The sequence below is a fragment of the Hydra vulgaris genome, chromosome 15 (assembly GCF_038396675.1).
Source record: "Hydra vulgaris chromosome 15, alternate assembly HydraT2T_AEP".
Lineage (NCBI taxonomy): Eukaryota > Metazoa > Cnidaria > Hydrozoa > Anthoathecata > Hydridae > Hydra > Hydra vulgaris.
The window spans coordinates 32969513-33100000 of NC_088934.1; the positions used below are offsets into that span (position 1 = coordinate 32969513).

General features: G+C 27.6%; 2 protein-coding genes and 1 long non-coding RNA gene across 4 annotated transcripts; 1 reads left to right on the forward strand and 2 right to left on the reverse strand.

The window, feature by feature from the left end:
- Positions 1-1272: 1272 nt before the first annotated feature.
- Positions 1273-3559, reverse strand: LOC136091576 (uncharacterized). The gene is made up of 2 exons (XR_010644090.1): positions 3452-3559; positions 1273-3131 (listed from the first exon to the last, which is right to left on the reverse strand). It is a non-coding gene; the product is annotated as an uncharacterized LOC136091576 (long non-coding RNA).
- A 5194-nt stretch (positions 3560-8753) lies between these two features.
- Positions 8754-12852, reverse strand: LOC136091895 (uncharacterized). The gene is made up of 3 exons (XM_065819609.1): positions 12791-12852; positions 11257-12714; positions 8754-8956 (listed from the first exon to the last, which is right to left on the reverse strand). Exons 2-3 carry the CDS (start codon positions 12206-12208, stop codon positions 8754-8756), a joined length of 1155 nt encoding a protein of 384 aa, XP_065675681.1. The 5' UTR covers positions 12209-12714; positions 12791-12852.
- A 35626-nt stretch (positions 12853-48478) lies between these two features.
- On the forward strand, positions 48479-114223 carry LOC124809893 (uncharacterized). 2 transcript variants are annotated; one of them, XM_065818986.1, is made up of 5 exons: positions 48479-48614; positions 63599-63620; positions 75275-75584; positions 79555-79651; positions 113741-114223. In XM_065818986.1, exons 2-5 carry the CDS (start codon positions 63601-63603, stop codon positions 114118-114120), a joined length of 807 nt encoding a protein of 268 aa, XP_065675058.1. In that variant the 5' UTR covers positions 48479-48614; positions 63599-63600; the 3' UTR covers positions 114121-114223. The 2 variants fall into 2 exon arrangements, with proteins under 2 accessions (XP_065675058.1, XP_065675059.1); XM_065818987.1 differs by lacking the exon at positions 48479-48614 and adding an exon at positions 63105-63192.
- Positions 114224-130488: the final 16265 nt, after the last annotated feature.

A 130488-nucleotide genomic window follows, 5' to 3' on the forward strand; every position in this document is an offset into this window, starting at 1 on the left:
GTTTGCGACGTGGATTTTTTAAAAAACCTATTATCAGATTTACTTGAAATTTGGCACACATACTTACTACATTAGTATCTACAACATACACTAGGATAATTTTTATCGCTTCTCTCGTTCAGTAATTTTTAATCATTTTTTTTCATAAATTACCCCCAAAATTGCAAAATTTTACACAAATGCAAATATTTTTAGATTTTTTTGACCATATCAAAATCTTCTAGTCTATGTTGCAATGCCACATGTAATATATCACCAGCCAAATTTTCAATAAAAAATATATAAGGGTTCTTGAAAAATCTCTGTCACAGTTTACCCCATTTATGGGCCTTCAGCGATAATTATGCTGAAGAAGATTTGTCATAATTTTTTTTTTTTTTTTGCTTCTTGATGTTATATTACACATTGTAGAATTTTTTTTTATTTGAAAAAGGTGATTTTTTTTTTTTTTTTGCTAATTACTATACTACCACCTTAATATGTTTGAAAGAAAAAGAATATTTTAATATATTTAGAATACAAATCAATTAATTTTATTTGAAATTTTTTTTTTTTATGTAGTGGTTCTTAACTTTTATCACAATAATATTACTATATATATATATATATATATATATATATATATATATATATATATATATATATATATATATATATATATATATATATATATATATATATATATCGCGAGGTTAGAATTATTTTGTTCTAACTCCATGTTTTTCCGAACTGAGAAAATCAAATTCAAAGTTTTAAAAGGACCTGTAGACCACTTAAACATAAAAGACGTAAACAAATTAGATTCATATTAATTTCCCATACTTGCTACCACAGTTTAAAAGTAAATACTCCAAAAGATATGTGCAGGTATCTGAATTACCACACCCTGATTTGGAGATAGAACAATATAATACACACTTGTTTTATAAAATACAATATTATTTTGTTCTATCTCCATTTTTTATATAAAAATATAATACAAATTAGTATTTCGTATATATATTGTATATATTGTAGCAAGGTAAAGAACTGTTTGGCATATAAAATGTTTTATTGGAATAAAATCTTACTTTAACTAGTAAAAAAACTTTATAAATGCAATATTTATAAATGTTAATTATCTAAGATACCAAGATTTTTACAAAAAAATAAAACTTTGGTTGAAATAAACTCAAAGAACATATTATCCAAAATACATTTCACAGTGAAATGAATTTCAAAGATTAAATTCAGAAAGGTAAGCACATCTGGTAAATTCATTAAAAACAACTATTTTAATATGAAGCCCATTTAACACCATAACATAAACATAAAACATAAATATTTTGACATTAAAATAAATTATTTTAAAATACTATTATAAAATGTTATGTCTACAGCAGGCATATACTTGAACTTACTTTGAAGGTCCTTAACTTTATCATTAGAAATTTGAGCACACTGGTTTAAGACAGAAGCCATTGGTACAACTGCAAGAGGTCTTGCCACAGCTAATTAAGATCGTGGATTGTTAGGAAGACGCTTAATTCGTACTTCTGAACAAACATCAGTAAATGACTTTCTGTAGTATGATCTGAAAACTCTGCCCTGTAAACCAGATGCTTTATTTGGGTATAGGGAACAAGGTTATAATTAAAATAGCCTGCAATAGCTGAAAAATGCTTAAAATCCAATCTTTTCATTTGGTAGACAGAAAAAGGATTTCTCTTTTGAATATTAGCAATTGCTCTGATTAAACCAAGTGGACTAAATATTTCAAGAGGAGCTAGTGCTCCATCGATTTGACTATGTATATTGTCAACCTCTTGTATACTAGAATGCCCTGATTCACAGAACTTTTGCTCTATTACCCTGATTTTTGGGTAACGTATAAAAACTCACGTAAGGCAATGGACATGTGACTATTTTTATTTTGAGGCACGCAGGAATAAAACCATGGTATGAGTTTATTAACATCTGGGTGGTCAGCAATTATCTTCTCTAGCAAGCACGTTACACTACTTGCAAAGTCATTTCCTGCACGACCTGAAATGCCTTTATGCCAAAGCATACAAAAACCTTTTTTATTTAGGGAGCAATGTCCAGTTAAATTATAAGCTGAGAGTTTACATTTGTAAAAAAATGCTCCTATGTTTGATTTTGGTAAACTTATTACATTTTCAAGGTCAATGCATACTACAGCTACATTTTTATCCTTAAGTTTGCGGTCTTTTTCACGTTCTGCTTGATTTTCATTTTTCAACATTACATGTTTGGAAAATTTTTGGGTTTGCTCCTCAGTTGGATTTACTACATTATGGTATTCATAACATGTATCACCTAAATCAGTTTTTGGCTTTTGTAATTCGATGTTAAAGTCATGCTCAAATATGAAGCTATACATATGCTTCTTAACAGGGGCAATATTCTTTTCTTTGCAATAGGTAGAGTTAAGTTCATACATTTTATTAAGATTTAAAAAAGCTTCAAAATATTTTTTTTTGTTCTTTTACGACAGTAGTGTGATGGTACATGTGGAAATTCATTGATATGATCTTTAACACTTTGTTTTGATCTTTGATCAACTACTTTATTGGTGTGTTTCTCCCATTTTGAAAAGGCTGGGCTTCCAGTAGCATCATTCTTGTTTTCATGATGATAATAAACTCTTCTACTACTTATATTTAAAGTAGTGAGGTAAAATTCTTTACAAACTCGAGTTTGCAAATCACCAACAAAAAAGCTGTAATAAAATGAATATGTTTTTCGCGAATTTTCATTGATGGTTCGATGACGTTTCTTCTGGAGTCCTTCAGAAGTTCTACTGTAGAAATGCTTTTTTTGGGTATCATCCATAGACCAAAAATCAGAAAATATATGTGCTCGTTCTTCATCAATGATATGTTGTCTACATTTAAATTTACAGGAATTTAAACAGTCTTTTCTTGTTGTTACAGACTTGCATGGAACATTTTCTCCTTTTCTATTTTTATAAGCTTGACCAGATTGTCTCAACTGCTTTCTCACATTCTGTATCCAAGTTTTAGGCGCTGACTTTCGTTTCCTAGTTTGGCCTCCATGTGGGGGCAGACGACTAGCTGATGCTATTACAAGTGCACCATTAGGATATCCAAGAACAGTCAGATCAGTTTCTAAAAAAAAATATATATATACATAATAACAAACAAATAACGATAGTACCCAAACCATGAACAATATATATATATATAAGAAAGTTCAAATGTAATAACTATGATCGATGAAAAAAAAACATTATATATGTATATATATATATATATATATATATATATATATATATATATATATATATATATATATATATATATATATATATATATATATATATATATATATATATATATATATATATATATATATATATATATATATATATATATATATATATATATATATATATATATATATATATATATATATATACATAATTTACCTTCAACGTTTTGTTGTAATTTTTCAACAAAAAAATCTAAAAATTAAGGTAAAATAGGAGCCGTTGTCGCGTTAAATAAGTAGATCGTTAAATAAGTAGACAGTCAGTTCTGCGCAAGCGTAACGCCTGCGCAGATACAGCGCAAAGCTTCCGTTAGGTAGGTTAAATCTATCGTTAAATAAGTAGCCTTGTTTCCGTTAGGTATAAACTCAAAAAACAAAAATAATCATGTTTTAAAATTTTTTAAAATTATATAATTAAAATGTGAGTCTATAATTACTCTGTTGAAGATGTTTAGCAGTCTCTGATGGAATAATAAATTATTATAATAAAAAAGTGTCAACTTTGTGGTATGTGTATATATAACCCACTATTTAAGTTAAACTTTTATATAATTTATGATTAAGAGTTTATTATTATTGTATATTTTATATTATTTTATGTTTCTGAAGTTAATTTTATACTATGTCTCAGCATCTCAAAACTCACAGTTGTTTTGGGACTTCCATTTTATGCATTGACTTATTTGTCGATTTTGCTCAGAACTATTAGTCAATTTTGTTATGTATTTAAGAGTTGCAATTAAGTATTACTAGAAATACTTATTGAAAACAATCTAAGACCAAATTAACTGTAAATTTATTATGGATTTGAATCTAATTTTCAGAAAGTGACCCTAGGTACAGATTAAAAAAAGGTTATTCTACCAAGGGTTACTAATTTTTAAACCCTTTTACTTGATGGAATTTTTTTAGTATAAGTCAATATACTTATACTAATACAAAGTAATTAGTATAGAGATGTGATCGTATCAGTTTTGCCTTCTTTAGAAAAGTCTGGGGACTTGAATTTGGGCACTAAAACAATCTGGCTATAGGTACACAAACTTCCCTTAGACCTTATTGGACCTCTTGCCTTAATAAAACTTGAAAAAAATATATTATTACAATTACTGATAATTGAAGTAAATATATTGAAAAATTAACAATTTATGCAACTACTTTATTTTATAGATTTTTGGTACTCTTCAAAAAACTCTAAAATTTTAGATTATTTGATAAAGTCTGCTATTTTCCTTAAACCAATCAATGAGAAAAAGGTTCAGAGTTTAAACTGGTAGCGGTAAAGGTTTGAAAAAAGCTATTTGTTAATGATAGTATCGTTGTAAAAAGGGGCTGTCGAAGTTCAAAATTTTTCTAAAGTTTTCTTTAAAGTTTGTCAATACAGTCTAAAGACAAGGCCTTAGATATTTTAAAAGACTCACCTTGCTGGCTTGATGATACCTTGATTGATATAGCACAAAGTTTGTTTTTATATCAGTTTTCTAAAATGTTTGGGTTTCCAAGTTTAAAATATCTGGATTTTTTGCATTTTTAGTTGTTTTAATTCATGTGGTCTTTCAGAAAGTTACAGTGCAACGATTAATGTTAGAAAATCATATTGGGTGTTTCTAAGTAATGTGTCCTGATGTTGTTTTACATTGGAAGTGTGTTTAGTTTTATGATTCACTCTTTAATAGTTTAAGTAAAGGTGATGTGCCATTGTTAGTGCATAGAGTTGCACATGAAAATGATTGTGATTTTTTCTTAGAAAGAAATGCAATGGTTTTGTGTAGCAGTATCAACCTAAGTTTAGTTATATAAAAAGATAATGACATGCGGTAGCATTACCTGAAATGTATTGAGAATGGTAAATTAGAGATGTTTCCTTTTGTTACTGTGTTATACTGTCATAAACAGTTTGTCTTTAGTACTATCAATGTTGTGAATATATCCTGTTATTTCTACTGTTTTTGTTTTTATGACATATTTAAATATTTAAATTCAATCAATATACATAAATATGTTTTTTTTTGTTTTTTATTGTTGATTTGTTTATGTACCTTATGTTCTAGTTAATATTTAAAAAATTCATTACTTAATTTATTTTTGTAAGTGTCTTATAGATGTCTAAAGTTATACAATTGGCTAATTTAGGTCAACTATTGTTTGTTCTTTATTTTGTTATTGGCATGATGATTTGTTTTGCTCACTTTGTAGTTGTTTTTTTCTTACTGTCATCAGTTATTCAACTAGGGTTATTGATATAAGATATAGTCAATAGGTACAGTTATTAAAGTCAGTTCTTTATTTACATACATTTTGTTGCAGTTGCAGTTGATTATAGCTACTATTACAACTACACCAAAAGTAGTATTTAAAAATATGGCTATGTAATTTTTAATTATAATGAGATATTTGATCAATTTTTTATAGAATATTGTGAAAGTATAGACTATTCTGGCATGTTGATATATCTTTGATGGGCGGACATAAGAGTATAACTGCATTTTTGACCATTTAACGATTTATATGAGAAAATGTGTCTTGTGTATGTTGGCATCAATGGTTTTAACAGTATAGTTACACCATTCGGTTCAAACAGAATAAAAGTAATAACCCATTTCTCAAAATATGACTTCTGTAGCAAAATAATTGGGTTCATAATAATATTTTTTTGCTCTCCTGAAAAGTTACACTTTTGCAGTTATACTCTTATGTCCACCCATCAAAGATATGGCTGTTTTAACATTTTTAACATTTATTTGATTTAAAAATTCAAATCCTTCGTTAGAGTTCATTTTGTAAATCAATTTATTGACATACATTAATCAATGCATTTATTAAGTACTCTTCTGGCACAAAAGCATTTTTATAATTATTTTATTTATTCGTTGTGATTTTATGATACTATTTATATTATACTATATTTCTATTCTATGTAGGCTTGTAATTCCATGTGGAAAAATCGAATTTCTTCCGAAAATGCCCAAGTTTCAACCAAGTTAAATTTTTTCAAAAGGACTTAAAAAGCATGTTGTTTTATTTTGCTATTTATATTGTGTAAGAATATTGTTTTTCTCATTGATGTGTAAGGATATTATTATAATGATTTTATTTTCCAAATAAAGTTTTAGTGTAGCATGAAGTGTGTCGTTTCTTTAATATCGTTTGTATTTAAAACATTCTCATAGTAAGAAATAGTAAACTAAGTCACATTTTATTAGTATTGCGCTATGCATACATTAAGATCGCTAAAATCGTCGAATAATACCCGTCTAGGTTGTTATTCAACGGTAGTACAATAGTGGTGTAGTGGTAGAGCGCTCGCCTCATAATCAAAAAGTGTTCTGAGTTCGATCGCCACCACGTCCCTGGCAGTACCGCGCTCAACTTGTTTCTCCGCGTAGCGATCTTGATCGTCATGGTTTGTGTTTCGAAGTTATAGAGTTGAGAGAAGGTTGTAACAACAACTAAAGCAGCCTCCTTGACTGTAGTGGCTTTTTCGGCTTTGAGGAGGTAAATTAACACACAAAAAAAGGCTAGACACGAATTAATAAATTCTCTTCTTTTTATTTTTTCTGGGATAACATCAGAATGCTGTCCTTATTATTTATTTGCGTAGAATCAAGTAACAATTACAAATTTTACAATCATTAAGTTTAAGGATTAAGGATAAATAATTTAACGTAAAACATTTTGCTAAAATGCACAGTTAAATTATTTAGGAATACAATAAACTTCCTTGTGAGATGACTATTTTATTTAATATCTTTAATACGGGTGAATGGCCTATCAAAAAGCTTTTTCTTAAAAATATATTTCTTGTCATACTATACTATAAAGATATAAATTGCGATTAGAATATACGTCGTGAGTTAAATATTATTAAAAGTAGTAAATTATCACTATAAAAATGCCCTTAAGTAATAACAATTCGCATGGCAAAGGAAATGCTTTTAGTTCGGTTAACGTATGTTTTTTTTTAAATTTGTTCGTCTGGGTTAGCAAAATGCCTCGATTGTTCAGTTTGTCTACTTATTTAACGATCTACTTATTTAACGTGACTTAATACGTTAAATAAGTATCCGTAAACTAACGCATGCGCAGAATATCATTTTGTCTACTTATTTAACGATCTACTTATTTAACGTGACACCGTTAAATACAGGAATGGCTCCCAATTTTGATTGGATGAAAAAATTTTGTTTCACAAAGTCCGAAAACATTTTTTCTCGTTTACCGGATATCGTGACTTGTATATGTTATATATGGAACATGTATATGAAATATTATGAATACATTCTTTAGATCGGAGCAAATATTTTGACCAATCAAATTAGGGAGCAATTCCTGTAAAAGTCTTAGATTTTAGGTTTTATTTACCTAAACTTTATTTACCGCTATTGTTTTTAATTTGTTTATAGTATTATAGTTTACTAACTTTGTTAATTTGTTTTTATGTTATTCTTAAGTAAAACATATACCGAGAGTGTTAAGTAAAACATGTACAGAGAGTAAAACATAAAATTATATTATTTTTTGTTATACATTCAATGTGTAAATAAAAATTTTATTTGTTTTTATTTACTAATTTTTATTCTATTAATTTTACAAATAATTAAATAATAAAAAATTTTATAACTGTATTTTATTAAAATACAGTGTTTTTTATTACCACATTGATTGTATAATAATATGTTTTGTTATTGTAAATGTATTATAATACATTTACAATAGTTACCCTGTGTGTTACACACAGGTTTGTAATAGGTAAATGTAATAGGTAAGTGTATTATAATACACTTACCTATTACATTTACCTGTTACATTATTGCATTTAATAATTAACCTGTGTGTAACACTCAGATTAATTATTATAAATGTATTATTATACATTTACAATAATTAACATGTATTATTATACATTTACAATTACAAAGCAACACAATTTTTTACACGCTACTACTAAGGCAATACTTTTACATTCTAAGCTATGGCAATAATTTCAATCAGAGGTTTGTTGGTTCAAAATAAAATTAAAAGTTAAATTGATATGCTTCATAAAATTATATTGTTTAACTAATGATTCTCTATTAAATTGTTTTATTAACTAATAAAGTTAAATACATGTAGGTCAAAAGTTAAAATTAAATTAAGTTTTTAAATGATGTAGTTTTCTATAACTAAATTTTATCTTACTATTAGGATGTCAACAAATATTATCTTACTGCCAAGATCTTTCTTTAAAATATATGTCTTTAAAAAACATTGAGCGATCTAACTGTAAAATACACTATGTAAGCTAGTGTATTCTAAAATTTGACTCTATTTGCATTTTTCAATGACTAGATTTGTTCAATGTTGGAGTAAATTTCTGGCAAATTTTCTGATACCACAACAACAATATATCTCTTAACTAGTGTCTTTACCAGTCCTTTGAATGAGAGGTTGATTTTGAGGTGGTAAGCTGCTATCTACTCTTAATGCAGTGCAACAATGCTTAGATAAAACTTGAGAAAACCTTTACCACCATCAATTCCAAGCTTAACAAAATATCCATCAGAAAATTTGCAAGTGAATAACTGATACACAAGACTTGACAAATCATTGCATTGAGCAACATCCTGAACACCAGAAACCAGAATCTCCTTTCCATTGGTAATTTTTAAGTCACTGCGGGTGACTTAAAAGATATTTTTGGTTTAAATTATTAAAAACACTCATCTAAATATCCTCTACAGTCTGTTTTACTTTCAGCAGGATCATCAGGAAGCTTCTTGATAAACCTGCTGAAGGTGAAACAAACTGTAGAAAACATTTTGATAAGTGTTTTTAAAATTATATATATATATATATATATTATATATATATATATATATATATATATATATATATATATATATATATATATATACATATATATATATATATATATATATATATATATATATATATATATATATATATATATATATATGACATCTTACTAAAATGATAATTTTAGTTTATTTCAAATTTGTTAGCTTCATAAAATATTATTGTTCAACTAATGACAACTAGTGACATTTAAGTTAAGAGTTCTATAGAGTTTTCTATAGCTCAACTCTAAGTTATTCCAATAATGTGTCTACACTATACAATTTTTGCTTGAATTCAGTTTTCATTTATTCTGATCTGTCTTACCACAATTATTTGTTCCCCTACAATTTTTTTGCTGTTATTCCTTTGCCTCAGCTACTAGAATTTCAAGATCTTTGTTTTCTTTTATTGTCAAATTATGAAGCTCTTTGATTGATTTATATCTTAGCATCTGCAAATTTACTCAGATTCTTTATTACAAAGTTTTTTTGACAATAATTTATTAGTTTTACCAACAATGGTCTTGAACAATGTTATACAATATTGTCTTTTTTACCAAGCTGGATCACTTTAATTATATTTTTCTTAACAATATGTGAAGTAGTTATAGTAAATATTTTAATACAAAATTACTCATCTTTTTGGTATGATTTATCTAATGGAAAATTTTCTGAAAATTAATAAATGCTCCTAGTGTATAAAGCAGTTGAAATACATTTTTTTATGAACTCATTGCTCACAAAATGTAACCTTCCTACACACTCCACAAGCCCATTTGCCAGATATTTTTGCTTGGTCATTCTTAACTGGATGACTAATGTCTTTATCATGTTAATCCTTAGCTCTTTTGTTTCAATTCCATCTTTTCAACACTGAAACTTTTCAACACTATATATTAATTCTCCTTCAACTACATAAATTAGTTTTTATGCTAAAATAAGTCTAAACTCTTTAGAAATAGATTACAAGACGGTTATAAAAACCTAGGGTGTATCACTGAACAATGCTGCACACCAACCTTTACTTTCAAACTAACACTCTCTTTCTTTTGTTTTCATTTATGTTGTGATATTTTCATACGTAGTCATGAGAACTTTTTTAACATCTGAATATCATTAAACCCATCGCACAAGCTCTCATGGCACTTTTTCAACGTTAACAAGCAATAGGAGACTCTGAGCTGTATTAATAGCTCTGATTCTACTTCACTAAATTAAATTACCTTTGTATACAGCTTTTACTTTTTTTCGAATGAGGAAACCTACTTCAATAATATAATTGTTGTTACTTTATCAACTTTATCTTAAACACACTTTTTTTTCTGAAAAAAACTTATAAAAAACACCAAAAACACAATAGAGTGAGCTAATTGAAACTTAAAAGCTGTCATATTATTGATTGTGATCATGTTAAACAATATGCTAATTAGGTCTGTTGTTATTTTTATACTAAATAAAAATTCTTTCTTTATCTATGGGTGGGAATTTTAGAGGGGGGGGGGGTGTCTTATTAAGCTCAAGGTGGGTGGGAAAATTAATTATATCATCATAACAGTAAAATAATTATAACTAATATAATGAATACAAAAACTATACTATAAAAAAATAAATAATATAATAAAAATTATTATTTCATATTTCTTATCACAGGTTTTTATTAAGAATAAAAATAGTTTCGTTAGGCGCGATATTTTGGCACGTAACTTTCACGTAAAATAGTAACCTGGACAAAGTCACCTAAAATAAACGTGATTGAAACGTGAGTAAAACGTTGCGCGCCTACTGGGTATAGATTAAAATAATATTTGTATATCATATATATATAATACATAAAACTCTAAATATAGTAAAGATAATCATCATCTGTATAATTTTAAAAGATTTTTAAAACAAAGTGACCTATAGCACACAAAAACTAAACATGTTTAGGAGTTTTTAGATATTTACATAAGGTGTTCTAATATTGTTTGAAATAAATAATGTATTTAACAAAAATTTAATAAGAAAGTGGTCACTGAATTAAGTCTTATAACAGTAATTAGATAAACAATGCTAATAAAATAAAATTTGTGGCAAATACAAATATTTTTCTTCTTCTAAATATCGTTATTTACTTGATACATACCACTACTTTTAAGACCACTACTTTTCAGAAAGGTATAAAAATGAACTGCAGATAAATGTTTTGTTAAATCCTTAATTCGCCTACATTTAAATCCACATTGAAGACAAAAAGAATTTCCTGATTGAATATTTTCTTGTGCTTCATCAATTGATTTGTGTTTATTTTTCATATGCCGCAGCATGTTTTTTTTTTGGGTGAAAGAGATAGTGCAAATTGTGCATTTTAAAGATAAAAAATTGGTATTTTTTACATTGGCCATTTTCTTTTTATTTATGTTGGATTCGAAAACATTTGTATATATGGCATCTTCATCAGAATCAGTATCACATACTTCAAAACTGGTGGAAACTTCACGCACAATAGTGGTAGGAACAACAAAATCAAGATTGATTTCTTTTGAGATAAACCATGACATTAAAGCTAATCTTAAATATTTAGAATATTTAGTAGGGTCTTTTAGAAAATTGTAATTATTGTTCTCTATTTGACCATTATTTATCATACAGTTAAAGTAGTCATATTTTAAGCAAGAGATTGCACATACTATTATGGTAATAACTCCACAAATATTTCCACATGTCTGCATGGGATAATTTTCTTTGCAAAAAGAACTGCATTTTTTAACTCCATTCATGTGTGTCTTTGGATCATGACAATAAGTGATATTAAAGCTTTCGCTTATGTGATACAATTTTCTGATTAATAATTTAACTTTAGTTAAAAAATCATCTGGAGCTGTCCATCCTAAAGAATCTACATAGTAAAAATTACCTTCAATACTATTATAAACTGCAAGTGTCCAGTGGCAACCTGCATTTAAATCTGTGCCAGAAAATGTTTTCTCATTGTTTCCTCCAATATTTATAATAAAGATCAGCTTTTCAGGGACAACAGTTATTCTTGATACATAATGCTCAATATTTCCTAAAAAGTTAAAATAAATTACCAACATAACTCAGCTAAAGTATTAGGGTTCATCACATATTCTGATATTTCTTTGTTAGCTGGCCTTCTAAAAAGCACTTCTTTGAATTTTTCTATTAAATTTTGAGAAGGAAAAATACTGATTGATTTTGGTACTAACTTGGGAGAATTAAACCATGTTAACTCTTGATCAACTGCTAGCTTCATTTCTTGAACCCTATGAAGAGCTATTAGATGCTGAACACTTTCATACATGAACTTTCCTAGGTTGCATTCTATATAATGGATTCCACTTGCAATATTATTGCGCATAGGTAGTTCAGTGGACCATTTCATTAACTGATGTTTAGGTGGTAAACTTTTAAGAGAAAATACATCATCAGTTATATCCACAGGAGACTGGCGTGTTTTGATAGAATAATCTTGAACAGATTTAATAAACTGTTTCTGTGACTCGCAAGCATTATGTCGATTATAATTGTTGATCGCAAGGTGATTAAGCTTTAACTTGTTTGAAGACAAGCTAGCAGATGCCTAAACAAAAGTTATGTCTTTTAGAAGAAGAAAAATTGCATTATCTTTAATGAAATAAAACTGCACTAAAACTCACCATCGTTATTGCGTATTAGATACTAGAATCAAGTAGCGAGTTCTATCGCATTTATATTGTACATATATAATAATATATGTATATCCATACAAAGGCATAAACTTTTTTTAAATACGGCAACGAGAAAAAATTGTTTTTCGGACTAAGGAAAATCTTTTTTCGTCCAATCAAAATAGGGAGCCATTCATGTATTTAACGATTAGTAAAATCTACCGCGGCTGCCATTTTGATTTTAACGACTTTTAAATATAAAACAGATATAACGGAGCACATTATAATTTTAATTTATAAACTGCATTAAGGAGGTGGAACAAAATGCAATGTCAGGTATATTAAGAAATAATTTATTTTTTTACTGATTTGATAGTAAAAAATAAATATTTTAACTATAAAAAGAAAAAAAATTTATCTAACTCAAATTTTTTGATTTGTGGAGATAAAACAAAATAATTTTAACCTCGCGATATATATATATATATATATATATATATATATATGCAGTTTATAAATTAATGCAGTTTATAAATTAAAATTATAATGTGCTCCGTTTTATCTGTTTTATATTTAAAAGTCGTTAAAATCAAAATGGCAGCCGCGGTAGATTTTTTTGTTGAAAAATTACAACAAAACGTTGAAGGTAAATTATGTATATATATATATATATATATATATATATATATATATATATATATATATATATATATATATATATATATATATATATATATATATATATATATTTATTTATTTATTTATATATATATATATATATATATATATATATATATATATATATATATATATATATATATATATATATATATATATATATATATATATATATATATATATATATATATATATATATATATATATATATATATATATATATATATATATATATATATATATATATATATATATATATATATATATATATATATATATATATATATATATATATATATATATATATATATATATATATTAGGGTAAGCCGAAACTTTTTTTTTCTGATTTTTTATTCGCTATACCGGGGAAAACATGCTTTAAGAGTATCTAAGGAAAATGCAAAAAAAATAATACAAATATTTTACATCTGGAGCTAGCGCATCGTACTTGAATATTTGAATAAATACTCGCTTTTTATCATTTTGGTAACAAAGTGCGCTTTAGAGTATTCCCAAAATGCGCTGCAAAGTTGGTGGTTTTCTTGCCATAACAACTTGTTTTGGTATAATTTTGTTTTGATATAATTTTGGTATAATTTTGTTTTAAAATATTAATCAATCTGTCATGGCTGATTTGATAGTAAAAAATAAATATTTTAACTATAAAAAGAAAAAAAATTTATCTAACTCAAATTTTTTGATTTGTGGAGATAGAACAAAATAATTTTAACCTCGCGATATATATATATATATATATATATATATATATATATATATATATATATATATATATATATATGCAGTTTATAAATTAATGCAGTTTATAAATTAAAATTATAATGTGCTCCGTTTTATCTGTTTTATATTTAAAAGTCGTTAAAATCAAAATGGCAGCCGCGGTAGATTTTTTTGTTGAAAAATTACAACAAAACGTTGAAGGTAAATTATGTATATATATATATATATATATATATATATATATATATATATATATATATATATATATATATATATATATATATATATATTTATTTATTTATATATATATATATATATTTATATATATATATATATATATATATTTATTTATTTATATATATATATATATATATATACATATATATATATATATATATATATATATATATATATATATATATATATATATATATATATATATATATATATATATATATATATATATATATATATATATATATATATATATATATATATATATATATATATATATATATATATATATATATGTATATATATATATATATATATATATATATATATATATATATATATATATATATATATATATATATATATATATGTATATATATATATATATATATATATATATATATATATATATATATATTAGGGTAAGCCGAAACTTTTTTTTTCTGATTTTTTATTCGCTATACCGGGGAAAACATGCTTTAAGAGTATCTAAGGAAAATGCAAAAAAAATAATACAAATATTTTACATCTGGAGCTAGCGCATCGTACTTGAATATTTGAATAAATACTCGCTTTTTATCATTTTGGTAACAAAGTGCGCTTTAGAGTATTCCCAAAATGCGCTGCAAAGTTGGTGGTTTTCTTGCCATAACAACTTGTTTTGGTATAATTTTGTTTTGATATAATTTTGGTATAATTTTGTTTTAAAATATTAATCAATCTGTCATGGCTGATTTGATAGTAAAAAATAAATATTTTAACTATAAAAAGAAAAAAAATTTATCTAACTCAAATTTTTTGATTTGTGGAGATAGAACAAACTGATTTTAACCTCGCGATATATATATATATATATATATATATATATATATATATATATATATATATATATATATATGCAGTTTATAAATTAATGCAGTTTATAAATTAAAATTATAATGTGCTTTGTTTTATCTGTTTTATATTTAAAAGTCGTTAAAATCAAAATGGCAGCCGCGGTAGATTTTTTTGTTGAAAAATTACAACAAAACGTTGAAGGTAAATTATGTATATATATATATATATATATATATATATATATATATATATATATATATATATATATATATATATATATATATATATATATATATATATATATATATTTATTTATATATATATATATATATATATATATATATATATATATATATATATATATATATATATATATATATATATATATATATATATATATATATATATATATATATTAGGGTAAGCCGAAACTTTTTTTTTCTGATTTTTTATTCGCTATACCGGGGAAAACATGCTTTAAGAGTATCTAAGGAAAATGCAAAAAAAATAATACAAATATTTTACATCTGGAGCTAGCGCATCGTACTTGAATATTTGAATAAATACTCGCTTTTTATCATTTTCGTAACAAAGTGCGCTTTAGAGTATTCCCAAAATGCGCTGCAAAGTTGGTGGTTTTCTTGCCATAACAACTTGTTTTGGTATAATTTTGTTTTGATATAATTTTGGTATAATTTTGTTTTAAAATATTAACCAATCTGTCATGGCTGTTTTTAAAAAAAATTACTCGTAGTGAATTTAAGTGCCCGATTTTTGGTCATCCAATAGAATTATCTGCAAATAAACTTCCAACTTATGAAGATGTTCTCAAGTTTTGTTTTAATGAAAATTACAAACTAACTTTGAAATCGAACAACAAACCAGTTAAGTTTTCTTATGTTTAAAATTGTATCGCACAACAAGTTAAATCAGTGTTTGATAAAGCTTCAATACCGACAGTAACAATTTACAGACTTGTGCAATTAATAAATGGATACCATGACAGTCATCTCTATCTTATGAAATCCTTCAAGCGTGATAAAGAAAAAGGAAAGTTCAAAAAGAGAGTTGAAGATTTTAAAACAAAATCATTGTTATTGTTTGATATCTCGGCGTGTAAGTGTATAATAATATTAGACTGCAAATGTAAAATGGTCACTGAAATTTGTTTATGCGAGTGTTCTGTTTCAATTATCTGTATGTGTGAAAAAGAAAAAAAAATCCCCATCATTGAACTAAAACTTGTGTACTTCCAAAGAATGCATGGTATTGGTAAAATCGGAAGTATTGACGTAAAAGAAACAAAAACAATTACACAAAGACACGATAGGAAATGTGCTGAACTTAAAAGAACTCTGCCTACTAATAATCTATTATCGCAACATTCATGCTCAAACCATTTAGATGAAACACTAAAGCAAAAAGAGTTCGATAGCGATGCCTCCGTAGCCATTAAAGAAGTCATTGATGAAGAATTAGAAGAATATAAGCTATCTAAGCCATCATGGCAGATGCGCATTACAATGAAAAATACTGCTCTGACTAGCGATCGCTATGGATTATCAAACAGAGAAACGGCAGCTATTGCCTCAAGTGTTTTGCAAGACTTTGGTATCGTAACTAATTATGATCCCAGTTTTGTTGTTGACAAAAATAAAATTAGAAGAGCAAAAGTGAATAACCGTTCACAACTTCAAATGCAGAGCAAGGAGAAATATAACCCACTTCAAGGACTGTATTTTGATGGGAGGAAGGACAAAACTCTAGTGGTTGAAAAAATGAAATTGAAACGGTTTCGACGAATCATAAAAGAGGAACATTACTCAATCTTAAAAGAACCTGGTTCCGTGTACGTTGGTAATGTTTCACCAACTTCTGGGTCTGCTGAAAACATTGCCAGTAGCATTATTTTATATTTGAATGAAGCTGGAGTTTTATTTCATGAACTGGACTTAATTAGATGCGATGGTACTGTTACTAACACGGGATGGAAATCCGGTGTTATTGCCACAATTGAAAAATATGTAAACAGACCACTGCAGTGAGGGATTTGTCTCTTACACTTCAACGAATTGCCATTCCGGCATTTATTTGAAATTTTAGACGGAGAAACGACATGCCCAAAATCATTTAGCGGTCCAATTGGCGCACAGCTTAATAAGTGTGAGAAATTCCCAGTGGTAAAATTTATCAGTGTCCATTGTGAAATTCTAGAAATTGACCGCAAAATTTTAAGTAAAGATCAGCAGTTTTTGTTGGATATAAGTTCTGCTATTAAATCAGGCAGTTGTTTAGAAGATTTATCTGTTCGTGAACCTGGAGCCATTTCACACTCAAGGTGGTTAGCAACTGCAAACAAAGTTTTACGATTGTTTTTGAGCCGTAAAACCTCAACAGAGGAGCACAAAATCTTAGTTTCTTTTCTTTTAAAATCATATGTCCCTGGATGGTTTCATATAAAAAAAAGTAAATATTTCACAAATGGAGCAAAACATGTATTTGAAATGATAAAGTCGTCAAGATTCCTGCCCAATAACTTGCTAAAAGTAATAGACCCTGTAAATGAGAGAAACGCTTTTTTTGCACATTCAGAAAACTTGCTTTTAACAATGGTAGTAGACAAAAGGGTTCATATTAGGGAATTGGGTTATAGAAGAATTATAAAGGCAAGAACCCAAGCTTCTAAAAAAAAAATTTATCAGGAGTTTTCAACCACCCAAAATTAATTTCCTTGCTACTGACTATACAGAGATGATTGATTGGAACACTACCACGCTTTTTCCGCCACCTTTGCTGCGAAGAGTCTCAGATAAAGATATTTGGTCAAAGATCCAATCAGGTGAAACAGCGGCTGAGTGTAACTTTGAAAAGTTTCCATGTCACACTCAAGCAGTAGAACGAAGCGTAAAACGTAAAACAGAGGCTTCACAAAACGTAGCTGGCTTCAATTTCAGAGATGGCATTATAAGAACTACACATAACTCCAGATTCTCAATGCCTAATTTTTCAAGCAAATCATATTTTAAACTACCAACAGAAATTAGCGAAAAGTAAAAGAATATATTTTTTCCCAAAAGTTTTAGTCAAAAAGATGGTTTTTCAATTAAAAAAAAAAAGATTTCTAATTTACCATTCCAATACTTTTTTCTACTTAAATTGTCTCTAGATACAGTGTCATAGCTAGGTTTTCTGGCGCCCAGGGCAACGCTGAAAATTGGCGCCTCCCTCCTGAAACAGACATGCGAACTAAAAAGAAATGTCGTCGGGGAGACTTTTAGCGATAAGGCCCTGAAGGGGCTGTATATGACAGTCCTGCTAGGAAGAGGGACGGCTTAAGAGCCCCTTCCCTTCCCAGCTAGGGTCTGGGGTAGCGCTGTAAGTTCCCCAAGCAAGGTCCGGGGTGGAGCCCACATCTGACAACAGTTATCCAACATATTATTCACCTAAAATTATGTAAGTACCTCATTTAGCGCTAGGGGTGACTGCCCCACAAGCCAACCTTTGCTATGCCTCTGTCTAGATATTTGTTAAAGAACTCATTTAATTTCATTTCATTTGTTAAAAAATTAAAAAAAGGGAAGAATGCTTCGATTATTCAAGCGCGATGCGCTAGCTCCAGACAGAAATTTTTTTTTTTTTTTGCATTACTCTTAGGTACCCTAAAGACAAGTTTTTTGCGGTATAGCGAGTCAAAAATCAGAAAAAAAAATTTTTAGACCCACCCTAATATGTATATATATATATATATATATATATATATATATATATATATATATATATATATATATATATATATATATATATATATATATATATATATATATATATATATATATATATATATATATTTACACATATATTAAATATAAATTACATTAAAATATTGTTATGGAGAAAACATTATCTATACAAAAAATCCTAAAAATTTAATGAAAGTTATTAAAAGTTGTTATAACACTAACCTTTATTAAAAAAATTAATTTAAGTTAAACTAACCATGAGCGAGGCTAGGTTTTTTCGAACCGAGACGAGACCGAGACGAGAAGTTAGTACTTCTCGTGAGACCGAGAACGAGACGAGACAAGAAATTTAACAATTTTTGAAAACAAATTTATTAAAATCCAAGTAAAAAAAAAAATGTAAACATGGTTTTGACAAATAGACACAAATGACATTTGTCAAATATTAACAACTTTTTCAAATATTAATTCAGAATTTTTTTGCCAAACTTTTCCAACAAGACAATGTTTTCTCTGATTAAGATGATTTGTTCTATTTTTTCTGGGTGTAAATTGTGTCTGTATGATCGGACGACATTTCCACCTGAGCTAAAAACTCTCTCTGATTTAGTTGAACTTGCTGGAATAGCTAAAATTTGTCTAGCTAATGAAGAGAGTTCTGGCAATGTATTTGAATGCAATTTCCACCAATCAAGAATCAGAAAGTCTTTTTTGGCATCAGGGAGATATTCATACTGGCACATTTCGCTCAAAATAGGATTCAGTTAAGATGTTGGCTCTTGTGTTTCGAGTTTGACGTTTAACTTGCGCTTCAGTTCTGAATTAGAGGACAAATCTGCTGAAAGAACTCTGGCAACAGGTTGGCACTCAAAATTATCCTTAACATGTGAGGCTAACCATTCTTTTGTTGTTTGAAATTTTTTGAAGAGCTTGAAGTGAAGTCCTTTTAAAGCAGGATTTAAGTAGTTTGCTGCAGCACTCAATAAGTTTCCAGTGTGACAAAGAGAAAATCTTTTCTCATGGCAGCTTTTCAAGTTTTTTTGCATACAAGACACCGTAGCCATTTTTTCCATCCGTCTCAATAAATTGATCAATTTTGTCATGGATTAAATAAAGAGAAAACGACCTCAAACAACTCAATATCCTAGATATTAATATTACGAACACAGGCTCTGGAGCTTATGAATTTCAAATACATCGAAAAGAAGCTATTACAAATGTTCAACTTAAACCTAACTCGAACATAAATCCTAACATTATCATTGGCGTTTTCAAAGGATTTTTATGTCGTGCAAAAAGAATTTGCTCTCAAAAACACCTTCAAAAAGAAATTGATTTTCTAATAGACATATTTGTTGAAAATGGCCACGACAAGAACATTCTAAATAATATTACAATAGACTATTTAAAAAACGGTTCAAAAAACACCACAACCATTAGATACCCAACCCTTTATAAAACTACCTTGGATACCAATTGTTGGTCCAAAACTTCGTAAAGAATTTCGAAAACAAAACATAAAGGTTATTTTAACATCATCTCCCAATTTAAAAAATATTTTTTGCAACAATAAAACTAAACTACCACTAAACACAAACCCTGGCGTATACCAGCTTAAATGTTCATGCGGTTCGATATACATTGGTGAAACTAAAAAGAAGGTGATATCGAGATGCATTGAACACCAGAAAAACAGCTTAAAAGAAAAATGGTCCAGTTCGGGTGCAACTGAACATTCCAAAACATGCCATGGTAAGTTTGATTGGTTGCACCCCAAAACATTATCTGTAGCCCCAGAATATCGAACTCGGAAAATCAGAGAGTCACTCGAAATAAGCAAAGCTAGGGTTCGACAGGAGTTGAGATATGGTGATGTGGTTCTCAATCGGGATGACGGTGATAACGTGACAACTAAAACCTGGGGGCCATTTTTTAATAAAATCTGCTGACGTCAGTTATTTGAGAAAATTTTTTGTATTATATTTTGGCTTTTTAGTGTAATCTTTTTAACGGTTTGTTTTTTACTATAACGATTTCTTTGTAACTATTTTATTTATTATACCTGATGACGCTGATCGCGATAGATCAGCGAAATATCGAAATAATTATATATTATTAAAAAAAATATATATATTTTAAAAAAAGTTTATACGCAGCCGTATTTATTGAATTCTACCCATATTTTAACGTATAACAAGAAAATGACTTTCAAAGATTATATATATATATATTTTTTTGTTTTGTTTGTTTGTTAATTCACCTCCCCAAGGCTCAGAAGGCCACTACAGAAGCGGAGGCTACTTAGTTGTGGTTATAACCCTCTCTCAACTCTTTAACTCCGAAACACGAACCTTGACGAAAAAGGCCGCTGCGCGGAGAAATAAGTTGAGCGCGGTACTACCAGGGACGTGGTGGGGATCGAACTCTGAACCTCTTGCTTATGAAGCGAGCGCTCCACCACTACACCACTACCTATATACGTATATAAATATATATATATATATATATATATATATATATATATATATATATATATATATATATATATATATATATATATATATATTATAACAAATGACCGAATTAAACTATCCCCATTCCTAAGAAATTTATTTAATAATTACTTTCTGTAGCTTCCCGTTAACCAAAAAAATTATAGTAATTAAAATTTTTTTTATAATAATTTATAACTTCTTGTAAAATATTTTTTTCTATAAATTGAGTTTTTTTTGAGATTTAGTAACTCTTCCTGATGATCCAGCAACGAGGAACTTCAAGTTGAAAAAAAATGTTAGATAAGTGTTTTTTACTAATTTATATATATATATATATATATATATATATATATATATATATATATATATATATATATATATATATATATATATATATATATATATATATATATATAGTGTGCATAAATATATAGTACATGTATCATTCATTTTATACACGATACATGTACTATACAGACAGGATCGTCCCGAAGAGATTTTAAGGGGGGAAGAATTTGTTTTTTGCCGACTTTGGCTAAGAAAAACTTTTTTGCTGACAAAGATCTAAAAAATAGCTGACATTTGTTGACTGCCAACTATAGATCCAATTTTGCTTACTCCAGAGTCCTAGTAAATTTGATAGGGGGTTAGACACCCCTACGCACTCCTCCTTCCCCCTCGGAACGCCTCTGTATACAGGGATGGAAATAAGGGTGTGCTTACCCCCTCCCCCAACACTAGATTTTAGTTAGCAAGAAATGAGTTGAGTTACCTTAGTCGGCAATTAAAAATGAATTCCTTTTAGAAATGATATTTAATACATTATTTTTAAACTTAAGTTTTCGCTATCAATAATAACAAATAGTTTAAACCAAACCGTTTTAAATATAGAATGTTGTTATATACATAACAATATTCTTTTGAGTAAGTAAAATTGTGCAGAAACTGAATAAAAGAGCAGTAAAAACAGGTGATTGAAATGCATTTGAATCTGATTTGAAATTAATTAGATATAGATGCAACTACATTGTCAGATATAGATGCAACTACATTGTCTGTTACTGGTTTTATTTATCGGTTCAAACAGCTCTTTTATATGCTTTCTGAAAAATTTTACTAAAGTGCAGATTTATTTTGTTAGAATTTACAATGCCTCATAGATAAGGAAATAGTAAGAAAGTAGATTACATCTGTTCAGGAAAGCATCAGCACGGGTAAGTTGTGCGCATTAGGATTATAAATAGATTTCAATTGGTAATTTAAATACGCAACCCCATCTTTTTAAGATTTCTTTGAAATCAGAATCAGTGTTACTGAATAAATTTTTTAGTACAAAATACAAATGTTCTCTTGGCGAACTTGAAAGTGGGCACATTGGAAAATTACAAATAATCTCTTATCACTGTTCAACTTTCTGTTTATGTAAGGTGACCCTGAACCAGAGAACAGTGACCTAAAGTTTTTAAAGTTATTGAGCTCCATGTTATGGACCACGTATTTTTTAAAGCGTTGTCTCACCAACTGCTGCCAGTGAGTTGGAGTTAAAATATTTAAGGAATTTTGAATCTTTTTTTCTTACAAAAGTGTCACATGAGTCACAGGTATCATTCTGTCTTGGCTTGAATCCCAGGTTAAAATGTTTGTTAAAAATATTTCAATGCTTTGTTCTGGTGACAGGAATTTTTTGAATTCTTCTCTCTACTGTAGTGACTCTCGTTAGATGGAAACGAGGAGATATGATTAGTGACTGAGTCAATCGCCGTTTTAGGAACTATATTCTTTGGCTCATGTTTGCCTCTGCCGCCTGTTTCAATCAGTCCACCTGATAGACGTTTTTTTAGGGCTGTATTCACTGCAGTATTAGAAATTAGCAAAGTGTTAAGAAGCACAACCTTGTATACTTTAATATTAATATTATTGACAAAAAACGTGTAAACTAGCATTTTTTTCTTTTGTTTTTTAGCTTTTTCTCAATGAATAGTTAGCTTTTCTGATTTTACAGATGCAATGATAAACTTGTGCTTACCATCATTGTCTCTTTCCAAACTCCAGTAACTTCTAAATATTTCCATCCTTTGGGAGTCAGTAATTTTTTTATAACATTTCAATTTACATGAGCAGGGTGGTCTGATTTCCCTTTTTAAAATAGTCTTTCCTAATTTGCTTATGTACACTTTTCCTGACGCACGGTTTGTTTTTGTTTTGTTGCATAACCATAAATTCTCATGCCTTACTCGTTTTTTTCCAGTTTGCTTAATTTTTGTCGCATTTTTTATTTTACGTTTAAATATGGCTGAATGTCATTTCCATTTATCTGTGAGTCAGACTTCGGAGCAGTCAGTTCATGAGAGATTGGTTCATAATTGCTATCGCTCCTTTCAAAAATAATCGAATGACTTCTGACTGTTGAAGATTGTGGCTGCTGTGTATACAATTGCCTGTCCACTGTAACTTCTGAATTATTTGTCATGACTTCATCTACAATGAAATGCACTTCTTCTGCTAAAAAAAACAGTAGTTATTAAACTTCTTGGTCGGAACTCAGGTTTCCAAAATGAAAATGTTCTAGATGACAAGAATAATACCTTATGTTTTATTTATATGCTTTATCAAAATTATCAGGTCATCTTCATTAAATATTTAACCATGATCTCTAAAAATGGAATTAAAAAATGTATACTAAACACCAAAGTTTGGGTCCCAGGAAGGAGCTGAGACCTGTGACTAAGGGGGTTGGGTGCGAAAAAAAAGGATGCTACAGGCCATTCCAATAAGAAACAATAATTTGATCCATTTAATAGTATATATTTACTGGATTGATCTATGTGCTGAATCATTGCAAAAATGTATTATCTCAGCAAAACCTTCGAGTTTGGTGTTATTGTTATCATCATTGAGGGCCTAATCAATGGCACACCCTTTGCCGTAAAATGTACAACACAAATTTAAAAGTTTTGTTTCGAAATAAAAATAAAATTAGACAAATCAGCAGTAATCAGCCCACCTATTTCTAAAAGTCTTATTTACATCTGTTTTACATCTGTTAAACTGTTCCTTTTTACAATATAAAATACAATTCCGGTTGTACCATCTTAATAAATTCAATAGCTATTTTTTAAAAATTCGTAAACTGTCACTCCCTAAGAAAAATTAAGGAAGGTTACTGCTAGTTTAGTTGCTAGTTGGTTAAGTTTTGTGTTTTTCGACCTAACCTATGCATACCTTCCTTTATTTTCCTAAGAAACTATCACTTTACGTATTTAAAAAAACTATTTAATTTACCAGAATTGTTTTTAAAAATGTAAAAAGGAAAAGTTTAAAATAACTAGTTGAGCCAAATAGTGCAGATTTACCAATTATATTGTATTAAATAGAATCATCTTGGGTACATTATATTATTGTCTTTCTATTTTTTTATGAATATTCCAAGTAAAACAATATAAGTATGACAAATAATGTGTGAAATAAAGAAATTCACGTTACTTACCACAATGTTTTACATCATTTCCTTGCAAAAGCTTCTGTACAAACATTTTACCACGTGAATACATTTTGATGGTTCCTTGAGATTATCAACAAATTATAATATTAATAATACCAAGAATGAGTATACATCAAGCACTGTCGAATATTTTTACAACACAATATACCAATAAAATAAAAAGACTAAATAAAATACAAACACTGCTGCATATTTTTACAACACATTGGCTAATGAATCCAAGAATAAGTAAAAAAATGACAAAAAATATTAGTATATTGTGTTGTATAAATATAGCTCTACCCTATATTTATACAACACAATATACTAATAAAACCAAGAATAAATAAAAAACAAGCTCTGCTGAATATTACACAACAGAAAACATTAAAGAAACAATGAATGTTTAATAAACACAACAAAGAAAAGGTTATAAATTGAAACCTTTCGAGGTTTTAATTTTAATTTCGAGTTTACTTCCGAGGTCCAGATATATATATATACATATATATATATATATATATATATATATATATATATATATATATATATATATATATATATACATATATTTTTAGAATATTAAATATATAAAAAAAATTAAAATAGATCAAGAAGTTTCAATATTAAGTTTCTTCAATTTAAGCAAATATATAATTGTTTGTGGAGGTTTTCTATTATTAGTTTTGTATTAACTTATTTATTGCCATTCTTGCATTAAAGGTAGAGGTAGAATATAATAGAAAATTATATTATGCTCTGTGTTATTTGTTGTCACTTTTTTATAGATAAGTTAAAAAAAAAAGACTAAAAGATCAATTTTAAAATATAAGTTTAACTTTTATTATATTAGGCATCATTTTTACACACTCCTTTTGATGCTTAGTTATGTCTGATTTAAGAAATGAAATTATGTTTGATTTACCAAGTGAAATTATTTGACATCGTCAAAATGAAAAAAAGCAGGCTTCGCGAGATGAATTGAACCGTCGCCTAAATGAAAGAGATGGGCCCAAGCGAGCTGAAATAAATTGTAATCAAAATTAAAAGAAATCAGGCTAGGCGAGAACTCAATAAGTATAATGTGCGTCGCATAGCAAGAAACAATATTGCTATAGAAAGTAGCTACCGTGGAGAATTAAACCATATTTGTCAGTATTTTGGTGTGAAGAAGTTTTTAAATTATATATTTTTTTTGTGCTGCCATTCAGGAAAAGTCGTGTTAGCTCCACTTTTTCCATATTCAGATTGTTGACTAATTTAATGACAAGAAACCATGTTGATCATGCTGACAATCAAAACTTTTTAACACATACGAAGTTATAATTCCACTTCATCTTTTGCTTCTTTCACCGCCAAAATAGCTCCTTCCTCAAATAATGGCCTTTTCTGTTTTAGGGTCTGTGGGCAAATTTTGCCTCATGTTGGAAATTTAAGGCCTGAAGAAAGTGTTCTGCCCACATATTGTCAGTTATTTATTTATGATCCGAATTCAGCAGTGTCTTTTAGAATGGAGCAACCTGGTAATGATGGTTGTATCAATGAGTTAATGCAAATTTTTATTTTACATTTATTTTTAGCCTTGTTTTTTTAAAAAAAGTTGTTAATCTAAGCTTGCAATAATAAATCTTGAAACTTTCACAAAAAAAAAACAGCCTCACAAAGTAAGTTTCTTATTTGTTATCTGTTTAGTCACATTTTTAAGTATTCAAATAAATAAGTAGTACATAACAAATCAGTATGTTTATAACTTTGTTTCATTTTTAGGTCGAATTCCTTCTCTTATGACTGATTTTCGAAAGTTCCTTCTAAGCAGAATTTAAGAAATGTTCTGAATGTTTATTTGTATTCAAAAAGCTAAAACAAAGTTTGATAATCTTTATACCATTTACTAAAAACTATATAATAATGAAACAAAGTTTCAATTTAAATTGTTTTTATAAGTATTTTTCATACTTTTTTATGTTAAATATTTTTTTGTAATTTTTAGTAAAGTTTATATTTTTATTTTATCTCAAGAACAATGCTTTTTTGTTTCTCAAGTAAGTTTCTATATATTTTTTACCTTTGGAATTATTGTCTTGAATGGATATATTTGACATTTTTGTTTTGTCTTTTATAATTCCGTTGTTTTTTTATACTTGTGAATAGAAACCATTTATACTTTTATCGCCTTTGGGACTCGAAGTTTCCATTTGCTGTAAGTATCGATTTTTGGCACAAACAATAAGTTTAATAATTCATTTAAGTCGGTAGTAAAAGCAGCTTGATTGAATGAATTTGTTAAGAGTTTTTTTCACAGAAAAGCTAGAAATATCAAACAGATAATGCTAACTTATTTAAAATAACTAAGTTTCTTTGGCCCGTTAATCAATATCAAAATTTGCTTTTTAAATAAATCTTAATAAGAGGGTAAAATTTTATTATAGCCTAAGTTTCCAAAAACACCTGAAGAAATGTCACGCAACTGTCTAATATGTTAAAGATACTTTTGTTATGTAAAATAATATTAAAGTAAATAAGTACAGTTCTAAAATATAGTAAATTATTTGTTAACCGAAAGGCAAGAACTTTAAAAGGATTAATTTTTTGCCGTTTATTATAATAAAATAAAGTATAGAGATCAAATGAAGAAAAGGTTTAGGGATCGTCCATAAATTACGCAACGCAAAAATATTTTAAAAACAGAAGTAGGAGATATAAAGTCTTAATGGGGTATTTTTATTTAAATTAAGACGAGGGAAAACTTTTGATCGTTTTTTGTTTTGTTTATTGTGAAACTTTATGTTACGTAATTTATAAACAATCCCTTAACGCTCGAGTGTGGAACAGACTTACCACGAACTGTATCGTACGGGTCATGACAGCTAGTATAAATTATTAAACCACCACCTCGCTTATTATTTTTATGCTCTAAGAAAGTTATGCTAAAACCTGGTAATTAGATGTTTAGTTAGAATTGAAGAGCTTAGTGCTAGAAATATTGAAGTAACAAAATAAATACTTTGAGAAAATCTACTTTGATCAAAGATATAAAACTTCAAAAGAAAGATGTAAAATCACTGAATAAAGTAGATTTCTCGATAAATTTATTTTGTGAGTTCAGTACTGAGGTCTTCAATTAGCCTTATCTAAGTTGCGCCAGGTTTTCAAATTAAACTAATAAAGCGTGTACGCGAAATAAATGTGAAAGAATAAGCACGTTATTTTTTTCAGTGGTTGAATTAAAATCTTTTTAATTGTTTTGCATTTTGTTTACAACGTGTTGTGGTTTCAAAAAAATATGTTAGTTTTTGGATTTAACTTGAAATTAGTTTTAAAAATGACAAGAGAAGAAGACGTAAGAGAAAAAAATATGCACAAATATTTACAAAATCCTCATAGTAGCTACAATTCGATAGCAAAACCGTTGCAAATATATCCATACAACTTTGGTCGTGTTATTCAACGTTTTTCTCAAACAAAATCGCTCATACGCAAATCTAGTGGTGGAAGAAAGGAAGGTTTTAAAGATATAAAACTAGTTAGAAAACTGGTTATAAGTTTTAAGAATAACCCAAGCCTTTAACTAAGGGAACGCGCAAAAATGTATAAATTTTCTCATCGTTTTGTTGCAAAAGTGAGAAACAAACATGGTTTTCATTCTTTTAAAGCACAAAAAATGCCCAACCGTTCTGAAACTCAACAATAAAGTGCAAGAACCTGCGGCAGAAAGTTGTATGACAATTTTATTTCTATAAATTTCTGCATTATTGAAGACAATTAAACTTATAATAAGTACAATCATCAACAAATTCTTGGTGCTGTTTATTATCCCAGTGAGCACAGGACCTAAATAAGACGTCTTTTGAACGTTCAAAAGACGTCCAAAACGTTCAAAAGACGTTTAAAAGACGTCTTTTTTACGTCCTGTGCCCACTGGGTATATTGCCAAATATAGAGGAAAAGCAGATAAGAAATTTAAATACACAAAACATGACAAGTTTGCTAAAAAAACTTTGATTTGGCAAGCTATTAGCAGTTGTGGCAAAAAATCAGCACCTTATGTTTCTCAGTCCACACTTTCTGGTCAAATATATGTTAAAGAATGTTTACAAGAACGCCTTTTACCTCTCATTAAATCCCACAATAACAGACCTGTGTTCTGGCCTGATTTAGCTTCAATTCATTATTGTAAACTGGCTATGGAATGGTTTAAAAAGAATAATCTGAAATTTGTGCCTAAAACAGAAAATCCTCCAAGCTGCCCAAAACTGAGAGTTATTAAAAAGTACGGGGCTATTATTAAAAGAAAATTGAAAAAAACAAAATAGATTTGCAGAAACATTAAAGATATTAAAATATTATTTAAAAAAGCATCAAATAGTTTTGATTCTTATTCTGTGCGCAAGCTTATGGGTACCACTAAAGCAATAGCTCGAATTTTTATTAGATTCCCACAGGAATAATTAATTTTTTTTTAATGTTTGATCTTCTTATATTATTGTATTAAAATTATTACTTGGTTCGAAATAAAAATTGAGGAGTACTTTTTTTTAGTTGTTTTTCTACTTTCACATTTATTTCGTGTACACACTTTAATTATTAAGAGATTCTTTCAAAAGATGTTTAAGAGATGTTCAAATAAAAGTTATCAAAAGTTTTAGATATGCTGCTTATATTATATGCTTAGTGTTAAAATTTTTGTAATTAAGAAATTCTTTTCTTTCATTGGCATAGTAATAAAGGCATTTGTAAAACTTCGTAAAACATCTTCTTCACTAATGTAATTTAATTCTGGATCTGATTGGTCATTAATTAGAAAATCATCAGATTAAATAAAATTGTCAGTGTCCAATACAAATTTGATAGAATTTGATAAGAAAAAGTTATAAGATTTATTTCTAAATTCACCTTATATAAAAAATTTCAGTTAAAAGCTTGTCAAACCAACGCGACGAGTTAATAAATCGCGAATTTCAAATCGCGAATTTCAAAAAAAACTCTAATAGAGTTCATTTTAAGTTTCGTAAAACCATAAAATGAAAGAATTTCCTTTGAAATGCGCGATTTATTAACTTGTTTTAAACAACTCGTCGCGTTGGATTGACAAGCTTTTAACTGAAACTTTTTATATAAGGTGAATTTAGAAATAAATCTTATAACTTTTTCTTAATCATTAATAAAAATTATTTATATAATTTTTTTTTCTTAATCATTAATAAAAATTATTTATATAATTTTTTTATTTTATTTGTTTATATATTCTTTTTTTAGATGACGTATAAAAAGACATAAAAAAAAATATTCAAATATATATTTTTATTTTGAAATTAAAAAAAAAGGAAAAAAAAAATTATTTGCTATTATCCTAACATAACAAAAATCAGTTAGAACCTTGTCAAACTAACGCGTCGAACCGTTGCGAATCAAGGTGCGGATTCACAACTTTTGCGTAACTCTTGCGTAGCTGGGTGCGGATTCACAACTTTTGCGTAACTCTTGCGTAGCTGGGTGCGGATTCACAACTTTTGCGTAACTCTTGCGTAGCTGAGCAAAAGTTACGAAAAACTTACGCAAAATATTTTTTGCGTAAATATTTGGTATTCACAACTTTTTCGCAGCATTTGCGTAAAGTTAAGGTTGCGCATGAGTTACGCAAAACTTACGCAAAAACTTACGCAAAATTTAAGGCAAACATTTTATAACTATTTGTATAAAGTAAGTAGTTAGTATTACTAATTCTTTTTTTATTAAGACACACAGGGCAATGTGACCAAACACTGAATGTTTCTTTTTTAAAGTCAGGGCTTAAATTTACTTACAATTATTATTTTGTTGTTGTTGCTATATATAAAAATGTAGCAAAACCGTATAGGGGTTATTCAAATAATACGTGACATTCTTATATAGGGTGGAGGTGTTTGAAAGTGTCACCAAATATCACATGGGAGAGGGGATGGTTAGCCACAGTGTGACATGACAAAATTTTTAAAATTTAAATTTTAATCACAGCGGGATAGTAAACCTTTAGCATAAAAGTACAAACTCAAAGATATATTTGTTGAAAAATAACGTCACGTTTCAAATAGGGCGGGGAGAGATTGTTTAAAATGTTACATATACAAAGAAGGAGTCCAAAAACAGCAAAAAAGTGTTTCTTTGTTTTTGAATTGCCCCATATAGCATATACATGCAATTACTTTTAAAAAATAATAGCATACATAGCATAAACATTCTTTCAATCTATTTTGAGTATCTATTAGCAAAATAATCAAAATAATTAATAATTGGATTAAAAATGGAACAAATAGGAGTCGGTTGACTTTTTAAGTGAGACATCGATCATTAACAAAATGCAACACATCTATTATTTTAAATATAAATATTACAGGCACTCATTAAGAAATAATTCGGGCATATTTATTCAAATCCAAATGGGTAATATAAATTGTATTATCCTTGGCTTATATAAGATAATTATTCGGCTTCCTGTATGATGCCATCAGTGAATGCCCATTAGTTTTATTCAACCCTAACTTTAAACTTGCAGCGAACCTTATTTGTAAACATTACTGGCTAATAAACTAGCTAAAATATGCAGAAAACTAGCATTTGAAAGAATTTTTTTTTCTATTTTTAATATAAAAAGAAAAAGAAAAACAACATGAAATTGATATTTTGAGTCATTTTATTAGCGCTTATACCGGTCCTATAGTACCAAAAAAGGTCTGGGTTCACCCCTGATCAGATCATGCAACTTATCTTGCATTGCTTCAGGAAGTTAAAATAAAGTACTTTAGTTAAGCATAAAATTTCACGCTTATAAATCAATGGAAGTGCTAAACTAAAGTGTTTTTTTTAACTTCTTGTTTTCATTCTTACTTCTCATACCCCAAGGTATAAGAAAACATCATGATAATTGTTAAATTTTCTTTTCAGTGGTCTTGTTTTATCATATAATTGACTTGAATCAAAAACACTTTTATTTGCAATAGGGAATGACAGTTTCATCAAATAAAAAAATTGCTCCAATAAATTCAAGAAATACATTTGATTACATTCTAGTATATTTGAAACTATTTATAAACAAAATTTCTATTGTCAGAAATACAAGGAACACTTTGAAAACATAAGCAAAAGTTCAACAACTTTTCCATAACATACTATAAAAAAATACATTGTATTTTTCATAATATGTTATGGAAAATGTTTCAATTGTATTTATTAATAAAAGTTGAGTTAGAATTAAAACCCACTTGTTTTTGTAATTTTTTTTTCAGTGATATTTCAGATTGAGAATTTATAGTACCATACTTGCACGAATAAAAACATGATTTTTATATTTGATGGATACATAAAGTTAATTCTGTGAATCAGGTACATGCAGTATAAAAAAGTTTGACTCTATGACAGAGCAAGTATTGATTAAATCACAACAACAAGTATTGTAGTAGGTTTTTAAGACACCAAATACAGTACAATCTAATAGCCACAACCAGTGTGAACAATATGCTGTCATCTCAAGAGTTGTAATGCAATTTTTAACAGCAACAGATAATAATTCTACTGAATTGTGAAAAGCACTATCACTCCATTTGGAATAACTGGTGGATCAAGGAACTTTTTATGGAATTTCTGCTCTTTGCAATAACAAACTACAACCACGAGATTTCATTTAGACATACAAAAAAAATGATCTACCCAAACAATTTAAACTATTATAGAATATGTTTATTATTTGCAAATAACAATATTATTTAACAAGAAATTAGGCTTTAAAAAACAATGCTCTTTTTTTAATAATTTAAATTATCCATAGATATTAATAACATCTCCTGATAATTGAAATAATTAAAAACAGAGCATTATTATTCAAAATAATCTTTATATTGTTATACCTTTAATATCTTTGAATAATTGAAATTATCGAAAAACATAGCATCGTTATTTAAAGTAACTTTCACATTTAGGTTATAATACTTTTTTACTTCAATAGCCTTACTTTTTTACTTCAATAGCCAATTACTCAGAGATAATTTTTGCATTATTGTATTTTGAAATAGTCTTGTTCTCATTTATAAATAAAAAAAAAGAAATTTGAAAAACTCATGAATTGATTACATATTTTTGTGAATATTGTATCTATATTAGCACAAATAATTTTTCACACAGAGAGGGAGAAAATATTTTTTTTTAAGTTTATAAAATGAGAGAGAGACTCTCTCTCTCTCTCTCTCTCTCTCTCTCTCTCTCTCTCTCTCTCTCTCTCTCTCTCTCTCTCTCTCTCTCTCTTTATGCTAGTTATGCAAGTTAAAGTATATACTTCAATAATATTATTGTATATATTTTTGTATAATATAGTATAGATAGTATAGTATAGATACAACCATAAGTTAATATAGTATGGATACATCGTATAGTTTTGATGTGTGCCAATAACTGGTTATTAAGTTAACTTATTTAATAAGTTAATGGTATACTACAAAGCTATATAATATATATCCATACTATGGTCGCTCTCCTTGTTTTAGCTAGGCTATGAGAGAGTGAACCATCCATTATATAGATTGTGTGTATATTTTTTTAACCTTAATTTTAAGGTGAAAACAAGTTTTATAAAACAAGTTTATGTAGTACATCTAAATTTTTGGTAAATATACTGCTATTGTTGTTGTTGTTAAAAAAAAAACTATAGTTGTATTATTTAAATAAATAGCTGAACGTATAGCAGTATAAAATTAAGATAAAATTAAATTTTATTGGCAATAACAAACAAAATCTGAAACCTTTTATAATAATAAAAACGCCATTTTTAAATATTTTTAGATGATTCAAAGTTACGCCAAACTTAAGTCAGAAAATGGCGGACGTAACTTTTCTTGCGTAAAGTTTGCTGAGCACTTTTTAGGAAAATGTTGTGAATACCGTTTTTTAGACTTTTTGCGTAAGTATAACCTTAAGTAAAAACTTAGGAATTTCGTAAGTTTTTGTTTACGCAAGGTTTGTGAATACCACTTAGCGTAACTTTGAACTTAAGCAAAACTTACGCAAACTTTACGCAAATTTTGGACTTACGAAAGTGTTGTGAATCCGCACCCTGAGCAAAAGTTACGAAAAACTTACGCAAAATATTTTTTGCGTAACTATTTGGTATTCACAACTTTTTCGCAGCATTTGCGTAAAGTTAAGGTTGCGCATGAGTTACGCAAAACTTAGGCAAAAACTTACGCAAAAACTTACCCAAAATTTGAGGCAAATATTTTATAACTATTTGTATAAAGGAAGTAAGTAGTATAACTAATTTTTTTTTTTATTAAGACACACAGGGCAATGAAACCAAACAGTGAATGTTTCTTTTTTAATGACAGGGCTAAATTTTACTTACAATTTTTTTGTTTTTTTGTTTTTGTTGTTGCTATATTTAAAAATGTAGCAAAACCATATAGGGGCTATTCAAATAATACGTGACATTCTTATATGGGGTGGAGGTGTTTGAAAGTGTCACCAAATATCACATGGGAGAGGGGATGGTTAGCCACAGTGTGACATGACAAAATTTTTAAAATTTAAATTTTAATCACAGCGGGATAGTAAACCTTTAGCATAAAAGTACAAACTCAAAGATATATTTGTTGAAAAATAACGTCACGTTTCAAATAGGGCGGGGAGAGATTGTTTAAAATGTTACATATACAAAGAAGGAGTCCAAAAACAGCAAAAAAGTGTTTCTTTGTTTTTGAATTGCCCCATATAGCATATACATGCAATTACTTTTAAAAAATAATAGCATACATAGCATAAACATTCTTTCAATCTATTTTGAGTATCTATTAGCAAAATAATCAAAATAATTAATAATTGGATTAAAAATGGAACAAATAGGAGTCGGTTGACTTTTTAAGTGAGACATCGATCATTAACAAAATGCAACACATCTATTATTTTAAATATAAATATTACAGGCACTCATTAAGAAATAATTCGGGCATATTTATTCAAATCCAAATGGGTAATATAAATTGTATTATCCTTGGCTTATATAAGATAATTATTCGGCTTCCTGTATGATGCCATCAGTGAATGCCCATTAGTTTTATTCAACCCTAACTTTAAACTTGCAGCGAACCTTATTTGTAAACATTACTGGCTAATAAACTAGCTAAAATATGCAGAAAACTAGCATTTGAAAGAATTTTTTTTTCTATTTTTAATATAAAAAGAAAAAGAAAAACAACATGAAATTGATATTTTGAGTCATTTTATTAGCGCTTATACCGGTCCTATAGTACCAAAAAAGGTCTGGGTTCACCCCTGATCAGATCATGCAACTTATCTTGCATTGCTTCAGGAAGTTAAAATAAAGTACTTTAGTTAAGCATAAAATTTCACGCTTATAAATCAATGGAAGTGCTAAACTAAAGTGTTTTTTTTAACTTCTTGTTTTCATTCTTACTTCTCATACCCCAAGGTATAAGAAAACATCATGATAATTGTTAAATTTTCTTTTCAGTGGTCTTGTTTTATCATATAATTGACTTGAATCAAAAACACTTTTATTTGCAATAGGGAATGACAGTTTCATCAAATAAAAAAATTGCTCCAATAAATTCAAGAAATACATTTGATTACATTCTAGTATATTTGAAACTATTTATAAACAAAATTTCTATTGTCAGAAATACAAGGAACACTTTGAAAACATAAGCAAAAGTTCAACAACTTTTCCATAACATACTATAAAAAAATACATTGTATTTTTCATAATATGTTATGGAAAATGTTTCAATTGTATTTATTAATAAAAGTTGAGTTAGAATTAAAACCCACTTGTTTTTGTAATTTTTTTTTCAGTGATATTTCAGATTGAGAATTTATAGTACCATACTTGCACGAATAAAAACATGATTTTTATATTTGATGGATACATAAAGTTAATTCTGTGAATCAGGTACATGCAGTATAAAAAAGTTTGACTCTATGACAGAGCAAGTATTGATTAAATCACAACAACAAGTATTGTAGTAGGTTTTTAAGACACCAAATACAGTACAATCTAATAGCCACAACCAGTGTGAACAATATGCTGTCATCTCAAGAGTTGTAATGCAATTTTTAACAGCAACAGATAATAATTCTACTGAATTGTGAAAAGCACTATCACTCCATTTGGAATAACTGGTGGATCAAGGAACTTTTTATGGAATTTCTGCTCTTTGCAATAACAAACTACAACCACGAGATTTCATTTAGACATACAAAAAAAATGATCTACCCAAACAATTTAAACTATTATAGAATATGTTTATTATTTGCAAATAACAATATTATTTAACAAGAAATTAGGCTTTAAAAAACAATGCTCTTTTTTTAATAATTTAAATTATCCATAGATATTAATAACATCTCCTGATAATTGAAATAATTAAAAACAGAGCATTATTATTCAAAATAATCTTTATATTGTTATACCTTTAATATCTTTGAATAATTGAAATTATCGAAAAACATAGCATCGTTATTTAAAGTAACTTTCACATTTAGGTTATAATACTTTTTTACTTCAATAGCCTTACTTTTTTACTTCAATAGCCAATTACTCAGAGATAATTTTTGCATTATTGTATTTTGAAATAGTCTTGTTCTCATTTATAAATAAAAAAAAAGAAATTTGAAAAACTCATGAATTGATTACATATTTTTGTGAATATTGTATCTATATTAGCACAAATAATTTTTCACACAGAGAGGGAGAAAATATTTTTTTTTAAGTTTATAAAATGAGAGAGAGACTCTCTCTCTCTCTCTCTCTCTCTCTCTCTCTCTCTCTCTCTCTCTCTCTCTCTCTCTCTCTTTATGCTAGTTATGCAAGTTAAAGTATATACTTCAATAATATTATTGTATATATTTTTGTATAATATAGTATAGATAGTATAGTATAGATACAACCATAAGTTAATATAGTATGGATACATCGTATAGTTTTGATGTGTGCCAATAACTGGTTATTAAGTTAACTTATTTAATAAGTTAATGGTATACTACAAAGCTATATAATATATATCCATACTATGGTCGCTCTCCTTGTTTTAGCTAGGCTATGAGAGAGTGAACCATCCATTATATAGATTGTGTGTATATTTTTTTAACCTTAATTTTAAGGTGAAAACAAGTTTTATAAAACAAGTTTATGTAGTACATCTAAATTTTTGGTAAATATACTGCTATTGTTGTTGTTGTTAAAAAAAAAACTATAGTTGTATTATTTAAATAAATAGCTGAACGTATAGCAGTATAAAATTAAGATAAAATTAAATTTTATTGGCAATAACAAACAAAATCTGAAACCTTTTATAATAATAAAAACGCCATTTTTAAATATTTTTAGATGATTCAAAGTTACGCCAAACTTAAGTCAGAAAATGGCGGACGTAACTTTTCTTGCGTAAAGTTTGCTGAGCACTTTTTAGGAAAATGTTGTGAATACCGTTTTTTAGACTTTTTGCGTAAGTATAACCTTAAGTAAAAACTTAGGAATTTCGTAAGTTTTTGTTTACGCAAGGTTTGTGAATACCACTTAGCGTAACTTTGAACTTAAGCAAAACTTACGCAAACTTTACGCAAATTTTGGACTTACGAAAGTGTTGTGAATCCGCACCCTGAGCAAAAGTTACGAAAAACTTACGCAAAATATTTTTTGCGTAACTATTTGGTATTCACAACTTTTTCGCAGCATTTGCGTAAAGTTAAGGTTGCGCATGAGTTACGCAAAACTTAGGCAAAAACTTACGCAAAAACTTACCCAAAATTTGAGGCAAATATTTTATAACTATTTGTATAAAGGAAGTAAGTAGTATAACTAATTTTTTTTTTTATTAAGACACACAGGGCAATGAAACCAAACAGTGAATGTTTCTTTTTTAATGACAGGGCTAAATTTTACTTACAATTTTTTTGTTTTTTTGTTTTTGTTGTTGCTATATTTAAAAATGTAGCAAAACCATATAGGGGCTATTCAAATAATACGTGACATTCTTATATGGGGTGGAGGTGTTTGAAAGTGTCACCAAATATCACATGGGAGAGGGGATGGTTAGCCACAGTGTGACATGACAAAATTTTTAAAATTTAAATTTTAATCACAGCGGGATAGTAAACCTTTAGCATAAAAGTACAAACTCAAAGATATATTTGTTGAAAAATAACGTCACGTTTCAAATAGGGCGGGGAGAGATTGTTTAAAATGTTACATATACAAAGAAGGAGTCCAAAAACAGCAAAAAAGTGTTTCTTTGTTTTTGAATTGCCCCATATAGCATATACATGCAATTACTTTTAAAAAATAATAGCATACATAGCATAAACATTCTTTCAATCTATTTTGAGTATCTATTAGCAAAATAATCAAAATAATTAATAATTGGATTAAAAATGGAACAAATAGGAGTCGGTTGACTTTTTAAGTGAGACATCGATCATTAACAAAATGCAACACATCTATTATTTTAAATATAAATATTACAGGCACTCATTAAGAAATAATTCGGGCATATTTATTCAAATCCAAATGGGTAATATAAATTGTATTATCCTTGGCTTATATAAGATAATTATTCGGCTTCCTGTATGATGCCATCAGTGAATGCCCATTAGTTTTATTCAACCCTAACTTTAAACTTGCAGCGAACCTTATTTGTAAACATTACTGGCTAATAAACTAGCTAAAATATGCAGAAAACTAGCATTTGAAAGAATTTTTTTTTCTATTTTTAATATAAAAAGAAAAAGAAAAACAACATGAAATTGATATTTTGAGTCATTTTATTAGCGCTTATACCGGTCCTATAGTACCAAAAAAGGTCTGGGTTCACCCCTGATCAGATCATGCAACTTATCTTGCATTGCTTCAGGAAGTTAAAATAAAGTACTTTAGTTAAGCATAAAATTTCACGCTTATAAATCAATGGAAGTGCTAAACTAAAGTGTTTTTTTTAACTTCTTGTTTTCATTCTTACTTCTCATACCCCAAGGTATAAGAAAACATCATGATAATTGTTAAATTTTCTTTTCAGTGGTCTTGTTTTATCATATAATTGACTTGAATCAAAAACACTTTTATTTGCAATAGGGAATGACAGTTTCATCAAATAAAAAAATTGCTCCAATAAATTCAAGAAATACATTTGATTACATTCTAGTATATTTGAAACTATTTATAAACAAAATTTCTATTGTCAGAAATACAAGGAACACTTTGAAAACATAAGCAAAAGTTCAACAACTTTTCCATAACATACTATAAAAAAATACATTGTATTTTTCATAATATGTTATGGAAAATGTTTCAATTGTATTTATTAATAAAAGTTGAGTTAGAATTAAAACCCACTTGTTTTTGTAATTTTTTTTTCAGTGATATTTCAGATTGAGAATTTATAGTACCATACTTGCACGAATAAAAACATGATTTTTATATTTGATGGATACATAAAGTTAATTCTGTGAATCAGGTACATGCAGTATAAAAAAGTTTGACTCTATGACAGAGCAAGTATTGATTAAATCACAACAACAAGTATTGTAGTAGGTTTTTAAGACACCAAATACAGTATAATCTAATAGCTACAACCAGTGTGCACATTATGCTTTCATCTCAAGAGTTGTAATACTATTTTCAACAGCAACAGATAATAATTTTACTGAATTGTGAAAAGCACTATCACTCCATTTGGACTAACTGGTGGATCAAGAAACTTTTTATGGAATTTCTGCTCTTTGCAATAACAAACTACACCAATGAGATTTTAGATAGATATACTAAAAAGAAAGATCTACCAAAACAATTTAAACTATAACAGAATATGTTTATTATTTGCAAATAACAATATTATTTACCAAGAAATTAGGCTTTAAAAAACAATTTTAAAACCTAATTTTTTTAATAATTTAAATTATCCATAATATTAATATCTCCTGATAATTGAAATAATTAAAAACAGAGCATTTTTTATTCAAAATAATCTTAATATTGTTATACCTTTAATACCTTTGAATAATTAAAATTATCGAAAAACATAGCATCATTATTTAAAGTAAGTTTAATATTTAGTTTATAATACTTTTATACTTCAATAGCCTGATTACTCAGAGATAATTTTTGCATTATTGTTTTTTTTTATTTTATTTTGAAATAGTCTTGTTTTCATTTATAAATTAAAAAAATATATATATATTTGAAAACCTAATAAATTGATTACATATTTTTGTGAATATTGTATCTATATTAGGACAAATATTTTTTCTCTCACACAGAGAGAGTGAGAGAGTGAGTCTCTCTCTCTTTATGCTAGTTATGCAAGTTAAAGTATATACTTCAATAATATTATTGTATATATTTTTGTATAATATAGTATAGATAGTATAGATACAACCATAAGTTAATATAGTATGGATACATCATTATGATGTATCCTTTATCCTTATGATGCATTATTATGATGTAACATCATTATGATGTATCATCATTATGATGTATCATCATTATGATGTATCATCATTATGATGTATCATCATTATGATGTATCATCATTATGATGTATCATCATTATGATGTATCATCATTATGATGCATATAGCATTGATGTATGACAATAACTAGTTATTAAGTTAATTTATTTAATAAGTTATTGGCATACTGCAAAACTATACGATATATCCGTACTATGGTCGCTCTCCTTGTTTTAGGTAGGCTATGAGAGAGTGAACTATCCATTATATAGATTGAGTGTATATTTTTTTAACCTTAAATTTTAGGTGAAAACAAGTTTTATAAAACAAGTTTTATAAAACAAGTTTATGTAGTACATCTAAATTTTTGGTAAATATACTGCTATTGTTGTTGTTGTTAAAAAAAAAACTATTGTTGTATTATTTAAATAAATAACTTAACGTATAGCAGTATAAAATTAAGATAAAATTATATTTTATTGGCAATAACAAACAAAATCTGAAATCTTTCATAATAATAAAAACGCCATTTTTAAATATTATTAGATAATTTAAAGTTACGCCAAACTTAAGTCAGAAAATAGCAGACGTAACTTTTCTTGCGTAAAGTTTGCTCAGCACTTTTTAGGAAAATGTTATTAATACCGTTTTTTAGACTTTTTGCGTAAGTAATAACTTACGTAAAAACTTAGGAATTTCGTAAGTTTTTGTTTACGCAAGGTTTGTGAATACCACTTAGCGTAACTTTGAACTTAAGCAAAACTTAAGCAAATTTTGGACTTACGAAAGTGTTGTGAATCCGCACCCAAGTCTTCCACGCTTCTAGAATACAATTAGCGATTATCTTTTAATATCAATTTTAATGAACTCATAATGATGTGGTCTTCAGGTAGGCTTAGAAAATTAAATAATAAACTCATTTACGGATATTATGATAATAAATGTTGTGGTTACAAATTGTTTATTTTACGGATGATATTTGTAAATAATATTTTCAATTAGATAAAAATAAAATAACAATAAACAAAGTTATTTGACGACAAAGTTATTTGATGAAGACTTCATATCAAGTGGCATTGTTGGGTTGGCGTGCATTAATTAGGTGACCTGATTAACGGTACGTATTGCACCTTTTAATGCCGAGTGCGATTCCTGTCCGCTTTCTCTATGCTATCTTTCTAACTCGACTATTTCTGTCTTTCACTCTAACGTATCTTCGTTCTTCCCAAACTCACCTTACTTTCGGTCCGTAGAGCGGGTTAAGACGCTCCATTAGGAACTAAACTTGTCTTTGCGGCCTTCGTAATGTGGCCTCTATATGGCAATTAGCCGGAGGAGGATAAACCACAATACCAAAGTAACAATAAACAAACGAGTGAAATCATTAAAGTCTCAGGGAAACTTATAAGAACTTCCCCACATAACCTTTGAATATTTACCTTTGATTTTAATTCTTTTGCTGCTGTAAATATTTTTTTCCGTACGTTAGTCGTTCTTTCACTGAAACCCTTATTAACATAAATTCGCTGCTCCCAGATTTTTTTCTTTATGTACTTATCAAGCACAGCTAATTTGTTCTTAAAGTTTAAAAACTTGATAACAATAGTTCTGCTTTTCGTATTATTTTTATCAATGTTTCCGACACAATGCACAGTGGGACGAAATCCCGATTTCATGGCCAAAAGTCAAATTTTTGAGTTTTATGTTTTCGTCTTTTTACGTTCAGATCTTGTTTACAAATAGTCCTAGAACAAAATTACGAATAGGGCAGGTATATACCTGCTCTAGGGTGGCCTGGGCGTCAGTTGACATTTAGCCTCCATTCGGTACGCACTAAACAAGTGGACACGTCAAAAAATTCTTGCCTGTTTTAAAGTGCTGTTATACTGAAGAAACTATTTCAATTGGAATTCGGCAAAATGGAATCACTTTCTGGAGGCATGTAGAATATATAGTTATGCACTGTTATTGCTAATTTCAATTTTTTTCATATTTAAATCGCGCGACAAGTGAACATAAAAAATTGTAAATTTTTTATCTGAAATCGATTTTCTAATGCCGTTTTAAAAATTTAACCGCGGTTATCCACCTTCTTTTGACAAGGAACTGATCGTGTATAGTGTTAAATATAACATATTAAAAAACTGGCTGCCATTGAGTGCCATTTTAATAATGAGACTAGTTTTTATGGAGGAATGCGTGGTGCGACATTAAACAATGTTAATAGATTAATGTCGCGTGGTGCGACATTAATCTATTAACATTGTTTAATGGTCATGGAAATTAGTGAATTAACATTATTTAACAGCACTAATTACATTTTAATGCAATACTTTTTTATTTTAAATATATGCTTTAAAAGTTACTTCTCATTCCGTTTTATGATAATCTCAAAGTTTTATAAAATAGTCCTCAAAGAACTTTCAGCAGTTATTACTGTATTTTTTTCTTTTCAGCAGTTATTACTGTATTTTCTTCCAAATCTTCAAATATGGAATTTCCAAGAAAAGATATATTCTTTATGGTGAAAGACAGTTTAAAAAATGAATATAAATTCATCATTGATGTTTTGAAAGATGCAATTTTCAAAAAAATGGAACATGTGATACAAGTAGGCGAGGATGAAATGTCATTATCACGGTTATTTTCAAATTTTTGATCGAGATGGAGAGCAACAGGAAGATGGGAAGATTTTTTTCTGAAAAAAATGAAGAATGGTTGAAGGGCACCGTACAATTTTCAAAATTATCCAATACTGAATGCACAACACCTGAGAAGATTGTAAAGAGTGATAATAAAAAAGGAACATGTGGGCGACCTTTGCAATCCTTTGCTTTATCTAGTGAAAGATCAAAGAGGCGAAAGACTCAAGAAGTACGTTCTACTTTTTCTACAGAAGAATTGGCATATGCTGCTCAAATGAGTTTAAGGACTTCTGGCCAAGTACATGCTGCTCAAGTTGTTAAAGATGTCACATTAACAACCCCAACAAGAGCCTCAAAATATATATCCGCTGTTAGTTCACAAAATGAAGTACCTTTAACCCCAGATGAAGCACTTTCTTTAATGATCGAGAAAGGAGAATCAAAGCACTTTTATCAACTATCAAGAAATGTAGCTAGAGCACATAAATGCAAATTATACCCATCATACCTTGAAGTAGAAAAAGCAAAAAAACGTTGTTATCCATCAGTTGTGTACACAACTGTTAGTGAGTCGTGCGCACAGATTGAACTACAGGCTTTACTTGATCATACCACATCTAGAATTATACAACTTCAGGCTGATGTCATTGATACTCTAAATCCAGAAATTCTGCAAAAATTAGTACTTTACTGTAAATGGGGATGTGATGGAAGCAGCGGTCAAAGTGTTTATAAACAAAAACTTACTGAGACTGGAAAACCTGATGAAAGCATTTTTTATACTTCTCTTGTACCTTTACAATTAATACACAACAACCACGAGATGGGTGAATCAACTATTGTGTGGAAAAATCCTAGACCATCATCTCCGCGATTCTGCAGACCAATACGATTGCAGTTTGTACATGAAGATGTACAGTCAAAATTGAAAGAAGTTACCGACATTGAACTGCAGATTGAGGGTCTTGCACCATATGCTAATGAACAAAATGGAAAATCCATTTCAGTAACTTATTGTATGTCATTTACGATGATAGACGGTAAAGTCTGTAATGCAGTAACTGGTACCACTTCTACACAACGCTGCTTCCTGTGCAAAGCTTCCTCTAAAGAATTTAATGACATCAACAACATTATAAAAATGGACATTACAACAGATAATTTAAAATTTGGCATATCTACATTGCATGCATGGATTCGTTTTTTCGAGTGCTGTTTGCATCTGTCGTATAAGCTAACAACTGAAAAGTGGCAAGCTCGTCGAGAGGAAGATAAAAAGAATGTGAAAATACGTAAGGAAGAAATACAGACTCAATTTAGGATAAAACTGGGGCTTATCGTTGATAGACCAAAGCCAGGATATGGAAGCTCTAACGATGGAAATACTGCGCGCCGCATTTTTCAAAATGCTGCTATGTCTGCTGAAATAACAGGAGTCGATGAAAAATTAATTCACCGATTTCATGTTATTTTGCAGGTAATTTCGAGCGGGTTTGATTTAGATGATAAAAAATTCAAAGACTATTGTGTAAATACCGCCCATTTATTTGTTGCTTTATATCCGTGGTATTACATGCCTACATCTGTACATAAATTGCTGATCCATGGAGCAGAAATTGTAAAGTATGCCCTTTTACCGATTGGACAACTTTCTGAAGATACCCAAGAGTCACGCAATAAGGACATTAAAAACTTCAGATTACATCATTCAAGAAAATGCTCAAGAGAATCGAATATGAGAGACATTTTTAATAGGCTCTTATTAACATCAGATCCATTTCTCTCGAGCATCAGGAAATTGCCCCAAAGACCGGTAAAATCTCTACATCAAGAAGCTATACAATTGTTAAAACAACCTGAAGTCACCAGACAAGAGACAAGAAACGATTTTGATACAAGTGGTTCAACATCAGATTCCAAATCGAATGATTCGAACATTGATGAATATGACATACGTGATTTTTGTTACTAGGATTAAAGAAACAATTTTTTTACATATATGTGAATTAATCTTTTACCAATTTAAAAAAAAAAAATAAAATTAAAATTACAAATTTCTGTTTTTTTATTAATAGTATAAACTTGAAAATAATTTTGCAATGTTTTTCCTCTAATTTAACTCCTGAATCATAAGCAATGACCTTGAAAACCAAACTACATGAAATTTCATATTTTCAACGTATGAACAGTTTTGGCCACCATATTGGAGCCGCCATTTTGAATTTTTTAAAACTGACCTCAGATTCCTAATCAGCGACCTCGAAAACCCTTATGTTGGTAATTTAGGAATTTTGGCCACAAAATCAGGATTTCGTCCCACTGTGCGATGTACGCGTTCTATAATAAAATCACCTTGAAGATTGTTTTATTTAAATTGTGAACCTTCCTTTCACAATTATTCCAACTTTTAACCGCGGATTCTTCAATCTTGGCTATGCTTAAATTACTTCTTCTACTTCTGTCTTCAATCACGGTTAGCACGGATCCTGATAATGCCAACAAATGTGACCCAAGAACGCTGCTTATCTGGGGTGATACACATCAAGGTACCCTGTGATGAAAATTTTGAAATCTTTTAATTTTGTCCTCGGAAAATAATTTAATTTGAATGTTCAAATTAAATGAAATCTTAATTTTATAGTGCGAAAAAAAAGCACCTGTAAAATGAGAAATAGTTTGATAAAAGTTGTTGCAAATGTAGCATATGGACACACCAAACTCTGATTAAATATTCAGCCAGATTGGTTGATTGGTTAAGGATTTATGGCAGTTATAATTTATACTTTGTTAGTTTTTTGCAACTTATACCTCAAAACGTTACCGATTACTGTGATATTCGGTCACTATTTTCAAAATAATGGCTTCATGAGTGTTCTACTAAGTACTATCAACAATTTTTGTTATAGTTGTTTTATTGCTATTCAAAGCGTGGTTTGACTTGATTCAAAAAATTGGGAGGGCCAGTCAGAGGAAATTCTTATGAAAGGGAGAACAGTCCTTTGACGAACAGTCAAAATCTTTAGTAGGAATGTGTCATCAAATAAAATCTCATCTAAATTGTCAATAAGTATGACAATTATGTCATTAATTTTTAAAATTTTTGTCATTAATTTAATTGAAATTATTTAAATTCAATACAAGTCTCCCTTGTATTGAATTGAAATAATTTCAATTCAATACAAGTGAGACCTGAAACAAGAGGAACAATGTGATATTGACTAATCTGCCAAATTGGTCGTTTTAAGCTGCAATATAAACATAGTTTTGAAAAGCAAACAACTATTGAGAAAACACCAAATGAACGTCACAGCGAATACCTCTGCCCTTTAGGAAAAGGTTTGACTCAAATAAAGTTCAGGGAAAACCTTTAACTTTCAATAGCAAATGATACCAGAGCAGCCAAAAAAATTGCATTTCGAGTAATTATCAATAAAGAAGGGGATAGAAGGAATTATTCGATTTGCTAAAGCATTTGGTGGGCCTCCACTTACATTTATCAAAGGTATATATTCATTCAAGAGACAAGATTTTCAGTTTCTAATCACCTCAAAAACAAATAATTCAAAGTTTTTTTTTTTTAAACTTTTTGAAAAAAGTTTAAAATGAAGATAAAATATGTTTGTTTTGATTTCAGGTCACAGAAGTACCCAGCCACTATCGAGCGCTCCAAAGTTGACCACTTCGCTCCTGTAAAGGTACATTTAAATACGGGACTATCAAACAACGACACTGTTCAGAACTGTAAACCAAACATCAAACAGCAGGATGGTAGAGCCAATTTTTTTTAAGAATTTCGTAAGAGCAGGTTAACACTTAAGTGATTTCTTCATCTGCACTGACAAAAATTAAAGGCATAAAAGGAGATACAGAAATTTCTTTTAGTTGCATAGTCGTGTATATTTTTGCCATTGTTAGCTATTTAAAATATAAAATAATAAAAGACGCTTGTTGTTCTTTCAAATTTTTCAAGTTCTAAGTGACCGTATCCAACCAGACAACCATATTACCCTCATGTACCTTAGGATTAAAAATAAACAAATAAAATACTGAACATCAAAAACTCAAATTACTTTATTTTAAATGAAAATCTAAGCTGTAACAGTCTTTTCAACAAATCCCAGCAAATACAATTTTACAACTCTGACGCCAAACACGCTTTGAAAAAAGAGTCACAGATCTTAACTTTAAAATTAGTACTGTAATTATTAGATTTATTTATTTAAGATGCAGCAATATCTAGTCCATTTTAATTTTCAGTTTTCACTGTGTACAAATTTTCCTATTAATTTGCTGCATCAGTTGAAAATTTGTTGAATGGATAATTTGTGATATCATTGTATGTTTATATTGTATTATAAGCATGTCAAAATTTAGCAATTAAAAAAAAAAACGGCTTAAACTCCGTATAAAAGTTATCTATACTTTATTATAAACAGTTTGGCAGGTAATTTACGCAAAAAATTTGCATAAATTTCAAATTTAAAAGCCAAAAAAAGTTAAGAAGTGATTAAGATAAATCTTTTCATTACTTTACATTATGTTGTTAGCATTTTTGTTATCAATTCAACAACTTCTTGGTTCTTTTATATCTTTTTCTTCGCGTGATCTCTTAAAATTTACTCACGTGAAGAAGTGGTTATCATTTATAACCACTTCTTCACGTGATACAATTTTTCTTAACTCTTTTATAACTACTTCTTCACGTGATACAATCTTTCTTAACTCTTTTATAACCAATTTTTTTCACGTGATACAATCTTTCTTAACTATTTTATAACCTCTTTTTTACGTGATACAATCTTTCTAGCTCTTGTAACGCTAACGCAAATCATTTTTCAGTTGCAAAAAAAAAACAAAAACAATGCCGTAATAATGCATGACGTAAATATTAAAACATATTTCTTCACTGGAATAAAAATTATATCATTTTTTTGGCACCTCTTCATAATGATTTTCTTATAACTTTCTTAATTATCAAAAATTCTTTAAGGATTTTCTCTTATTCTTTGCAATCACCTCATTCAACATGACTGCCTATGCGATTGTTTTCGTTTGACGTCAGAGCGACTATATTCACTCCAAGTTTTACAAACGTCATTTTACACTTTTGTTTCAATTTCATGAGAAATTGTTTAAAAATGAGCATTACTGCGGTGTTTTAAATATTTTATTATAAAATAATTTCAAATTTCATCGCAATAACTCAACAGACGACCATTATTGCGGTATTTTAAATATTTCATTATAAAATAATTTCAACAATATGTTTCGCAGCAACAGCTGCACTATTCCATAAAAAATGAATATTAGTCTATGAGCATCGTCAGTTTTAATTTTTTCAAAACTTAAATTTCTGCATACCTAAAAGCAGTTATTAACTTTTATTCGTTTTTCAAGTTTTTGTTGGACTTTTAACTAAAGTTAGACTTTAGCTTCAGACTTAAGTAATAAGTTTAAAGTGAAGAAAAAATTTTAATATGAACATCATTTAATCTTGGTAAGTAATACTTTCTATTAAATAACTTTTTTTATTATGATTTATATTTATCATATATAAACATAGACTAATAATTACATACACAGATGCGAATTTTAAAAATTATTAGAAAGTATAAAAAGTATTAAATAAAGCAAAAAGCCATAACAAGCTGCAGCTTCTACAGCTTGTTATATTTGCTTCTTCAGTTTACTCATTTGTAGTGCAATGGTCTTAAGACTATTCAAGTTTGTATGTAATCTCGAAATTCTTAAAAAATATTCTTCTGAAGTATTTCTAGCATAAAGTTTATCACTGCACTCGAGCTTGAAAAATGTTTTAAAAATTTGTCTTCGCTTTTTAGATTTAGATTAAAATGTTTTAAAAATTTGTCTTTGCTTTTTAAAGTTTTCATCGACTTAGTAAACTTTTAATAAAACAAGTTATAACTTGTTTTATTAAAAGTTTACTAAGTCGATGAAAACTTTAAAATCTAAAAAGCGAAGACAAATTTTATAAATTAAATAAATTCACTATTATAATCAGGCTTTGTCACTGTGTTTTGGGATTTCTTTTATCAGTAACAAAGTATAACACTCTTTTGAAACTCTATAATTTAAATAGTTTCACAAAGCAACTTTTGTTGAACATTTTCACAAACGTAATAAAATTAAAAAAAAATTCACTAAAAAATAATTAGTAACATGCTGCCTTCAGCCATCGAGAACTTATCAACTTTATCTTATTTTATTACTTTGTTTCCTTTTTTCTTATCCTCACTGAAAGATAAAAGAGCTTTGCTTCAGGTTCCAAAATCAGTTACTGTCGAAAGCAAGTGTGGTGGTCAATACTGTTATTTTGGTCTTGAGACTGGTATACAAAAAGCTGTTTCTGCAGATAGCATAAGGCTTCTGCTATCAGTATAGCTGACAGCTCGTTTACTTATTCACGTGAACAGCAGTGCTCTACTGCCATTTCGCCAGTTTATGATTATAAGAAACATCGTTTTTTTCAATTTCTTCTGAGAAAAATACAGTGTCATTGTCACTTTGAGACAAATAATCATAAAGAAATTCTTCACTTTCATAACCGTTTTCCGAATTTTTGTTTTCTTCTTCTTAACTGATATTTTGTGTAAATTTTGTATTGTCATTATTTTTTTCGACTTTCTCTTCTTCACTACTAGAAAATGATTTTGCTAGAGCTTGAACATTAGAGTGGCATTTTCGCTAGTTTCTTAAATAAGCCATTAATTTCTTTTGTCGAACAAGTAGAAATTTGAATACTAAATAAAACGTTTTTGGAAATTCAAAGTTCAAAATTTCACACTTAAACCCCCTCTGTTTTGCACATTATACTAACATATTTGCTTTATTACTTTTTCGCTTTAACTATTTTTACTTTAAGCACCAATTCAACGGACGGTTTTTTTATAATTAAGATTTTTGTCAACGTTGATATATCGTTGAAACAACGTTAAATAAACAACGTTTAAATCGTAATGTTGTTTTAACGTTGAGACATAGTTGAACAACGTTGAAACAACGCTTCAACCAAATTTCAACGTTGAAACAGCGTAAAGATACCGGCTGGGTATTTAGAGAAAAAAAAAAATAAAACAGTTGCAAGCTGTTTAAATAATTTAAAAAAATTGCAAGCTATTTTTTTATGTTTTTGTTCTTTAAATAACTTTTAAAATATTGAATAAATGACAGAGTTGTGACAAAGCTAATGTTTTTAAAAAGTCACCAGTCAGAGTCATATTTTTTTCTCCTAAGTCAAATTTAAACTAAACCAATTATATTTGATTCTCACGTAATGTCCAAAATCAGCCAAGTTAAGTCATTAAAGGTTTTAATTTTATTAATTTCTAAATACATTAATGGATTGTAAATACTTTAGTTATAAATTTATTATAATCCATTGCACTCGAAAAGTCAAGTTTATCGAAAGTTAGCATGACGTCAACACCAGATAAGCCTGCAGTTCTATTCCTCCATGGCTTAAAACTCAAGAAAACAAAGAAAGAGACCTCGTATTAATTGCCTAAAACAAAATGACATTATTTCTCGTTGCATCTTGTAGAGTCAGATCAATAGCAAAGCAATCAAAAGAATATCATAAACAAAAAAAACAGTTATTTAAAATGTTAGTAAAGCGGTGAATAAAAATTACTGTTGACGTTAAATGGAATAAATATTTTAATTTCAACTTCATGCTTACAGTTCACACTTTATAACATCTTCTTCATAACAACCGAATTGAAGATTACATAACGCTTCACTACATAAATAAAAAGCTGAATCTAAGATAACTGTTTCAAGGTAAACTGGATTTGAAAAGCGGACATTCATTCCAACTTCATTCATTCATTCCAGCATGAGAAATTTTCATATTGATAAAGATGATAATTAAACGATTTTTCAAAGATGAAACCAGTTTCTATCATGAATTTCAGTTTCAGAGATGAAACCAGTTTCTAATATGAATTATTTCGAAAAGAGAGCTAATTTCCTTCTGTTAATTCTGTTGTCTTTGTAAATAATTTAAGATTTTCTATTATTTCCTTCATTGGATCATGACACTCGATCTGCAATAAACAAGTTTTTGCGTCCAGTCTTTTGTATAACATTGCTGAGCTTTAAACTATAATTACAAAGAACTGTATGATCTTCACTCAAAGAACTGTATGATCTTCACTCAAAGAACTGTATGATCTTCACTCAAAGAACTGTATGATCTTCACTCAAAGAACTGTATGACCTTCACTCAAAGAACTGTATGATCTTCACTCAAAGAACTGTATGATCTTGACTCAAAGAACTGTATGATCTTCACTCAAAAAACTGTATGATCTTCACTCAAAGAACTGTATGATCTTCACTTATTGTTTTTCTTGTTCTGACACAAGTAAGTATTTTTTAAAATTAAACCTCAAAAAACTTTTTTGAATACCATGCTTCAATGAAGCAATGAACTCATCTCTAATTTTTTTTATTCAATCGTTTATTATTTCCCGCCACCAGCTAAAGGGTGCGAGGAAAACATTGCAAGCGCTGTTTTTCGCAAAACAAGCATCCATTGTTGCTGGTTTTTTTAAGTTAGCTTCAAGTCGACTTTAATCATTAACAATGACACATTTATGGAAGTACAAAAAGCAATGAAAAGTTTAAAAAAAGAGATGAAAAAATAGTAAAGAAATATTTTCATTTTCTTGAAAACGCGATATCAAGCCTCGCACGCTCCTTATATAGTATAATTTACAATTTTTGCACATTAATAAACATCAGTGACTTTTTACCCTTATACTACTACTATTTCCTTTAAAATTTAGATTACACAAATTATAAAATATTTATAAAAATAAAAGTTTATAGTTATAAAGGAACTTGATAAATATTCATCTTAATTGATGAATGTTCACCTTAAAAAAGACTGATGATAAATCACTGGTCGTAGTAAACTTGATTTTGCTATTGCCTTTTTTGTAAGAGAATTAAACAAAAACTGATAACGACCTTATTTAATATACTACTTCAGCTGCACTTATATCAAGATTTTCCTTCAATTTGCTTAGTTTTGTACCAGTTTAGAGTAATAATATTCAAGATTATTACTGCAAAACTAGTGCAATTTTAGATTATTAGTCTAAATTGGTGCAAATTTTTTACAATTTTTTAAAAAACTTGTAAAAAATGATCAATTTTTATATCCTTGACATAATTTTAAGCCTATAAACCAACATTAAAAAACAACATTGAGTCAGCATTTTATCCAAAAATATTTCCATTTTCTTCGGTTGCCTGGTAACCCTGAAAATATTGAATTTACAAATAATTCAAATTATAAAATTATAGTTTTAAAACAACAATAATAATAATTAAAAAAAACTGGTACCCGAATGCTCTGTTGGAGTTAAATACTTGCAATGAGTCTTTTTGTTTATACTTTTTTAGTATTTTATTTTATTTTGTTCTTTCAATATTACTTATCACGACATTGATCTATTTACATTTTTTTCTTTAATACCAGTAAAAAAAAATTTTTTGCATTCCTGGTTTTAGCTTTTTACAGATTTTAACATTTATATAAACTAAAGTATTAAAGTACTCTTAAGTGCATAATACATGGGGCGAGGAACGAGACGTTTATTAATTTTCGAAAACTTTTCTCAACCAACCCATTCTTATTTAGACCAAAAACCATTAAGTTTTTTTAAGTTATGTGATCAAAAATATGGCGTGTTCAAATAAGCAAAAATATAAAAAAGTCTTAATAGGATGATAAACAAATAATAGAAAAATGCATCAACGTTTTTAATGTTTAATTAAATTAAGTAAATTTTTTTAGCTGCAATCAAACAAAAAAAGATTAAACGAAGCTGGTAATCAAGTCAAAAGGTATTTCGTTTTTTGTTAAGGAATTGAAATATAAAATTTAGTTTTTTGTAAAGACTGATGGACCTGATATGAGGGTTTTCTTCAAAATAAAAAATAGTGGATGAATTTAGTAATTTTCCCTTTCACTATCAAAATCCATATTCATGTCGCTGTATAAACTTTCATAAAACTCCATTTTAGTCTCATTCCGCTCTTCAGATGCTATCACTGAAGAAACTTTAATTTTTGAGGTATTTTTTATGGATGGTGAAAATAAAATTGAGCTGCTAAATCCTCAAACAAGAGTAGCTTTTCTTCGGATACATATAAAAACTAAAACACTTTCATAACTACGAGAGTCACCATGTTACAAAAGGCTTATAAAGTGTAAATTTATTAGCATTAATTTGAACGCAAACAAATTCCTTTATTAGAGTAATCTGACTCTGACAGTCTAACTGCTGTCCCATTATTATTCTTCCTATCATAAGCAATCTTTTTGAGTTATTTATTAAACACTTAATCTCTTATCTTGAATCTAAGAACTTACTTTCTGATCATCAATATGGATTTCGATCTTTTCGTTTTACTGCTGATTTTTAAAAAATCTTTGATAAAGTTTAGTATGTTGGTCAACTCCATAAGCTCTCTTCATACGGTGTATCAGGTAATGTCTTTAAGATTATTGAATCTTTCCATACTATTTGTAGTATAAAAGTTGTCCTCAATGGGCAGCACTCTTCTTTATTTCCTGTAACTTCTTTAGATGTAAGAATATTTGGGAGATATACACTTTAAGCTTACATTAACAATCTCCCTGATATTCTCACATCTAAGGTGGCATTGTTCGCTGATAATACTACCATTTATTCTTGTCTTGATATGAAGCCAACACTCTTTGATTGCTCGGAGGGGCATTTGAACTTGAAAAGGATCTCACTTCTGCAACAGCATGGGGCTTCCAGTGGCTGGTAAACTTTAACTTAGATAAAACTAAATTTTTTTGGCTAATCGTTATTGCAACAATCTAGATCTTCCTTTATTTATAACAGGTAATATACTCAATGAGTTATCTATTTTTTGTCTTCTAGGATTAACTCTTACTGCCGATCTTTCTTGGAAGCCATATATCAAATCTATTGCAAAATTAACATCTGCTAAAGTGGCATCTCTTTATCGTGCTTGCCACTTTCTTACTCCGGATTCTATTCTTTATCTCAAATTCGTCGTTTATGAAATACTGTTGCCATACTTGGGGTGGAACTTCCAGTGATGTTCTTTTTCTTTTAGATAAGGTGTAAAAACGCATTGTAAGCATAATTGGACCTGCTCTTGCAGCCAACCTTTATTCATTGTAACATCGTCGTAATGTCTCTATTTTACAAATACTATAATGGGCACTGCTCTAAAGAGCTACCGTCTCTTGTACCATCTACTAAAATTCATTCTCTTGTTACTTGCCATTCAATTAAGACTCGTCCTTTTTTTTGTAACAAAAAATTATAAAACTATCTTATACATAAATTACTACCAATTTTGCTTAAAAACAGAAATTTTATTGAATTATTAAGTTATATGCTTTAATACAGAAATTTAATTTAAAACAGAAAATTTGCACTGAGTGCAATTTTTCTGTTTTAAATAACAGTTCGTGAACTATTGATGGCTAGTCAATATCTAAAGAAAGTATTTTAAAGCAAAAACAGTTAAGAGCAAGTTGATATAAGATTAAGTACGGATTTTCGATGACTTCACACCATGCCAGATTTATGCCACAAGGAGTTTGTTATTAACATCTAATCTTCTTCAGCCACAAATCAGCCGTTCGTGTCCTAATATAATTTCATTTTATATAGAAAACTGATTCCTAAAATAAGTGCTGTAAACACTTTAAAAACACAAAAAACACAGATAGAATTTAAATGAAAGATTTGTGGCTTTGTGTCTACCAGATGAATGTTAATCTGTATAATAATTACATAAATTAGTTCTTGAATTAGCTCAATTAGCTAAGCCTGCAACTTATATAACAATCAAAGGTTTTTTAGATCTGAAAACTGTTTTTTTTATTTATTTGTTATTTGTTACTGGTCTTCCTGTTATAAGTTACAGTGCAAAACGTGCTGTTAATTTTACTCAAAACTTCATTGAAACTTTCAGAAACAAAAGAAGGGAGAATAGAAACGGAGAAGCATAACGAATGGTTATAGCTTACTAAAAAAATCTTTGATAAAAATCTTGAAATTGTTTTTCTTTCAATAAAAAATGAACAATTATAAAAATGTTTTGAATTTAATGTACATAAAAAAATTAAACTTAAAAATTTAACCTTCCCTCCCAACCTCCCATTTATATAGCCTCCCAAATATTCATTTGCACTAGTGTGGGAGTTTTTTTTTTGATTTTGAAAAAATATTTTTATTTTATGTTAATATAAGTAAAATATCATCTTTTTCCGCTATGCCATTTCTGAAAAAATATAATGTGCTTCTTAGTACGCCTGAAAACAACGGTTAAAAACCGCTAATTTTGAAATGTAATCCGTGCTTTAGTCATTGTAACCTCCTTTAGCCATTACTTGCACATAAATTCCTTAATTGGTTTTGAAAACCATTAAGGCATATATTGATTAAATACAAATAAAAAATTTGTGTATACAGAAACCTGGAAAGGAGTAAGCTGCCAAAAATGAATTTTGCGGTTAATGAGCTTGGTTAGATTACCCAAAACAACTGAGGCCTTAGGTCTGTCATGAAATATATAAATTATTTGGTTTCCTGATACATGCATCTTTCAATATCTGAAAATAAAAATCCACGTGCTCAAGCAATGAAACGCCTACATAAGTCCTAGATGTAGTCTTATTTTCCCATAACCACACAGTAGTGCTGTAGCGGTAGAGCGCTCGCTTCATAAGTGAGAGGTTCCGAGTTCGGTCCCCACAACGTTTCTGGTAGTACCGCGCTCAACTTGTTTCCCCGCGTAGCGGCCATGTTCGTGTTTTGAAGTTATAGAGTTGAGAAAGGATTAAAACCACAATTAAGTAGCCTCCTCGTCTGTACTAAAAAAATATACCCTAGCAACGGTTATTTTACATCTTTTATATTTAGGACTCTAATTAAAATTGAAAACAAAAGACATTTTTATAGCGGAACTGTACAAGAGTGCCTAATAACAATAATTCTTTGAGCTTTTTCAACGAGAAAAAGAACCAAACATCAAACACTTTGAAGTAGTTATATCATTGGTAGTTACCACAAAATATTCAAAATTGTTTTAATTCAAAAAAACTCACAAAAAATAAATGAATTTTATATCAATAAAAACTGCATAAATTTAGAATGCTAATTTATCCTTCATTTTATTTTGCCTCGATACAACTTTGCCTCGATTATGCTGAAAAACATTTGTTTCAATGGGTCAATTTGAAACACTTGAAATATATTAAAACAAAATCCATGAAGTTGTTTATAACTGTTCTAGAAATGTAAGGTTAGGTTGACATTTGGATTTTAAGATTTTCAAAGTACATCAAAAATTATAATAACTTTTTTAAATCATTAAAAAATAAAACAAAATTTTTTTTAGGCCTAAAAAGTAAAAAAAAAAAGGATTAGAGTAGAATTTAAAAATTTTAAAATGTCACACCGTAGAAAATAGTATAATCAACATTTTTTAAAAATTTGAAGTGATTTGGGCTTTTGCTTCACAAGATAACAAATTTACAATTAGACAAGGTTTCGCAAATTCTAAAACGGAGAAAAAACGCACAAGAAGATTAAATACTGTTGTCATTGCTATTTAATTTTTTTTTAGTTAATTTATTAAAAAAAATAAAACAAGTTGAGAACAAACTTTTATATCATCAATAACAAAATTATATATAATTAATCTACAATAAAATGCCAATCAAATGAGCTAAATATCAAAAATTCACTTTTTTTTTCAATTTTCAGGAAATATTTGTTAGTGTACCACCTTAAAACAATAATAAAAATTTCTTATAAACATTTTTATTATAAAATATTTCATTTTTTATAATAAAAAACTGATAAGAAAAAAGTTAACAAAACAAAAGTAGTTTATTAATGGCCTATCTGAACTTCAACGTTGTCAATGTCGTCTTTTGAGAGAGAATAGTCCTCTCTTTGATTAGTTGGTATTGGTACATCAATACTATAAACATCAAACAAAATATAAATATTGAGGGAAAATATACTTGTTTAGCCACTTGAAGCATTTCTTTCCAGGAGCAGTATAATATTCCATATAAGAAATATAAATATCATTGCCACTGACCTAAAGGTTGAGTTAAAAATAAACAACTCCTAATGATTGACGCTTCCTGAATATTTTTTACATTTAACTAATGTGGTTAATAAATTATTTTTAACATATCTTTATATTAGAGATTTAATAGTCAAAAATAAAATATTATAGTGTTTGAACATTTTGAATATTGCAGGATACCTTTGAATATTATATTCAATAACAACGCAACACTTATTTAAAAATCAGCTGCTAACTCCTTTACTATCAGCTGAATATCGCCGTTTAAATCATCATTATCTCTTCGCAAAAAAATTGTTTTCTAGCTTTTCTGTTTTTTTGTTTTTCTTTATACCATCTTATAAAATTTATTTGAAAAATGACGAAAGTTGCAAAATATTTATTTTAAGTCCCAAGAAAAGAATTAAGTCACATTTTAAATCATGCTTATTTTGGGTATTAGTAAATATTTACTTGCCTAGAGAATAATAATTGAACTTGTCAAGTTTTCACATATTCACTAGGGTTTTACTTAGTCCTCAGCTAATGGTGAACCTGCTCTATAATGATTTGCTTCCCTCGCCCTTCTCCAGAACTTAAATCAATAAATTGTGTCCAGCATCGATAAAACTTCTGGCGATATATTTAGCTCCTGCTGACTCTCTATCTCATTGATGGTGGCCACACGAAGGCTCTTAGTAACCATACCTTTTGAGGAAAAAATGTTTTGCTCTGCAAACTTTTTAAGGAGGTTCTAATTCGTTATTGGAATTAATGATAGCGTTATTCTGTGAAGCATTCTTCAGGAAGTGTCAAGACTCGTTGAACAAAGATTAGATTAGATGCGGCATGTTTATTTGTTAAAGTTATTTAAGATGTAAATGCAAGTTTCTGGACAACTGGGAATGAAGAAAAACGATGTTAGAACTGTAAATAATTGAATCACTTTGCATGTTAATGTATCTCTCTATGTAAGAAATGCTCACATAAACATCTACTACTATCGACTAAGTAAGAACGGTATAAAAGCTACAGCGGTTGTGGATACTGGTTGCTAGCAATCAATCATTACCAACAAATTACGGCTGTTTGACTATAAAATTATCGTGTTGTGATGTTGCAATAATTGGCGGAATAATTCGATGTGAAGAAGTTAGATTTAAAATATACAACCCAACGAATGGGTGCTTGTTTGATGCACTGGTTTTAAGTGTGAATGAAGTAATAAACAAATACCAGATGATTACAGGTATGGATTCGATCGGAAAAAGGTTTTTAAATGTAAAACCAAATGCATTGCTAGCTGTATGGTGTGATGAAAGTTTGCTGGCAATAGAAGAAAGCGATGAATAGGAAAGCGCTAAAATTTTTTAATTTTTTACCATGTAACTGTTTGTTTATTAATGATATTTTAGTTTTAAACTAATCTTAACCGAAAGTGTAATTTTTGTTGCTATTTTAACATAACTCTATATTTTTTTGTATGAAATTTTGTTTAACTTTATCTTTGTCATTTTTTTACAAAAAATATATAAGTTTTAAAAATGATGTTTGACTTCTTTTATTGCCTAGATATTCAAAAATACCAGAAAAATATTCGAGGAGAAAAATCACATAACAACAGAGTTATTGATTTTTGAGATGAAAAATACCAGTTGGTCCCATAGTGCAGTGGCGTCACAGCATGTCTTATAAAAACAAATTCGATTGGATTGGATCTTCTCCTTAAACTTCCTAAAAAATATATCAAAGAGTTTGTTATTCTCCTGTGTGAAATCTTTCTGCATATTGGTAAATCTAACAATACTACAATACTAGTTTCAATTTCTTAAAAAAAAGAGTTTGCAATACTTAGTATGGAGCTTCAGAATCTTATCAGTTAATAATATGAAATTTCTCATGTACTGATTACTTTTTTTTATTTTTTATTTCTTTAATATATTTCTTTAAAACAAGCCTTTTTCCAAACATTCATTACAAGGGCCGTGTGACACATCTATAGTTGGGATCTTTACATAAATTATCCTTGCAGAAAAGATCTTTGCCTGGAAAACCTTGAAAACAAACTACATAGAACAACAATTTACCTCTTCTCCGATATTCTTGGCTGTCTTGCAAAGACATCCCATTTTAGAAAATACAATGAAATATCAAATTTTATAAACATACATTCATTGATTTATTTCATCATCTTAAAAATTAAAAAAAAAGTATGACCAAAACAGAGTATTTAAATTTTTTTTTTTTTTGATAAGTTTAATGCTTATAAACGCATCAAAGTTCAGTTTTTGTTTAAAATAAAATAAGCAAACAACAAGTATATTGTTGAGTCTTATTCTAAATTAAACATGTTTTATTGTTGAGCCTTATTCTAAATGACATATGTTTTGCGTAATATAAGGTAAATTAGGGTAAAATGGGCACCTTAAGCGGAAATTGAAATATTTTCAAAAATAATTAAGCGGGATCCAAAACTTTTGCAAATAAACAATTTTTAAGGATCCCTACTTATGATCCACTTAGATATTTGGGCACCCGAAATTTTTTTAAAAACACAAAGGTTTTAAAAAAGTTGCAAAATTGCTCATATTACTCAGACCAAATTTTTTTTGCAGAAAACATAGCAGTATTGTTGAAACAATACTGCTATGTTTTCCGCAAAAAAAAAATTAATTCGTTATTTTTTTAATTTTATCAACTCAAACCTTTAAACGAAAAAAATTCAAATTTTTTGAATTTAAATTACAGAAAAATGTTCAGTATTGTTAAAATATTAAAATTTTTTACTCTGTTTTGCTTTTATTCAAAACCACTGCTATTTTAGGACTTTAAACTAGGTAATTTCAATGAAAAACACTGGGTAATTTGAGCATGCTCATATTACAAAAAAATGGCATCTTTAAATAAAGTCAAAACTAAATGTTTCTAAATATTTTTCAAACAAAAATGGATTGAATTTTTAGCTAACATATTTTTCTTTATGAAAAAGTTAATTTGATTACTTTAGCACCAAATTTCGCGCCACAGATTTATTCATGCGTGATGATATTATTAACGCAAAAATTTAATGGCATTTTAATTACATGATAGCCGCTAATTACTACATATAAATTTACGCTAATTGTACTGATTCCCGTTATAACGACATTAACTCGATTCGAAAAATTCAAAGCAACTTTAAGTTCACTTCTTACATCTAAGAAATCTTTAAGTATGCTCATATTACCAAGTTGCTCATATTACCCTAATCTAACCTAAGCACAATTTTATTATTATTATTTTTATTTCATTTATTTCGTCATTTAAAAAAAAGAATACAAAGCCGTGTTATATAAATAAAATCTTCATGACCGGGGCTAAGAGAAGACATTATTTGGCTTATCACTACGCTCTTTAAATGTAAGGACAATATGTTTGCCTTAAATCACTCCGTTAGATTTAAAAATTCCTTGTTTACTATTTTATATAAAGAGTTGATATCTCCATTAGAATAAAATAAATTCGTGCTATCTGCAAATAAAACTGAGTTTAAAATGTTTGAAAACTTATGTAAATCGTTTACATAAATAAGAAATAAAAGTAGACCTAGAGTTGAGACTAAGGGAATTTTAATTATCAGAAATGTTAATTATCAAATCATAATTTTAATTTATCAATTTAAATACTGAAATTCTCATGCTTATTCGATGCATGGAAATCGTTTAATGAAATTGTTGTGTTATTGTGGTGCAAAACAAAAACATTAATGAATCAGAACAGAAGTCTTTTATTTTTTGTCTTTTTTACAAAACATAAAAGAAAGCCCACGTTTTCGTTAGTTTAAGCGTGTTTGTGATGCTCTAAAGACTCTTGAATAAGCATACCCGAACCTGTTTTGAAAATAAGTATGCTTATAAAAAAATGCATGAAACTAATAATATTATTATTCAACTTAGGCATGATCGGTAAATTTAATAATAGTAGAAAAAAAAAAAGATGAAAAAAACTTCTTTACAAACTAATAGCTCCCATGCCTCAGCGGCTAGATATCCGTGGTTCAACGCCAGCTCTGGGCAGGTTTTATAAAATCGGTAAGGAAGGAGTCGTGAACTTCCTTTTAAATGCTGTTCTGCGGTGCTCTTTTTTTTTTATATAAAAAAAAAATCCAAAATTGATTGAAATTTTCAATTCAAACTTTACATTTATCACTTTACCAACTGATTTTCTTATTTGTTGATTTCAAACCTCAAAGGACTTCAAAGAATAATAAAAACTTAAGAGGTATCCTGGAAAAAAAAAAAATTTTCGGGACACCCTATTAGGTGGTCAAAAACTTTTTCCCAGGATACCCTTCCCATTTTTTATCATAAAAAATACACAGTTTGGTATACATGGTTGCAACTTTGCTGGTTCATAGCTTTAAAGATGTTACTAATTTAGTTGCAGCTTTGGTTTTGCTGTAGTTGTGGACTGTTCTTCTAAATCTTCGGACTATCTAACTGCCTTCTTACAAATACAAATTTATATATGATTATTAGCGTTGCTCAATCAAGCAGCTAATATAATCTAAAGCTAATTTCCATATATACATATATACATATATGCGTGTATATATGCATACTTTAGGGTTATGACTTTTTTTAACACGGGAAATTTTTATAAAATAATTAATTTCCCGTGTTATATATATATATATATATATATATATATATATATATATATATATATATATATATATATATATATATATATATATATATATATATATATATAAATATATATATATATATATATATATATATATATATATATATATATATATATATATATATATATATATATATATATATATATTTATATATATATACACACACACGCGCACACACACACACACAAATATACACGCATACCTTTAAAAAGAAGCCTCAAACTTTCAACGAAATAACATGGAGAAGCAAAGTTATTTTTTTCTAATTACATCCAACAGAATTTTCATATATTTTATATTTATAGTTACATTCAACAGAATTTTTATATATGCTAAGAGGTAATATACATATAGATTATTTATTATATACGGTGAAGTACAAAGAATACTGAAATATACTCATATTTATCATAAATGTGTGTATATTTTAGTACATTTATAAAATTTATGTATATATATTTACTTTTTCAACAAACAATATTATCTTTTTTATTTTAACATTTATTTTTACAAATATATGCATAATTAGAATTTTAAAGTAATAAAATAAAAAAGTTAACTTAATCAAATCAGAACCAGTTTGATTGTCTAAAAAGTTTATTTTTATTTATCATTCTAATTTTAGGCAGAACAGAAAAAAACAATCAAGTAAATTGAGCCAACTAAAAGATGCGTTAATTCTTTTCAATTGTTTATGGCTTTGTTGGGACTAAAAATTTTCTGAAAATAAACTGAAGAAAAAACTGAACCAAAAAGAAATCGCACTGTAATAAAAACAACTTTACCAGTCATTTTCCAACTTTTTAAAAATCTAAACAGACAAATAAATTAAAATCTAAACAGACAAATTAAAAAACAAACAACCAATAACATTATAAAATCGTTTAATATTAAAAAAATTTTTTTTCTTAATATTTAGAAATAATATTTTATTTATTATTAATATTTAGAAAATTATTTATTATAATAAACAAACAACCGCTAACTAGTGCTTATTCATTAAAACAACTAATATTATCTGTAAAATGAAACCAAAAAAAATTCTCGTTAATAGATAAGAAAGATTTTCAGCCCTAATTAATTTTTAATAATTTGAAATTATATATTACCTTTTTTCAAATCTGCCCAACTGCTTAAAGTTTGTTTTTCTTATACAATCCATTAAATAGCTTTTGATGTATTTTATGTGAAACTAAGTAGAAATAATAAAAGTGAGAATAAAAATAAAATGGCTATTGTTTGTCTGGATGGTTCGTAAGAAAATGTAGAAGTTTTAATGATAACGTTATTTATATTTATTTTTCTTACAAATTATTATAAAAGTAATAAAAATAATAAAAGCAAAAAAATCAAAATAAAAAAAGTTTTTCTAATAAAAAAGATTTATCAACCATTTTCACACTCTTAACAATAATTGAAATAGTGTTAATTACAATTTTTAAAAGCTTTTATAACAGTGATTAAAAGTTGTTGGTTTTAAATAAAATAAAAACCTGACCCAAATTCCGAGTCCGAGTCCAAAATACTAAGATCCGTATCTAATAAATTTTCTTTTGAACCCGCTTCTGTCTAATATAATTTTTTTTTCCATTTTTTTATTTGTTATACTTTTATACTTTTTATATATCTTATTATTTAAAACTTTTAATTTTTATTTATTTTTACCTTAGTCATGGATAAATTGCTTATCAGGTACGTTACTTTTATTTTTTGTACGTTATTTTGCTCGTATTATCAAGATATATATATATATATATATATATATATATATATATATATATATATATATATATATATATATATATATATATATATATATATATAAATTAGTAAAAACACTTATCTAATTTTTTTCTTTAATAACTTGATTCTCCAGCGGGAGGTTCATCAGGAAGATGCTTCCTGATAAACCTGCAGATGGAGAAACAATTTGTTTAAGAAAAAAATTAGATGAGTGTTTTTACTAATTTATTATACCTCGGCAGCCGTATTCACATATCTTTGTTAAACTAAGGGAGAGTTTGAGTTAAGAAAAAGACTCTAAACGGCTGGTTATAAAACGGAGGAAGTAAATGGTATTCTAATCCTTCCGTTCCGGGTATATTATTCACTCCGATATTATTTTAAGTTAAAATTCCTCCGTTAACTAGTTTTCGTGCTGTTTTTCTCATCGCAGCGAAACATTGATTTGCCAACAGACAATGGCTTCGTTTAATTGGTAAATCAAAGCCAATGATTTTTTAAATAATGGTTGCTGATAAACTCTCTAATTTTAATTTAAACACGCTACAATACGAAAAAATCAAACAGTTTGTATCTACTTAACACTTAGTTTTACTTTTTTAAATTTTATGTTTATGCTTCTTCACTCTTATGGATTACAAATTTTCTCATAATTTTATTTTCCTCGATTTTTGCAAACGGATCAAAACATTAAAATCAAGTAACTTTATCGTGACTCACTTCAAGAAACAAAAGTGGAGGTTTTATTCTCATACCGTTTTAACTATATATTAACTTTAAAATGAGTTATTTCACTGTGTATCTTGTATTGTGTTCGTTCTGTTTAAGAATTAGATAATTGTTCAAAAATTATTTTATTTTTAAAAGAAACTAGGCTAAAATGTATTTTTAAACAAACAAAATATTTTACTCAACTTCTTAATTATAATAATTTAAAATTAACAATATTACAAAAACATCTAAAAATAACTCTTAAACAATATTTAATATAAAGTGCTACACACAAAAACAAAAATAGAAATATTTATGAAAATTGCGCTCAAATTCTTTTAATTATGTTTGGTATGATTTTAACAGAAAAAGCCTCATGTAGCCTCCACAGGGATTTATCTTAGAGCATATAGAAAGCTTTATTAGCCACCCAATCCATGTTTTGTTACAACAATCCGGTAATACAGGACTGTGCACATATAACACAGTGCTATGATACAATTATGCATTGTATGATTATGTAATTCAAAAACATGGATTGAAAGGCAAAATACAAATTGGAAATATCAAAATTGTTTATATATATATATATATTTATGTATATATATATATATATATATATATATATATATATATATATATATATATATATATATATATATATATACACATAAATATATATATATATATATATATAAATATATATATGTATGTATATATATATACATGTATATATATGTATTGTATGTATTATATATATGAATATATAAGTATATGTATATATTTATACATATTATATATATATATATATATATATAAATATATATATATATATATATATATATATATATATATATATATATATATATATGTATATATACATACATATATATCTATATTGATATATATATCAATAAAGATATATATATCTATAAAGATATATATCTTATACAGAAAAAGGTTAGTGGTTTTTGATACTTAAAACCAAGTTCTTTAAATCGATCGTGAAAAATAGGCTTGTAGTCTAAAGAGAAAATATAATAAAAGGTTTTCCAAAAAAATTTAAGTGATAGCAAAATATTTATGCAAAGTTGGACAGGTGTCCAGAGAGAAAAAATTAACAATTATAGGAGAGGAAAAGGACAAATAGTATTTAAAGTTATTATTATCTAGGAAAAATTATACTGTATCTATCTATGAAAATTTACTCTGTTATAAATTTGTATAAATATTTAATCAATAAATGAATTTAATTTCAAACGACTCTCTCTCATTTATTGGAGAGAAAAGGGTGATAGTATTGATTTATGGTTTTAATAGGGGATGGATTTCTAACCATTAAAACACAAACTGGTAGGATATTAGCGAAGCAAATTAGCTAAAGGATCTTTAACCCAACTCAATCAATGCTAGGTCAGCCGCAGCTCCCTTAGCCAGTTGATCTACTTGCGGGCAGACGAGAGTTTTAAATTATTATAATTAAGAAGTTGAGTAAAATATTTTCTTTGTTTAAAAATTCATTTTAAAGAATAGTTCCTTTTAGAAATAAAGTAATTTTTGAATAATTATCTATTTCTTAAACAGAAAGAACACAGTACAAGGTACACAGTGAAATCGCTTTTTATAAGGAACAAAGCGTTAAAATAGCAGTAAAAACCACCTTAAGATAAATAACCAAAGCGATAGCGTAGGTGCAGGTATATCAATTCATGGTATTAGTAGATGATGGATTCCCAACTATTAAAACAATACTGATCAAATTCCAGCGAAGCAAACTAGCTAAATGATCTTAAACCCACCTCAATCAATGTTGGGTCAACAGTAGCCCCCTCAGCTAGTTGATCTACTTGCGGCCAGACCTTAACCGACACTTTACATAAGGAGCAGAGCGTTAGAACAGCATCACAAAACCATCCCAAAACCAGTAGCCATTGCGATAGACCAGACAGTGGGTGCCAGGGGCGTTGATTGGTTTTGGTAGGGAGGTAGAGAAGAGTCGGTTGGTGGAAATTTATGAAAAATTATTATGAATTATTAAGTTTGAATTTGAAGGTGGAGTTAATTAATAGTTTTAATGTTATGTTATTTTATGTTATACTAAATTTATTTTTATACACTATTATTTAAATATTCATTTGTTAAATTGATTATGCTACCTATAGATTTATATACGTATTTTTTTATTTATATATTTAAAAAATTATTAAAAAGTAAAATATATTTGACATGAGAAAGGTGATATGAAACAATTGAGGCTGTATAAAAAATGTATACATGGCATGGTATAATTCACGACATGAGCGATGGAGTGGTCATACAACGACTGACTTACATAGGGACAGGCGCAGAGGAGTATACATACATCGAATGACTAAAATAGGGACAGGCGCAGTGGAGTGTGCATATATTGGCTGATATAAATAGTGTTAGGCGTAGTGGAGTGTCCATACATCGACTGACTCAATTAGGGATGGGCGCTGTGGAGTGTTCATACTTCGACTAACTTAAATAGGGACAGGCGCGGTGTAGTGTACATGCAAGTGAAAAGCCTACTTCTCTGAATAAATTTATATATATATATATATATATATATATATATATCGTAAAGTTTATTTACATTTTCAAAAGATTATTTTACAATAATAAAAAACTCTAAAATAAATATTAAAAAATAGAAGTCTTTACAGAAAAATATTAACGGACGAAAAATTATACATAATAAACCAATATATTTATTACAAAATAACTCGGTAAATAAACAATCAAAATAACCAACTGTCAAAATATATACACACACATATATATATATATATATATATATACATATATATATATATATATATATATATATATATATATATATATATATATATATATATATATATATATATATATATATATACATAAATATATATATATATATATATATATATATATATATATATATATATATATATATATATATATATACATAAATATATATATATATATATATATATATATATATATATATATATATATATATATATATATATAAACATACAGTAAAATTAAATAGATAAGTTTATAGTATAATGTAAAGTTTGTTTATTAAGTGAGGGACTTTCCCATTTAATGTTGAGGGCTTCTTTTATCTTAAATTTGTGTTTGGTTGGGGCATTATCCAAAATCTAAAACGAATCACAGTCAACCAAATTTTTGCAATTAAGAGATAAATTTAAGTGTTTTAATATATGAGATTGTTTATCACTTTTTAGGTGCTCATTTATTCTATTTGCCAAGTGTCTCCAATATAACTGGCATTACAGCCAGCGTAATGCCAGTTATATTTCTCCAATATAACTGGCATTACAGCCAGCGCAAAAAAGTTTATAGTTATGAGTTTTTTATGAGATTTAAGCAGTTTAGGAAGTAACTCTTTTAAGCAAAAACAATTTTGTATTTATTAGCAGTGAAAGTTAATTTTATTAGAACATCCTTGCAGTATTTATGAACAATTTTTGAAATTTTCCTTTAAATGTAATTAGAGTACATTCCAATGTATGGAAGCTTAAAGTATCTTATATTTAAGCTATTAACAATGTTAGACACAGATATGTTCATTTTGTTTTCAATATAGGATTTAATTTTATAGTCAATAATTTTTTGTGGAAATTTATTATTTTGTAAAACTAATGATAGATTTTTAGTATCTCTATCAAAAACAACCCAAGAATTATTAATTTTAAATGTATAATCAATCAAACAACAAACAAGTCCGAATTTGTAGCAAGAGGGAATAAAACTAAAAATTTTTTGTAAAAGACCTGTATACGTTGTTTTGTGATAAACTGAAGTCGAAAAACGAATTGGATTTTTTGATAAGTACACCTAAAAAAGCAATCTGGTTATCTTGTTCTTTTTCCATAGTAAATTTCAGATTTTTATGTTGTTTATTGAGGTGATTTAAAAATTCTTGAGCTTCGTATTCAGCATTAGAAGTAGCAAATATGTCATCCACATACCGTTTATACAAAAATGGTGCTGTAAAGGAGCAGTTATTGACCCATGTATGTTCATGATATCCGATGAAAATATTAGCTAAGATGGGCGCTAAAGGAGAACCCATAGCAACACCATCTGTTTGATCGTAATATGTTCCGCCAAATAGAAAATGTGAACCGGATGTGGAAATCTGAAATAATTTAATAAAGTGAATTTTTGAAAAACGTTTTGAGTTAGTTTTATCTTTAAAAAATAAATCAGTTGCAATGCTGATGGTTTCCTTAAGCGGAATATTCGTGAACAAACTTTCAACATCATATGAAGCGATTTAATTTTTCAACAAAAGAAGTCTAATGTGCAAAATTGTTTAGGTATATATGGAGACAATTAATGAGAGAGATGTTTGGCAAGGTTATAGTTATATGTATGTATATATATATATATATATATATATATATATATATATATATATATATATATATATATATATATATATATATGTATATATATATATATATATATATATATATATATATATATATATATATATATATATATATATATATATATATATATATATATATATATATATATATATATATATATATATATATATATATATATATATATATATATATATATACAGTGGCGGTGTTAGGGTAGGGCCTGGTTGGGCAATGGCCCAGGGCGCCGAATATAAAGGGGCGAAACTAATTGGTTATTTTACCCTTTGCCTTTTTTTTGAATGGGGTTAAATTGAGCTAGGGGCACCGTAGAAATCTCGCCTACGGCGCTGGTAGTGCTAAAACCGGCACTCTCTCTCTCTCTCTCTCTCTCTCTCTCTCTCTCTCTCTCTATATATATATATATATATATATATATATATATATATATATATATATATATATATATATATATATATATATATATATATATATATATATATATATATATATATATAAATATATATATATATATATATATATATATATATATATTTATATATATATACATACAGGGGTTAAAAGCCTGTCAAATCAAAAATTCGTTCGGCTTCTCTTTATATTTTTTTACAACTGTTTCACCATCACATTTTGGAATTACTCTTTTTTAATGGAATTGTTCAAAAATTACGCAACGTTTAATTTATTTCAAAACAAAAAGTCATACATAACTTTTACTTTAGACCGGTATTTTTCTATGAAGTTAAATAGCAGTTTTGATTTTTGGTTGAATATAAGACTGCGAGAGAAAAATTGTGATTATATATGTAAACCGGTTTTGATACGTAACTTTTAAGAAAGCAACTTCTGAGTTGTAGCTTTGTATAATATTGGAGCGTTGGTATCAGATTGATAGTGTATTTACTCACAATAAAAGAAGAAAATACCAACAATCAAAAAATAATAAAAAAGAAATAAAAAAAGAAATAGTTTTTCAAATACATTTATTTTTAAAGGCTATTTTAAAAACACTAATTCTTTATTTTAAACACTAGTTCTCAATGTTTATTACTGTACACTGATAAATCTATAAAGCATTGTTGTTCCAGGACATAGATCATTGGGCGGTGAATGTGGAAAACAAAGAAGTGCACATTATGTGTGCCCTTAGTTTTATCTATCATTACAAAAGCACCAATTAAAATATTTATTTTATATTAGAATGTGGATAGAATTTAGCAATATAAGCAAATATATATAGTTTTTAGTATTGCTGATGGTGTTAAATAATTAGCTGAGGCTAGAATTCTTATATATTTGCTGGTGGTAGATTTTAATTCACGCATAGATTCCGTTGATAAAAAATACATGTTAACCAGTGCAATATTTGTGGCCAAGAAATAACCAAAATGAAATATAAATTTCCTAGAAATTTCACTTGTTGGCATTTTTCCAAACATCGAAGCGACTCTGATTGCCAAGGTTAAAAATTCTGTGTTCATCAATGATCCTACCTGTAAGCACAATGTGAAAGGAGCTTTTCAATAATAAATATCATCTTTGAAGATGTACGGAACATTTTCAGAAAAACATACATCATCATTGATGTTTATTACCATTATCATCATCAGGTTGAATTTAGGTAAACGGACTGCTGATTGCGAAAATGGATAATGTAAAAAGGAAAAAAGATTAGCTGGAACAAAACCATTTAAAAATTGCTATAATGTTTTAAAATACTCATATCATTTTGATAATATCAACTCAATACTTATGTAATATTGAACATAATTATTTCTTGTGAATGTTATTACGTTTCTGCTTGTACACCAGAAATAAACTCATTTCAATTTTTTCTCTCTGACATAAGCATTTAATTTAAATAATTTAAATAAAAAAATAATTATGGACGTAAATTGTGATGTAAATCATCACACGAGACCTCAAAAAACATCAAAAATGCACCTATAACAAATAACTATTTGTAATAACTAACCTACAATATCTCTTAATAATTGCTTGTAGTATTTGCTTTGTAAGCTCATTTAATTGTACAATATAACGATAAAAACACACGAGAGTTTTTTAGGTTTGCAGTTAGTAAAGAAGTTGCATAACTATTTCTTTTAAGTAAAAAAGTGTTGTTTTTTTGTCGGGTACAAATTAAGACCTTCAAAAAGATAGTATCAAAGATTTTAGTATCTACAAAAACTGACACTAGTATTATTTATTTTAAAGATTCTATTAATTAAAAAATTTATAAGACTATGGGAAAAAAAAACCTAAACACTCCCCGACGGAAATTTTGCATGGTCATAACTTTGGTTATTTACATTGTAAATGTAAGTTTTGTAAATATTCTTAACTTTACAATATTATTTTTGATTTATAATCTATCGATAAATTTAAATTTGGTTAACGATAGTAGAGCTGAAAATTATACAACATCAGTGCATTTACGATTGGGTAGGGTTGATGAGCAAATATTTTAAAATTTTTTTGTTCAGAGTCCTCCAACATCCCGGTTTTTTTGCAAAACCTCCTCATTTGGCATAGGTATGAACATACTTAAGTTTGAAGTTTGCACAATTTGTGAAAGAGTTATAACAGAAACATTAAAAAAAATTATGCGCCCATGGTAACGCCCATGAATAAGACTCTATCTAAAAATGAAGTAAAGCTATAAAAAAATGATGTAAATTTGAAACATAATTCATACAATATTTTTTATGATGACCCTTATGGTTTTGGTACTGTTTTTTATGCCCGGCAATGATATTAGATATAACTCTGTCTAAATAAGTTTGAAGAACATTTATTCTTGATGTAGTGCAAAATCAAATTTAAATGCTTTTAAAGAAAAATTCATGAACAAAACAATCCTGTGAAATCCTGATTTTATTTTTTTTATATAGTTTTCATTTTTTTCCATTTTTCATTAAAATTATCAATAAATAAACAGGTTTGAACAGATTCTAATCCAAAACCCATAGCTAACCCTGGTAATGGGTCGGGTCTGGGTCGGGTGGACCCAGACCCAACTTATATAAACGAGTCAGAGTTTGGGTCGGTTTTCAACAGACCCGACCCGAACCCAGACCCAATTTAATAAACGGTTCTGTAAGTTACTTCAATAAAAAAAATTGCACATTTTTTATTTAAAGGTGTTCTATGAAGATCTAGTAGTCTTGTCACAGAACAGCATTAAAGAGTTGGTATTGGTATAATAAATGCAAGTATCATCATGACCGCTAAGAACTGTATGATAATTAATGTAGTAAGAAGTAAGACCCTATATTATACGAGCTCATTGTAGGCCTTCTAATATGGCATTCACACCCAAAGATGAAGGATTCTGGTCATTAATTGAGACTCAAATGCCAATAATTAATAGACCTCGTTTATTACCAATGTATGTACCAAAACCACTCCTATATAACTATTATAATAGCTAAAAACCAGGACTCAACCACGTTCAAAGACTTTAAACGCTCCTTTTAATACAAAATTAAAAGGTATACTTGATTTTGTTAGAGAAATACTTTCAACGTGGTTGGGTCCTTTATTTTTTAAAGTAAATTATAACTTAAAATGGCGGTAAATGAAAACTTCAGAAAATAATTTTTTTAAGAAATAAATGATTTTACAATAACGATAGATAGCAACAATTTTATTAATAACTGTGTTAGGCTTCTTGTAAAGTTCCAAACAAAATCTTGCTCAAGTTTTGATATTGACAAAGGTCACTAGTATTTATTTATTTTTCAAAGAATTAGAGCAGCTTTGCTTTCGTTTTCATACATGGAGATCACAGTACTGTTTTTTTATTTTAATTGAAAAATTAAAATTAGTAAATAAATTAAAGTAAAATAAAACTAAAGAATAAAAACTAAAATACCTCGAAATTCAGATTTTAATCAATCTTGTGAGCATATAATAGCTTCCGATGCACTTGGAATCATAGAACAATGAAATTTATCAAGAACTTTATTACCTGTGCTAAAGACTAACTCAGCAGTAACAGTAGACAGCGGAAATGAAAAAATAACTCTTGCTAAAAATGTATTATTGGAAATCTGACTCCATCAGTCTCCACCATTCCAGTATGTCGGATCTTTCTTGATGAACAATCAATGGCTCATCTAAGTACAACTGTAATTAATTTTTTAGTTCAAAATAAGTAGATTTTAAGGCTTCATGTTTTTTGAATTTCTCAACCTTTTTTGAATATAATAAAAAAACAGAAGAAGTAGACTGATTTAAATATACTTTCCTTTAGCACTAGAGTGTTTTTTCTAACTTCTGTTCACTTGTGTCACCATAAATTTCCCTAAAGTATTACTCAACGCTGATCATTTAATAACGCGGATCCAACACAGATGCAATGACTAATATTTTACAAATATGATTAAAATAGTGGTTTGCTGTTGGATTTATTGTTGTAGGGAAAAGGTTTGTTACGTTGTAAAATAATTTTAAACAGTCACAAAAACATTTGTCCACTCCTCTTCATTTAGCGAATGTGTGTAATCAATTTCTTCTTGACGAATCAAGGCATTTTTGAAATTTCAATGCAGTATCCAACATAATATAAGTAAAGTTCCATCTTGTTTTTACATATAAAACAACACTATTACGTGGAGCTTGTACTTGGGGTGCTACTTTTTTAAACTGTTGCCATTTCAAAGTTGACAATTTGACATGTTTCGCGCTTTTCTCCAACTCTTACTATTATGTGTTTAATGCTTTCAATTGCTTTTTGAACAACCAAATTTACAATATGCGCAGAATATCTAACATGAAAAAAATTACCGTTACTGACGAGTTTAGTATTCAACTTCTCTTTGAGAATTCCAACAATTGCGTCATTTGTTGAGCAGTTATCTAGAACAACACACATGATTTTTTTATTAACCTTCCATTTGTATAACTTCTTAAGTAAAGTTTTATATAGTGCTATTGCAGTATGAGGCGCATCAATATCAATAAAATGAAGTATATGCTTTTTTAGTCTCCAATTATTATCAATATAGTGGCAGATGAGGGCAATGCAGGAGTTATTTTGAATAGAGGTCCACAAATCACTTGTGCAATTAATTCGACATTGAAACTTTTTCATTACATCATATAACTTTTCCTTATTATTATTATTCCCTTATTATTATTCCCTTATTATTATTTCCTTATTATTATTTCCTTATTATTATCCTCGAAGATTTGCAAACAAACATTTGTAGTTGTTCGTCGACTAACCATTTTAAAAAGAGGTTGTACATTTTTACTATTCCCTCTAAAAATGCAATGTTCAACAATTAAAAAAGGATATTCCTGAAGTATTATCATGCGGGTCAAGTCGCAATAAAAGGTCAATACCAACACTCACACCGCCACCTTTCAACCTTACTACATCAAATCAATTATTAAAATTTTACGATTTAAATCTTTAAAAAGAACATTGTTTTTTCTATTAATTACTTCAAAGTTACTTTCATCCCTAAAAACTGTTTACTTCCACCTTTCCAAGGAAAAAGTCTCTTTACACCACCTTAACCTTGTAAGCCAATCTCAGATCGTCTAAATGGGTTTTCATAAATATCAATGTTTTTCCTAAACAAAATATTTTTAACTGCGGTTCTTACTTGACTGGATAAGTTATACAACTGTTTTAGTGCTCTAGAATTTGTTTTTAAATTTTTGGATTTCGCATGACGTTGGATGCCACATATCAATTCAAATCTTCTTGATATTTCTCTGTTACTGATCATGAAGCCAATTTTTCATACTTTTTATTTGCCACTTTGTTGCTTTGTTTGCTTTTTGTTTTGTTTTTTTATATTGGTTATATATATATATATATATATATATATATATATATATATATATATATATATATATATATATATATATATATATATATATATATATATATATATATATATATATATATATATATATATATATGTGTGTGTGTGTGTGTGTGTGTGTGTGTGTGTGTGTGTGTGTGTGTGTGTGTGTGTGTGTGTGTGTGTGTGTGTGTGTGTGTGTGTGTGTGTGTGTGTGTGTGTGTGTGTATATACAAAGGCGATTTAACGGGGAGTGCTATACCCCTCCCCCCCACACATCCTGAAGTAGGTGATTTTCAAGTTATAGTCGGTTTTTTCACGATTTTAGTTGGCTAGTCGGTTAAGTTTTTTCCAGAAGCCAGTCAGTAATTTTTGAGGATTGACCTCCCGCATTTTAGGAGGAGTTTGAATCATGTTCATGAGGGCGGTGATTCAAATCATGAGGGGGGTGAATATATATATATATACATATATATATATATATATATATACATATATATATATATATATATATACATATATATATATATATATATATATATATATATATATATATATATATATATATATATATATATAAATGTCGTAAATTTACTTATGAACTAACTTATATATATTTTAGACTTTGGTGCGTTTGTACGATTTTATTACCAAGTGTCAGGTTATTTATCATAAGACTGCCATGTAGCTTATTTGGAAGTTTTAACTTTACAAAAAGTAGATACTATATTGGAGACATCGATTCAACATATTCTGTAAATAGTATTAATGACTGTGGTATTTATTGCGTTAGAAGTCCAAATTGTGTTTTCGCTAATTATAATGAAAATCAAAAAATTTGCAACTTAATGTCATCGAAACCAAATTCTTTAAACAGTATGGTTGACCAACAGTGGCAAGTACTTATGTCTGAAACTGAAAATAACACAAATGTAAGCTACTTTTTATTCCAATATTTTTTGTAGGTTGTTAAAAATACAATTTTATTTGGTTGTTAATGAATTGTTAATCAATGTTAATTAACCGCGGTTGGAAAACTCTAACCAACTGAGTTAATCTAACCACGTATAAAGCTGGACTGTTATTTGATAAAAGTTTAAATCGCCGAATTTAATTTTGTTTCTATCGCTCAACCAATGCTGATAGATACGAGTTCAACTTGGTTCAATTTGATTGAGGTTGTAGTTGTTGGAACAAAGATAACCTCTACACAATCAAGTTTCTGCACGTTAGGATAGGCGGAAAAATTATCTATAATTAAAGTAATTTTTGTTTCCGTATTTTAAACTTTAGGTCAATTTCTTTAACCAATTCCTTAAATAATTTTGTCAACATCCAATTCTTTAGTTGAGCCCAATAACGGCAATGACTATTTTTTTAGACTTTTGAAATTACGATTGAAAATTACAATTTTTTTATTTACAAACATTAAAAGTATTTCTCCTTTAAAATTAACTGCGGCCATGACAGACCTTAATATACTTGCGTCCTGTGCCATTTTTTTAGTTTTAACTTTTGTTAGGCAAACATTAGTATAAAAGATCGAATTTGTTGGTATTAAAAATATTTCAAGTGAATATCAATGAAGAAATAAGGCTGTGTAGTTTCGAACTATGTAGCGATCATTTTTTTATTAACCGACTTTGCCTTTTGAGAAATGGTTTTGAATGATTTACCATAAACACAAATATAGAGAGTAGTGTTACAATTAATTATGTCCACCTTTGAATTTTGATCCTTTTGAATTTTAATCTCATTTTTTTCATAAGTAGAATAAAAAAATATTATTGTAAGTTAATCTTTTGTTTAAAATAAAATTTTAACTCATAAAATCAGTGCCTTTTTTTTGCTACTGCCAACAGTGTAACATTTAAAAGCCATTTTGTATGATGTCAACTTAACTGTAATCTTTTCATTGTACATTTGTTGAATTTTAATACCATAGTTTTGAATTCGAATATTAAGTTATCTTCAAAAATTTATTTAAATCAGTAATAATTTTGTTTCTTGAATATTTCTCTTATTTTAAAGTAAAAATAATTGTATTTAATGTGAAATTTGCAAATTATGAGTAGCTAAGCAAAATGTGGTACTGAAATATGATTTTATTTTAGTTAAGGGGAAAAAAGATTTTGTTAACATAAAAATTTGTTGAATCAGGACACTTTTTATAAATAATAATTTTTCTCAACAAGAAATAGCTAGAAAGTATGGCATTTTGCGCGTTTCTGTACAAAATATACTCATAAAAATAGCTAATAGTTAGAGCTTGACACTAAAGAGGGTTGGTAAATTTGGAAAGAAGAAAATTCTAACACCACGCGAGAAGAGAATACGAACCAAGATTGTTCTAGAAAATAGGCCGGCCACCAACAATGAAATAACTAAAAAGCTGAACTAATCTGGGATTGAAATGTCAAATGGTTCAATATTGCTTGTATGATTTTGATTAAATTTCACGAAGTGCTGCTAAGTTGCCTAAACTGACACTAAAAATGATGCTAAAAAAGATAGAGTGGGCAAAAAGTACAGGAATTTAATAGAAAATAGTTGGAAATCAATAAATTATTTAATAATTTTAAAATTTTCACTTTCTTACATTAAAGATTTACTTTAAAATCCTTGTACAATATCTTAAAGTTTGGATGAGCGAGCTCTCCGTGAAATACTACCAGCTGATCCTTGAGTAATATTTAAAAGTATGGTTTAAAGTATGGTTTAGCAACAAGAATCTTCTCGAAGTGTTAACAAAGAAGACTCAATACGTAAAAGAAAAAAATGGGAAAATTACTTATTTAACTGCATCATTTAAGGTATAAGACCCCTCAATAAATTATTTATTGAAAAAAAGTTTTTAACAAAAAACTGAGTATATTCTGAGAAACAAGTATATAACAAGATTTTAAATAATCCAAAATAAATTTATTAGTTGCCATGGTTACCAAGTAAAATGGTCACCCAGGTCATTCTATCTCAGTAACCGAAAGCATATAGAATATGATTTTGTGGCATATGATTAACAACATAGTAATTACAAACTGAACTAAAATTGTTCAAAAAACAAAGTATTTAGGCTACCTAAGTTTTTCAAAATGGTGTATTTAAAAAAATGCATTTTGTGAACTAAATCTTCTATAAATCAAAAACTCCTAGCAGTATTGTGAAACTTTTAGTTCTAGATGCAATAAACATTTGGTGAAAATTTCACGCAAATCTGACATACGGTTAATAAGATAGGATGGCCGGGAGGTTAGAAATTAACAACTTTAGAAAAAAGGATTTAAATATTACATTAACATTTTTACCAAATAAAAATGTCAAATACTCAATTTAAAATCTGTTACTTATAAGAACAAGAACCAGGATCATATAGATAACCTTCTTGGTCATTCTCTAAGTCATCTTTTTTGCATCCACAAATAACTTGTTGTCGCTTTTTAGATGTTGGTCGATATATATATATATATATATATATATATATATATATATATATATATATATATATATATATATATATATATATATATATATATATATATATATATATATATATATATATATATATATATATATATATATATATATATATATATATATATATATATATAATTATATTTAGATGAATAAAAACAACTGATTTTATTCACCTAAATATAATTATATATAGCTCTATTATTCAGTAATATTGAGCACTGTAACACGTACAAGAGACTTCGTATTATTACATCAAAATACTTAACCTCGAATATATTCTATATATCGATATCTATACAAATACATATATATATATATATATACATATATATATGTATATATTCATATATATATACATATATATATATATATTCATATATATATATATATATATATATATATATATATATATATATATATATATATATATATATATATATATATATATATATATATATATATATATATATATATATATATATATATATATATATATATATATATATATATATATATATATATATATATATATATATATATATATATATATATATATATATATATATATATATATATATATATATATATATATATATATATATATATATATATATATATATATATATATATATATATATATATATATATATATATATATATATATATATATATATATATATATACATATATATATTAGGGTGGAGCGATTTTCATAGCAAAAAAAAGAGTTTAAAAACCAATATTACTGAGACACGAATCAATGTCTATTAATTATAAGATAAAAGTAAAAAAATATTTTTTGATTTTGATGAGATCTTGAGGGTCCTCTTTGGAATTTAAATTCTTGAAAGGTCCTAATATTTTTGAATTTTTTTTTTTCTAAACCATATCAACCTTGGACTCAAAAAAAGCAGAAAAAAATGCTTGTTTCATAAATAATAATTTTATAAAAAAAATTTTTTAGTGAAAAAAATACTTGCAAAAATATACCTTAAAACCCCCGTTATGTTGAGGACGGGGCTTTTAATGAAAAAAACAACTCTACTTTTTTAATTTTAATGTTTTAATAAAAACAAATATTATTTTCAAAATCAGCATATTATTTTGCTTCTTTTAAGTATCAAGTTGATATAGTTTAGAAAAAAAAAATTTAAACAATATTAGGACCCATCAAAAATTTAGAATCCAAAGAGGAACCTCAAGAACTCATTTAAACTAAAAAAAAAAAGAGTAAGGTTTTATTTTCACCAAAAGATATTGATTTGCTGCTCAGGCAAATCAAATTTCAAAAATATTCAAAATCGCTCCACCCTAATAATATATATATATATATATATATATATATATATATATATATATATATATATATATATATATATATATATCTATATATATATATATATATATATATATAATATTCTTTTTTAGATTGGTTCGATTTGTGATAATACTCCCTGTTATAATTTATATTGCAGGGATATATGTTTATCAGGTGATCCGTTAGTCCACAGCTATATCTGCTCAGGTAGTTTTATTTAACAATAAAAAAATATTTTTTATCTTAATTACTTTGTTGTTATTTTACATCGTATTTTTGTAAAATTATTTGCGCTTGTAAATTCTATGAATTTGCTTCTTTGGATTCTGAAAATTGTTTTTAAGAAGTTTGATTCTAAAAAGAATAAAAAAATTTTAAACTTTTGTAGATTTTTGCAAATATTTTGCAACAATTAATGCAATTTTCTCGTACATCATTTGAAGAGTGCAAGGAAAAAAACAGGGAATATCAGTTTTTGAAAATATTGAGATTTTTTTATTAACATGTTGTGCAAATCATTAATTATCTTCAGTGTTAAATTTGAAGCAAATAAATAAAAGTTAATGGTCTAATTTAGTGATAAGGAAAGGAAAAAACATAACGCATGGGAAGACTTTGAAAACTTAATTTGATTTATCTCAGTTTGCGAAAACCTGACATCCCCTGTTCTTACCTTGCACCCATCATTTATAATCCGTTAAAACATGTTTTTAACCCACCATTTATGCTTTAAAAAACGGTTCCACTACTTGCTACAAAACATCAAAATAGTAAAAAAAATAAATAAAAACTAAATCGTTTGTAGATAATAAAGAACCTTTGCATCAGTTCCTTTAAAAACGAACAAAATTTACAAAACTCATGCAAGACATGTAGAGTTTGGGAATACCCAGTCTTTTTAGAATAGGCGAATCCTAGTTGAGCCTACGATTGTCTTTCGGATCCAGATTTAATCCGCCTTTTATTTTCGCAAATTTAGCAATAGCATGTTAGGATTTTTGTGTTCGCGCCGATTAAAAACAAGAGTTTTGGTAAGCGTGTATGGTAAATAAAACAATTTTTAGCCGACTTTAATGCCTAACGTTAATATGCTTTTCTATACTTTTTTTATAATGTTAAACTTCCAAATAAAAATGGCATTTTAAAAATATTGTGTTAGTATTTACAAACATAGTTTATAATAAATGCATGTAAATGTTCAAGCAAAAATAAACTCAACTAAATTAAAATACTTATAAGTGTTTAATACATATCAAAGCAATTATTTTTTACTTAAAAAAAAAAATTTAAAATAACTAATGGACTCAATGAATTATCCGATAATCTGAAACAATTTCTCGTATTAACTTCTGTGCAAGAACGAATTCTTGTACAGAGGGTAGATGCGACAGAAAATGTTTGTTTAGAGTGTGCTGATGTTGGTTTTAACGTTTGATACAATTTTTCTAAATATTCAGTTCTTTTTTTGGTTTATAAGAACAGCAAATTTATCTTTGCAACTTAGCAAAATTGGACATTTCACACTTTCTAATATTTTATGTACTTCTTCTTATAGTGTTAACGCTATTTTTGTTATTTTCACTTGAATGCTTATAATGTATTTTTTTCTGTTCTTCATCCCCATCTAATAACCTCTTTAATAAATCTGTTGTAAATCCTTCTTTTCTTTAGAAGGCATAGTACCATTTACAAAAGAGTCTAATAGCTCTTCTAATTTTTGTTTTTTACGGCTATTTATTTGAGTGATTATTGTTATTAATATCTACTTAAATTAAATTGCCATGAATTCTTTTAATTTTCTTAACATAAAATCAATTGCTCGGGCAAGATAAGGATCGTCTCTGCTAAGGGGTTTAACAGTTAATTTAATAGGCCGTAGCATCTTGTCCAATTCATGTAATAATTTATTAATTAAAGTTTCTATAAATGAACACTGTAATATTAAATGTAATATCTTAAAGTGCTTCTTTAATGATATCATATAGTTTTAAAAATCTAGATATGATATGGCCTAGCCTATCCCATTTTGACCCTCATGAACAAATTTTAATATGACTATTTATACTCGAATAGAAATTTACAAACCATTAACTATACAATAACGACATTACAAATAATGGAAGGTTTTTTTATCAATACCGATTGTGTGCATTTTTATTACTATTATTTTTGTTAACTGGTGTTGTTTTAAAAACGTAAAAAATCGTTATGAAATTTAAAAAAACGTGGTTTTTAAACACGATAACGTTGAGGCCCAATACACAGTAATTAGAAATTTGTTATTTGAAATCATAAAGCTCTCTCATTCCAAGCCCTGGCTATTAAAAAGGGGTTTGTAAAAGATTAGCTAAGTTTCCGGGCCGACAATTATTCTCGTTAACCTCCTGCCATCATGTCGGAGAACTTTATCTAGCTGTTGTATAAAAGTATAAAACTACTTCATTTTAAAATACCCTATCAGACCATTATGTAAAAATTAACAAATATGGAGCTGTTTCACACGTGTTGAATTTCATAAAATTCAAGTTGTATTTTTCTAAAATTAGGCATGTTTTTATTCTGACTAATAAAATATTAAAAGAGATTAATTTGTTTTTTTTTAATTTTATTTTTGATTTATTTTTTTTCCTTAGTATACATTTTTGTGATTTATAATAAAGATTCGTTAAGATTGAATATACATTTAAATATAAAAAATCACAAACATAAATAATAAACAAACTTCTGTAATACTAACTGTAAGAAGAACGCGGGAAACTTGCAGAAGACCACAAGGTCTTATCATCAAGAACCGCTTTACATTGTCATACATATATATATATTATATATATACATATAGCAATATAAAAATATTTACAAAATTTTTACGTTGAATTGTTACATTATGATTTTATTAAAATGTAAGATTACAATTATACAAACATATATCGTTACTTTTTCTTAATATTACCACGTTTATTGCTAACGCAATGTTTGAAATATATAATAAAGTATATTAAAAAATAAGAGTTTATATAAGAAGCTAGCAGTAAACAAATTTAGATAAAATCAGTAAGTAAAATTTTATACTTTAAAATACTCTTTTAAATAATTTTTTTAAAGCCATTTAAGTTTTCAAAGTCAATAATATTTTGATTTAGTAACAAAAAACTTATTCCATATATGAGGTGCACGATAAGTAGTTTTAAATTGCTCAAGCTTAGTTTTACATGAATCTCTAAAAGGGTACTATTTGTGCGCAACAGGTATTTATACTCAGTATTTAGCAGAGTCATCTTAAACCTTATTTTATCTACATTGCATTACTTTTAATTTACTTTTTTAAGATCAACAAGTTTGTTAGCAGATGTATATAGAGCCTGAGGTGAAATTTAAACCATGGTAAAACCATAGAGGCGTTTGGTGCTGGCGTTAGCATCTTTTGACCAATCACTATATAAAAATGATAAAAATTTCTGCATTAAAAAAACAAAGTGAGATCCAAAAAGATGTAAAAAAAAAATAGAACCAAAGCTGAAATCCTTCTGAAAGCTGTTCTTGTTGGTAAAGACAAGCCACTAGGTCTTGAGTTGTATATTTCACCAGACTACTGGTTAATTTTTAATATTCTAGGTCATAGTTTGAAAAAATGCCAACGGATGAGCTCCCTCAGACTTTTTGGAAACAATGAAATACAAAACTTTTGAAACTTTTCAAAATTGCTTAAAACTCATCAGAACTCACTGCAAAGTCGTAAATCTATTACCATAGTAACTATTGACCATAATTTAATTTATTTCTCAAAACTAGAAATAAATTTTTTTTCTTTTAAGAAATTGCAGAGATACTTGTTCCTTAAAACAAGAAACTACTTCTTGTTTTAAGAAAATTATTTTGTTATAAAAAACTTAATTTTGCTGTGCTTACAGTAAAATATATTCAAAATAATGTTGAGCGTGCGATTAGCTTGGAAAAGCTTCAGAAGCTACTACAAATAAAGAGTTCTTGTAAGAACCATTAAAATAGAAGAAGAGTGGATTCAAGGAGCTAGCTACGGCGACTGTTTTCTCGCTTTCTCGTTATTGAATTGTTCTAATAATTTGAATTTTGATCTGATATTAATCAATTCAGTTATACAATTCATATATTCTGAAATATTTGTTACATTCACGGAAGTTTACAAATAGTACATGTACTAATCTTAGGTAAAAACCAAATAAAAGCTAACAAATATATTGTTAATGCTAATAATAGTCCACAGTCCACAGCAATAACAAAACGAACATTAAAAGTTGAAGGAGTAAAAATACTAATAATGATAATAATAAAAGTGGTAGCAGTAACAATAATAACAATAAAATGATAAAAGTATAATAATAATAAAAATAAAATGACAAAAATGAAAATAATGACAATAGTCATAAAAAAATTAAAAGTAATTTAGTATTAGTCACACACATACACACATATATAGACACATACAAATACATATATACAAACACACATGCACACTTACGTTTACAAATACATATAAACACATATACTTATATCCCCCTGTATTCAATATACTTATGTATATAATAATGTATTCATACAGAATATACATACGTTTATGTAGATTCATATATACTATACACAAATATACATATATACACACACGTACATATACATACACACACATACATAAGTACATACATTAACCTATACAAATATAAATACTAATACACACTTTTAATAATATTATTTATGTTTATTATACATGTATATATTAGATACCCAACTGCAAACTCTGAAAATTAAAAGTACATTTAAAACTTATTTTTTTACATGTTTTCTTGAGATATTTGCTTAAGCTGAAATTTATATGTACGTAAATATTTGTTTCACATTTGCAGCGTTTAAACACTGGGTTCTGAATTCGCTTTCTGAATTTGTTTGTGAAGCAATTTTGCTACAGAAGAAAATTTGTTTCAGAAACAAGAGATCTGTGGCAGTGATGGATCCAGGATTTTTTGGTGTTTGAAAAAGCTAACATAGAGCAAAATCCAAACATTTGTATGTTTATACTTTTGTCAAATAATTACGCCTTTTAAAAATTTGCAACGATTGGAGGCAGGAAAAATTTTTATCCCCGCTGCCCCAAACGCGGATTTTTGCATTTAATTTGGCGGTTTTCCTTGATAATGTTTGGCTCTTATTGCTTCACTTAATTAAACTTCTTTATATACAATTTAAGCCAGTTTTCTCTTTAATTTTTTAAAACTCTAAAATGATTAACGCATATATACAATGCTCAGAAATTATTGTTGAAGTAAAAAACTTGATCATTAATCTTGTAATTAACGAAGGAAAAAGTGTAAAATAAGTATCAAAACTCGTGCATAGAAGTGAGACTTCAATACAATGCCTGGTCCATCGAAATATATTAATAGGTAATATCAATCCTGGTATTAGAGGTAGTTTACAACAGTCAGGTTGTACTGAGGAAATAAGAAATGAGCTACAATTATTTGGAAAAAACAGAAACTATAATCTACATGAGATAAAGGTAAAATTGGGAATTGATGTCGATATCTCTGCATTACCGCGATGCTTATATAAATTGAATTATACATACAAAATTTTAAGACCCATAAGTGAAAGACGCAATACTGCAGAGGTAAAAGAAGAAAGATATAAACATATAAACATATGCTTCATGGTATTTAAACTTAACATTGCAACAACGTTACAGAAACACCATTAACATTGATGAAAGTTCGTTCAATCTTCATATGATAAGAAGCCACGGATACAGTCTCCGAGGAACGACCCCAAATCAACGTTTATTGTTATCAAGACGAAATATAACCATGAGACTGGAATTAAATTGTTTAAACATAGTCCACAGTTATGCAATAATTGGCGTAGGGGTGACAGCTAATGTCTTTAAAGGATTATTAAATACTCTTAAAACTATTTTGGTGAAGGTAGAAGAGTTTACCTTGGAGATAAACAACATTAACTTTCATCATTTATCATCATGAATCCTTAAAAATTACCGACTGGCTTCTAAAAAAAAGAAAAGAAAAAAAAAAGGGCCTCAAAACTAAAATTTACCTAACTGAAATGTGTCTAATATCTGACTAAATTCGTTAAAACACTAATTTAACATAAAATTCACCTTCTCTGGGGTGGTGCAACACCCCCTCCCAAAACACCCCCGTAAATTCGCCTCTAAAGGTAGATTAAGGAAATATGAGCACTTTAAGCAAAAATTAAATATTTTCAAAAATAATTACGATGGATTTAGAAGTTTTGCAAATAAATCATTTTTAGGAATCACTACTCATGATCCACATAGATATTTGGGTACCCGAAATTTAGGTAAAAAAAAATAACATTAATTAAGTGGAAAAGTATCATCCTGACAATCAGAAATAAGTTGTGGAATAATATATAATAAGTTGTGGAATAATTTTAGAAATCAAATTGTGGAATATAAATAACAATTAATACGATAATTTTAATTTTTGAATAATAATTATTTGTGAAATAATATATATATATATATATATATATATATATATATATATATATATATATATATATATATATATATATATATATATATATATATATATATATACATTTGAAAAACTAATAATTTTACTTTATAAAAATGCTGAAGAGCTACTTAATAAAATAACAGAGTTAATTTCCAAATGTCGTCACGAAAAAAATTTTCTCCTAAGCAACCACAAACCTGTAAATTAGATTCACACGCGGCTGTAACAATATTTTTTTTTGTATAGATTTTTTCTGTATAGCTTCAATTGTATATAATTTTTTAAAGAACAAACTCTATTTCAATTTCACATAATGTTTGCAATAGCATGAAATTTAAAGTTGTGAAAATCACGTAGTTTTATTTCCATATATATCATAGCCCTGACTTAGTTCATCGAGCACTTTTTTTATAGTATATGCACAAAACAGCATCACTATTTATATACTATATATATAAATATATATTGTATATATGTATTAATAATTTTTAAGTTTCATAGTATTATCTCTCAGCGTTCAAAAATTATGACCATATAAAGTTCAAACCCCCTCAATTTGAGGGGGTTGTAATTTTTGTATGTTCATAATTTTTGAACGCTAAGAAATAATATTATGAAACTTTAAAATCATCGATGAATATAAGTCTAGTTGAAAATAATACAAAAAATATTTCATGAACTTGTTGCTCTCACGTTTGGGGCAGGTGTACCAAAAATTTTGGGGCTTTTTTGTTCCCAGCCTCCAATCATCGCATTTTTTTTGCGAACCCTCATTATTTGACATAAGTATAAACATGTTTGGAGTTAGCTCCATGTCTGAAATTTAGCTGTCTCAAAGATCAAAAAATGCTGGATCCGCCACTGATATATATATATATATATATATATATATATATATATATATATATATATATATATATATATATATATATATATATATATATATATATAAACCTTCCTAAAAAAACAGCACTACTTCCTCATTAAATTCTTATTAATGGTTTAATAATTTTTTTTTTGAAAGGGATAATGTTTTTCATCTTCGCAAACACATTTTTTTATATTTATTTTTAAAGAACCTATAAACCAATAAACACTGAGGACTTTAGCCCTTTTAAAATTTAACAAGTAATTACTGCTTATTTTATTATGATTTTAATTTTGGGCTATAGAAGATAATGTCCTACACTGCAATAAATCTTCCTTAACGGTATATTTATGAATTTTTTTTTTATTCGATACTGCGTTTAGTGCGAGAAAAACGGTATTCTATGAAGGGAGCAAGGGAAGAACAGGGGATGTCAGTTTTTTGCAAACTGAGATATAACAAATTAAGTTGTCAAAGACTTGTTGCACGTTATGTTTTTTTCTTTTTTTTATCACTAAACTAGACCATTAATTTTCATTTGTTTGCTTCAAATTTAAAACTGAAGGTAGTTTATTATTTGTATAAAATGTTAATAAAAAAATCTCAATATTTTCAAAAACTGACACCCCTTGTTTTTCCCTTGCACCCTTCATATGTTTTCCGCGTTTTTTTAATTTTGTGCTAATGGCAATTTTCGAGCGGAATTAATGATTTTTTGCTAGGTAAAAGAGTTTAAATGTGAAAGAAAACGAAAGTGCCCCCTAATGACAGCCAGGTTTATGAAATTATTAAAGTAAACATATATAAGCTTCAAAATATCTGAGTATATAAGCAAAATGTAGCAATAAAAAAAAATATTTTGTCAATTAAAAGCAAAAGTTAGACAATAAAATAAAATATAGTAGGCATACTTCCTATAAATATGTTATTTATTAACCAATATTAGTATAACAACTTTTAAAATCCAGGTATTTTATAGAGTTATAATGTAATATTTTAAAAGCGCAAAATTTTATGTAAATAATGTTTATTTCCATCAATTTTTTAAACAACATTTATCTAATTTACATTCATATCTATTTTGACCACATCATTAATATATTCATTAAAATTTTAAGCGTATATAAACAATTTTAAAATGTTCTTTAATATCTATATAATAATTTAAAACCATTTCTACATCATTGTTCTGACTTTGGATTTTATACTTTTGTCCAGTCACTGGCCCACTGTGCAACGTAGTAAAAAAGTATTTTATATTTGGATATGAAATAAAATTACATAAGTAAACACTGATAAATATAAAATTTATCCAATTAAATCAAATTAAATTTAAAATTGACTTTGAATAACATTTTTAGACTTCTTTTTCTTTTTAGACCAATTCTTAATGATTCTATTTACAATAATTATTAATTCTTAATGATTCTAATTACAATAATTATTAATTCTTAATGATTCTAATTACAATAATTATTAATTCTTAATGATTCTAATTACAATAATTATTAATTCTTAATGATTCTAATTACAATAATTATTAATTCTTAATGATTCTAATTACAATAATTCTTAATTCTTAATTAATAATTATTGTATTTAGCTAGCTTCTATTTTTTCGTTTTTTGAATATTAAAAATTTATATTTCTTTTACTTTTTACTTAGGCTAATGCTTTTTTATTATTGGTAATAATATTTGTTTGGAAACAGAAACTATTTTAACTTAATGTTTGCTGATGGTATTAGCATAGGATGATGACCAAATTTTAAAACCGGGACTTGAAAATAGGAAAAAAAAATCTGGCAAACTTTGTCTAACTTAGTTGATGGGTGATTTCCTTTGCTGCAAAATCATTGAAAAATATATAATAATAATATAATTGTTATTATTGATAATGAACTCGTGAAAAAAAAGCCTCTGCATTCAAACTAAGCTATAGTTAAGATATATAAGCTATAGATAAGAACTAGACCTATATATAAGCTATAGATAAGAACTAGACCTATTCCATGATGTAATTGAGAAGACTAAATTTGTAATAAAGAAACATAAGATGTAATTGAGAAGACGAAACTTGTAATTAAGAAATATAAGATGTAACTAAGAGGATAAAAGTTGTAGTTAAGAAACGCAAGACACGAATGAGAACAAAATAGTTGTAATTAAGAAAGATTTATAATACTTAGATAATTATAATACTTAGAATTCAAGATTTATAATACTCAGAACAAAATTCTTTGTATTTAGATTTGCATCCTTGATTTTCTTTCAAATTTAAGGCTGGATTAACCTCTAGCCAAGTTGGCCAAATTGTTAATGTGTAAAACTATTTATAAGTGTTGTGACCGAAAATTAGTTATCAAGTTAACTAAAAAAAAAAGTTAAAAAAAGAATTCTTTGAAGAGACGCTGAGAGTGTCCTCCATCCATATTTAATTACATGGATCGCCAATTTGTGAATTAAGCCAACAAATATTTTTTAATTTATAAACAAACTTGAAGTTGAAGATTAAATCACCTCAGTTGCGTCTTTTATTTAGTGAGGTAAAATAAAGATGTCATAATCTGGCTTCGCTGGATAACGCTCTAAATAGCGGAACTTTTCTAGTGGCGCGGTTTTGAACTTTTTCAAGTTTTTTAATGTTGTGCGCAGAAAGAGAATTCCATACAGGGGCGGCATGCTCAAGATGATCTGACCAGCGATGTGCAAAATCTCTTGCAGACTTGCGCATTTTTAAAGCTAAAAGGTTTTTTTTGGCTCACCGAGGACAGAAATAGCTTTGATGGTATTATTTTGACAAGCATATCCCATTTTGTGAAATGCAAATGCTAAATAATCACACGTTATTAAAGAACTTGTAGCTTAAATATTCACACGTCATTAAAGAACCTGTAACCTAAATAATCGCATCTGTACTTATTAAAGTACTTGTACCTCTTCAAAAACTTCATTTTGTGAGAAACACTCCTTCCACATATTGTACATTTTTAATAAAGTAAGGTGATTTTTAGTATCATGCAATTCATAAGTACTTTTTTGTCCTTTAAAAGACTCGATATGATGAGTAATACTATTTACAAAATGATCTGAAAAGGCAAGAGGTTGGTTTGTATGTTTTTCCTTCTGGTTTTTAGGAGAAACTCTTTTAAATAATCAAGGGTACAAGCTTTATGATGTTTATTAATTTAACCAAACCAAACTACTTTCAAGCTCACATAAGATCATTTTTATTTTGTTATTTTCGAGAGAGATATTTTGGCACTACTGCAGAATTGCCCCCACCCCCTCCTTTTTTTTGTTTTATTGATTATGATAGAGAATTTAATGCTGATTAAGAATCGTATGAAAACACAGGTCTGAAATCTATCAGAAAGTTCTCTAATTCGATGTCAAAGTTTAAAAAACTACATTTAAAAACGCTAACATTTATATAAATTTAGTTTTTATAGTCTTCAAAATTAAATTTTGTTTAAACTAAAATTATGATTGTATATTTTTTTAATTAATTTTTAAAAAGTTGTTTTAAAATATTGCTTTTTAGATGTACTTGCATTGACTGACAAATAGGGATTCGCACAATTAAATGTACATATATCGACTGACACATTAGGATTAACGCAGTTAGATGTACAATGTAGATTTAATGTACATTGTACATCTAAATTATGGGCTCACAGGGCCCATACGAAGCGACAACAGGGATTGCAAATGGGACCTATATGGGAATGCAATCAGAAACGCGCCGGATCATGGGCACAGTTTTCCTTTGGGGTCAAGATCCGGCGGATTCCCGATGGATCATATGGGTATGCCCACCCAGTATTCAGTATGGGTCCCACGAGGTTTACCCATTGCAAATCTCTAAAACTATATTTAAAATTTACAGAAAATGCAAATTTATATATCTTAATTGGTTTATTTAAAAAAAAATAAAATTAAAATCGACTGTATTTACGGTTATCTCGCAAAATGGAAGCTTTACCATAGTTGTTAAAACGACTTCTTTTAAAACCTCTTTTTTTAAGCAATATCTGTTAGTCTTAAACCTCTTTCTTTACACAATAACTCTTAGTCTTAAATTTTATAAGTAACACATACGTTAGTTTTAATATATTATAAAACTCTTATGATTTCTCCCCAACACTCCAAATACAAAATATAACTACATAAGCAACTATATAATTTTACATATATACATATATATAAATATATAAATTTATATATATATATATACATAAAAATATTTAATGTGATGTATATACTTTATCATAATAAATGTGTTTTTTTTATACTTAATACTTATTTTTTTATTTTAGAATACATGTTTTTTTAAATACGGTTTTTTTATAATGCGTGTTTCTTTATAATATTTAAATACTTAAGAAAATATTGACTTTTGCCCAATCCTCTTTAGAAAAAAAAAATATTTTTTACATTACTCTAATCGTGGTAATAAATAAATGAAAATTTACTCCAATCATTATATTTGTCCGCATAGTTCGTGCAATTCTATCATACATAAGTCTCTCAATAATTATATTAAATAAAAGTTATTACCATTATTATTATTATTATATTTACTAACCTGTCATCACTAATATTTATCAAAAAATATTCTGGTTGTTGAAGCCACTTTTACTCATGCCAGTATGCAAGTACTATCAATAGTTAGTGTGTACCAAGCAGAAGTATTCTTAAGCATACTGCAAATTGCAAGATATAGTTAAGATAAAAAATCATAATATGATTTGCATCTTCTTTATATCTTGTATTTTGTAGCATGTTTAAGAATACTTCTGCTTGGTGCACACTGACTGTTGATATGAGTATCATATTATCATACTACCATATGATTCATATGGTACCTATTTTTGTTTCTTTAAATTGTAACTTAATATTTTTATTAAGTTATGAAAAAAAAAGACGGTATTTAACTTATTATAACTCTGTTATAATAAATAAGCATATGAGGTCATGATCTACATAATATCTTATATCTTCTTTTAGTTATCGTTATTAATGTTAAAGTTATCAAGTTAAAGTTTTATAATTAAAGTTTGAATGCAAAAGTTTATATTAATAGATATTTTATCAGTATTGTAAATATAAGTTAAGTATTATAAGAATTATAAGTACAAAGTATTATAAGTACAAGTATTGTAAGTATAAGTTATTGTTATGTATATTATGATGTTAATGTTGATATTATAGGCGTACAATTTTAAATCAAAGCTAAAAAAATATCAATGATTTAAAAATGCAGTTAACGCATAGCAATAAAGTCATTTTTCCATTTATTTGTAAACACTTGATATTTATATCTGACAAAGGGTAAACCTTGTTAACATCAGTCATTTTTTTAAATAAAATAATGAAAAATCAAAGGAAAAGTGTGGATCTGTAAAAACGATTTAATAGCTTGAACTTCCTTAACTATAAACTATCCATCACAACATTCACCTGTGTGCTCTTCTTGAATGTTTCTGACTAAATCAATCTTTTGAACAATTTCAAAGCAGTTATTACCATCACTAGCAGAAACAAAACTCTAAATTTTTAACTTTTTTAAAATACAAACAATGGAATAGTTACTAATGTTTAATAGTTACAAGACCATATGTTACACATATATGTTAAACTTTGTAAATTTATTAAAAATAATAAAAAAATTCTTTTATAATGGCAATAAACAAATGAAATTCTAAAACAACATTTTTTTAATGGAGTTTCACAGTGAAAAAATACACTTAAAAAACAATCTTTCTTTAATTAAACTATAATGTAATGTATACAAAAAAATATAATGGCTGAAAGTTAAATTTTTAAATTTATTTCACGCACATTACAAATTATAAATGGCAACCGAGTAATTTTTGTAATAATTTTTTTTAATTATCACCTTTTGGGAACCTTATGGAAAACCCGTCGAATCCCCTGATTTTTATCAGACCCATATAAAAACCAGATAAAACCCAATCAAGCAAATTTGCTTGATTTATTTACCGTATGGGACCCGTCCGGAAACTAAAATACTTATCCGTCAAAAATCCGTTCCCGTAGACCCAGCAAAAAAACCATACGGTATCCGTTTGTCAATGTTGGCTAGGTATATATTTTTCTGTGCAGTTAATAAAACATACAATATTCATTTTTGATATACAGTTTTCATGATATACCCTATAATAGTATGATCAATCAATTATGGGAGACCAGGGCAGTCTTGGAGAGATCTTTAAGGGGAAGGGGGCGACGTATTCGATACGTCGTTCACCCACCCCTTTAAGATCTTTTTTTAAATAATAAATAAATTTTTTGCTGACTGCTATCTTAAAGAAAAAAAGAAAAAAAAGAGGTCCTCGTTGTGCAATATATTTCCGCTTTCTTCATGTTATCTATCGTTGAATAGATTAGAAAAGTTTTGTCGGCCTGTATGTTTATTTTCATACCAAATGTAGAGTTCATTTGCCAAATATCTGAAGGCAATACGCAAGGTAACATTTAAAAACTTGCAATCAGAAAATATTTAAAAAAAAACTGTATTAATTTTACAAAAAACAGTACTGAAAAATGACAAGAAAAAAATACCAGATAAAGGTTTTCAGCACAGCATTCAATTGCAGATAAAGTTTCATCACCACAACAATTATTAGATTTTTACTTCACCTTTCTGGGTGGATATAAAGACGGAAAAAGTAGTTTAACATGCGTTTGTCAAGTTTGCTCCATTTGTCAAGATGTTTAAGGGAGTCCATAATGGTCAATTAAAGACATCAAAGCATATTATGCTGGGTAGTGACATACTAAAGAGTTTAACAAGTAGCAGTAACATTATTGTTATTGTTAATAGGTATGATCACTGCATTAGTTATATAGGTATTGAAGAACTTGAAACAAAAACCAGATTTATGATCGTTAAAAACTCTGCTTTATTTCCCGATAAAATATTAAAAGCTCCTCATTTTTTTAGTGCACTGGCTTATAATAACGTTGATCGTTTTGTTAAAACTACGAATAAAAAAGGCTAAATAAAAATGATTCTACAACCAACGTCAGATGAAGTTGAAAATATATTGCCAAAAAATTTACAATTATACACAGAAATAGATAATATCTGGGTGATCAGTTATGTGAAAGAGGTACCTGATATTCCTACCCTGTGGGCAAGCATTGTCCGGGTATGTACAATGCGTGCCCTCTGGGTAAGTGGGATGGTTTCAATAGTCGGACTTATGAAAGTGATATTTCACAACAACATGTCTCTTATTTAACTCCCATTAATGCATCCCCAACTAGTAACTTTGTTGTTTTGAAAACCATGCATCAAAGTAAGAAAATAGCAATATAATTAAAATCAACTATCCATAAAAGTTACATTTGATTTGGCAATATCAAAAGTAGTTCTACAAATGCAAGTAAAAGAAAAATCAATGTTTGATCGTTTTTTTATACATTTAGGATCGTCTCACAATTTAATGGCTTACTTTAAAGCAGTTGGTAAGATAATAAGTGAATGTGGCTTAACAAATGTTATATGTGGAAAATATTTTATTGTATAAATACCCGGTTAACAAATATAAACAAAGAACAATTTAAAATAATAATAGAAATTATTCAAGATTGAGATTTGCAAGTACAATTTGTAATTACAATCATAATAAATTTTTTTTCTAAAACATTATGTATAATTTCAATAAATTAATGCTTAAATTGCGTTGGACGACTCTATTTTAAAAATCTTTTCAATATAAAAAGAAAAATTTCACACTTCATTCGGATACTTCATACAGTAGAGAAAAAATTAAACGTTAAACGAAAATCGCTTCACGTATCGGTTTGCAGACATTTATGGAGCCCTGAAAGAAGATACTGATATTAATTGAAATATAGAAATCAACCAGTTAAGATGTACTAGAATAAAAATAATAAACTAACCTTTTCAGCCTTTAAAGATACATTTTGTAGGGCTAATGGCGTTACTTGCTATCAACTCGCTATTTTTTAATAGCGAGTTGATAGCAAGTAACGCCACGGCATCTAGATTTAATAAAATGCAAATAAAATCAATGCTAACGTTAATACTTATTTAAAAAAAAACAAAAGCATAATTAACTCAAAAGCTGTGGAAATACCTTTGAAAAAACAATATAGAAGTAAGTTAATACACATATTACCTGACACCTGCATTTTTTAAAGTAAAACACCAGACCGTTATCTCTTACTAACTGCAATACCAAACATGATATTTTTTCAAAAATGAAACTGCTATTCCATATAATAAGACCCTCAAAATGACTGTTTAATTTACCTCAAAAAAACAGTTAAATTAGGATGGTTTAAATGAACTTAAAAAAAGGATAAATGGCAGATTGATTCTCTGTTTTCCAATATGGTTGAATTTTTTAAATAAGATCAAGTTTTTTTATTCAATGTAAAACTACTAAACCTATTTTCAGAATAAAATCTTCTATCATATAATGAAAAGATAATAGCATTTAAAAAAGTTAATTTAATACCTGGTTGCAATCCAAGCAGTTTTTTAACCATGGTGAACATAAACCTTGAGGTGGCATAAACGTAAATAATATGCGCACATCAGAATTAGAAAAAATCCAATCCTGAAAAAAGATAGTAGTAATCAGAAGCTTAACATTAAACCACAAGTCTACTTCCACATACTGAGTTTTAATGAGAAGATTTACGAAAATAGTTTATAAAAGAAAAAAGACAAACTTGTAGCTGAATTTCCTTAGATTTCCTCTCATCTGATTTAGAAGTTGAGCACCAAATTGGTTCTCTGTATTTAAAAAATTTAAGCATCATTACATAAGTTGTCATGCATTCTTTTTATTACATACAATTTTATTTTATATGGTTGATATGATCAAACAGTATACTAATTTTCTTGAAATTGAATTTATGCTGTATTTTTTTAATCATTACCAAAACAAAACTGATTTATACATACAAACATACATACATTAAATCCACACAGACCTTATTATAAAGAAAAATCGATGTAAAAAAAGATTTATGGCTTCTTAAACAGGCATCAACGGCTATTACATAACTTTAGAATAAAGTGCAGCTGCTTGAGACAACAACAACAACAAACTCAACAACAAAGCTTCAAAACACTAAAATGCCTCATTCGTCATATATTAAACCTTCTGATCAATAACCTAATATCTAATAAACGAAATACTTTTATACAAAAAGTTTCAAGAAAAAAAAAGGATTTTCTTTGAATAAACACTTTGTCCGTATTTTTTAAAACTCAAAAAAAATAATACTATAAAAAATTAGATATTTTAATGTTTATTGCAAAGAAGATATTTTGAACTGAATGAAATTTCTTGATTTAATATACACTTAATGTAGACAGCAGTTTTCTGTTTTTCTTTTTGCTGTTGGAGTACTTTTCTTCACCAATTAGTACGACAGGATTTCATTACAAAGCTCCTAAAAATCAAAGCTAGACATAATCTTTTGGTTATATGAATTAAATGGACCAAAGTGACAACTTAAACAAATATCAAGCTTATAAAAAAAAAAAGAATCGACATAACAGTTGCAAAAAATAGTTATTAATTACTCAGCCCGAAAAAAATGTAAGTAAAACACGTAAAACACCAAGTAAAACACGGCAGAGTGAGTTTTACGGCTTCTTTTTTTTGTTGTTGTTGAAAATATTGACTTAAGGGGTCTTACTAAAACATTTATAACTTTTGAAATATTAAAGAAAATTTTATTTTGTAAAAGGAATAAAAACAATAATAAAATGTTTTATCATATGGCATTTAATGTAACCATGAGCGAGATCTCGTCTCGTTCTCGTTTCTCGTGAGAAATGGGACTTCTCGTGAGAAACGAGAAATACAAAATTCTCGCGAGAAGTAGAACGAGACTTAAATATTATATTATTTTCCAAATTAAAAATTATTATAATTAACAAAATGCTTAATAATTTGTTTTTTTAATTAATTAATATTTTGTTTCAATTTTAATAAATTGAATTAAAAATTTAATTTGTTTTTGACAAAAACAAATTAAATTTTTAATTAGATTTTTAATTAGATTTTTTAATTAGATTTTTTTTAAAAATCTAATTTAAAAATTTTAATTAGATTTTAAATATTTTTAATTAGATTTTAAGTTCAAAAACTTTTTGTATAAAATGGTGCACTTTCGACTTAATTTCATTAGTTTACCAGTGGAATTCAACTTGACACGTATTGTTCATATTGAAAAGAAATATTCTTGCATCATTTCAACGATCAAAAATGTCACCAAGAAAAAACAAATTCTGGAGATATTTTCAAAAAACAAGTGACGGTGCTGAATGCAAAGCGTGCAAAAAGTCTTTGAAAACAAAAGATGGAAACACAAGCGGACTTCATCGTCACCGTGAAAAAAAAACACAGCCAAGATTACGTTGAGTATTCTGAAAAAACTGACGACTCTCTTCTTCCTCCTCCTAAGAAGAAACAACGAACCATGGTCGAAATGATTGAAACAAATTCCAAATACGACAAAGACAATTCCATTCAAAAACAGTTTGAGTCTGCAATGCTGGATTACTTTTGTACTGATCTGGCATCCTTTTCAGGAGTCGAAAGAAGAGGTTTCAAGAAATTGTTTGACATTGCAAACCCTAAACTGAACCTTCATCACAGAACAATATATTCAAGAATGCTTTTAATTCGGTCAAGAGAAGTTCAAGCTGGAATGAAGAGCATAATAACGGAGATTACGACAAATCTAAAAAGTGCTGCATTTACTTCTGACCTTTGGACTTCTAGAGCTCAGGACAGCTACATCTCTTGGACTTTTCATGCTATTGACAAAAATTGGAGACTACATCACTGGACACCCCATGTCCAACAGTTCCCAGGCAGACACGCAGGTATCTTAATTGAAGGAAAGCTGGATTCTTTCTTAGAAGAACTAAATTTGCCTGCTGATTTGCCAATGTACTGCGTGAACGACCAGGCTTCTGTCCTACATCTAAAGAGTGCAATTATCAGTTTATGTGCAAATGAAGATATTTTTTCTTCAAAGACCATCAGTGCATCACAGTGGAAATCAATCGAGGAAGCAGTAGAAATTTTGGCACCACTTAAAGCAACTACAGAAACGTGGTCGGCTGAGTCTATTCCAACAATTAACACTGTCGCCGATTCTCTTTATCTAATCCATGACAAAACTGATCAATTTATTGAGACGGATGGAAAAAATGACTACGGTGTCTTTTATGCAAAAAACTTGAAAAGCTGCATTGAGAAAAGATTTCGTGTTTGTCACACTGGAAACTTATTCAGTGCTGCAGCAATCTACTTAAATCCTGCTTTAAAGGTACTTCACTTGAAGCTCTTCAAAAAATTTCAAACACCAAAAGAATGGTTAGCCTCACAGGTTAAGGATAATGTTGAGTACCAACCTGTTGCCAGAGTCCTTTCAGCAGATTTGTCCCCTAATTTAAAACTGAAGCGCAAGTTAAACGTCAGACTTGAAACACAAGAGCCAACATTTGAACTGAATCCTATTTTGAGCGAATTGTGCCTGTATGAATATCTCCCTGATGCCAAAAAAGACTTTCCGATTCTTGATTGGTGGAAACTGCATTCAAATACATTGCCAGAACTCTCTTCATTAGCTAGACAAATTTTAGCTATTCCAGCAAGTTCAACTAAATCAGAGAGAGTTTTTAGCTCAGGTGGAAATGTCGTCCGATCATCCAGACACAACTTACACCCAGAAAAAGTAGAACAAATCATCTTAATCAGAGAAAACATTGTCTTGTTGGAAAAGTTTGGCAACAATTTTAGTAATTTGTTGTTACTTTATATATAAAAAAAAAAAAATTCAAAATATATATTTCTAATATTTATTAAAATTGCTAAACTATTATAAAAACAAAAATAATATTACTCAAATTTTATGTAAAATAAAACATAGATATTTAAGTCATACAAGGAAATCGAAAAAAGAATGAGAAAATATTTAAACGTTTAATGTTTATACTTTAATAACGTAAACAAAAAATATACGCGAAAAACTAGAAAAAGTTGCGAAACATGCCAAGTTTGAAAACATATTGCTTAAACATAGCTAAAAGTACATAAAATAATGTTATAATTTTATTTTGCATAAAAGGTTGAAATTTCGATATCTTATGTCATCCATTCAAAATATTACGTATTGCATAAAAATTGGTAAAATTTAAAATAAAAGTGCATTAAAAACAAACATTTCATAAAAAAAACATAGGATGACATAGGAATCGATGAGATTAGACACTTATTGACAAGTGTTTCAAATTTCAAACTCCAAGCATGAAAATAAGTTATGCAATCTTAGTTGGACCAAGACAAAAACAGGACCGTTTTAAGAAATTCGGCGCCCGTGGGCTACTAAAAATAATGCGCTCTTCTTCCTAAGAAAATACACAGAATGACAAATGGGAGCAGTGTCTCCGGAAAAGTTATACAAAATTGTCGGAACTAGAAAAAATCTATTTATTACTTTTATACTAAGCAAAAATGAAATTTAACTAAATCAAAAAACATTTAGTAACAAAAAAAAACCTTAATCTAAACAAATATAACTTATTTTCCAAGCTTTTTCTCTGGCAAACGGATCAATAATATCACTAGTATTTAAATTATCAAATAAATCTCTCTCAATGGATAAAATACTTAAATTGTTGAGTTTGTTCTGTCCCATAGAAGATCGTAAGTAAATTTTTATTCTTTTGATTGCTGAAAATGATCTTTTGCCACTGCAGTTTGAAGTGACAATACTAAAAAATATACGCAGTGCTGTGGTTACGTTTGGAAATGTAGATTCAATATTTAGCTCGATTATTGTCTTTAAACTTAGTTCTGCGTTAGATATATTTTTGGTTGTTTTTCAATAAGTTCACATTTTTTATTCTTCAATAAAGTTATTTTCTTAATCAGTCTGATATATTTCGCACAACTTTGCAGCATTATTTCTAATTATGTCGTCATTTATATTTTTTAAATTAACTAGAAACCCAAATGTTAAATAAATGCTATCATATGCGCTTTTTTTCCTTTGTACTTCTGCTAAAGTTTTATCAATAATAGCATATGTGTTTATGCAGAATTCGTCATTTGTATCAAATTGTACTTCTTCCGATGTATTTTCGTCGAACTGTCTTTTTCTTTTCCGTATCCGTTTGTAATCATCACAGCCAGTTAATTTCATTCTTTCTGATTTGTAAAGGTTAAATGAATTTTTCTGAAGAAGCATATAATGTAACATGCATTCAATTGTAATATCAACTTTTTGAAGCGATATATTAGTTTTATTTATGGTTTCTAGTATTTCACTCCAAAATGCAGTATAATGATATATACCATAATAGCAGTTTCCAATGAGTTGAACTCATTAAACAACCCCTGAGCTTCAACTTTTGTTACAGGTTTTTGAAAATTATCTTCGTAAATTTTATTCAATGCATCTTTAAAATTTTTATAGCCTGCTTTCACTGAATCAGCTCTTGCTGACCAATGAGTGTCGCTTAGTTTTTTGGGAACTTTATTTTACTGCTAACGTATTTTCAAAATTTCCTGTCTTGATGTTGACGCAGCAAAGAAGTTATATAAGTTTTGTAGAAACAAAAATAATTTAGTTGCTTGTACGCAACATTTAGCTACCGATTGTCCAATTAAATTTAAAAAATGTGCAGCACAGAGCACGTAAATGGCAAGATTTCTAGATTTAATGCGTGCTTGAACGCCGCTATATATAACTGACATATTAGAGGCATTATCAGCCCAACATTTTTACAAACTCATCGCAAATATTTGCAGATAAATAAGAAATGTTTGCAGTACCTATATATGCAAAATTAAATATATATTGTTGCAAAATGAGGTCAAATTTTGCTAAAACTTCTTAGCACCCTAAATAATTTCCATTATGTTTACCAGCAATAGCTTGATTTTCTCCCGTAAAAGCCAAACCCCTTGAACTTAAAAATTTTATGACTTCAACGATACGTTCTAAAATATTTTTCTAATAATTCTTATTTTTTTCCAAAGGTATAATAATTTTTTGAAATATTTTCATTTTTCTGTAGATCTATTCACAAGTATACGGGTGTTTTCTTTATGATGGGCTGAATTTTCATAGTCTAAAATTTTTTCACTGTGTTTCCAATCGCTGAAATCTGCACTAAATGGATTATTGGCACTACCAAATAGTTTGCAAGGGGTGCAATAAATTTTTCCTGAAGTATTTGAGTACAAAAGCCAGTTTCTTTTTTGTTGTTTTCCGTTTAGTAAATGTCTATAAATTATCATTTTTGTAGAATATGATTTGTAGGCCACTTTAGATGCAGTAAAGAGTAATTTTTGAATATCTACTTCTACGTTAGATGTGTTCTTTCATATATCTATAATTTTATCTTTGCTTAATCTTCCTCATCATCCAGGATCATCATAATTAATACTCAACAAATTACTAAGTACATCTTCATCTAAATATTCTCTTTCTTAATGTTCTGACTGTGGCTACTGCGGGTTTTTTTGCGCCTGGTCCTTTTGTTGTTGCGCCTGGTCCTCTTGTTGTTCTGCATGGTCCTCTCCTTTTTCCTTCACATTTGATTGCTGAGCATTATTGTCATACTGCTGTTGATTTTTTTCTTTTCCTTCTTTGCGTTGCTCAACCTGTGTAATATTCATGTTAATGTAGACATTTTTTCCAGGAAAGCTTTTATGCCTCGCATCTTTCTTTTCTTTTAATTTACGGTTGGTGGAACCAGATAACTTTTTTGTTTATGTTCCATAGTTAGTCTTCCTAAATAATAGAACAAAAATTGTTTTTATAATTAATGCTACGAAGTAAAGATTGCTTTACCAGCTATTGCACAAATTAAAAATGTAATAAACCATTAAAACAATACACCGAAATTAAATTTATAATTTAAATGTGTGATTTAAGTAATTAATTTATATGAAATATATTGAATCACTAGATTTAATAAAAGTTCATAATTTTAATAAAAATTCAAAATTTTTCAAATGGGAGTTTAAAATTATTACATATTAAGAGACAAAACTTTGGAAAAACGGCCTTGATGTATATATACGGAAACATTTTTTTAAAGCAGTGTGACACTTACAATACCAAACCATAAGACGAGAAACCAATCATTAATTCTAGAACATTCTTCTACGAAAATTTTAAGCATAATGGTTATTTTGCTATGAGTGTAACTGATTTAGTTCAAATTTTAATAAACACTGGTTTAAAAAATTAGTAAATATATATTAGCGGTGCTAAACTGTAATCAAATGAAGATATTTTTGATTATAATGTTTAAAAGTGACTGCAAAATATTAGATTTAATTATAGTGACTTAGATAATCTGATAAATGGTACAGTTATCTCCTTTGAAACGGATATTTAGGTTATAAAAATATAAGTTGCTGAAATTGATCAAATTCGCGTTACCCATTCGTGTTACCCAGCTTAGTTTGGTTGCTGTTCCAACTAGTATAAGACGAATAGCAACAAAAGTTATTGATGTAAGACAACATGTAAATTTTAAATACAAGGTTGGCCAGGGACGTGCCGAAGATAAAAACCTTGGGAGGTTAAGATCAATAAATTGCTAACTAAAATTTTTGTAACGAGAAAAATGTCGACTTTTAGAACTTTTGTATCAACATTTACATAAATTTTTATTGAATATATATATATATATATATATATATATATATATATATATATATATATATATATATATATATATATATATATATATATATATATATATATATATATATTATAAAAATATAAAATAAAAACTGAGCAAAATAAAACTTTGCTTTCATAGATTTAGAGTTATATTCTGCGGTTTTTTAATGTTTCTCAAAGTCAGTAAGATTTAGGCGATCAACAATATCCTTCTCTATACTCAAAAGCATTAGGAAGTTCAATCTACTCGTATTTGTTGTCGATCTTATTTAACTTTTTATAATTCAAAGTTTACTAAGGCTTTTCTCATTGATGCTACACTTATCGGTGCGGTTGATGTGAATCTACAAACTCGTTTAGCCCCTGGTAAAACATTTATCATTTCTTCAGATGCTTTAAAAACGTCGTCAAACTTACTTGAATTATTATTTCTACAAATCCCAATTAATATATCGATTTCTGCTTAAATGGCATCAATATCTATACAATTTAATTTTATGTTTGCTGGATGAAATTATAAAGTTTCTTTAATATTGTCAATCGAATTATTTATCTAACTTCACTACCCAATATTTCAATCGTTTTAATTTGAGAACGAGGACTGAGATAAAAAACTTTATAGGAACGCATTTTGATATCGTTCACCTACTGCTTCATTAATGGATTGTGCCTTGAAATTAATTGAACAATTTGATTAAAATTGCCATTCGATTCATCGTTGTTTTCACGAAACGCCAACTCTTGTCTTGAAAGTGTTCGTACAACATCAAACAAAATTATAATAATTTGTCTGTTAAACTCTTTTTCATGCTCCAGTTTTACCAAATTTTGTTTTGTACATCTATTTAAGATTATATCAATATAAATTGAATTCTTCATAAAACTGCAATATTCTGTTAAAAAAGCTTTTTGGGATAAAGATGTGAAGTGCTGTTCCAATTTACAAAATTTTGAATTACCTCGACTTTTCATTTTGTAGCATGTTTTAACACCATCAGACACACAAGCATTACTAGAAAACTCTCTTCCTGCTTCTGTAGCAAATTAAAAACAAATAAAGCAATACACAGAATCTGTAGTTAAACTATTCTCTATAGTTAAACTATACTCTATAGTTAAACTATACTCTAACTTTGGATACTCGTTATACCAAGAAGGATTAAAACATTGTTGTTTTGATTTATCTGTTTTACTATTAATTGGATACTTCAATAGTTTTGGCTGGTATGGATCTAATGCTAAAAGGTACAGTCTTTAAGAAAATGTCTTAATTAGACCTATTTTACCTGGATTAAATTCAATAGAATTACTAGATTCGTGGTCAATTATCTCTTTAGAATGCTTAGAAATGTTATTTGAAAAAATTCTGGATGTTTTTAAAAATAGTTCACACTTTGAATGAATGTTATTAACAATTTGCCGACTTTCTAAATGGAACATTTTAGGTTTAGGAATAGAATCTGTTTTCATTTTTTTCAATATTACTTTGCGTTCAACTAAAGTAGAGATTATGTTTTTAAATTGACCAGCACATGACAACCATCAAAGTTCTTCAGATTCATTAGCAATATTTGCGACTTCAGTTGACTCTATATATAGGTACCTCATAACTAATGAATCGCATTAAACAAATATTTAAATTATTCTATGCAACAACAAATAATGCTATTTAGAAGAATTAAAAAATTTATCACAAAATTATAAAATTAACTCACTAGGGATGACAATCCTGGGATTCCCGGATCCCGAAATTCCGGGATTCCGTACAAATTGTTCGTCCCAAAATCCCGGCATTAGTCTCCGAAATTTCCCGGGATTTCATTATTGTCTTAAAAAAAGTTAAAGTACAAAAATTTTCAGCTTAATTTGTAATTAAGAAATTTAGACATCATAAAATGTAAATATAGGCTTTGGAATTGTAGCTGCTTAGTTTTGTAGCTGTTTATCCTCTTTGTAATGTTTTCTATTTATTCTCCCTCTTTCTGTATTTTATCAAAAAACGTAAACTAAAAACATTATTGCTTATTTGCATTATTATACTTTATATACATATTTTATGTGTTGAATCCTACATATTTTATACGATTAAACATATAAAGAATGTCTATATAGTATAATATTAAAATTAATATATTATTAAAAACAAATAGAATTTTAGCATTTGCTAATTAGAAGATAAAACATTTTTAATTAAAAAAACACCTTTTTATTTTGAATTTTCTAATTCATTCTAGTTTCAATAATTGCGTGACTTTAATTTCCTTTTTATGTCCACTTAATTTAATTACAAATATGTGCGTGATTTACAAAAGTTTAAATAAAGAAATTATCAAAATATAAAAGGTTTATTAAATTACAAAAGTTAACTTAACGTCGGTTCAACTGATGAAGTTATCCAAATAAATAAGGTTTATTAAATAAACTTTAGTTATTGTTATTTTAAGTAGAAATTATTTTTGAAGAGAAAGATTATATTCGAGATTCAACTGATTCATTGATAATTAATGAAACATTTGAAGTTAAAATTAGGCACCAATTTATTGGTTGTAGCAAAAACGTCAGAAAAATTATAAAAATGTTTAAAAGGTTCCCAAACAGAAAAGTTATTTACAAAAGTACGTAAAAATTGAGTTTAGAAAGATCATCCATATATTCATGGATTGCAAAATCCGATGTAGCAGCTTAAATGAAAACTCAAAACTAAAAAAATTATTGTGCTAAAAAGGCACTTCTAGATTTGGAATTGGATTCCAACATCGATGATTCAATTCAGATGAACGAGAAAGAATGCAGAATAATATCTGATGTAGTAGTACTTTTACTCCCAATAAAACAACTGTGGTAGCACTTTGTCGACAAGACGCAACTTTAATTTCTCCTGACAATGCATAAAAGTTTATGTTGACACAAGTAAATGAACACCAATCTGAAATCAGAAAACAATTGTATGATGCTTTGAGTCGCCGAATTTAAGAATGGAGAACACCGTTAAGGAGCTTAGTATATCTTCATGGCCAAGTTACTTTATAAAAAATTCCAGAACTTTTTCTACCAAATACAAGTACCCAAAATAAAAAAATTATGATAAACCTGATAAAAGGTTTAAACTCGGCAGATATAATAACAGCAGCAGACTTGAGTAGAATAATGTCAAAACAAATAAAATGAACAAATTAAATGAAGTGATGGAAAAAAGATTGGAAGCAATACGAACACAAAATATAATGGTAAAAGATAACTTTCAAAATTCAAAAAGAAATACTATTATTTTAAAGTATTAGCTTATGATTAGATCACATTTAAAAAAATATGATTATATACTATCTATACGGTCAACAAGTATGTATTCCAAAAAAGCATTCTCAGTTTTTATGTTCAAAAAATCAAATACGATTTAGCGATGAAATGATTGACACTTTGATTTTTTAGGGTAGTACATTCAAAAGCAATTATAACTCATATATAATCATGGATGTTCATATTATTTTTAGTTATTATTTTTATTTATACTGTGTTATCATTTCAAGCGTTGTTTTATAATTTAAATTAGTTAGGTTCATTAATGAATGAAGTACTTTATTTATGTCATAATTAAATTAATCACTTTTAAGTATTTAATAAGTACTTAAAACGTTAGTTCTTCTTATGCTTCTCTTTCTACAATTGCGTTTTTTCTATTTAATCCCAGGATATCCCGGAATTTTCCGGGGACAACAATTTCGATCCCAAAAATCCCGGAATTGAAAATGTCCGGGGATTTTTGCCATCACTATAACTCACATATTCAACAGATGATTTTAATTCAATGGGAATGTTATTTAAAGATCTCTCTACCTGCTCTTCCATAATATATTTTGATACACTGTCAAATGACAATTCAGATACTTTAATAAAAAAATTATTATAAAGTTTAGATCCTTGAAAATAAAAATAAACAGCACTTAAATTTAAGTAATATTATTCTATAATGAACACTATAAATAATACTTGGAATAAGTTTTTTAAACTATAAGTGACTTTTACGATTAACTCACATATCCAACAGATATTTTGTTTTGATTCAATAGGAATGTCTTTCTTCAATAATGCATTTTGATGTACTATCACCTGAAAAATATACCTTTAAAATGATAATAAACAACAAAAATTTTAATATTTGTTTGAAGATTTTATTAACAAATAATTGCGACTACTGTACTTACTTTTCTTTTTTGCTGCTTCAAAAGGATTTTCAAGAAAAACATTTTGGTTATATTTTTTTAACATTATGAATTTTTTTTTTTCATGTTTTTTTTTATAGTCGTTGTCAAATACTTTGCCACATTGCAGACATTCTAATTTAATTCACTTTCTTTTAATAGAAGCTTTTTCAAATTCGTTACTGCGATTATCACTACAAATAGCACTATAAAATGGCCTGTATTTGAAAAAATAATATTTTCAAGCAAAAACATTTATAAATACAAGCGTAAATTATCCAGCTAACGAAATATGTCGAGAACCATGCATTAATTTGTTTGCAATAGGCGGACATCGAAGCATCCTTTTCAGATGCTTCCTAATTTTTATTTAACTAACTTATAAAATAATATTTATTAATGATAACTTTGTTCATTAATTTTTAGAAAATGTTAAATCTTGCCAACTTAAACAAAATAAATTTTGAAAACATCAAATTTGCCGACTGAATTAAACGAAAAATAATTGGGGTGTGAGACACCTCTACACCCCCCCTTCCTTCTCACCTAAGGACGGCCCTGAGGTTGGTTTGATGGCATCTTTGACATATGCAGTGTGTATAATAGTTCAAAAGAAAAACTAAATGAGTTTTGTTAATTCTGTGTCAAATGAGATGATGGACTATGTGTTATGTCATACTCTTATAATTATCACACTGTATTAAGATAGCTTTTAACAGGTCTTTATAGTTTAAAATAAGTTCAGCTATTATTTTTATGTAAATTAAGATTGTTTTTGAATATATCTGTTTCCTATATCTGATATTTGTAGTTTTTGGAAAATAACCCGACGCTGTAGCTATTGCGAACAAAAATTAAGTGACGGTTAAGGGGTTAATTCGTTTAATAGTTAATTATTTTGTTAAACTAAACTATAGTATTGTTAAAAATAAATATTTATCATTATTAATTATTTTTTAGCAAACATATATGTAAAAGGAAAAGCACTTACCTCAGCAATATCAAAATATTATTTAATAATTTCCACATAATTTTCAACTTTTAATTCACCTTATTCAGTCGACAAATACTGAAATACTAAAATTATATCAATTTTATTTTTGTCGTGTAATCTTCATTAAGGTACGCATCAGTGACCCATTGTACGTTCCTATCTTTTATTAAATAATGCAATTTACGTTTAGATATAAAAATACGCCCCGGCGGCGAGTAAATTTAGGTGGTCTGTTTACATTTAAGCAGTCTATCGAAATTTAAGACATCCTAAATTATTGTAAACTACCAATTTTATAATAATCAATAAAATGGAAAATGGAATAGGTACGCCAAGCAAAAAAAACGCTAATTAAATTTTTGAAATTTGAAAAAAGATTTATTTATTTAAAATAAATATATATCATATAAATGATAATAAAGCACTAGATGCCTTTCACTATTTTCATCAGAAATGCTATGTTTAATGCTTTTGTCAAGATTTTTATAACTGAAGAAAGTTAGATAATAGAAATATTTAATTGCTATATTATAACTGTGAGTTACCATAGTAACATTTCTTTAAAAGGAAGTCTCAATTAAATGTGTCATGTTTTTGTTTATGTTAATGACTTTTATTATGACAACAAATATTTTTCACTTTTTAATTCAAGGAAAAAAAAGAGTTGGAAAAAAGGTTCTATAGTTTTATTGTGCAATCTCTAGCATTCAAATACATAATTGTCAGGTTGGTCTGTAGATTTACCTGTTCTGCAACACGAAATATGGCCATTAGTACGGTTTCTTAAATTATTTGTTTTTTCAGTTTAAGAAGATAAACCATTACACGATAAACACTTTAAACAATAAATAACAATTTTGCTTTTACAAGTAAGGTAACATTTAATATTCCAAATAAGTCCATTGGACGTCTCAAACTTATCAACTTCTTGTAAATATAATTGGCAAATTTTACAACGAATATCTTTACATTTGAATTAACCTGTTTTTTTGAAAGATGAAATAGAATGAAACTTTAAAGAAGTTGGTTGTCTAAGTAAATTTGGTGGTTGTTTTTAGGCTATGACTGGATGAATATTTGAAAAAACCTTCTTTACCCTTGCATTAGTAGATAGACTAAGTAAAAGGTTAGTTTCTGTTAAAATAGGCTGGCAGTTTAAATTGCTATAAAATGTCGTAACCAAAGGAAAAACATCTTTGGATTTTTTAAAAGGTGCTGGTCCTTGTAATTTGGCATTATGAAATGCTTTTCTATAATATTATCTAGGTAAAAACATTCTTTTAACCATAATTTAGTTCCGTCAAACGTAGTTTTTCTGTAGCATAATCCGAGGTAAAAACAGTTATTCTCTTAGCAAGATTAAATGGCATATTCTTTTTTATGTGAAAAGGATGAAACTTATTATAATTTAAATAGTCGTGGGTATTTGTTTCTTTGTAAAATATATCTGTTATGATATGTTTGTTATTCTTAAGAATAACCGATACATCTAAAAAATTAATGACATTGTAGATATTTCCGTTTTTATTGTATTGTATACCTAAATCAACCGTAAAACTAATTGAGTAATGTAATTCTTCTTGAGAACTTGTAAGATTGGCGATGTCTAGATTTTTTGGCCATATGTTGAAACCATCATCAACATATCTAAAATAGAACTGTTCAATCTTTTTAACTTTTTGTTTTAAAAAGTATTTAGGTAAGATTTTTGGAAAAAACATTTTTCTAAAATGTTTTTTCCAAAAATCTTACCTAAAAACAAGTTTTTTCTAAAAATCCAGTTGTAAGACATGCATAGTCTGGGGCTAAATCTGTACCCATGACTGTATCTGTAATCTAGTGATTTACTTGGTCGTCAAAAATAAAATTATTGTTTCGATCTGCTATTAAGTCCTTCTGTTATATTGAATCGATCTGCTATTAAGTCTTTCTGTTGTTCAATTCAGAATTGTAATGCTTTAAGACCTAGATTATGTGGGATACTTGTGTATAGAATGATAATGTCACATGTTTGTATTACACCGTCTGAACCAATATTTGTAGGGATTTTTTTTAAGAAATCCCAATCATCTTCTATACAAGTCTTTTGTTTTTTTACAATCGGAGATAATATTATGTGAAGAAATTAGCTTAAGTGTGGTGTTGGCGAGTCTATTCCAGTAATAATAGATCCAGCTTTTGAATCTTTTGGAGGTTTTATTTTTATAAACGGAGAACTAGATCCTTGAATCTTTTTAATTATTTCATTGCATTTATAAACTTTTGGAATAACGTAAAAAGTACAAGATTTTCATTCAAAATTTGTAATGAAGTCTATTTCATTTTGTGTTAGATATTTATGTTTAGTTATCATTTTTAAAAGATTTTTGAAAACTCTTTTATCTTAGTCAAAATTTGTTTTTTCATAAGTAGTTAAAGAAGATAGATGATCTTGATTAACAAGTTTATCTTTATAGTATGTTGAGGCCATTACAATTAGAGAGTTACTTTTATCTGCTTTTTTGATAACAATGTCTTTCATTTCTTTAAGTTCTTTATGGGCTATCCTTTCCTGCAATGAAATATTATCAACTGATTGAGTTTTGACAGGATTCACTTGCTCATTTTTTGATTTTATTTCATTAAGTTCAAATATATTTGTTTTAACATTATATTATAACTTCTTTTTTACTATACTAATATCATTATTTTGCAGTTTGTAGAATTTTTCTTTTAATCTAAGTTTTCCTGTAAACTGTCTAATGTCAGAGTTAATATGTAAACAATTTCCTATAGTTGTTGAGCAGAACTTAGGTCCTTTTGGCAGAACTTTTATTTGGGCAGTGGTCAGGTGTTTGATGGATAAGTTGATGACCTTAGGTTGTATTTTTCAAAACTGTATTTATTCAGTTTTTTGAAGACAGACTTTTTGATGTGTTGTTATCATCATTAAAATCAATTGAGGAAAAACTCTTATGATTTTTTTTACTTTTTCTTTTTCATCAAGACTTCTCGAATTTTTCAAGTTATTATTTAGATGTTCTTTCTGTAATACAGATATATATACATATAAATAAATAAATAAATATATATATATATATATATATATATATATATATATATATATATTTATTTATATGTATATATATATATATATATATATATATATATATATTTATTTATATGTATATATATATATATATACATATATATATATATATATATATATATATATATATATATATATATATATATATATATATATATATATATATATATATATATATATATATATATATATATATATATATGTAAATTATGTTAGTGTATTTAACAAATAGAGTGCTCATTGTTCTTAAAGAACAGAGCAATAATAAATTAGTAAAAAAACTTTAAGTTTCACCATTGCTGGATCTAATTTATATATATACAGTTATGGCCATTGAAATCCGACCACTGCTGAATATAAAGAAAAACAGTCTATGCATGCGAATAATCAATTTATTTTCTTCCCTGACATCAATGATTAGTTAATTAGCTTTTAGCCAATCACATTAGCGTTTATTTTATTGCACTGTAAAATTTATTAAGCTATATATCTCATTGTAGGGGATGGATTATCATTTAACTGTCACAATTTAATTATGACTACGAAGGAAGGTCTTCGTGCTAATATTAAACTTTTATGGGAGGATGGTGCAAGTGAGCGTCAGATATCAGCAAAATTGCGAATGCCAAAATCTACTGTTCATGATATTATACAACTAATCAAAGACACGGGATCCACTGCGCCCAGAAAACGTTTTGTTAAAGCTAGAATTACTAGCAAACAAACAGACAATATGATACGCAGGGCTGCTGTAAGAGATCCAACAATATCCAGCACACAAATCAGGGCAGATCTACCTAATGACGTTACAGTCAGCACTCGAACAATTAGAAGACGTTTATTGAAAGATGCAGGTCTACGTTCTCGTCGTCTAGCCCTCAAACCGCGACTGTCTTTAAAGTGATAATCCGTGATAGGATCGCATTTTGTAGAGCTCACAGACACTGGTCAATAACCAAATGGCGCCAGGTAATGTTTAGCAACGAGACACAAATAAAGCAATTCGCTCCGCATAAGTCATTAGTTCGTCGCCCACCTAATCAGCGTTTTAATGCAAGGTATACCGTACCAGCAGTCAAGCAATGTCCTTCAATTATGGTGTGGGGCGCAATAGTTTCATCTGGTCGATGTGGTATTTATTTAATGCAGTAGGGACAGACTGTTAACTCCCAACAATATCTAAAAATCCTTCAAGAAAAGGTTCCAAATTTGATGGATATTCGTCGTTGCAAAATATTCCAGCATGATGGTGCACCGTGTCACCAATCTCGTCTTGTAAAATCTTGGTTAGAGGATCACAACGTTCAGGTTATGGATCCTTGGCCGGGATCATCCCCAGACTTGAACCCAATCGAAAATTGCTGGGTCAAGTTAAAGTCAGCAGTATCCAGAACTAATCCTACATCACTGGACGATCTAGCGCACAAAATTCGTCAAGCTTGGATTACTGAAATAACGCCAGAATATTGTCAGGCTCTCGTTGATTCAATGCCAGATCGCATTAATGCAGTCTTAAAAGCACATGGTGGTGCCACTAAATATTAAAAACATTGAATATGTACGATATGTTACATTATAATCATTAATTGTTACTGTTATTCTTTTATTGCTATAATACAATTGTTTATTACTACATTAAACTAGTTTTAAGTAAAATGATACTGGTGGTCGGATTTCAATGGCCATAACTGTATATATATATACATATATATATATATATATATATATATATATATATATATATATATATAATAAATATATATTTATATACAGTTAAATTATAAATAAGTACATATCTTATAAATATAACAAGAAATAAGTTATCGTTTTTATTAAGCAATACCACCGTGCACTTTATTGTATCATTTTTAGTTAATATTAAAATAAATAATACCTCAAGTCACCAATATATATTAAATATATTTTATTTGAAACAAACATTTAAATTTATACTACAATAATCATGTTTTTAACTACCACAAAATTATAACTTTAATTATATTTTATATATCGATATTATATATACTCGATATTATATATACTATATTTTAAACAAAATATAGTAAGAATTTGTACTATTTGATACATTTAAAATATTTAATATCTATAATCCGCTAATTTATCACTATAAAACTTTGTTATAAAACAATTACTTTATTCTCTAGCAGAGGCGTAGAAAGAATTTTTTGGTGTTCGAGATAGGTAACTTCTAGACATGGAGCAAACTCCAAACATTTATATGTTTATACTTATGTCAAATAATGACGGTTTGCAAAAAATTGCGATGATTGGAAGCTGGGAACAAAAAAGCCCCAAAATTTTCGCCCCCCCTGCCCCAACCGTGAGAGCAACAAGTTGATGAAGTATTTTTTGTACTATTCTTAACTAGACTTATATTCATCGATAAATTTTAAGTTTCATAGTATTATCTATTAGCGTTTAGAAATTATTACCATATAAAATTTGCAGCCCCCTCAAGTTGAGGGGGGTTTAAACTTTATATGGTCATAATTTTTGAACGCTAAAATATTTTAAAATGAAATCTAAAATTTATTGATGAATATAAGTCTAGTTAAGAATAGTACAAAAAATACTTCATCAACTTGATGCTCTCACGTTTGGGGCAGGGGGGCGAAAATTTTGGGGCTTTTTTGTACCCAGCCTCCAATCATCGCAATTTTTTGCAAACCGTCATTATTTGACATAAGTATAAGCATATAAATGTTTGGAGTTTGCTCCATGTCTAGAAGTTACCTATCTCGAACACCAAAAAATTCTTTCTACGCCTATGTATATATATATATATATATATATATATATATATATATATATATATATATATATATATATATATATATATATATATATTTATATATATTTATATTACAGAAACGTCTGATATATCAAGAAAAGCTATTCCTTCATTGTCTGGAACATATTCTGGCTCCGATGCAAAATACGCTATTGATGGAAATATACTTAGTGAAGCAACAACTAATCATAATTTTCCGAAGTGGTTTCAACTTGACTTGAAATATGTATTTCAGATTTATCAAATAGTTTTTTATAATGCTCAACATTATTGGAGAACAAACGGTAACCGGTTAATTGTGAGCATAACCAACTTACCAACAGGTTATAAACAGATTGCAACATTAAACAACGAAATGAAACAAATTTTTGACGGACCATATGTGGCTAGATATATTCTTATATTTAAAGATGACAATGATTTACTTAACTTTGGAGAAATAAATGTTTATGTTTAATTCAGTACTTTAAATATGCTATTTTTTACTCGTTTACGCCAAAATGAGAATGCATTTTGATATTTTTAGTGTAAGGCATACTCGATAATATTATGTTGAAAGTATTTTATTATTAGTGTAATATATTTACGCAATTTATAAGAATTTTAATAATAAAAAAAACACTGTTTTAATTTTAAATAAACTTTTTCCAAAAGTTTTTTACAAAAGAGTGTTTAAGAAAATTTGAAACAATTCTTTATTATTTCGTTTTCTTTGCTACTCATTAGTTGAACCTAAAATATTTACATTTTTATCGGGGAATTATCACAAAAATATATTTGTTTAAGTATTTATTCAAACCTTCCACATTATAAGTATATGATTTAAATAATAATTCAATAAAGAAATTATTAATTATATAAAAAATCAGTTCAAAATAATATAACTTTTAACTAATTTTTTTTCAAATAACTATTTTTTTTTGTCGATATCCCAATATGACTTTTGGCTTCAATTCAAGTGTTGTGTTTATTTCAACTGTTTAACTTAAATTTTTTTTTTTTGTGAGATTTTTTGTAAGTTTTTTTGCAAAATATGTAATTTTGATTGTTATTTGCTATATGCTATATTGCTATATGCTTAATTTGTTTCTCCGCGCAGCGGCCTTGTTAGGCCTTGTTTGTCGAGGTTCGTGTTTCGGAGTTATAGAGTTGAGAGATGGTTATAATCACTAGTAGCCTCCTCATATTTAGTGGCCTTCTTGGCCTTGGGGAGGTAGATTACAAAATAAACAAAATTTTTTTAACAATGATTGTTAAATCTTTTCCACGACTTAAGTCGTACTCGGCCCCAAGTACTTGGGGCCTTGTGGCATTATTGAAAACTCTAAATACTAGCCTTTTTTAATAGCTAGTAGCTATGAAAAATATTTGAACGCAAGCTATAAGTTTGTGAAAATGTTGTCGAAAAAATATCTTGAAAAAGATTTCTTTGAAATTAAAGTAAGAAATACTTTTTTTACATCAAAAACTGTTACTGTTATTATGTAATTTTACGACAGAGGTGTATCCAATTGATTTACAAATGTGTGTCCGATAACACACGCTCTTGTTCTATATTGGTCATATAACTTTTTTATTTTTACCCAATCTTAGTTTACTTAAAGGTCTCTCACTTTCTGCGACAGATACTAGGATTGTGTTGAAAGTTCGAATTAAAATTTACTATGCATATAGATTGAAAAAAAGGTTATAGACCCTTTAATTATATTTGCTTGAAAAAACCTTAAGTGTTTCTACAAGTGAAAAACGTAGACTCCTTTAAACTATTAAGATGCTAAATATCTTTCATAGTAGTTGTCTTTAAGTTCACAAGCATTTTTACCGGTTCATTTTTACCGGTTTATTTTTACCGGTTCTTAATTTTTCAAGCAGGTTGAGATATTAGCAGTACTTATGTCATTATTAAATAATAAAATATATACAATTTTAGATATTTTTAATTATGTAAGGCTTTTCAGTAGATCATAATACTTCTATAAAAACTTGAAAAATTTTGGTATTTTAAATTCCAACTTAGCTAGGTTTAAAAGTTATGTAATAAATAGGAAGCAATGCAGTTTATATAATTGCTTTTAAATCTCATTTATACAAATGACTTGAGTAAAGAATATCTTTAACTGGATTTTTTTTTTTTGCCGACGATACTAACGTATTTTATTCTAATAAAGATATTAATGTTTTATTTGCAACAACAAATAAAGAGCTTGCCAAACTAAGCGAGTGGTTTATATCGAATAAATTGTCGATAAATATTAAAAAAAGAAAATATACCTTCTTCAATCGTCTTCATGAAAAAGAGTACATTCCCTTGGAGATTTAAAAAATTTTTTTTAAATATCTCTTATGTCAAATGATAGTATTCTTTGTCGTTTCTAGGTGTTGTTTTGGATAAAAATGTAACTTGGAAGGACATATGTATAATCCAAAATTGAAAATTATAAAAAATAGGTGTCCTATACAAAGCCAAACAAATGTTAAACCAAACCTGTTGGAAATTCATTTACTTTTTTTTATCCATTTTTATCTAAATTACGCTAATATTGCTTGATGCAGCAATAATGAATGTAAAAATAACAAGCTGCTAATTAAACAAAAACAGGCTGTAAGACTTACTGAAAATGTTGATCGCTACTCACACACTAAGTTTCTTTTTAATAAATTCAAAATACTTGATGTTACTTAACCTAACCTTTATCAAAATACTTATGTTTAAAGGTAATAATAAAATAGCGTTCGAGAACTTTAATAGCAAAATAATAAAATTATTTTGCTATAAAGTTCTCGACTGCAATAATAAAGTTAACTGACAACGAATTGAACTTCTTCTGAAACTTTTATATAGGAGTAAAAAAAACTTGCTTTTAACTTGCTTTTTAATTTTTTTTTTATTTGTTTTTTTGTTTTGTTTTTTTTACTACATTCTTGATCATATTTATTCTTGATCTTGATCTGAATCTTACTAAATCTGAAATATAAACAATTGTAACAATAACACGTTTTATAAAATGCGTTTAGAATTATGTACATGAATGAGTATCTGAATATTTCTTATACTATAATTACAATTATAAGTTACTATCAATACTGTAATTACTATGAATACAATTTTTATACTATAATTTTGTGTTTTGTGTAATAGAGTTTCTAAAAAAATTTTTTCTTATACTTTTAAAAGTTTATTCTTACATTTACTGTTTCTTATAAATATATTTTTATATATTACATTCAATTTTTAAACTATAATTTTGTGTTTTAAATAAAGAGTTTCTAAAAAATTTATTTTATATGAAGTATACGTTATAATGTATAAATATTGTTCATAATACTAGTTCCAAGCTTCCCTTCTTTTGTTGTTCATGTTTTATCTTCTTTTTACTTATTTAAAATTTGAAGTGTTAATGAATAAAAGTTAAAAATAATAATAATAATAAAAAAAGTCCTTTTACACAATCGTTATTAATTTTAATATTTTTAACTTATTATTATATTAAAGAAACATTAAGTTATATGAAATACCTGTTTGCAATGATTGTTTGTCTTTGATGGGTTAATGATGATTTTCAAGCACACAAAGAGTTCATTGTTATGCATCCGTTACCAAATACAACTTTCAAAAAAATTGCGCGTGTCAAAGATATTTTCTTGATGATGAATTTGAGATTAGAAGATGCGCGTGGTCAATGTTATGACGGAGCTGTTAATATGTCTGCTCCTAAATCGGGAGTAGCAGCTGAGATAAAGTTATTTAACAAAAAGTGCTTATACCCGCGTTGTTATGGCCAGACTTTAAACCTTGCCATTGGTGATGTCATCAAAAATATTCCGAGTTTCAACGAAACGTTTGGAACAGCATATGATTTGTAATATATATATATATATATATATATATATATATATATATATATATATATATATATATATATATATATATATATGCAAACTTATCAAAAATTCACCTAAAAGAAATTCCAAACTTAATGCTATTAGAGAACTAACGGAAAACAAATCAAAGTCTATCCATAAATTTTGTTGAACAAAGTGGACAGTGCGTGGCGATGTTTTTGAATTGTTTCTAGAAAACTATCGCAAACTTAAGGAACTTTGGAGATGGTCATTGCAAGAGTTAAATGATACAAAAACGAAAGCAAGAATTCGGGGAGTGAAGTTTAAAATATTGACATTAGACTCTATCTTATGCTGCTATTTAGGGGAGTGCTTCCTGAAACAAACAAGCAATCTAAGTAAGACACTCCTAAGTTAAAGTATTTCTGCAGCGGAAGGACAGAATTTTGCCTCTCAAATTGTTAATGTTCTGGAAAAAATCTGATGCAGCAAAATTTACGAACTGTTTTGGGAACATGTTATGAAATGATAACCCAGCCTGGTGTCGCTAACCCTAAACTCTCTAGAAAAAAGAAAATGCTGGATTATTTAAAAACAACTCTTAATTCACAAAAATCTATCATTTTCACGATTCACAAAAAAACATTAACATTAATTGTATTTTGAAGCTTTCGATCTTATTATCAGTTTTATAAAACAGAGGTTTGATTAACCTAGTTATATAGAATGTATTGATCTTCAGGAAATCCTATTTAAATCAATAAAAAGGGAAAGTTTGGAAAACTATCTGCAATCAGTTTGTCACGTTTACTGTCAAGACATTACCCAATCTTTAGCTAAAACACAATTTGCTCTTCTCCCAAGTATTGCAACAACATTAGGTTACGAAATCAAAAAATTCGCTATCAAAGATCTCATCTTGTTTTTCAAGAGTTTGGATCACTCTAAAAGAGCTTTACTAACAGAAGTTGTAAAGATTTTCAAGCTAATTCTTGTCATGCCAGCAACAAATGCTTTTAGTGAATGGTCTTTCTCCGTTTTAAAAAGAGTTAAAACCTACCTTCGATTGACAACAACAGATTCCGGCCTAAAAAATATGCTAGTTCTTCATACTCAGGTGGAATCAGTGGACAATATTAATTTGGTTGAGATCGCAATATGCAGTAGTGTAGCGGTGTAGTGGTAGAGCGCTCGCTTCAAAAGCGAGAGGTTCCGAGTTTTATTCCCACCACGTCTCTGGTAGTACCGCGCCCAACTTGTTACTCCGCGCAGTCAAATTATTCGTCAAATTTCCGGTTTCAGAGTTATAGAGTTGAGAGAGGGCTATAACCACAAGTAGCTTTATCTGTAGTGGCCTTCTCGGCTTTAGGTAGATGAATTATAAAAAATAAAAAAATAAAAAATAATAAAAAATGAGTTTATTAATATATGTCAAACACGAAAAAACATTTTCGGAAATTTTAGTAAGCAATTTTGTAGAGATGAATGATGTTTGACGCAAGTATTACATTTTTTATTTCTCTTATATATATGTGGAGTTTGATGATCATTAAATATAGATTGTAAATGAAAATCAAAACTTTTCGTTACCCCCTTCCTCCTTTAAAAAAGCCATAGGCCATCCTAATATCAAAATTGTGGTTACGAGGCTGATATATATATATATATATATATATATATATATATATATATATATATATATATATATATATATATATATATATATATATATACACATACTAAATATACTCGGCTTAGCTACACTCGAAGAACGCAGTGACCTTAAAGTGGATTTCCACTTATAGGAAATTTTCCTAAAAGATGTGCAATTTTTATGTTGCATGATTTGATAATTTTCTTTTCCGTTCTGTTCCGCGGAAAACTTCTTGTAAATCGAAATACGCCTTAATGTTGCAATACAAAATAATCATTTACGCTTATCGTTTACAATTAAAATTCGGACTGAGAATACTGTTTCTTTAAGATTCTTATTTTTCTTGTTAAAAGCCCAAGAAACGGTAAAAATTAAACCTTGTGAAAATAAAAGACAACCTTATGGAAGATATTTTGCATCTTATTAGTTTGAATTAGTCTTCATTTTTCACTTGGAAACACTTTTTCTCAACCAAATATACACAAAGGGTTCATAGCCTATTTCCCAATCTATATAGATTCTCATTTGGATTTTTTAACGTAACGACAGTACCTGTCGCAGAAGGTGAACCACTTTTAAGCAAACTAAAATTAAAAGTAAAAGGGTCAAATAGAAACTTGTGTTGGTTAAATTTAAAATATTGTGTCAACAACATATACGTTGCATTTAAAATCATTTGTGTTTTTGCGTTAAGCTTACTTATTACTGAGTATTTTTTTAATTAAAATCTCAATAAATTCGCAAAATTTGTCAGTTTTTTTTGTTAAATAAATTTTTTTATTCTTTTGAGAGTATAAAAATAGCTAAGATTTTTTTCTGGAAAATTAAAAATACTTTTGGTTAAAGATTTTGTACCTTGGGTTTACTTCAATCAGTTATGCACCAGAAAATCAGGTTAGGTTTCTCTGCCCCCTTCCTCACCTTTCCCAAAATAAAATGAAAGCCTAACTGCTACATTTCTATTAATTTCTCTATTAATTTAAAAAACCTGCAGTCGTGACCCTTAAAATAGGGGTCTTATTAAATCTATTCCACACCGAAATTTTCTATACTTCTTCTTTACTTCAATATGTTTTAGTAAGAGATATAAAAACTATACTTATTGTTTACTTTTTAAAGCTATAAAATAAATTTTTTATTTTATTTAACTTTTAAAAACTTTTAACGTTTCGGTAGACTTTGCGCGAATCGCTTTTTATCAACGAATCGGATATAGTACCAGTCTAAATATTATTTAGAATACCCGCTTAAAATGTGTTAATTAAATACCATTGGTATAAATAGTTTCAAAAAACGTGAGATGACTTAAATATGTGGAATAACGGACTTATCATGACCTGTATTAATATCATTTTGCAATTTATTTATAGTTGACATTTTTACATACAAGTTAAGTAGCTCTATATTAGGCTAATATAAGTCAACTCAAACAATTATAAAAAAATCAAGAAAAATACTTAATAAATCGATAGTAAAAATTAAAAATAACGAGTTATTTAAAGCTTGCATAAATTAAACATGCGATATTTAAACCCAATGTCTTTGACATTGGTAATGCATAATTTGCAGGGACAGTGTTTCGGAATCCAATTTTTGTTTTTAAATATAAATTCTTACAGAGCTAATACTGATTTGCAACTTATTGGCACCGAATTCCAAATTGACGATCCCAAATACGAATGGGACTCTAGACCGTATTTCATAGTTGGTGTATTTTTATAAACAAATTTATCCTCTCTAAGAGAAGTATTAATAAACCTCTTCCATCGTTTTAGGGTCAAGCCCCAATTTAACTTTGAAAATTTCCGAAACCAAGACATGTAAATTCTTGTGGTGTATAGTTTTCGAATCATTTTTTTTAAGTAGTTCTTCAAAAGGAGATTGGTAGTCTTGATATACAATTCTAAGGGCTCTTTCGTGTATTCTGTTAATACGATTGATAAGTTATGAAACAGCCAGACTAATGGAGAATAAGAAAAATGAGATGTAATAAAAGCGGTAAGTATCAGGTTTTTTTTACTCAAAGACATAAAGGAAGAGAGTCTTAAAGAGCGTTAACTTCTTTACTAGCTGACTTACATAAATTTTTAACATGGTTATCAAAGGAAAGTTTATTATTAAACATTAGACCAAACAATTTTTTATCATGAAATGAGACTATTTCCCTATCACAGATGTTAACTTTAAGATATTACTAGTAATAATATGATATTTATCTGGATTAGCTTTCATACTATTATTTTTAAACCATGAAGAAAAGTGATATGCAGCGTTTTGCAGGTCACTCACAACAGAGTTTAAGTCAGTTTTTGCACTGAAAAAAGTGTTATCATCAGCATATCCAGCAAAATCAAAATTAGGTAAAAATAGATATAGATCACTTATGAAGATATTAAATAGCAATGGACCTAAAATTGAGCCTTGTAGAACGTCAAACAAAATATTAGAGTAAGAGTTGTATCGATCATTTATTTTTACTTTCTGTTTTCTATTACTAAAGTACGATTGAATGAGTTTTAATGTGTTTCTGCTGAGACCATATGCATTCAATTTAACAATAAGCTAAGCATGCGGAATACCATCTAAAGCTTTTGAAAGGTCTGTAAGCAAAGCCCCAAAATGTCCTTTTTTATCTAGGCATTTTCTCCATTTCTCAGTCATAGTCATTAAAATCCGTAAAATTATTACCTAATATTGATATATTACTGGTCACGGTAAATCTACTCCACACCTACCATTTTAATAATTTTGCGTTATTAATAATTTTTAAAAAAGAGCAAAATATAAAAATCTTTAATTTGTGTTTACGATTAACTTTCGATACTTTACAACATCTGTAAACCGGAAAAGTGTTTGGGTAAAATATCTGGAATATATTTTTCCCTTAAGTTTTCTTTTAGCTGAGTTGTTTCAATTTTTTTTTAATTTTAGAATAAGCGATGAGTGAAAATGCTTAAAAAACAAATATTTTTCAAAAATATATTCCTAATCTTGTATACGTATGGAAAACGTTTTGCTGTCCGGAAAAACTAAAAGTTGAGAAAAATCCGGAATTCCGGAAATATCTGGAAAAAGATAATCCCTGTTATGAGGACTTTTGTCCTGTTAATTTTAAAGAAAATTCAAATTTCAATCTAAAATCTTTTTTCTATAAAAAAAGAAAGTTGTTTCTTTAATTAAAGATACGCATTAATTAATGCGTACACTTAATCTATTACAAAGCATATTAAAACCTTAAACTCTACCATAACAAATGCGGAACAAGTTTCTAACGGTGTTTTCACGTTTTTAGATATTTTAAAAAGCTGCATAAGCTCTCCCTTTTGTTTGTTATAGTATATAATATCTTTACATATGATATGCATATTATATCTATAGACCTTTAAAATTGTTTTACTTTGTATTCCAGAAAATTAGAAAAAGATTTAAAAAAAATAAATAAGTGTGAAAACAAAAGGATTTAAACCCACGCAAAACACTTCAACCACTTTCAAAACACTTCAACCACTTTCAAAACACTTCAACCACTTTCAAAACACTTCAAACACTTTCAAAACACTTCAACCACTTTGGCTATAATATCAACAATAATATACCAAACTAGTATCAACAATAATATGCCAAAATCTAACTTTAAAAATATAAAACGCTCAAAATGGATTTCAAATGGATTGACTTTCAAATAATCAATGAACTTAAACTTAAACGAGAGAAATATCGAGAGAAATATATTTATATTGAACAGAAATGAAGAAACATATGATGAGTACCGCATTTCACGAAACAAAACAAAAGCAGCATGCAGATAAGCCATTGTTGAATTTGAAAAAAAACTGGCTAGACCAAAATCCAAAAGCATTTTACTCGCATGTCATATCAAAAAGAAAAAACAAAGAAGCATTCCCTGACATTCAATACAATAATATTGTTGCAACTACTGGTCTAGATAAAGCTAATCTATTCAAAAGTTTTTTTGATAATACTTTTTCAAACAAAAAAATAACAGCAACACCACCATTTGACCTAACATATACAAATGTAAATCCACTAACAAACAATATTGATCTAAGTCCAGAAAGTATCGAAACATACCTCAAAAGACTAAACTCATCTAAATCACCAGGCCTTGATGCATTACACCTAATAATATTTAAGAAAACTTGCTTTCAAATGTCTAAACATCTATCTACTATTTTTAACAAAGTCCTTGAGAGTGGATTAATACCCCTAACATGGAAAGACGCAACAATTACACCCATATTCAAAAAAGGAGACAGATCAAAAGCCTTTAATTATAGATCTATCAGTATAACTTGTACTTTAATAAAAATCTTTGAAAAAATTATAAAAAATTATACTATGACACACCTGATTAACAATATCTTATTAAATCCGCACCAATCTTCTACTAAAATAAAAAAGTTTATAAATTGGTATGTTTAATTAATTACAAATGGAAAAAAAAATTAAAAGTATTCAATTTGTGGAGAAAATAGAATAAACCTCATTTACGTAATATACAAGAAAATACAAAAAATATTTTGTTTTACGCTTTTTAATATTTAGTATTGCTTCCTGAATTTTTAATGACTTCAAATATGCGTTTTCTTTTATGCGGTCCCTATCTAACGCACAATAAGAGGTTTGAGTGTATTATAATCTAAAAAGTTGTTGTTTGTAACAATAATTATATAAGTGTGGATGCAAAAGATGCTTAGAGATTTACAAAATATTGGATCAGCACATGGTGAGGCTAATTCTATTTTCTCCACTGTATATTGGATCAAAAACTTTTTTAAAAACCGTAAACAAAGAGTTGTTGTTAATGGTAATTATTCAAACTGGGTACCCGTTAAAAGCGGTGTTTCCCAAGACTCCGTCCTTTCAGCGTTACTTTTTATTATATATGTCAACGATATCCCTGAAGTAATCAAATCAAAAGCTGCTCTTTTCACTGACGACACCAAAATCTTCCGTTCTATTGAAAATACTCAATCTGCGCATGAATTACAAAATGACATCGACGCTCTTGTTACATTGTCTCAAAAATGGGGAATGAAATTTAACATTGATAAATGTTCTTTAATGCACTTAGGAAACAACAACGAATTCCATTCTTATAATATGCATGATCCATAAAAAATTGCGAACGAGTTTTAGGTGTTCATTTAGATTCGAACTTATTATTTTCTAAACACACAACTATTCAAGTCAACAAAGCCACACAAATAATAGGATTAATAAAAATATTTACATCATATCCAGACTTCTTTTCCTTCAAAATACTATTTACAGCTCTAGTCCGCCCTCACCTAGATTACTGTGGATCAATCTGTAACCCTGGTCTTCTCGAAGACAAACGGCAAATAGAAAATGTGTTAAGAAAAGCTTCGGCACGAATCAATGAATTATATGATCTAACGTATGAACAAAGATTGTTTGCGTTAAATATGACAACTGTAAAGTACAGACTACTTCGTGCAGGCCTAATCAACGTTTATAAATGGTGCACAAATAACAATAGTGATAGGGGTCTTTTTGAAATAGATAGTCAATTTATTACTCGTGGTCATGTATATAAACTAAAAAAACAATCTTCACAATTAAATTTACGTATGAACTTTTTTCTCTCAGAATAATAAATAAATGGAACTCTCTTCCTAATGACATTGTATCAGCGTTATCTCTAAAAACGTTCAAGCTGCTTCTAGACAATCATCTAAAAAATGAATGCCTTCTCTAAGACTAATCCACATTTTATTTTTTATTAGTTATACAAACTCTTTAATTGTCAAGTATTATATAACTAGGTTTACAGGCAGTTTATGCCTACACAATTTATTGTAAAACCTTAAAACTAAAAAAAAAAAATACAACCTTACTTTTTTAATGACATTTTTAATGGTTTTTTATATTATAAAAGCAAACAGATATTTAATTTCTTTAAAATAAGGTTTTAAACGATCTTGTTAATTAATATACAACATAGAGATGGCAGTGTGAGATGCAAGGGTTTTGGAGATAAACACTAAATTTCTCAAGAGTTAGACTTTTTGAAGAGAGCATCGTTTTCTAGAGTCATCACCGTTTTCTAATTTTTAAAATTAAAAATTAACAGAACAGTTTACTTTAAATACAATCGACAACCCACCGAACATTGATAGACGGGTACCGTATGGTTTTTGTCTGGGCTAATGGGAACGGGATTTTAACGGGTAAGTATTTTGGTTTCCGGACGGGCCCCTTAACGTAAAAAAATCAAGCAAATTTGATTTATCTGGTTTTAATCAGGGCCGAAGGATCTGGGGATTTGACGGTTTTCACGTAAGGTTCCCAAAAGGTTTAAACTGATAATTGAAAAAATCATAACAAAACTTACTCGATGGTTGCTTTTTATAACTCGTATTGTGCGTGAAATAAATTTAAAAATTTAATTTTTATGGATTATATTTTTTGTATACATTATATTTACATTGTAATTAAAGAGAAATTGTTTTTAATTTATTTTTTCACTGTGAAACTCCATTAAAAAGATGTGGTTTTAAAATTTCATTTATTACCATTATAAAAGAATTTTTTATATTTAAAAAAAAATAAACTTACAAAGTTTAATGTTTATATATAAGTTTAACATATGTTTAATATATGTTTAGCATATGTTCCGGTAAGCATATTTTGAAACCCTATACAGACTCAGAAAAGGCAGAGATATGCGCAATCTGATTCGCTGATTTTGAAAGAGAGGCGCGTTTAAATCAAAACATATTGAATATATAAAAGTGAATTTGAGTAATTTCATAAAATACCAAATATTAATAGTAAAAAAAGTATGATTTTTCTATCCAATTTTGTGCAATATAGTACAAATACTTATACAAACCCTCACAACTCAAAACACCCGTGATTTTTAGAATTTTTTCTTAAAAATAAAGATTTAAAAAAATTAGTTTGTTTTTCTAATTGTTTTTATAATTCTAAGATATAAAAAAGACAACCATTGTAACAAACTTTAAACCAGATGGTAAAACTTGACTATGCTGGGATTCTCATACGATAGATTTTTTAAAACAGTTTTAAAATTAACTTACTAATATCAATAGACAATTATTAACTTGGTATAATTTTTTTCAAATTAAGTTCCCATTTATCCAATCATTTAGCAAGAAAAGTATTTTAAAAAAATAGCCTAATAAATTTCTTTTTAGAACTTAACACTTATTACTCCATATATAAATTATATACAACACTAAAAAAAGTTTGAGAATATTGCTTATTGGTTGTTATAGCCCAGATGATTTGCACCACTCTTAAATTAAAAGCAGTTTTAAGCAAGAGAGAATTTAGATATCCTTTGGTAATGTAATAAAAGATCACAAAGCATTGTAGCATCATAAGCTATTAGAAAAAATCTATAACCTGATGTTCACAAATGTGTTTTGATATAGTAAACTGATTACCAAAAGCAATAACTCTCAACTTACCACACCTTTATGAAAAACTAATTGTAAAAAGGTAGAAACAAGAAAGATTGCAAACATGCAAGTTCATGTTGTTGTTTATTTCAATTTCAAAACTCAATACATGTTTGTTGATATATAGCTTTTAAGCTGAACAAAATACTCGTTATTGTATTCTATAATTAATATAAAATGTGTATCCTTTAATAGCAACTGATGGTAAATAATATTAAATAAAGCAGCAAACTTTGATAAATTTTATATATTTATAATGCTAATAATTTATTTTACATTATATACTCCAGAAGAAAAAAGAAAATATGTCTGCTCTAAAAAAATTAGAAAAAAACCTTAAATAAAATGTACTTCATATTTACAAATTTTATGAATAGTTTCATTATGTAATTTTTGGTATAACCAATAAAAACAAGTGTTCTTTTTTTAAATTTCGGTGAATATCTCTTGTTTATTAATATAAAAACAGAGATGCGTCATGTTTTATTTTGATGTAATATTAATAATTTTTTTGAAACCTTGCTTCTTCAAATGTAAAAGCTAATTTTGATGAAGTTATTTTTATTACAAAAATTACCATAATTCACCTTTATTTGATTAAATTTTTTGACCTTAATACTCAGTAAAGTTTTAATGTTCAGTGAGAAAACAAATATCACTTTTTTTTGTTAAATTTTTCAATAGATTATTATCCAATTTATTATTCAAATTATTTCCATTAGATTAATACCCAATTTTCATTCTATATAATATATATAAAGAAAAATATTGATGTACGCCTTATCAGCCTTCTCAAAATTTAGGTTGAACAGTAACTTCTTCAGGGTTCGTAGATGTATATAGAATATGTAAGCAAGTTTGACAAAACATCTGTAAAAATTTTCTTTTTCCAAAATTTTAAATGTTAAATTGTTTATAATTAACAAGTTGGTATAAAGATGCAGTAACAAGCTTAGAACAACCTCTGCCTCAGCTTAAAATTTATACTTTGCACATTTTAAGTACTTTACCAGTAGTCTGGTGCAATTGCATTTAAACTTTGTATCGAGCATGCTTTATAGAACATGGACATTGTATTTGATGAGAAACACATTTAGAAATCTTGTAAAATGCACACATGCAAATTCAAGTGAAGTATTTCAAGAGTTTGTACATACAAAACACATTTTATAATAGCAAAAATATTCATAGCATGACAACTTATTTAGTTTGTTTTTTTTGATAATTTTCTTTTCTTTTTTTTATTACTCTTTTTTCATTAAAATGTTTGATTTTAACCACTTAGTTTAGTTTTTTAAATCTTTTTTTTTTCAATTAATACAATACAAAAAATGCCACAATCATTTGCAATAATCCACTTATATTTATGCCATAATCCACTTTTATTTGGTTAACTTATTTGACTTCAATACTTTTTCTTGCTTTTAATGTCAGTGTTTATATGTAACTGTACAAAAATTAATGTTTTGTAGACAAACATAAATATCACTTCTTTTGTTAAATTTTCAAATATTTTATAACTTATTGTAGCTTGCCAAAATTTAAAAAAAGTTTTTAATGGTTTAACACGATGTTTTATTAAAGTTACGAAATAAAAAAATATATCAGCCTCCTCCAAACTATGGTTGAAACAAAGCATGAAAACAAAATCTCCTCAGAGCTCATATATTGGCATGGAACATGTAAGCTAGTTTTGCACTTAGTACAAATTTTCTTTTTAAAAAAACTCTAATTTTCAACTCTTTATAATAAACATGAAAACAGTTTATAAATAAAGTTCTTCACCAGTAGTCATGTAAAACTGCATATAAACGTTGTATGCAAAAGTGCTTCACTATTAGACTCGTACAGCATACTTATATAAACTATGTATTTGAGAATGCTTTAAGGCCAAGAGCATATTTTAAGAGAAACACATTTGTAGATTTTTTCAAATTTACTTTAACACATTTTTTTTTTCGTTTCTTAAAATTAACAATAGATAAAATCTTTATCACCAAGATAAACTTTATTGAGATTTTTACGAGTAAAAATTCTCTTGTATATATAGATTTTGAAACATTTTAAATAAGTTGATAATAACACATGACTTGTATTGATAAACTTAGTATATCATTACTTCGAAATTTATTGCAAAAATCTGTTTGTTTTGATTCTAATTATTTTTCAACAAAATCGCACTTGCCTCTCTTTCAAAATCAGCGAATCAGATTGCTCATTTTTCTGCCTATTCTGAGCCTGTATAGGGTTTCAAAATATGCTTCCGGTAACTATTAAACATGAAGTAACTATTCCATTGAAACACTGTTTGCATTTTTAAAATGATCAAGTTATAAAGTTTTGCTTCTGCTAGTGATGGTAATAACTGCTTTGAGTTTAATCAAACTTTGGTTTAGTCAAAAACATTTAAAAAAAGCAAACAGGATAGGTTATATTTAGGGAATTTAAAGCTTTTAAATCTTTTTTACAGATTAACTCTTTTCCATTGATTTTTCTATATTTTATGCTAGCAAAATAACTGATGTTAACAAATTTTACTCACTGTGAGATATAAATATTTAGTGCTTATATAAATGCAAAAAGTGGCTTTATTGTTATGCATCTACCCCATTTTTTAATCATGGCTATTTTTGATTTCTGAGGATTTAAAATTGTATCCTTGTAATATTAACAATAATATCATAATATACATAATATTATAATGTATAAGTTGTATACTATTTATATATAAGTTACTTATATGTAATTATGTATTATTATAAATAATATAATTAATATATTATATGTAATATATATTAAATATAGTTATATTATATATAATATAATTATTATATATAATATAAAATATATAATTATATATTAATTTATATGTAAGTTATTATTATTAACAACAAGAATTAAGAATTAAGATTGATTTTTTAATGTGAAAAAAAAATTGTCGTCATTAACAAGCAAGATTATTCATTTAAAAGTTGAAAAAAAAATGTTTTTAATTTTTAATTGACGTCAGTTATTCTCCAGTTAAAATTGTTCAATACGTTTAATAAATTATTTTATTAATTTATTTTTGTTATTCAAAAACTCTTTATTTACATTCTTGCTTTTTATCTTAAGTTAGGAAAGTGACAAATAAAATTAGCATATTAATAAATATCATAATATAAAACAAGTTAATAACGTTTTTATATTAAAAGATTTATTAATAATTTCGGTAAAATAAGTTAGCTGTTAAAGTAAACCGAAAATAACAACAAAAAAAAAATCAAAAATAAAACTTGCAACGAAACGTATTGTATATGTTATATTTGCGTAAAACATAAAAGAAGATAATTAAGTAATATTATAATATTATTAATTATTAATCAATGTTTACAATAATTACAATAATTAAATTTTTTTTTAATTTACAAATTCAAAATTTACGTAGATATTTAATGTATATTTGTAAATTAAAAAAAATCGATATGCCCCTTAAATGTCTTTGTTACTTACTCGGCGTAGTTAAGGCAATTTTAAAATACTATAGCGTCTGTATGATATTTTGTTGACTACTACATATTTCCGTTAAATGATCAGGTCTGCGAATCATGAAAAGACGGAAAAAATAAAATGATAATATTGCGGTATCATAAAATATAAATGTTTGAAGCGAAAAAACCCAGACAGTAGATTTTTTTTAATCTTCTTAAAATCCTAATTCGCTTGTCCAAATTCGTATAAGATTTTAAATAAACACGATTTTTAGGTAAAATAAACATCATAGATTAAAAAATACCTAAGAGTATTCCACAAAAGTCAAGATTTTCTTAAGTATTAAAAATTAAAAAAACATGTTTTATAAAATAAAAAAATAAGT

Excerpts from the sequence above, each read along its gene's own strand:
- LOC124809893 (XM_065818986.1), top strand. The coding sequence starts at position 63,601 with ATGGATAAATTGCTTATCAG. Across the intron at positions 63,621-75,274 it reads ATGGATAAATTGCTTATCAG|ACTTTGGTGCGTTTGTACGA; the intron begins GTACGTTACTTT and ends TATATATTTTAG. Across the intron at positions 75,585-79,554 it reads AAACTGAAAATAACACAAAT|ATTGGTTCGATTTGTGATAA; the intron begins GTAAGCTACTTT and ends ATTCTTTTTTAG.
- LOC136091895 (XM_065819609.1), bottom strand. The coding sequence starts at position 12,208 with ATGTTGGTAATTTATTTTAACTTTTTAGGAAATATTGAGCATTATGTA. Across the intron at positions 8,957-11,256 it reads TAGTGGTCTTAAAAGTAGTG|TCACCCGCAGTGACTTAAAA; the intron begins GTATGTATCAAG and ends ATATCTTTTAAG.